This window comes from Sceloporus occidentalis, unplaced genomic scaffold (genome assembly GCF_023333645.1).
Source record: "Sceloporus occidentalis isolate IW3139 unplaced genomic scaffold, rSceOcc1.0.p SCAF_6, whole genome shotgun sequence".
Lineage (NCBI taxonomy): Eukaryota > Metazoa > Chordata > Lepidosauria > Squamata > Phrynosomatidae > Sceloporus > Sceloporus occidentalis.
The window spans coordinates 41,097,501-41,204,596 of NW_028316986.1; the positions used below are offsets into that span (position 1 = coordinate 41,097,501).

The 107,096-nt window shown below is 40.4% G+C and overlaps 1 protein-coding gene across 1 annotated transcript; it reads right to left on the reverse strand.

Moving 5' to 3' along the window:
- Nucleotides 1-44,738: 44,738 nt before the first annotated feature.
- Nucleotides 44,739-104,783, reverse strand: CAPN8 (calpain 8). The gene is made up of 21 exons (XM_089528339.1): nt 104,547-104,783; nt 96,027-96,096; nt 92,874-92,992; nt 91,669-91,802; nt 91,252-91,420; nt 86,940-87,023; nt 84,557-84,642; nt 80,883-80,957; nt 77,019-77,179; nt 73,078-73,253; nt 69,530-69,541; nt 66,836-67,047; nt 64,535-64,571; nt 63,149-63,214; nt 61,679-61,736; nt 60,466-60,530; nt 54,834-54,902; nt 52,291-52,369; nt 47,103-47,219; nt 45,991-46,049; nt 44,739-44,769 (listed from the first exon to the last, which is right to left on the reverse strand). The coding sequence occupies exons 1-21, from the start codon at nt 104,781-104,783 to the stop codon at nt 44,746-44,748; spliced, it is 2,109 nt and encodes a 702-aa protein (XP_089384465.1). The 3' UTR covers nt 44,739-44,745.
- Nucleotides 104,784-107,096: the final 2,313 nt, after the last annotated feature.

Here is a 107,096-nt window from a genome sequence, read left to right on the forward strand (position 1 = left end):
TTGTTGTAAGGATAAAGTGGATACTGCTTTGAGTATATTGGCTGAAATTGTTGTAGTAGTAGTTGTTGTTGTTGTTATTTTTTACCTGCCTCTCCCCAGTGGATTGAAAGGAAAGATATAAATGTTTCCAATAAGTAAATAAAATAAATGAATGAGTTGGAGAGTCATACCAGGGCATCCTTTCACTATCGAATCCAAGGCTTCCACATCCATTCAGGGGCAAATGCCCCTTGGCACAGGTCTTTTGAAAGCGGACTTTAAACTGTATCCTTTTTTTTTGGGGGGGGGGGGGGGAACGGGTCCAGCGAATATGAACTTGTCCCTGATCATGATTGGGTCAAGTTCAGGGAAGGGATTTAGGTCAGAGGAAGGGTAGAGGGCGGAACATGCCTCCCCTTCATTGGGGTGACGGAGGAGGAGGAGGAGGAGGAGGAAGGAAGGAGCCGGAGGAAGGGTGCCAAGAGTATCGGGGTGACAGGGGAGCAGGTAGAGGAGAAGGATGGAGCCAGGGGTGCCAAGGGCAGAATCGAGAGATGGAGCAGGAGTAGGAGGAGGATGGAGCCGGGGGTGCCAAGGGCAGAATCGGGGTAACGGGGGAGCAGGAGGAGGAGAAGGAAGGAGCCGGAGAAAGGGTCAAGTTCAGGGTAGGTCAGAGGGAGGACAGAGAACGGAACAAGCCTCCACTCTTACAGGCAGCTTTCTATCTCTCTTTTTATTTATTTATTTTTATTATTATTTTTGACAGACTATGCAAATATTTTTGGGTGATACATATAGATAGAATGTGTGTGTGCTTGTGCTACATTTCCCTTTCATTTCCTCTTGCTCCTGGAACGGCAAGAGGCTATTATTATTATTATTATTATTATTATTATTTGTAATATTCAAATGCTACAATTTGAATGTTTGTGCTACATTTCCCCCTTCATTTCCTCTTGCTTCTGGAATGGCACCTTAAGAGGCTTTTTTATTGTTATTATTTTTAATATGTGAATGCTACAATGTGAATGTTACAAATGTTTCCCTTTCAATTTGGCAAATTGATACAAGAGTGAATGCTTTTGCTACACACAACACACACACACACACACACACACACACACACACACACTCCTGGAGGTTTTTAAATTTGACAGAATATGCGCACTCTGTGGCCAATGTTTTTTTTAAAAAAGGAGGTGGGAACCACCCATCCGGTTGGCCAGTTGCTGTAGGAAACGTCACCTTTGACGAATGTGAAAGTGAATTTGATTGACAGCAAAGGAGCTTTCTTTTAAACCGTACCACAAATGTGAACTCTCTGCAAAGAGCTGCAAGGGCATTCAGGGGTAAATAACCCAGAGTAAGGTAAATGATAGTGAGCACTTGCTTCATGACAGATTTGGGAGGGGGGACCCGATTTTGCCCCGTTCCATCCAGCGCAAATAGGTGAGTGTGAATGGGGCCTTGGATTACCCTTCTGCCTCTGTGTTTCAGAGATTTGGCTCTGGCCATTTAAAAACTTCACTGGTTTCAAGAGAGCCAGAGGAGCTGCCACTTTGGGGGTGATGAATCCAATTTTATCATCCTTCCTCCCACAGCTGCCCTAAGTTCAATGGAAGCTCTGCTGAAGCCAAATGAGGGTTCAGCACTGGCATAACTCCTTTTCAACTTGAAGCAGCTGAAGGAGGAGCAGCAGTAAAACTGAGACTAGATTTACCATTCCTATGGCAGCAGAGCTACCAGCCACCCCTGTTTGAATGCTGTCCCAGTTGATGCCTGTCAGTGTTTTCTGCCAAAAACAGAAGACACATTCAAAGTCTATAAAACATACATTAAAAATATTATTTAAAAAATATTTTAAAAAACATCACATTTTACCAAATTATCACTTTAAACATATAAAAGTATGTATATGTAAATAAATTTAAACTGTGTGTATGATATTGTAGTTTAAATGTACAATTTTAATTGTGCCACTGAGTCACTGATATATGGAATGATGATTTATGAGTACCATGGGTACAAAAAACGTTACTAAGTATTCTGTATGGTGTGGTATGGGAGGAGATTAATGGGGAAGTGACACCATGTGTCATATGCCCTTAGTTCCCACTGATCCTCATTGGATCTAATCCTAATCCACTGCAAACGCAAAAAGCCCGGGTTAATTTGATAGCATCTTTTTAGAGGTTATTTTCCAAAAAATCGATTCTGATTCGTGTCCAAACAGTGGGAACACCAGATCGAAATAAATTCTTTTAGAGGGGAGGAACAAATGGCAGAGGGTTGTGTGTTTATCATCCCTCCCCAAAGATGTTACACACACTCCCAGTGTTGCCTTTTTGGGTCCTTTTTATTTTTTTAAAGAAAATTAATCAAAAAGTCAATAGACAGGCGAATCAGCTTTTATTATTATTATTATTTAAATGTGTTTCCTGGGCTTCCCTTCGTCCTCTCCCCATTTTGCCTGTGTCCTTCCTGGGATTCCCTTTGTCCTCCCCCCCCCCCCCCCCCCCACCTTTGCCTGTATTCTTCCCAGGCATTCCCAGACACACCCCCAGTGCTGCCTTTTTGGGTCCTTTTTTAAAAATAAAATTAATCGAAAAATTGATAGATTGACAAAGTGGCTGCTAAACCATTCTAGCTCTTTTGCCTGCTAGCCTATGACCTCCCCGGCTTTGGGCACAGCCTCCACCCCCACCCCCCAATTTCCAAACCAGGCAGCTGCTTACGTCACGGATGACTGATGAGGGATTCTGAAGCGCGATACCAGTGGGAACTACAATTGAGGCAAACTAAATTGCTTGGACTGGGGTAAGGAAAAGATCCCCTTTCAAGAGTGGGAACTGGGGGCTTTTTAGAATCACTTTTATAAAAAGCGAAGCAGGAACAATTCCTCCTCTCAGTGGAAATGAGGCCCCAAATTTTCCTGGAAGAGTCTTTTTAATGCAGTTTAAGTCAGGGATAGCCCAGATTCAATGCAGAACTGGCCTCACACCATGAAGACAGTGACGCCACTAGGGTTGCTGTCACCTTGTGCAGTGACACATGGTGTCATTTCCCCATTAATCTCCTCCCATACCACACCATACAGAATACTTAGTAACGTTTTTTGTACCCATGGTACTCATAAATCATCATTCCATATATCAGTGACTCAGTGGCACAATTAAAATTGTACATTTAAACTACAATATCATACACACAGTTTAAATTTATTTACATATACATACTTTTATATGTGTAAAGTGATAATTTGGTAAAATGTGATGTTTTTTTAAAGATTTTTTAAATAATATTTTTTAATTTAAAAATTATTTTTTGAAATGTGAAATTTTAATTAAAAAAAAAAAAAGCCTTGGTCTTGCCTTCTCCAGCTGAACGTCACCCTACTCACACCATCTCTTCAGCATTTTAATGGAACACAGGTGAATGCCACAGCCCATTTCTGCCCAAAGGCAGATGTTTGAAGAACAGTGGTATCACTCATCTTAAGGTGTCATCTGATGTGGTCCGCACCCCCTGCACCTCCCCTAATGACACCACTACATAAATTATGGCTTTGGCCCTGTGTTGTCATGACAGGTTGCCGCAGGGGTGGGGCCGGTTCATTTGAGCTGAAGGAACAGGTAATGAAATTTGCAAAAGACATGCAAAGTGAGATGCTTTACATGCCTGAATTTGAAACTTTGGAGACTTAAATTTTAATGCCACAGTGGACAAGATTACTCAAAATGATTTTGTGTGCTAAAACATTTTCTTTTATATTTGAGAAAGATAATCAAAGATTATTGTATTACTAATTTTTCCAATTTAAAATAAATTTAGTAGTTCTGTGGTTTTCATTTTTTTTCTAATACACAGTGCTTAGTTTTGGGTTTGGGGGAAAATTGAATTTAGTAGATTGGGATAGTTATCCTTGCCTACCATGCAAAATAGCCTGGCACTGGCATAGCTGACCCTCTTTAGATAGTCTGAGAGCATAAGGAGCCATTGTGGTTTTTGTTTTTTAAATGGGAGTGTCAAGGATGTAGTAGAAGGAGAGTGCTGGAGGGCCACCTACATGCTACAGTTTACACAGTGTTGTCCTAAGTAAACATTGCAGTCCAAAAATCACCTGTACAGTTAGGAATATTTGTTACAAAGCACTCCAAAAGGGATAGAATCAGAACTTTCTACTTAAGCACAAGATACCCTTGGGACTGAATGCTGGCTTCAGTTGATTGTACGAGGCTTCACTTTCTAGCACTCTGATGCTCTCCAAATGACAACCTTTGAAATGGTGCCTTAACAGATTGGTTTTGCATAATTCCATACATCATGGAGCTCACACTTTTTCTAGCTTTCCAAAATCATCTCATTATGTTCCTGGGTAGTTGCAGCCACCCTTTTTTTTTAGAGAGATACTGCCACTCACCACATGTTGTCTCCCAGGATACATTCTGTGCACGCTTGCCATGGAAAAGAATCGTACAATATTCATCTTCTCCTGCTTTTTTTCCTCTTCAGTTCCTGGTGATGTTTCCTCCTCTGTTTTGGAGAACCAATCTATTTCTGCCATGCAGTTAACATTTCTCAAGACTTGTCTGTCAGCAGGGAAGAATATACCGGGCTGAGGCTTTGCAGGATTCAAGTCTGACACATCTGGATGGCCAAAGTTTATCTACCCCTGTCCTAAATGGAACCAGTTATTAGTCTGGAGTAGAAACTCAGGAACAACGTAACATTTTAGTGTGAAACACACACCCCCAAAAAAAAGTTTGCATGGAGAGCCTTGGATCCTGGAATGAAGTTCAGCAGCCCTGGAATCAAATTTCTGCCCAGCCAGGATGCTGTGAGATGGACTTAAACAATTCTCCCACCTAGTACCTTGAGTTCTTTTTGTGTTAAGGCAATATTAATTATTTTCTTTGTGGGACCACTAAAGGTGCACTCAGTATTTTGCAAAGTAAAGATACTATAGAAAAGCAATTATGTACCACTTTCTAAAGATGAGAAATGTTAAAGAAAGCAAACAGGAAGTAAATTTAAATTATATATAATTGAATGGAAGTTTTAGTTACCTTACTGTTTTCATCAAGTGTTGTGTCTTTTGCAAGTGAAGAGGTATAATCAAAGCCCAGACATTTTATTCCTCATCTTCTCTCAGGTTTACAAGCTGCCTGGTTTCTATTATCTCCAGCCACATCATATCTTCAGTCAGAAGGGGTCATCACCCAGACTACCCAGTTTGTTTACTAAACCTGAGCTTTTCCTGTGAAAATGAATCATTCTCAAGGCACTTTTCTATCTACTGATGACTGACATTTCAGAATCTTTATCCTGAATCAATCACAATAGGATAAAAGCTTCTTAGGAAAGAGCTGCATTTACCCAGTGATAAAATATTGTCACAAACACCAGGGAAATGCTGTTTCACTGAAATAAGGTTTTGTTTTGTTTTGTTTTGTTTTGTTTTTTAAGGAAAGATGTCTAGAGTATGGTCAACATCAGTAACAGCAGTTCATTTCAGGCATTATAAATGACCAAGGAAGGATCCATAGCTCAGTAAGTCTAAATCAATGTGGTGGTCACACAGCTAGATTAAATCCATTAAATCAATAGGAACCTAGTAAGTCAACATTTATGTAAGTTCCACTGACTCAGTAGGTCTCTTCCATTTAGAAATAACAATTAGATTTAGGCCATGCTTTGCAACTAGAAGGTCTTAAATTCAATCCCTATTACCAATGTGTAAAAAAACAACAACTAGGGAACATGAAAGGACCCTTTATTTGAAACTCTCTGAAGAAGAAGTGTAGGGCAGCAATGAGACCACTAATATAGATCAGGACTGCAAATTGTGTGACCCACCAAATGTTATTGAATTGAAATTCCCAGAAGGCCTAACTAGACTAGCCAATACTGAAGGATGCCAGGAGTTACAGTGTAGCGGCATTTGGAGGGCTCACAATTCTTACCTGAGCTAGATGGAGAAATATGAATGCCACTTGTTTGTGAAATAAAGAGGAGGTTGATATTGCCCTCATGGCAGGCTTTCTATAAGCATCTGGGTGGCCATTGTCTGAACAGAATGGAGGGACCTTATCACACATGGGGGGGTGGGGGTTGCAGCTCAGATCCGCAGTCACTCCTGTTTTAGCAATGCAAAGCGTGATTTTTTTTACACCAGATCTAGAGTCACTCCTCTCTAGCAATGTGGACTGAGGTTAAAACGTCATGTTTTTCCACACCTGGTTGCCTTTCTGTTGTCCTTCTGAAGTGAGGGGCAAGTCAGTTCGATTCCAAGCAAGTCACGTGATGCGGACTCAAGCAAAGGGGAGTGAGTGCACATTGTATTACCACACCAGAGCATACTTTGAGGGTTCAACAATTCGAATTGGCCCCCTTGCACATGCTCAGTGGGGCTCTGGACGCTGTCCTCCTTCCCTGCCCTCTCCTTAGCTGTCATCCTTCATCAAGGTGAAGGAGGAGGCAGGATATGATGGGATAGGTGGCAAGTTGAAGGAGAGGAGGAGATCGTGGTCTAGGAGAAGGCAGGGGGTGATAGGATAGCTCACTGGGGGTCCCTGAGGCCAGGATCAGGATGCAGGAGAAGGCAGGGGGTGATGGGATAGGTCGCTGGAGATCCCTGAGGCCAGGATTGGGATGCAGAAGCAGTCAGGGGATGATGGGATAGGTCGCTGGGGGTCCCTGGGGCCATGATCGGGATGCAGGAGCAGTCAGGGGATGATGGCTTAGCTCGCTGGGGGTCCCTGGGGCCAGGATAGGGATGCAGGAGCAGTCAGGGGATGATGGGTTAGCTCTCTGGGGGTCCCTGGGGCCAGGATCGGGATGCAGGAGCAGTCAGGGGATGATGGGATAGCTCGCTGGGGGTCCCTGGGGCCAGGATCGGGATGCAGGAGCAGTCAGGGGATGATGGGATAGGTCGCTGGGGGTCCCTGGGGCCATGATCGGGATGCAGGAGCAGTCAGGGGATGATGGGTTAGCTCGCTGGGGGTCCCTGGGGCCAGGACCGGGATGCAGGGGCAGTCAGGGGATGATGGGATTGGTGGGAGGCTGAAGGAGGGGAGCAGATCAGGGTCTAGGAGAAGGCAGGGCATGATGGGATTGGTGGCAGGCTGAAGGAAGGGAGCAGATCAGGGTCTAGAAGAAGGCAGGGGATGATGGGATTGTTGGCAGGCTGAAGGAGGGGAGCAGATCAGGGTCTAGGAGAAGGCAGGGGATGATGGGGATGATGGGATCGGCTGGTTGGCAGAGAGGAGGAGATGGCATGAAGGAGGAGGAGGGGAATGACGGAGCAGGATGCAGGGGCCAAGGGGGGTGGCATCGGAGTGCTTTTCCACACCAGAACAAATTGCAGTGCAATTGAAGGCAGCCTGGAAGCGAATTCTCTGGAGTCACTTTTTTCCCGTTTTTACCAAAATGAGGGGTGACTTCAGAAACACTGCTGAAGCAATTCACAAGGGGCTCCCATAGAAATGAATGGGAAACAGTCACTTTATGATATGAAACCACATCATTGGAAGTGCAATCACTTTGGAAGTGAGCTGGAACTGAGCCACAACACCACCAAAAAGCTCCGTGTGATATACTCCAAGGACTAGATAGGCTTTGATGGCCTGATTCAATATGGCCTCTAGGCTCTTACATAGGTGATTTAAGACTCACGGTGTATAATACTGACTCTGATCAGTGGTGGTGGTGGAGGTGATGATGATGGAGATGTATACTGCCTTTCTCCTAAACTGGACCCAAGGTGTGTTTTTTTTTAAAACAAATTCATAAAATTTCCATTGAGGCCTTTGGTAACTGATCTCATTTGCTGCTGCTGCAAAAAAAAAAAAAAAAAGGCTTTTAACTGTACGTTAAAGTTAAACTTTAAAAAGTTGAAGTTGAAAGTTCCATCAGTCTCTTTTCTTGTAATATGAATGTATTGGTTCATATTCAAGTCTCTGGAACAGCAGAAAACATGCTTGCTCCATATTCTATATGACAAGCTATCATGTCATGCCTCAGTTTTTTCTTCTCCAAGCTAAACATACCCAGCTCACTCAATTGTTTCTCATAAGGCTTGGCTTCCAGACTTCTGGTCACCCTTCTGTGGACACGTTCCAGCTTGTTGATCTCCTTTATGAACAGTCATGCCCAGAAGTAGACACAGTATTGCAGGTGAGGTCTGACCAAAGCTGGATAGAATGGCACTATTACTTATCTTGATCTGGATACCAATACTATACTCCTGTTGATGTAGCTCAGAATTGCATGGGCTTTTTGGCTGGCTTTTGTGTGTGTTTATAAGTTTTTAATGCTGATATTCAGTTTATGTTTTAATAGAATCATTTATTGTAAGCTCCTTGAGGCTCATGTGTGAGAGAAAGATGAGATATAAATAGCATGAATAAATAAATGAAGGAATGGATCAATAAACTTACATATATAAACCACAATTAGAAAAATATTTCACATTTCATTCTCATTAATATGTTGGTGCTTCAGTATATTTGCAATCCACATTAACCCAAACAGAAAGTCATCAGAACCCACTCCTTTTTACTTTCAAAAATTTCCAAAAGTAAAAAGGAGCAGGTTTTGGAGACTTTCAGTTCGGGTTAATGTTGCATTATTTCTCCTTCACACAAACAGCATTTGAAAATCTACCTGCTTTTTCAGGTTTTGTCCACTTTTTGTTCAGGTTAACCCCCAATGTTGTTTAAAAATCTACCCACTTTTGCAGGTTTTTTCAAGTTTAAATTCAGTTTCTGTATGGGATCCGTCCTGTATGATAAACTCCTACGACTCGCATTGGCAGCAGTGGCTCCAGGTGGCTTGCAGGAACCATGTGGGAAGGCAGCCTCCCATCACTGCTTCAGAGAGAGCTGAAAACCCAGAGTAAAAGGCAAGGTTTTTAAATTCAGAAAGGCCAAATTGTGTGCAGATGTCATGAAGACAATCTGTGCCTCATTTTTTGGCCCTAATTCAAGTAAAAAGGATGCAGTGAGCCCAGGGGAAATCTGAAGTAAATAACTTGTGTAGACAAGAACTGTGATTTCCAAGTTTCCTCCACCAGGGCTCCTGCCATTCATCTATGTCTTCTCTGAAAAAACCCTTGGAGATAATGTAAGGGAAATAACTTGACTCTACAAAGGCACAAAGGTATGTGTGTTTTCAGGTCACTGGTGACATTTAGGTGGAACCTCATAAATTCTCAATAAAAATAGACTCAGACGGTGCCTAAACACAGAACAGTATAAGTTTCAGTTGCATAATTTGCTTTCCAGTGTTTCCATATAGGAGTTTCACCCTCAAACACAGTTTAAATTGTCTGGGGAGGCTGTTGGCTTTTCAGAGCACAAAAATACCACTGGTTTAGCACTAACACTTTAGAGATTTTTTTTTTAAATTACAAAGAGTTTAAAAGGTTCAAGACTGAGGAAGACAGGAGAAGCAGAGAACATCTCTGGAAGCTTTCCTCCTTCTGAGTTCTCTGTTTGACAAAGATTTAGAAGGATTCATCTTTCCAGCATAGGGACATACTGGTTTAGAGCTCTGACTCTAGAGAGAATTTTTTAAAATTAAAAACATTAAAAAGATGTATGGAGAAGAGGGTGAAGGAAACAAAGGAAATAGAGCAGAAGGCAAAAACATCTGAAAAATAGGCAGGGATATGGGCATGGACACACCCAGTTTGACCATCACAATCCACATAATAACAACAAAAAGCAAACAAGCCCCAATACTTGCCTTTCTGTAGAAACAAAGTATTTCAGAATGCTGTGTAAAAGGACAGGATATAACTTGTAACACTGCATCATTGGCAAATGTCATTTGGATCTTCAGAGAAAAAAGTAGGAAGAATAGCAACCAAAACTCCTCTTCTTGATGCATTTATTATTTATTATTATTATTAACCTTTATTTATGAAGCGCTGTAAATTTACACAGCGCTGTACATGCAATCTTTTTAGTTAGACGGTTCCCTGCCCTCGGGCTTACAATCTAAAAAGCCATGACACAGAAGGAGAAGAGAGTGGTGGAGGGAAAGGGTAAGAGGTCCAGCAGTTCCTCTCTACCTCCAAGGCCTGGATCAAGGCAGATGGACTGGAGGGGGGGCTTGGCTTCATAATGGATGGTTAATCATTTTCCAGGGAAAATACATACTCTCAAGTAGGATAATGCATACATAGCAATACAGGAAATGGTTTGATAAACAGGCACCAAAAGAACATCAAATAGTAAGCGACAATTATGCAATGCCTGGGAAGGCTTCTCTGAACAGGATAGTTTTCAACTCCGTTTTGAAGCTGGTTAAAGAAGTGATGGCTCTTGCTTGTGGGGGAAGAAGCTTCCAGGAGTGAGGGGCAGCAAGTGAAAAGGGGCGAATCCGGGATGGGGCAGAGGAAATCCTGGGCTGAGACAGTAGACCTTGACTACCAGAACGGAGGGCCCTGGTGGAAAGGTGAGGAGAAAGAAGATCTGATAAGTAAGGAGGGGCCAGTCCATGGAGGGCTTTAAATGTTGACAGCAGGAGCTTATACTGAATGCGGAAAGGGAGGGGGAGCCAGTGAAGGGGTGCCAACATAGGAGAGATGTGGTCAGAGCGGTGGGTGGAAGTGATAATGCATGCAGCTGAACACTGAACAAAGATTAAAGGATGGAGGTGAGAGCGAGGAAGCCCAGCCAGGAGGACGTTACAGTAATCCAGTCGTGAGACCACTAGGGCATGGACCAGGATCTTGGCAGTAGAGGCGGAGAGATATGGTCAGATTTTGGCAATATTGTACAAAAAGAATCTACAAGCCTTGGCTGTGGTCTGGATCTGAGGGATACACGACAGAGAAGAGTCAAAGATAAAACCAAGACTGCATTTCTCATCTGGAAGAGCCCATTGCCCTTGGTTAGAAGCCACTGATTTCTCTATACTCTTTCAGTAAAGTGCAGCACCAGCACTGCACTGCACAGTATTGTAGGTTGAACGATCCATTCCTTGCCAAAGGAGTTTATCACAAAAGCCCCATTCTCACCACAATCACGCTAGTAAGAGGAACAGGATACAAACTGATTTTGAAGCATTCCCTCTTCTCACATGTACTCACAATAACACAAATGCTCTCTTCCACACTTTTCCCTAGTCGCACCTTCCTGCCCTAAGCTCTACCCAGCATGCCTTTCAGAGGTTTTAAAGGGTTTTTTAAAAAATAATACAATTCCAGAGGTATGCTAATATGATTTTTAAAATAATAATTATTTAAACATAAAACAACATTTTAAAGAAGCGGGGAAGCCTGCCTGGGAATAACAAGAGGAAGGGGGATGGGGAGATAGGAAGGTACATTGACATCATATGACTGCCCAATCCCACAACTGCCACACAGAGCATTTATCACACCTGCAGACTAATGGGACAGCCACACATTTGGGGGCTTATTGATGGGTTTTCCCATCAATGACAGGGTGTGCTGTAACCATACATGAATGGCAAGGCAACAATGAGATGGAGATGGCATCATGTGGTAAGTAAGCCAAATGCAATATTTTTGAACTTTAAAAGCAATTCAAGCCATGTGTGATAATGTCATTAATGTACTTTCAAAGAGTTTGTGATTCCCCCACCCCTGTTTATCAAACAGCTGAACAGAGGACTGAGCAATGTTGTTTTAATTTGTTTCCATTACAGAAGGAAGGCAAAATTATCCATCACAGATTTTTACTTTACACTTATGTAATGAAGTAGCTTTCAGTCTCCATAAAGTGTCATTGAGCCAGTGGTATTGATTCATAATGATTCTAGCTTGAGCAGACAGTAATCTTATCATCCTAAGCCTTCACCGTACAAGTATCCCTAAGCAAAGGTTGGCAAATATGACAAAATAAATACAGAAGTCTTTTGTATTCAGGCAAGTCTCTGTAAGCATTTAAATGAGCCAAGCAAAGATGATAATGAACCAAACTGGATATTTCAGTAATTACGCAGCAAATACAGGCAAAGTTCATGTGTAGATATTGCATTAGGTTATGGAAGAAACTTTGAGGAATGGTTAACTTCAACCTGAATGTTCCAGCATTTTTACTCCTTCTTGTCAGTCTGTTGCTTTGATGTCTTTTCATCCCACAGCAGACATCAAAACTGATTGCTGTCATCCATTTTTACCCAATGCTGATATTTGTTCACCTTCACCAAAGAAAGTTAAGAATTAAAAGTCATACAGACATGCCACAAAACAGGTATGTGAACAGTTTTTCTACTTTTTGGGGGGGTGCCTGATGTTTTCAATCACTTTCCTTAGGAAGAAAGGATACAACGTTTACAGCTTTTTACTTGTGGGGGAGCCTGTAGAGCTCCTATGAAGACTGGATCTGTATGGAAATCTCACCTCTTCCTATTTTAACCGGAACCAAAAGAACAAAACTGAAGTTGGGATTGCCTAGGGAGAACCTCAACATTGCACTAAATGTAAAATTGTATTTGCTTTCCATGCCACTGATTGGGCAGACAGGTAGGAGAGCAGCATGGGCGCACATGACTTGGGGTAGATGTATTTAGTTAGCAAATACAGTGCTACCTCGGGTTACGAATTTAATTCGTTCCGCGGCGCCGTTCGTAACCCGATACATTTCGCAACCCGAAAAAGCCGCTGGAAAGCCGCTAGCCGCTAGCCGCGGTTTGAATTTCGTGCCGAAACGCACTGAAAAGATTTTCGTAACCCGAAAAATCATTCGTAACCCGGAACAGTTTTTTTAAATCTAACTTTTTCGTACCCCGGAAATTTCGTAACGTGGTGAATTCGTATCCCGGGGTACCACTGTATTGGTTAATTACAGATATACTGTGAATTTATGATAATGTGGTACTCATTCTACCATCTACTTCTAAAGGTGGCATCTAGATTATCACTTCTTACGTATGTAAATAAAGATGTCATTGTGTTGACATCCCAGGTAGTCTCTGGGCAAAGAAAAATGCCTACTAACAGTACAGGTGGCATACACTTGCAGAAAGATAATGTGGTATTAAATTCTTAGCTTCTTCCCAAACCAGTGGAAAATTGAAAATGGCCTTACATCACTCCCAAACACTGGTACATCTAACACAGTACCCTTGATACTGACAGGTAGTGGCCCGCTGGGTTTTCAGACATGAGCCTTACCCAACTTTACCTGAAGAATTGAAAACTATCTACTGGCAAAGTATGTGGTCAGTTATGGTTGGATGGAAGAAGAAAGAATAGAGCATGTGCATTTTCTTCATGGGAACTACCTCCATCAGGAAAGTATAGTTTATGGACAGTAGCCCTGAGCCCATGTTTGTGTGAGCATTGGAACTGACCTTCCTAAGGGGTAGTGAACCAAGTGTATTGTATTCAGCCAACACAAGGAACCACTCCATTTCCCATCCTCCCCTGGTAAATGTTTCTGAACAAAAGAGTGTTATTCCTTATCTCATTATGTGCTCTCTACTTCACATTGTCTCCAGAGTGACTGTATAGGCTTAAAGTGGGTTTTAATGGCCTGTTTGACTTTATTTATTTACTTAATTATAAACCAGCTTTCTGGCTCATAGAAAATAGCCTTAAAATATGTTGAATGTGTCAGGGATGATGGGAGTTGTGGCTCTTCACCTCTGGCCTGGAACTCACCACCTGGTTGTGCACCACGCTGACCAGTTTTGGCCAGTTGTTATATCTTTGCAAGAGTTGCAGAGAACAGGCTGAAGACCCTGACAAACTCTCCAAGCCTTCTCACTCTTGCTTCCACAGAAGTCTTCACCCTTCTTCACCAGGGTCCTGCTGGTTCTTGTATCTTCACCCAAGACACCAGACAACTCAGTAGTCTTATATAAAAGATCTACTTTATTCTACTATATACACAGCTCCACAACAATACTCAACTCCTCACTCTACTACTCAACTACTACCCACAAAATACATTGGGATCTATAGTCATTATTATAGTCAAATCAAGGTACCACCTACTGTTGTCTGTTTCCACCCAGTAGGCGTGTACATCATTCCCATTGGTTCTCTTGTTTCTATCCAGAATTGGTGATTTCATCATCTCAGCCTTGACCACTTAACAATTCTCAGGTGTTTCCAATTATCCACTTTACATTTCTTGTCCTTGGCACTCAGGACTTGTTAATTGTATTATCTTTTACACCTGTGTGGTTGCTACTTGCTTCTGCTGAGTCACCCTGACTCTCACATACATGTTTTATTTCAATCACTGTATGTCCCATGTTGCTTTTTCCTTAACAGAATGTCTATGGTTTTGACTTTTGAGACTGCATGCTCCTTCCCCAAACTTCTTATGGATTCCCATTTATTGCCCTGCATTTTATCAAGGGGAATTCCAACAATCTAATCCTGCCAATTGTTGTTGTGTGCCTTCAGGTATTCCAATTTATGGAATCCCAAAGGCGACCCAATCATGGGGATTTCTGGGGCTAAGAGTGTGTGACTCATCCAAAGTCACCCAGTGGGTTTCCATGGCCAAGCAGGGAATCAAACCCTGATCTCCAGAGTCCTAATCCAATGCTCAAACCACTGCAACACTCTGGTTCTCAGTTCTACCAATACTTACTGCAAAATAATTGCTTTCTGTTGAGTTTACTCCTTCATCTTCTTTGATATATCTGAAGCTACCAAAGGAGAAGAGTCAGCATTTAAATTCAGGGAATGGGGACTCATGTTGTTTTGCTCAGGGTGTCACCAGCATGTGATTTTGAGTAGCATTTATTTGGCAAGAAGCCTTAAGATGGAGATTTCACACTTCATCTCAACAGCATCAAGCACAGTATTTAAACACGCTCTGGAGGTGATCAACTGGGCTGGGAATTCTTCCAGAAGATGATAGTTAATTAGCTTAGAGCAAAACTAGCAGGGGTCTGATGGCACAGTCTGCAGATAGTCAGTTGCTTCTAGAGCAGTGGTTTTTCAACTTTATTTTGAGAGGATAATTTGAAAATTGCAGCAGATAGGTGTTTCAGTATTTGTGTATGAGAGTTCTGCAAATCAAAACACATATGTAACACATTCTAATAACATTTTTGTCTTCAGTGCCATTCTCATCGTCAAAACCAGACTCTCATTATGTTGGCCCATTCAGTAGTCTGGCTGTGGTCAAAATTATTTCAAGATGACTCAGATGGATTAAAAATCTCAGGAAGTATTGAGACTTTCCAATTCTTTTTGTTTTGATTGTACCTACATATTCGTGGGTTTGCGTTCCAGGAAACAATAGCTGTATTCCCCTGTGTTCCATCTTTACTGCTTCCAAGACAATAGAAACACACAAGGCAAGTACAGATATGTTTCATTTTGATAATGCTGGATGCTTCCAAGAAATACTCTGGAATGAAAAAAGCATCATACAAATCTCCAAAATAAGATTGATTTGTACAGGAACAAAACATGGCATTTCATGAGATGTCTTCTCCGACTCGTAGGCATCTTTAATTTTTTACCATAAAATAAAAAGCATTAATTTTCAAAATTTGGGAGAAATTTCTGAAAGGGGGAGTTAAAATTCTCAAACTCCCCCAGGCAACAAAACTACTGGAGTTTGCTTACAAAATATCATTAAGCCACAGATCCTAGTATGAGAACCCATTCTACAGCAAAACTGTTGGGTGGGTGGGTGAGGAAACAATGAGAAGGACACTATTTTCACCCATCAAACCAGTAGCAAAAAGTAATCTAGACAGAAAACAGAAAGTCATTGCTAACAGACAATAAACATAAACACAGTTTTCATAAGAGGGCCAGAAAAATGTCATCTGAAGACCCAACAATTTTGAAAGGATGAACACTTGAGATTTCAGTTAAAGGGCTCTCTTTGATAGCCTTGCCATTCAATTGCAAACTACTTGCTTACAGGGAACCAATCCCAAGAAGAGCAGGAACTATTGAAAGAGTGGCACTGCCACTTTCTTTGTATAGATGAGCAAATCATTCAAATGTTTCAAGGCTGTTGGGTAAAAAAAACAACAACTCCAACCACCAATGTTATTTATGCAGTTAACATCAGTTAGAGAAGAGCTAGAGAAGAAGAAAAGACAAATTATTATACAATCAGTCCTCACACAAATGCAACCACACAGAGAACTCTAACAAATGTATGAGGATATAAAGAAGGAAGTATTAATGAAGAGGGCACAATCTAGCCCATGTTAAGCTATTTTGTTCTTATTTATTTATTTATTCACTACACTTCCTAGGCAAATTCCAAGACCACTGTCTTCTCAGGAGTAGCTTACGACGGTATCAAACAATACAGTTCAATTTAAAATTATAAGAGCACAACTGTTTAAAACCTTCTCAATTTCAAGGGGGTAATTACATGTGCCGTCAGAATGCATAAATCAGCCCAGTGGTTATTTAAAACTGCTGAAATGTGAGTGGTTGGGGGGGGGGGAGGTAGGGTTTTTTCCCCTTCAAAAGAATGGGGAGGGAAGGGAATAGGTTTCAGGAATAGTGATATAAAATGAATAACCATGACATAATTTGTTTTTCTGCTGTGGAAATCCCAATTGGAAAACTTTACATATCTACTTAGTCCTGTGGGTGTCTAATGAGAAATAATTCTCATGTTGCTTAAATCATGGGTGGACAACATAAAATGGGTGGCCTACATTTACCCCCATCCAGTACCCAGACTCTCCCAGACCCATTCCACTGATGGTCAAAAAAGAATTACTGCTCTTGGAAGCTCCCAGGAATGGCTGCTCACCTTCAAAACTTAGACCCAGCTCCTCATGCCTTGTTGTCCAATCCCAATGAAATTTTTGTTTAAAAAAAATAATAAAATATAATTTGAAACGAGCTTCCAGTCACTTCATGTTTCCGTTTTGTATGATGGTGCAGCCTATAGCAGATAAGAGATCCCCAACAGATCTGGTTCAGTGCTGATTTCCCATGAGGAGAAGAAAATATGCTCAAAGGCAAGAAGAGGGCAGTATAAGGGCAGAAATCTCAGGGGAAATATTCCTTTTTTACCCAGGTCAATTAGACCCTGAAAGTGAAGCTATAGCCATCCACTCAACTGTTTTGACATGACCTACATTTTCTAACACTGTTATGTAACTCTCAGACTCTGAGGTTCTTCCTTCCTTCCAGGCACAAATGTCTTCCTTCTTCACAATTGAGAACTTCATTTTAAGTTCAAGCTCAAAGGATGCAAAGCAACCATCCAACTGGAACTTGCTGTCCAGCAGAAGTGCCAAAATTTGGCATTTCCCAGCTGCGCAGTCATTGCCCTCAGTAGAACAATCTTTAGTTTCTTATTTTAATGCCACAGAATTATGTAACAGACCACAAACATACTCCCTCGATATGCTTAGAAAGCAATGGTAGGCTTCACAGAGTAAACTACAATCTCTTTAATAGTTACAAGATTAGGACTGGCCTACTATTAGGCAGAGTGAGCAGATATTGGTGTCATGAAAAGGTAGAATCATAGCATCTTAGAGTTGGAAGAAACCACAAGGGCCATTTAGTCTAACCCCCTGCCATGCAGCATTATACAATTAAAGCACCCCTGAAATATGCCCAGCCAACCTTTGTGTATATAGCATTATGATTCCACTTTACCTGCCACAGCAATAACTATGGCATCCTGGGATTCACAGTTTAGAGACAGGTGTTTAGATTTCTCAACCAGAGAACTCAGTGGTGGTTTGCCATTGACTTCCACTGAAATACAGCCTATAACACCTGGTATTCATAGATGGTCGGGCCTAATGTACTGCTTAGCTTCCAAGATTAGACACAATCTGGTGTCTTCATAGGCATCACTAGGGGAGTGTGGGGAGTACAGACTGCACCAAGTGACACCTCGGAGGGGACCACAGTGGGAGCCACCCAGCAGCCCTTTCAGGTTGTGACTGGTCTCCTGGCTGAATGGCAGCAGTGGTAGTGGCAGTGATGCCATGACTCCTCCCCTTCCTGCCTCCATCATCTCCTTTCCTGCACACCCAGCTGCCCATGCTTCTTGGCCAAGAGACCCCAAAACCACAGAGAAGAACGAATAGTTAGGCAGTATCATTGCAACCTGGTTAAAGACATAGATGGGGTTACAAGCTGACCACCACTGCCTCCCTTCCGTTCTCCTCCACTGCCTTGGGCTCTATGAACCTCAGTCAAAGGAGCACAAGGCTGCAGCAAAGCACAAAGAGGAGGTGCATTGAGCCAGTTGCAGCTGAGGATGGGATGGGGGAACGGGCTGCCAGCCGGTACCAGCACCCCTCTAGTGAGCACAATGTGTGGATGGTAGAAGCAGCTACAGCAGACAGAAGGGGATGGCAGAAGGGTGTGCCAGGAAGTTTAGACAGGATGAGGAGGATGGTGAGATAGTCAGGAAAGGGAGAGCAGGTGGCAAGAACCTCTCCCTGCCTGAGGCCTCCTTTCCTTTCACTGCCCCCTCCCATTCTCTCCCATGAAGCTCTCTCCCCATATTGTCTCCCCTGGTATGACTGCCACCCTGGGGATGATAACATGAGCATACCACACTAGGGTGACAAGTCTAGAGATGCCACTGGATGTCTTCACATTATTTAGGCCCTAGTGGGAGAGGTAGGAGATGCCATTTGCTTCAGACAGCAAAATATTTTTGACTAAGCTTGTGATCTGATCAGATAACCCTTGGAATTTTCTGAACAAAACTGGTGAACCCCAGACTTCACAGTAACCTCAGTAAACAAAAATCCCCAGGATTTTTAGAAGCAAGACCTGTCAGTAAAATAGCATGAGAACTTAGGGAGTTGCATGATGCCTGATATAAGTGTTGGCCTGTCAATTCAGTGTTGTCTACGTTCACAGCTTACGGCTTTCAATTTCCCATTCCTACCTGAATTTTGAACGAAGCTGGGACCCTATGCTGGGACCATTGGGCTACACCCCTTTCTATTATAGCACATTTATAGAATAGGTTAATCCCCCATTTATAGAAGAGGGGTTTGTTAGCAATGGAATCTGGAGATCTCTTATCATAAAATATAATAGCCACTCCATTCATGCCACCTGATAAAAATGCATACAATCCAGGAAAGAAAGCAAAGAAAGAAAAGAGAGGGAAATGCACTAAGACATGATGGCTCATGAAAGCTGGAAGTGCTATCTGCATTGTTGTCTTACACAATATATCTAGACAGACAGGTTGAGAAGGAAGGATTTGTTTTCTGCTTCTTTCTCAAGGCTTAAAAAGACACAAACACCCAATTTTTTCAATACAAGAATTCTGTCTACATTGAAAGAAATAAGCTTTTAAGATTTAAATATATTATCACTTAAAGCCATAAATGGGCAGTTTCCCAAATCACCTACATCTTTTTCAAAGATAACTGAAAATGTTACCCTCGATTTCTTGAAAAACATGTGCTAGCTCATTTACAATAATGATAACATTCAACTGTTCCTCACAGAATCCTATAACCTTTGCTAGAGGGAGGCAAGCCAGAATGATTTCAAAGCCTTCCTTGAAATCTTCTTTTACCACTTATCAAGATAGTCAGGCAGCATACTATCCAGAGATAGAAGTGAACCCTATTGTATCCCTCCATGTACCATTGTTAGGAACTTTTTAACTTTTATGTTACCAGAATACCATCAAATATTAAATATAAAACCTAGAACATATGACCCAGAAATTGTCAAAAAATAGATCTGCAGACCTGAATCCAGCCTTCAAGGTTTTCCCCCCCTGTGATGAAGGTTTAGATGTGGATTTAGAATCATTTCATTATTAAATAATAAAGTTAGGGTTTTGAGGGATAGTAAAAAAAATGTATTTTTAAAAGTAGATTCCAATCCAATGTGAGAGACTTCTTTTTTCTTGTTAACATCACCTTCTCCTCCATGTAAATAATGTTTACATCCTCACCCATCCCATGGCTCCCTTTTTTTAAAGCTTAATATGTGTATTTTATGTAATGATTGTGTTTTAACTATGTTATAAGTTGTGAGAAGAGGCAGGTAAGAAATATTATTATTGTTGTTATTATTATTATTATTATTATTATTATTATTATTATTCCTGTTAAGGGTTATATTGTAGTAAGAAATGGGGAAATTTGAGAAAAATAAAATGGAACTTCCAGTTTTCTGGAAATGAAGCAGAGATGAATAATAGTTCCATGCCAAGGAGATTATTACACACCGCTTTTCAACTGAGATTAGACCTGGAAAAAAGTGGCTTTAGTGATGACACCTCTAACCCATAGCTGCAGTACCCCTAAAGTGTGGTTAAGGTGTCCTTTTTCATTGACAGGGGAAAGCCATCAATGAGTGCCCAATCATGCTAGCCTCCTGGTATGAAACATTGCTGCTGGCTCCATCAGACCTGTGAAAGTTGTATCCTCAGAGAAACATCTTCAGCCTGATGAATCTGTTTTGCAGTAGATGACCCTACCTAGTTAAGTGAAATGTAGGAGTGTCCCTTATCCAAGCAAGGTATCTGATCCAACTAGTTCAATATTATATGCAGCAGTAATGGGAAACACATGTCCCATGGGTCTCATGTTTGCTGTCACGTTGCTAAATGTTGGTGGCAGGGAGCAGCAATTTCACTTCAAAACAAAGCACACAAAACAAGTTGCAAATTGAATTATACTATCAGAAGCCTTCCAGAAACACAGGTTAGCTTAAAAACAAAGGATACAGTTCCTGCACACTTTGTGTTAAACTGAAAAAAGGAAGGGGTGGCACCATCACACTGCTGACAGTTAGTGACACAGCAGCAATGAGAGTAAAGGTCAGAGAGTAGAGTGCTGGAATGGGGCATCCCTAGTCTACAATGACTGGAGGTGTCTTTCAAGGGCTTGAGCCAGAAGTCTTTCCTGATTTATTTGTGAAACAGGGTTGAACCAGGGACTTTTGTATATGAAAAACTGGGATGGCATCTTATGGGCCTTAGGCTGTTGTTGGACTATAAATCTCAACAGCCCTGGCTAGCATAGCCAAATATGAAGACTGCTGAGAGTTGCAGTCTGACAATAGTTGGAAGGTCACATGGTTCCCAACCTTGATGTACAGCACATGCTCTTCTGCTGAGCTCCCTTGATTTTACTGCTGCCTAGCTGCTCAGGATTGCTCTCCATGTTTACTGCCTATTAAATCTTCAACTTCTCCTTTGGAACTTAATGGTTGACCAGAGTTGGGGAAAGGTAATTTTTAAAAATCTATATTTTTCAGAATCTCCCAGTCAGCCTGGCCATGGAACTCAGGAAAGTGTCTCAAAATATAGGTTTTCTGACTTCTGTGTCCTACTTCACATGGACTACATTACCCACTCCTGTTCCTCCTCCTGCTACCATGCCTAAAACTGAGTTTCTCCCTTCTGATCCTGTCAGGCTAAAGACTGGCTCTGCCTAACTAGAATCCTGACCTCATACAATTGGGACTTTGATTATGTTGCACAAGCAGCATTCTTTTCAATAAATGGATTTAATTTCTTGGGCAACACATTTCATTACCTTTCTACTTGGCCTTTTCCTTTGCAGAAATGAAAACAGCAAGAAGTAGGTTTCAGTTAGGCATAACAGCTTTCCAGTGAAAAGCCCTAAAAGGGGAGGGGAGGGTTCTTTTCTCTTAAAAAAAGGAGAGAGAGAGAGAGCAAGAGAAGAACGGAAGTCAAAGCCCTTAAGGTGTTTGCCTCTGCAATTTTAAAATGCTACAAGGTCTCCTGCAGAGGAAAGCTTTAAGCAGCTACTTCAGTGAAGCAGTGCCACTCTCCACTCCCACATACCATACAGCCAGGGGGTAGAAGAAGAAGAAAAAACAAATCCGTAATCACCTTTTAAAGCATTTCTGTATCCATCAACCTCATACAGTTCTCCAGCACAGCACTGGGGTTGTGAAAAGCAAGAGAGTCCTTCTGGTGCTAAAAGGGCTTGCAGAAAACAACTGCAATAGTGTATTTCACTACTGCATTTTCGCGATGCTACTGAGGAGGAAGAGGTGCAAGGAAAAGAAAGAAACAGATTTAACAACAACCAAAACACTGAGGAGCATTCCAGCATAACTGAACTAAACTAAGTAAGTGTGGAATGAAATGCTTATCTCTGTTCAGCCTGCTCTTCCCCCCCCCCCCAAAAAAAAAAATCTATGCATGGACTATCCAGTCACACACACAACATATCTACAGAATGCCAGTAGCTAATGGCTTCTCAGTGCTTTCCACCACATTTCAAGGTGGTGACCTTGACCTGAAAAGACTTAGAATTCAATAGCTCAGAGACCATCTTATCCCAATAACTTTAATGGTCAACTAAAAATGCTGTCTGGGTTGTCCTCAATGTGTGCCCAGGGCACAGGAAGAACCTTTTTCAGTATCTGCCTCATAAAAGTGTCCTTCTGTGGTGGCAACCTGCAGATGTATGTGTGTATGCTTTTCATCACATTGAAAGAATACACACCTCTTAGTTTTTTAATATTTTTCTACGTGAGTTTTGAAGGTCCAATAGCATTTAGCACTTACATTTCTATACCGCTTATCCGTGAACTCAGCACTCTCCAAGCAGTTTAATATCTGTAAGCCAATTGCACCCAACAATCTGGGTTGTGGTGTTTCCATCAATTCCATATTTAGTGAGTTTGCTAATAAAAATACAATGGGGGACTTTATCATACATTTTGCTAAAATCCAGATAAATGCCATCCACAGCATTCTCACCATCTACTAATGTTGGATGGCTTGGGGATCCAAAATGTTATGAGCATATGAAGCTGCTATACTGACAAAAAAGTCATTTGAGCTGAGCATTCTCCAAGCCGCCACCACTCTCATTAACCACAAATATCCATGGACCATATTGACTGGGTTAATAGGAATCCACACATGGAAGGCAGTGGGTTAGGGAAGGCTGTTCTACTCTAACTGCAAAGAGCTCTCCAAGGTTTTTCCAAGCCCTGTTGCTTCAGTTCTTTTAAAGTGAAGAGTGAACTTAGAAACTATACACTATACACTACACACACACACACAAACACACACACATCCCCTACATTCAATTATTTGTCTTGGCTAATGCAGGCTCTTTGAATAATTGGGACTTGGCACATGAGTCAAATGTTGCTAGAGTTTCTGGTATTTCTAGTAGTTCTCAGGGGGGTTTAATTTAAAATATATATATATACAAATTATGGTTTTGTTATCCCAGGCAATTTGCTGGCAATTCCTGATAACAGCTGCAGCTTCTCCATTTAAAAAAACACAGACAAATCAGATGAAAAAGGGGATATGTGTACATCCATAGCTGTAGTTCACACTGGGAGGTTTTTGACCATTCTCAAAATGATGTGTATGGTGAGGTAGGATGCAATATTTCCATAACGGATGGCCTCAAAATGTATGGTAGAAAATGCAAAGGCAAGTAGAATCTTAGAGTTAGGAGGGGCATCACGGGGCTTCTAGTTCAACCTCCAACCATGCAGGAATATACAATTATAGCACTCCTGAAAGATGTCCATCTTGAATAAAATCTCAAACAGACTGGGAGTTGCTCTCTCAATCTCAGTTCCCATGTAAGTATTTACATCTTTTAAAATCAAGAGGAAGCAATTGTTTGCTGTCTTTTTGATGTGCAATATATGTTTACAAAGGATTCAAGGCATGGCCTGGAAACCTCACACGCGGGACAATTTTGTTTCTTGAGATCTTGTTCACTAGGGGCAAGATAATATAGTACTAGTACACTTCATATTCCAAAGATGAATAAGATGACCTCAGAAGCAGCTTATTCATTCCACCTAATGCATCTACACATGTAGAACTTCAGGTAGGAAGAGAAACGTATGGGTCATTCAGATGTCTTTTTAGTGGAACGATGCAAATTACCTCAGGCATTCCAGATTTGTTATTCACACTATGGAACCACATCTATAAGCATATCTGGGAGTTTGGTTGCTTACATATGCCAGCACTCCAAATAAATATGGAGTTGATGATGTAAATGTATTTGAAACACATTCGAGGCATGCAGAGTTTAATCCCAAATTCACACTGCCGATGAAGCAAATCTTAAAAAAAAAACTCAGGGAAAAATCCTGTATAGATTATTCTGGGTTAAGTGGGGTTTTTTGGCAGACCCCTCCCCCCCCCGCCTCATAACTTAATCTGGTGTATCTGGGATGCATGTGACCAACAGAAATTCAACCTGGATTCAACCTGGATTATTTTCACTGTCTGAATAGGGCCTTAGTGACTCAGAGGGGAGACTAAGAGCTCATCCGGCTTGGCCAGCCACTCCAGGAAAAATCAGTTTATTCTGTGCTCAGAGTGTTCATCTCAGTGTGATTGTTCACCACTGCATCCAGTTGTGCCCCAAACATACTAGAGTTTGTTGTTTGATTTGTGGCAGGAGTGAGGTTTCATCCCCAGATGCCTATTGAGGGAAGGGAACATCTCCATCCAGATTGTTATCAGTGCAGACCACCCAGGAGTACGAGACAAAGAAGCCAGATGGGGAATTTACCCTTGTCTATCTCCCAAGCTCCCAGAGGTTTCAAAATAAGCTCTTCTTGCCCTGGGTGTTCAAAGTCACTGCTGGCCCCACAAAACACACTGAAAACAGCAGGAAAGGAAAAGCATCATCTGGATTGCAAGTCACTACAGTAACAAATCAGGTCAAATCCAAGGGCTTTTAGTCCAGTCTGGATGAGCCCTCAGATTAAGGGGACAGATACCCAAAAGGGATGCAGTACACAATTATTATTACTTATTATTAACTTTTATTTATAAAGCGCTGTAAATTTACACAGCGCTGTACATACAATCTTATTAGTTAGACAATTCCCTGCCCTCAGGCTTACAATCTAAGAAGACACGACACAAAAGGAGAGGGGAGTGGTAGTGGGGAATGTACAGTAGAGACAGAGCAGGAAGGACAGAGAGTGTTAGAACTTGACTGCAAGCTTGTTTATAAAGCTCTTTGTTTCTTATAATTCGTACTGGATTCTTACTGGTACACACCATGAAAACACGCTGTGCCTCAGACCATCTTTCAAAATGTTCAGAAGACATTGCAATGCTGTTCATATTCAGCCCTACTTTAACTATGCAGAAATCAGTGTGTTGTAGTAAGGATCACTGTCAGACCTTCTGGCCATTATCAATTGCCTTTAGGTGTCCAAGGTCCCATTTACACAGAGCCTACATGTATACAGGCAGGCAGGCACGGATAGGTCTCCACAGGCATGACCCATAGACTAGACCAACAGAGTGCACAGATAGCACATGTCAGAGTCTACATTCTTTTGTTCTCTGTGCAGCCATGGGATTCAAGAGCCAACCAGATCTTGAACACATTATTTTCTTGAGCCACAACTCCTAGGATCTTCAGCCAGTATTTATGTATTGCAGCAAAGAATTAAAAATATTTCCCAAGCTCTGGCGCTTGGATTAGTTTCCTTGTACACATATTAGTTCATTTCCACATGAACAATGTGTGTGTTGTTGGTGGTGTTGGTGTGTGCCTTCAAGTTGTTTCAGATTTATGAGGAACCTAAGGTGGGATTTTGTTGGCAAGATTTATATTGTTGCTGATGTTGTGTGCCTTCAAGTCATTTCGGACTTATGGTGACCTGATCATAAGATTTTGTTGGAAAGATTGGTGAAGAGGAGGTTTGCCATTGCCTTCCTCTGAGGCTGAGAGCATATGACTTGCCCAAGGTCACCCAGTGGGTTTCATGGCCGAGCTGGGAATTGAATCCTGGTCTCCAGAGTCATAGTCCAACATTCAAACTACTACACCAAATTGGCTTATACAGTGATCTCTTGGCTTGCATGGGGGATCCGTTCTGGATCGACCAGCATAAGGCAAAAAATGGGTAATCTTGAGTCCCATTCAATTGAATGGGGCTCATGCTCGTGTCGCAGGAGAGCGTGGGCACCGCAGGCACATGCACCATTCACTCTCCCATCACACGGCTTCCGCATAAGCACTGTATCTATATAAATATATAGGCAAGTAAGCATTTGATTATATTAGTTGAAGATTTGGGGCCTCATTTTAATCATTGATACATTTTAATAAGGAGAGTGATGTAGTGGTTTGAGTGTTGGACAACAACTCTGAAGACCAGGATATGATTCCCTGCTCAAGCAAAAAGAAAAACGTACTGGGTGACCTTGGACAAGTTACATTATCTCAACCTCAGAGGATGACAATGGCAAACCCCCTCTGAACCCTGTCTGAGGGTTGTCATAAATCAAAAATGACTTGGAGACACACAACAACAACAAATAATAAGAGATTTTATTGTGTCCTCCCTGAAACAAGTATAAAATACATAAGATAAAAATCAGAAAGATAAACATATCAATAAATAAAATGTATCCCAATGACCTCTATCCCACCATGACATGATAATCCAAGTTGTTGTTTTTTAAGAAAGGGGGGAAAAAGAATCAGCCAGAACTAATCTTACCAGGAGGCTGTATGATTCATTTCAAAATAGCTTATTTAATGGAACTGTAAATGAACAGTGTTGTGTTATCTCACTAGATGACAAGTCCATTAATTTTACACTGCCTAGGGGTGTCATACAGAGAAAGGCTGTAGTTAAATTGCAGTCTCTATACACTCTTTACCCAGCAATTTGACTTGCTGAATTTCAAGCACATACTGAAAAAAGCTCCCATGTTGGTCAAGGGTCAGGGTACAGTCATTCAGTCCTAGCTGTGTACAGTATTAATCCCAACTTAATCTCAGCAGCTACCTTTTAATACATTGCACAATACAGGCATCTTAATCGCGTAATATTATATTTGATGAAACTTGAAGTAACCAAAAAGAGAGCTCTTTGAGCAATGATGTGATTCTGACCATGGTCCATCTAGCTCAGTACTATCAACACTGATGGACATGGGAGTCATCATGGATATGAACTGCAAACAGGAAGGGGAACAGAAGAAAATTAACAATATAAGAGCCAAGCATACTGCAGACTAGAAAAGGATACAAATGTGAAGAAATTAAGTGCAGTAAGTGGAAAGTCTACATTTTTGTTAAGGACAGATCTTGTCATTATGGCATTTTCTTCGGTAAGGCCTGTGTGAGAAAAACCTAACAATCAGTTCCTCAAACCAGCAAATTTTAGCAAATTTCTGCTTACCAAAAGTCATTTTCTCTAGGTTCAAAACTCTTGAGAAGATTCCTTTTGTTATAAGTGCTGTAGTGGGGACTCTTGTATTAATATAAATAGTGTGCCATAAAGTCGTTGTCTTTGTTCATACCTAATGGGTTGGGATTTGTGAATGTAATTCAGTTCAGCAATTTCTCTTTTTAGTGTTCTTTTGTAATTTTCTTGTACAATCCTAGAAATTGTAGTATTACATTTTATCCCACTCCCACAACTGTATAAATGTGCTTTATATCCGAAGCCCAAATACCACTTGTTGCAGCATCCAGAGAAGTGGATTTATATCCACAAAAACTCGTGCAAAAATAAAAACCAGTTAATCTTAAAGATGCCGGCACAATTATTCTTTTTTTCCCTCCCTCTTCCTTCCTCCTTTTGTAACTCTGGTTTTCTGGCAGTAAAAGACTAAAACAGCCACTTTTTGAAAACCATGTTTTCAAGTGTTGTAAACCATGGTGTGCGTTAACTTTGGTGTGGTATCTAATTTGAATAAACATAATTAAAAACATTGCTCACCTCCAAAAAAAATACACTGAAACCAGAGAGTTGCAGAGATTGAAATAAAAGCAGAATAGAATAGTTGAGTGGTTTTTTGGGGATGGAGGTCCCAACCAATTTAATATATTGGGGGAAAAGTCTCATGCCATTTTTCATTGCCACAGTTCAGGAGAAATTGACATTTCTTCCATGGATGGGGAAGGTACCAAAATTCACTGGAGTCAGGATGTATTCACAACAGTTCAAAAAGTATATATTTTATTTTGTTTCATATCATTTTATTTTACTTTAAATCTATCTTGTATTATCTGCCTAGGTTTTGCACATGGAAACATTCCTTGGACATGGGGCATTTACATACCTTTATATGCCTTTGTACATGCCACAATACATTGGAATCCTAATTGTGGTAAGAAAATATTCCACAACTCACTTAGTACAGTTTATTTTATTTTATTGTTTAGCATGAATGCTAAAAGCAACTGTGAGGAATTAAAATAGAGCAAGCCCTATCTGCCAATAAAAGTGTTATGGTGATACATATTTCAGATAAAGGCCTTTTAATACACAAGAGAGGTTTTCTGTGTAATTAGCAAGGGCACTGCTAATTAAGGAAATCAATTAATGGGCCATTTTGGGGTGTAAATGCTGAAACTGTACAACAGCAGTATCTTAGCTGTCATTGCCTTTTTCCTCTTGTACAGCTAATTTCTAGATGATTTCTGTGTAGGTTTCTGTAACCTTTTCCCATGAAGTAGTTCTTCTCATTTTCCCCCTTGGGTACACAAGATAGCCATAAATACAATAAACGCACCTTGCCTGAATTGGGAATCACTTTCCAGCCATGTATTCTAGGCCAATGCTTCTCAGGTTACAATAGCATATTTCTTTCCTGGGACTTTACCACACTAGCCCCATCCTTGAAGCAGTCATGGTTGTGATAAAAAAGAAAAGGAACTTACTGCTTTCTAGGAAGACATTTAGGCACCTCTCACAATCGCACAACTGGGGCAGTTGCCCCATCATGTTCTCTACCTGAACTCTCCCTTAATCCTGCTAACCGGCCTTATGCTCTGCCCATCATGCCTTTATGGCATTAAATTAAAACAAAATGTACCTAAAATAATATAAAGTATAAAATATTAAGCACCCATTAAACAAACAATCCAATTAAAACCATTAAAAGCACACATAAAACACAGGTGGAAAACTACAGCACACATCATTAAAAGATCCTTCCAAATAACAAATGGAGAGCCTGCGTAAATAAAAAGGTCTTTGCCTGATGGCATAAAGGCAGCAGAGGGGGTCCAACCAAGCGACCTGTGGGAGGGAGCTCTAAAGTCTGAAAGCAGGCACTCTCTCCTGTGTCAGTACCAGGTGAGCCTGTGAGAGCAGTGGGATCAAGAGAAAGCCCTACCCTGCATATTGTAGGACTCAGTTTTATATAGGAAGATATGGATTTTCAGATAGTCTACACTCAACCTATATAGGACTTTACAGGTTGTAACCATCATTTTTCTGTTTGGAAACAACCAGTAGTCTGTGAAGCTGTTGCAACAAGGGGACCAGGTCCTGTTAGCAGTACAGCTGTAGCATTTTGTATCTGCTGATGTTTCCATACTTCCAAAGTCAATCCCACACAAACTGTGTTACAGTAATCCAAAAAGCAGGTAATCAAGACATGTGTTACTGTGGCCAGATCTGACATTTCCAGGAATTCTTGCAGCTGGTGTACTAACTTTAACTGTGAAAATACAGTTATGGCCATCACTGATACGTGGGCCTTTAGTCTCAGGGTTGAAGCCAAAGGATCACCAGAGTAGACCCATCGATATTTAGTTCCCTACCTAAAATGTTTCCATTGCAAGATTCAGTACATCCTGTACTCCCCTGTCTTGGGGTAGTGTCTCATCTGTTCAAACAGTAGAATCAGACCTCTAAGTACTAAATCTAACCAGCTAGAGTAAAATCCATTTAACCAGTGAGCCTTAAATCAATGGCACTACCTTTCCACAGTGATAGGGTTGCTTGCTTCTGTGAGGGAAGAGTGCATTGGCTATGTCATTGTTTCTGAGAGTTTCTCTCCTAGTGTCACCCTCCCCTCCCATTGCTGCTGTCCAGTAGCTGTTTGGCACATATAGCCTGGCTCTTCAGCAAAAGCCTTTCTGAGACTGGAGATCTTACTAGCAACATTGCTGCCATCATCACAGCCTCTTCCCTCACAGAAGCAAGCAACCCAATCACTGTGGAAAGGTAGATCGAGTTCTAGGAGGATGCAGAGGATGATGGGATAGGCGTCAGGGTGAAGGAGGGGAGCAGATTGGGGTCTAGGAGGACGCAGGGAATGATGGGATAGGCGGCAGGGTGAAGGAGGGGAGCAGATCGGGGTCTAGGAGGACGCAGGGGATGATGGGATCGATGGCAGGCTGAAGGAGGGGAGCAGATCAGGGTCTAGGAGGACGCAGGGGATGATGGGATAGGCATCAGGGTGAAGGAGGGGAGCAGATCGGAGTCTAGGAGGATGCAGGGGATGATGGGATCAGTGGCAGGTTGGCAGAAGGAGATGGCATGAAGGAGGAAGAGGGGAATGATGGAGCAGGATGCAGGGGGCCAAGGGAGGTGACATCGGAGTGGTTTTCCACACCACATCAATTCAAAGTGCAAACAAAGTGAGCTTGGAAGCGAATTCTGTGAAGTCACTTTTTTTTTGGTTTTACCAAAATGAGGGGTCACTTTGGAATCACTGTGGAAGCACCTCGCAAGGAGCTCCCATAGAAAGGAATGGTGTCTGATAACACATTCACTTTATGATGTGAATGCGCATCGTTGTACCCGCAGTCACGTCGGAACTGAGCCGGAAAATCTCCAAAAAGCTCCATGTGATATACTCCATAGTGTATTACTCAGGAAATGAAACTCTTAAGAAGACATTGAGTGGCATTAATAATGAAGAGTGTTGTAGCAAAAGCAGTCAAATAATATAATGCAAAGTTTGTCTGAATAATATCACTATGATATTGATATTATTATCAATAAGAGAAAACCCATCAATATATCCATAATCCAAGTTTATGCTCTAACTACAGAGGCAGATGAAGAAAAAAATTGAAAGATTCTATGCTGAAATCCAGCAGGAAATTGATCACACACCAAAATACAAAAAATTATATAAAAGAGATAAAAGGATGACAGATTTATTCAAGGAATTGCCATTTGAAGATCAATCTACCATTTTAGAAAGTGAAATGGAAACTGCACAAAGAGCACTTGGGAGAAATAAATCACCAGGAACAGATGGCATACTAATAGATCTGCTTCAAGCTACAGAGACAGAATCTATTCTAGTTCTAACTAAAATCTGTCAACAAATATGTAAAACAAAACAATGACCCACACACTGGAAATGCTCAATATACATTCCAATCCCCAAGAAAGGGAAAACCAGAGTTACTATCATTGGAAATATAAAGCAATCAAACTGTACAACAACTTTAAAAAATTATTATGCAAAGAGATATTGGACACCTATGAGACTAACTGAAAGCATAAGCTTTCATTGACTGAGTTTACTTCATGGAATGAAGACAGATGCATGGACTGACAGGTATCCCCATGAATGAGCAGATGTGCCTGTGAATAGTAAAGGAAATGCAAAACTTGTGGCTATGGTGATAAGGTGACCCTGTGACAGTAGCCACAGAACGGGTGCATTAATTTTCTATATAAGCAAAACAATGCTCACAATTCTACAACAAAGACCTTTACCGTATATGGAGTGAGAAATGCCAGATGCCCCAGTTGGGTTCAGAAGAGGAAGAGGCATGAGAAATCATATTGCAAACATAAATTGGATAACTGAGTGTACCAAATAATTTCAAAAGAAAATCAACTTATGCTTTATAAATAATAGCAAAGCCTTTCATTGTGTAGTGCATGAAAGAGTAAGGACTGCACCTAAAGACATGTGATTGTCTGGATACATAGGTCTGAAATACTCTGTGGAAATAATCCAGTTCAAGACTGCTTTAACTGCCCTGACTCCGTGCTAGGGAATCCTGGGAATTGCAGTTTATTGTGACAGTACAGGTCTCTGACAGAGAAGGCTAAATGTGTCACATAACTACAGTTCCCAGAAAGCCCTAGTACTGAGCCAGGGTAGTTAAAGGGGTCTTAGACGGGATGATTTCTGCAGTGTGCTTTGGACCATTACCTGTTTTCAGGATGAGAGCCAAGGTGGTCAGGTAAGCTGCACTTTGTCCCTCTTTCTGTTTAACATTTATGCTGAACATATCATACACAAAGTAGGATTATACCCTGAGGATGCAAGTGTGAAAATTATAGGGATGAACAACAACAATTTAAGATATGCAGATGACATCATACTACAAGCAGATATAGCAAAGACTTAGAACGATTATTGAAGGAAGTCAAGGAAGAAAGCAAAAAAGGCAGGTTTATAACTGAACATTAAAAAACAAAAAACAAAAATAATGACCACAGATGATTTACATTACTTTAAAGTAGGCAATGAAATAGTTGAAACAGTTCAAGATGTTTATACCTTGGCTCAGTCATTATTCAGAATCCAGATTGCAGTCAAGAAATCAGAAGAAGCCTAAGATTTGAAAGGGCAGCTACGAAGGAACTAGACAAGATCTTGAAGTGTAGATAAATAATTGAATATATCGCTGAAAGTTAAGAAGATCCATGTCATTGTATTTCCAATTTCTTGCTGTGAAAGCTGGACAGTGAAGAAAGTTGATAGGAACAAAAATCAACTCATTTGAAATGTGGTGCTGGAGAAGAATTCTGGTAATACCATGGATGGCCAAAAACACAAATAAATAGATCCTAGAGCAAATCAAGCTTGAACTCCCCCTAGTCGCCAAGATGACTAAATTGAGACTGCTGTACTCCCACCATCCCATAAGAAGACACAACTTACTAGAAAAGACAGAGAGAAAGACCATATTCCAAATCGATAGACTCAATCAAAGAAACCACAGCCCCTAAGTCTGCAAGACCTGGTCAGGGCTGTTGATGACAAGACTTGGAAGTCCCTCATTCATAAGGTCACCATAAGTCAAAGTCACTTTGACAGCAGTTAACAACAGCAAACATACATAAATAGTGGTTTAACAATCCCACTTCTTCAGTGCTGTAATTGGAATTTAATGAGTGGATTTAGCCTTAAGACTGCAGTCTCAAGTTTACTTTTAAGAGAGTGCCTCACATTGAATTTTGGAGGGCAAGTGTTACTTCTGAATCAGTATTCATAGAATTGCTAAAATGGGCTTGAGCTGATACATTCACTCCATTTAATATCCATCATGGAGTTGAAAGGCAGTATGATGTTAAGTAAAATCTTTCAGAATATATGTAAAAAGATCTCAGAGTTGAAGATAGTGAGGGTGGTCCATACCTTAATGAGGTGAAAACTATAAAGATTAAAGTTGTCACTGGACATCTGAGGCACTCTGCGGTGAGCTGCAAATATGAATTAAGACTAATTCTGGTGCTGAAAAAAATGGAGATAAAGCAACATAACATGCCTTTTAAAGGGCCATTTCACCAGATTTTTCAACTATCTTATCCCAAAGGCAAGTTCTCCCTACCCAATTTAATGTCCTTAATAACTCAGCAAGAAAGACTCAGAGAGAGCAATTTGCCAAAGGCATTATGCGAAACTAGAAATATTTATAAAGGACACCTACACTCAAAACGCAACATGTGGTCGACTCTGTTCAACATTTCTGCTTAGAAAGAAAGCAGCTACTCAATTAAGATGAACTTTTCAGCCTTCCTATATCTTGGCTATTAATTTTAATATGTTCATGGACTCTTCCAGGTTTCCTGGGATACCTCCTCAAAGAATCCATGAGTGATAGTGTTTAGTGTGAACCCAAAGGCTAGCATTTTATCATTTCCTCAGGATCTCTTCTTTTAATCTTCGTTTCTCGCTTTAATCTACTCTAGCCCTGTTCCTTCTCAAAGAGATGTTTTCCCACCAATTTCTTCTCATCAGTCTCCTCCATTTGCAGTGACACTTTCCTTCTCCCTGAGCAGCCAAAACGTGTCACCTAATGAACAGTGTAATATCTGATGTTTCCCTCGTTACATATACTAGAGACTGACAAGTCTGTTCCTCTTTCTTAATTTAAATCTCAGTTTCTTTTCACTTTGTTCATGAAGACTGTGTGGATTCTGGAAAGTTCTTGTCAAAAAAAACAAAACAAAATTCCCATCCATCTGCACTGATCAAATTCAGTGGGCCATTTTTTGGGCTGCATCGGCACTGCAGAAATAGTCCAGTTTGACATCACTTTAACTGTCATGGCTCAATGCTATGGAATTCTGGGAATTGTAGTTTATTGTGGCACAAGAGCTCTTCTCTGGGAATTCTACCATTCTCAGAATCCCATAGCATAGAGACATGGCAGTGAAAGTGGTGTTAATCCAGATTATTTCTGCAGTGTGGATGCAGCCATAGATGGCAGCCCAAATTCAGCACCTCAAGCATGATTTAATACAGAAGATTCATACTTAGATTATTATCTCAGTACATCTTGAGAACAACATTACTTTTGTAACTCCCAGAATCCCTCGACCAATATAGCCAGTAGCTAGGCAGATCTGGGAGTTGTAGTTTGAAAAGTTCAAAAAACCTTTCCAAAGTCTTGGCAAGTATTCTACATCAGCTACTTAGTTAAATATACTAAGTAATCTCTCCTGACTTGATCACCCAAACCTGACAGAAATGCTCAGATTTCAATTAGAATGGACTACTACTACTACTACTACTACTACTATTACTAAAGCATTTATTTATATCCCATCTCTTCCTTTTTGGGGATCGAAGCGAGTAACAACAGACGTTAATACAATTCAAAATAATCTAACAAAACAAACCCCTGAATAAAACCATATATAAATATAGATCACAATAACAAGTTAAATCAATTAACACATGGCAACAGTGGTGAGATTTAATCAGAGAATTGGACTTGTTCTAGTTTGGACAAAGGTCAGTCTGGGAAGGCCCGCCAGAAAAGAATTGTTTTTATCACCTTTTTGAAAGCCTCAAGGGAGGTTATTTGGCGAGTCTCTTCCAACAGGTCATTCCAGATTTTTGGAGTGGCAACGGAGAAAGTCCTCTGGGAAGTCATCACCAGTCTGGTTTTCCTCGACTACAATAAGTTCTTTCCAGAGGACCTGAGAGTGCAGGATGGATTATATGGGAGGAGGAGAAAAACTTAGCCATATACCCTTCTTCTTACTTACTAATAAGCTCCTGAAGCTGTTTTGCATAACCATTTCATGTTTTGCAGCACACTCAGATAAGACTTTGACTACCTCTGCATAGAGCTGAGATCTGCTGTGGACCCCAGCAGATTTCAGCACTAATGCCATCATTTTGCGTCTGGCTATGGGGGGGTGTAGCAAGATGCTTTTCTGGACCATGGAATGTCCATACAGGGTGGCTTCAGGGGCATATCAGTAAATTGGAGGAGGCTTTGGGCACTAAAGAAAGAGGGAATATCAACCTCCACAAGACATCTGCATGCATAAGGGAAATGTCTATCTGTGGTGGCCCTTAACAGAATTCTAGCCAATGTGTGTTTGAGTACATTGCACAATTATGTAAATCTAAAATAAAAGCACAGCATATTTTTTTTGCCTGAATAATCCCCATGCTTTAATGCTAATCACTCTTGGTAGGCTCTCCTGAAAATTAAGAACTGTACAGAAGCAGAATGCATGCATTATGTGTAATTAATTATAAAAAGAGTGAGACTATGCTGCAAGCTATATCATGCAGAGTTTCTCACCAAATCTTTAATCCCTAATGAACAGCCCAGTAGCTGATGTACCACCCTATTCCTGCCAAATGCCACCAATAAGGAATTCATTCCTAGAGCTGATTAAATAAAGTATTCATGGTGAAGAGAAAGAGCTCCATCGTATATCTGAAGAGTCATAACTGCCATTTCAAACAAAATTAAATTGACTGTGTGCCTTAGATATGCCACTTTTCACAGATGTGCACTGGACAATTATAAGATGCCTACATCTTGGGGAAGGCAGGCATGTTTTAGTCTCTACTGCAAAAACACACTCTGGGAAGCCATGATAACTGGCTGAAGCAGTTGGAGTGGTGCAAGAGAAGATAAATTGGGGACCAAAAATAAAATGGGTATCTGGATTACTGGCAGTATATTTGCAATAGGTTATGACAAGTGGAAGAGTAGTACAGTAAATAAGTTTTGGACACATTCTCAGGTATGGCTGATCTTTTCCTAAGTGCCTAACTTTGAGACTTGGTGTTCATTGCTATAAAGAAGGAATAAAGAAGTTGCTTTTGATCTATTCTTTGGGCAGTTTCATTGACTGAGTTTTATATTACAATTCCTGATCTGTAATAATCCCAGGCATTCAAGTTACTTTAGTGAATAGTTGGACAAAGTGTGCTTCCCTAGGGAGTTTCCCGCAGCCCTTCCAGACATCTTGAATTATCTTTACTCTTGCCAGATAAAAGTGTTTATCCTGGAAGCCTCCGGGAGCTTCAATTCACCTTTTAAATAGGTTGCGCTCCACCACCATTTCCACCACTTCGCTGTTCTGCCTTTGAGTCAACTCCGGTTCATGGGGTCCTGCAGGCTGAAGCTATAGCCTCCTTGATTTTTATATATCTGGTATTCAGTCTTCCTCTCTTTCTGCTGCCTTCAACCTTTCCTAGTATTATTGTCTTTTCTAGTGAGTCATGCCGTCTCATGATGTGGCCAAAGTATGACAGCTTCAGTTTAGTCATACTGACTTTTAGGTTGTAAGCCCACCTTGATCTGAAGGGAGAGGCGGGGCAATATAAATAAAAAATGTATATTATTATTGTTGTTGTTGTTGTTGTTGTTGTTGTTGTTGTTGTTATAGGGAGTGTTCAGGCTTGATCTGTTCTAGACAACCCATTTGTTTTTTCTCTTGGCCATCCACAGTATCAGCACTCTTCTCAAGCATCACATCTCAAATTAATTGGGGTTTTTAATCAGCTTTCTTCACTGTCCAGCTCTCCTATCCACACATGATGAATGGAAATACAAGTATTGGAGAATGCTAATATTAGTGTTCAATTTTATCTCTTTGCACTTTAGGATCTTGTCTAGTTCTTTCATTGCTGCCCTCTACAGTCCTAGGCCCCATTCTCAATAAGTACCACACTACTTCACACCAAAAAAGACCCATTTTTCAAAACATGGACACCTTTGTGTCCCCACTCCAACTTTTGTAATCTGCAAGGTCCCATAGCATCTTAAAGGTAGAAACCTGACTTGCTACAGTTATCCATCTCTACCTAATTGGATTGCAGGATGCAGTAAGCTGTGCCCCAAAACCAATATTAACATCTAACTTGAATTCCTTAGTCACTATTTTATATAAATAGTCACTATTTTATACAAGCCTCTGGTAGGTGGATCTTAGTGCTGCAGTAAAATGCAAAATATATCCTGAAAACCTTTTGCTAAAGTCTTTTGCTTTGTAATACTAAGGACTTTATCACACTGAGAAAATTGGGGGTTTAAACCGTGTTTATCCCATGCAAATCATGCAACTGCGATTAACATTTTCACATGACATCGCGATTAAGGTGCCATAAACAGGCAATAAACAGCAACAAATCATTCATGGGGAAATCCTGTGAAGTATTTGTTGCTGTTTATTGCCTGTTTATTCCCAGGATAATGGCTGTTTAATCACAATGTATGTGAAAATGTTAATCATGATTGTGTGATTTTCACAGGATAATTGCTTTTTAAACACCCGATTTTTCCTGTGCTTTAAAGTCCTAAGAGACAGTCCATGTCTAAAAGCAACACGTCTCATCTCTACCCCAAAACTAGGTTTAAAAATGATATTGATGGAAATTCAAATAATCTGTACCATTCAGAAATACATAAAGTGGAGTCATCATTAGGCACTTAAGCATTTTGTCCAAAAAGGGACTGATGGGACCCTGTTTGATAATCAACCAAACAAGTGGAATCTAAAGGAAATTAAAAAGAAAAAAAGGGTTGAGGTCAATTGGCAAGTGAACCATGCACCTCATTAGATAAACAGTCTTCCTAAACACAGACACTTCCTTCAGTGACAGTGCTGAATTTACACAATGCTAGAACTGGGCTGTAAACTTTAACAATTTACATGTTTTGGTAAAGCATACAACAGCCTCACTCAAGCACATAATTTTGTATGTTATGTTTGACAACCAATAAGATGCTAATGAGATACTGCAGGAAAAAAATCAGTCAGAAATTGAAATAAATTCTTATGTGATTAAAAATGAAGTTTATTTTTTTAAAAAAGAAATTCCTGTCTGTTTTATAATCTCTAACAATTAGCCCAAGAACTTATCAGCAACTATTTTTTCTTTCTCTGTCTGAAGTACTTTTACCCCTGTGACCCCTTTATATCTACTTGAAGTTCAGTGATAGATGGTACTATCGTGTTTTAGTTCCATGTTTTACCCTCATGCGATAATCTCCAATGTCACTCACACATCAAGGGAGGTACCAAGGGTATGTGAAAGTATTATGGCATGTGTGACTAAGAGAGAAAAAGTGTCACAGCGTGAGAGAGAGAGAGAATTAGCATGTGAGAGAGTTTGAGAACATGTCTGAATCAGTGTCTGTGAGGGAGAGGGAGAGACTTTGACTTGAGAGCGTGTGTGTTTATGCATTTGAGCAAGAGAGAGGCTTGCTCAAGAGATTTTAAAAATCGTATGTTGTACTTTTTGACACTGAAAGAAATTCCTCAGAGAAATGGACCAGCATATCAGAAAATTAGTGTGAATGAACTCCAGTGAGAGTGAGCAGTGAAAGGAAAAGAGGAAGAGAAGCAGTATGACTGAGTGTGAGAGAGAATGAGCGTGCATGTGAGAGTGCTTGTCAGGGTAGAGAAATGGGGCTGTTGGAAGCTGGTTCCACTGGGCCCCAAAATCTTCCACCACTCTCAATACCTCTTTGTTTCTTTCTCCTCCCCTTGGGCCTTGTCTAGCCACCACCCTGTTTGGCTGCTCAGATGCCCACCTTGACAGACCAGAGATTGTCCTGCACCACCACCTGCAGGAGGTGGCAGTGTAGGGCAGTGGTGAGCCAAGGCATACACATTGCTCCAGTGGATTGCAAGGCATGGCACACTTGCACCACTTCTCCTTGACCAACTGGCTGGCCCAACATGCCATTCAGGAGGACAGCAGCCAAGACTGTTTCTCCTCTGTATCTGAGGTGGCTCAGTCAGAGACAGGTGACGATGGTGGCTGCAACTAAGAGGTGCCACCAGCCTCCTCTGCCATCAGGGGCTGTTGCAGATGCTGGCTCTCCTTCAGCCACTGTGTGCTTAGGAAGCACCAGGCTGAGTAAGCATGTTGGTTGAGGCTGCAGCAACATCTTGTCCCAAGAATCAGGACAGTGACAGGATGGACAAGGGAAAAAGCTTGGGGCAGCTGGTGTCACCCATTGCAGTAACTCATGGTGTCACCCTCCCTGGACTCCTCCCATACTACATCATATAGAATCCTTAGTAATGGGTTTTTTTTTTACTAATGTTACTCATACATCATAATTCTCATATATATCTGAATGTAATGGCAATAGCTGTGACATAAACAACTAGCAAAATTAAAATTATATAGTGAGTCCTCTGTATCCATGTATTCTTTAGTCATGGATTCAAACATCCATAGCCTGAAAAAAAAAAATCAATTCCAAAAAGCAGACCTTGAGTTTGCCATTTAATATAAGGCACATAATTTTACTACATCACTGTATGCAATGGGACTTGAGGATCCACAGATTTTAGTATCTGTGGGGGTCCAGGAACCAACCCCCAGCAGATACCAAGGGTCCATTGTACATTTAAATTTCAGTATCATATACACAGCCTAAATGTATTTGCGTCTAAATACTTTCATGTGGTTTAAGTGAAAATTTGGTAAAATGTGATATTTTTGAAGAAAATTTTAAAAGAATATTACAAATAAAACTTTTTTGAAATAAAAAAATTAAAAATTTAAATTAAAAATTAAAAATTAATTTAAATACCTGGGGCCTTTCCTTTCTACTACCACTAAGATTTGACTCATTCATACTGTCTTTTCAGCATTTTAAATGGACACATGCGAAAGCCATGGTCCACTTCTGCCAAAAGGTAGCTGTCTGAGAAGCAGTGGTGTCATTCCCCACTTAAGGTGTCACCTGGTGCAGCTTGCACCTCCTGCACACACTATTGATGTCCTCAATGCAGGAAGGGCCCAGCTGGAAGCAACAATCCAGCAATTTCCCTACCCTCCTCTTTTTTTTCCTCCTTTAGGCAGAGGCAGCTGCTCCATGTGTCCTCCTTGCCTTTTTTTTTTCTCCTACAGGACACAAAAAAATTGGGAAGAGGAGGAAGGGAGGATCAGGTCTCTGGGTCTCATGGCCCTTTTGAGAAACTATTGCCTCCCCTAAGAGGGTGGGTTGCACATCATAGTGTTAAAGAGGTATGTAGCCTGTGCATTAGAATCATGGAATTAGAAAAGATATCAAAGCTGTGGTTTGCAGCCCAGGAAACTGTTCTACTAGAACTTTCTTCTAAGCAGACATGCATACAATCCAGCTGTGCTTTGCATGCCTGAAAGTGGTTGTACAGTATCTAACCCCTAAACAGATAGAATTGAACTCTGCTTTGTGCACTTGCAGGGGGAAATATTCACATTGGTAAGAATTACAATTATCTCACCCACTTCACTTTAGCACTGCCCCAGGGTAAAAGAGAAGGTGGGAAGCCTGAACAAATTACTGGTAGTCTGGAATAAGACTTAGAGCATGACTATGCTGAAGTTTCTTTATTTCTTTCTTGGTACTATAATTATTTATGTATTCTTTTAACAATCTTTGTAAAATCAGTGAATATCAAAGAAAATAATGGTATACAAAATCCTGCCAGTGATTGGCCAACAACCAAAGAACAACAAATTACATGTTAGGAACAGAATATAATTATATTTTAAAGTAATTATAAACAATATATTGCTGCAATCCAACATCGTATAAGCATAGCATAAATACATGCATGCAGATATACCTAACACCTGCACTATGCAACCCCCATGAAGAATGGCAATATTGCACAAGAAGTGTCAATGACTGGGTGATGTTCTGCAATGTGAAACTAGAATGCCCAGTTGCAATGCCCAGTGTGAAACTGTGATGCATAATGTCCTATTGATATGCAAAATGTGCAATCACAATGTACCAACACTGCCACTGTCTGCAGAATTCACCTGTTGCATTAAATTTGCTCCACATACATACTGCGATTTATCCATATGTACATATACTAGTTGAACCGAAACAGCACTCGGCAATGGCTCCTTTTCATCTTGGAGAGAGGTGACCAGTGGGGTGCCACAGGGTTCTGTCCTGGGCCCAATGCTATTCAACATCTTTTTCAATGAGTTGGATGAAAGAATAAGAGAGCACACTTGCAGATGACACAAAATCAGGAGAAGTAGCTAATACCTCAGAGGATAGGATCAAAATTCAAAATGACCTTAATAGGTTAGAAAGCTAAGCCAAAACTAAGAAAATGAATTTCAACAGAGAGAAATGTAAGGTACTGCACTTAGGCAACAACAACAACAAAATGAAATGCATAGATATAGAATCGTGGACACTTGGCTTAAAATGAGTACATGTGAAAGGGATCTATGAATCAACGATTTGATATGGCAGCTAAAAAGGCCAATGCGACTCTAGGCTTCATCAATAGATCAAGAGAGGTATTGGTCAGGCCTCACCTGAAATACTGTGTCCATTTCTGGGCACCACAATTCAGAAAAGATATTGACAAGCTGGAGCAAGTCCAGAGAGGGTGACCAAAATGCTGAAGGGTCTGGAAGCCATGCCCTATGAAGGGAAAATTAAGGAGCCAAGTTTGTTTAGCCTGGAGAAGAGATGGTTAACAGGTGATATGATAGCCCTGTATAAGTATTTGAAGGGATGTCACATTGAGGATGGAGCAAGCTTGTTTTCTGCTACTCCAGAGAATAGGACAGAGAACAATGGATGGACAGGGAACAATGAACTACAGGAAAAGAGATTCCATCTCAACATTAGGAGGAACTTTCTGACATTAGGAACTTTATCACACAGGCCCTGGAATGGGCCTGTCACATTCTAAAAGGGGACGTGATGAGAATGGGAGGTGGCATAGAACGCTGTTTACCACACAGGGAGAATGCTGCTGCCGCTACCAGACATTCCTGTCGCGTTCCGGATATGTTCCCCAGGGGGCAATTTTCAGCATTCCTGAAAATCACCCCCTCTGGGACACATCCAGAACATGATGGGAATGTCCGGAGTGGTGGCAGTGTTCTCCCTGTGCAGTAAACAGCGTTCTATGCCGCCTCCCATTCTCATCACGTCCCCTTTTAGAACACGACATGCCCATTCCAGGGCCTGTGCAATAAAGTTATATTAGATGTTTGACAGTGGAACGCACTCCCTTGGAGAGTGGTGGAGTCTCCTTCATTGGAAGTCTTTAAACAAAGGCTGGATAGCCATCTGTCAGGGGTGCTTTGATTGTGAGTTCCTGCATGGCAGGGAGTTGGACTGGGTGGCCCTTGTGGTTTCTTCCAACTGTACAGTTCTGTGATCCTATGTCACCAATAGGATGTTAGCCATTATATTTCCTGTTCAGTGCACAGATACTGCTGAAGAACAGCTTGCAAATTTTACTCAATCCACATTTGGTGGGGGCCTAAAGAAATGCACCAGGACCTGAACCTACTCTTGACAGCACTTACCTGCCCCAGGCTGATAGCCCCCTGATAGTCCAAGAAGCTTCCAAAATTGAGGGCTAGGAACTGTTAAATTAACTGTTTGCAAGCTGCTCTGGGAGCGCTTTCGGCTGAATACTCTAAATAAGTTGTAATTTTGTGTGTTGATTTTTTCATAGCGCAAAATTCTATTCTAGAGCAAAATAAAGAGAAAGAACAGAAACCATCTTGTACTGGCTTATTTGTCACAGTTAGTGTTGGAAGACAGTAATAAGTAATGAGGATCTTTGGGAACGTGCTTGAACTCTTAGACCGTCGCTCACAGCATTAAGTTGCCCATCCCAGTCTTTATGGAAGGGATCAGGATCTTATCTCCAAAAATCCTTGGAATTTCTTGGCTCCTTCTACCTAGCTCACTCCAAACTACTGTGCCCCTACCTAAAGCAGTATGCAGGCTTTTTAGAGACAAGTTAAAGCTCGGAGGAAGAGAGATTCATGAGCACAGGCTTGTTCAGGTTGTAGTGTGATGAAAAGACACAAAAGCAACCTCAATCAGCTTCTCACAGATGCAGCCTCAAGAGGAAAGGAACAGCATACATAGGAGGGAGGGGGGTTGTCCTTGTTTTTCAGCTGTTGTCTGACACTAGCTACCCATGCTCAAAGCAGAAACAAAAGGAGCAGCACTTGCTCCAGGAGGGCCTGTCTTCCAAAGATAAAGGAGGATGGAGTGCAGCACTCTGCCCTGCCAGCATAGGTGAGCGAGAGGGAGCCACTGAGACGGGCGTAAGGAATAATGTAATTAGGCATATCTTGCCCAAAAAACAAACAAGAGCATCAATTTTATGTGTGTGTTTGATTCTCCTCAAACCTCTCAGGGTAGGATTCTCTAAGTGGAAAAACATTTTTATGAACAGCCTGTGTGAGCAGAAAGGTAATTTGGAGCTGCTGCCTGTTGCTCACTTACGGTGCAGCAGAGGAGGATATGAAAACATGGGGAATGGAAGGCAGAGAACACCATGCTAGTGGGAGTACAAATGCAGCCATATTGACCATGAAACATATTCCATAGTCCACACTTTATTAGGCTCACCAAAAATGCACAAAAATTTCACTAATGTGGCACAGTTTTGATGAGAAGAATGCAAATGTTTGTGCACTACAAATGCACAAATATTTTTGTAGACTTTTAGTGAACCTGTTTTTAAAATCCAAATTTTTGGCAGTTTTTAAATCCAAATTGAAAACATTTTTGTTTTGTAACACTTTTGGAATTTTGGATTAATGTTTTATATCTTTACTATATTTGATTATTTGTACTGCCTATTTTTTTTATTTTGCATTGTATCTGTGTGGGGGAGCTCATTGTATTATTTTAATATTTTATATTACTGAATAGTTATAAATGTTTTATTTTGTAACTGTAAAGCACCATGTACATGGATGGTGTATATGAATACCTCCTCCTCTTCCTCATCCTCATCGTCATCCTCATCATCATCATCTGAATAAAAGTATTACCAAAGTTGAGACTTATGATACCCGAGGGATGCATAAACATCCAAGGCAGGCAATGCTTGTGGAGGTGGAAGTGGGGAATTAAGGATATTGTGTTATTTCCTTGGATTTGTGCATGTAGCCCATATTTGCTTGGAGAATGCATGTGACATTTTATCCCATTACATCATCATCATCACCACCACCCAAATACTCCAGAAATTCACAAACGAAACAAGCTAATTACAGAATGTTTCTGGGTTAGCCCACCTTATCCTGATTGTGTTTACTCTTCTCATTTATGTTTAAGATGGAAGGGAGAGGAAGAGAAGTGATGACTGATAATTTAAGCATGTAAATAAAATAGAACAAACTGGATGACTTAATATGCTGGATATAATGTTCAACAAAAGTCCAGGAACTAAATCCCAGTATAGGAATACCTGAATATCTGTCTTTACTCTGGAAACCCTGTTAATCTGAAGACTGTATCACTCATGTACTCTGTGCTTTTCCTAGCACATTGTCAGCTGTTGAATTGTGATAATATGAAAAGGACTAATAGATATATCTTTGCTTATCATTGTTTTGAAGCTTGGGCTTTGATATCAATACTGTGTAGTACCAAACAGTTGTTATGTAGGGCAACCTGATGTTTCCATATATACATGTTTATTATTCTGAATAGTCATTTTACATTATAGTGTATTACCAGATACAGAAAATGATTTCTTGTCTCATATCTCTGTGGAATAAACATTCTTCCAGAAAATTCTTTATGGAAAAATAAATTGTAAAGGAGCCTGGAAATGAATTCAAAACTGGTGCTTCAAACCAATGCACAGCACAGCCACTAGGAAAAAAAACATGAAAGTTAGGATTAATACTTAGGGCATTAATTGAAGGCTTGACAAAACTGACTACAAGTGCCATTATTGCAATGTTTTTTCGCTGCTGTGGCTGTAACCATCACAATCTGTTCTATAGACCAGTGTCCATAGTCTGGATTCTGGTGGACCACTTTGGACATTCAACTAATCTCCTGTCATCTGTCTTGCTAAGTCTACAGTGGAAGGGGCACAGAGGATTCAGAGGCCCTGAAGCCTCCTTTTGAGAATTATTGTCACCTAGTGACTATATTAATCCATCTAATGTGCCATTTTTCTTCCTGCATAAGTTTTTCACAGGGCCAGGAACTCCAAATTCAATGCAAGTCAGGAAACTGACAAACTCCCGTTTCATCCCCTCCATCAACAGGCAAAGCTTTTGACAGCTGACTGATGGTTAAGAGAGGTGCTTTTAAAATAATTGATATTATACTTTCTCTTTCAACATGTACTAATGTTTTTTATACTCAGTTGTGTTTTAATAGTATAATCTAATTATATTTTAATATTATAATTTTTAAAATGAATCTATATCTGCTCTTATATGTATACCAGTTTTATATGTATACCTGAATTCAGTCCTGGCAGAAAAGTGTGCTAGGTAAAACAATAAGAGAAACAGACATGCAGACAGGGACCTTTCACAGCACACAAATATAGCACCATGATTCCAATTTAACTGCCATGGCAACATCCTATGGAATTCTGGGGTTTATAGTTTGGTGAAGCACTAGCTGGAAAACTCTTCTTCATTCACGGGATAATGATGGGATTATTGTGATGTCGCAGAATGTCATCTGAAAATCTTTGTGCAATCGGACAACACTGACAAGAGCATACCACTATGCTCCTGTCCCTTTTGCCTATCTGAAAAAGTCCACTCTCTGGGCATCAGGGTTTGGAAAAGCTACATTTTGGATCACAAGTTTTAGGATGCCTTGTGGACTAGGAACGTCTGAGAACTGTGATCCTCAAAAGTAATTTTTAAAGTAGGGGTAGATCCAGCTTCAAATCTGTGTACCAGGTCTATTGCTACTCATTGGGTAGACCTGAAATTTAAAAATGTATTTTCAGTTGTGGTTGAAAAATTGAATTCTTTCCCAGATCCTTGTATGATTTTAAAGTAGAAGATCATAACCACTCTGTCATAATTTAACCAAAATGTAGTTTCATTTAATTATCTTTACCTCAGCCAGAGACAGCTGGACAACTCCACGCTTATCCTTGTCTAGCATCTGAAACATTTCTGAATGGAAAAAGATGAACAGATGTTATATTTAAACAGTAGCATTTGTTACATGAGAAGCACAAATAGGGGAAAGGAGTAATTCCTACAATCTGGGTTCTTTAAATGTGAAGTTAGGTTATGTCTTACACACAAGCATCTGTTTAGAAAGAAACTTTCACGGGTGGCTATAAGTTCAACAGTTTCTTCTGCTATGCAATCTAACTGTCCCACTCCAAGGCTGTATTATCTACACAGGTGCAACCTCTTATACAATCCAGCATGTCACACATAGCCAGAAATCAAGCTCACTGCAGATATCTGCCACCAGAGAAAATACATTTGTGTGCGCAAAGCTGGTCATACCATTAGGCAGAATGAGGCTAGAGGGCACATGGTAGTGTATATGCTTCATAAAAACAACCATGAGCAATCATACCAACATTCTTTTCAGAGAGTTGGCAGCCAGGGCCCTTTCAGACTACATAGTTATAGCACTGTGAATCTGCTTTAATTGCCATGGCAATATCCTATGGAAAAGGGGGTTTTTAGTCAGGCAAAGCACTGAAGCTCTGTGGCAGAGAATTCCAAATACCCCCTTTTAAATGGTAAATCCCTTGATTCTGTAGGAAGGAACTGTGGTAGTTACAGTGAAATCATAGTGTTGTGATTGTGTAGCATGAAAGAGCCCCTAGTCCATATGGAAGCCCATGAGCAGCTGCAATCACACCCATTATTTCAGATTCTCCCACTGCTATTACTGATGTTTGGCCTGTGAAAATAGAATGTTTTTTCTGTGAGGGCTTCTCTCTTCTTTGCCATATATAGGTGCAGACAGGTTTGGGATCTTGTCTTCTCCTGGGAGCAGAGATAGTTTGGCCACATAACCAATTTTACAAATTAGAGGCATTTTGCAGCAGCTCTCTTTCATTGAGATATAGTTCTTTGTAGTTAGGCAAAAAAAGCAGGGGAGAGGAGGCTTTTACTTGTTAGTCAAAAGCCTGGAGTGAAGTGTGGGTAGTTCTTCAGAATATTCCCCCCCCCCCCTCCTTCTAGCTTCTGGAAAAAACTTACTAAAGAGGGTTTCTAAGCGAATCATGCAGGCCAGGAACCCATCAAAGTCGATGGTCAGCTTGCTGCAGGCATAGCGGAGGGCTATAGTATGCTGGACTTTGTTGTTGAGAGTAAAGCCTGTGAGAAAGGAAATCTGAGAATTAGTAAAGGAACAAATGGCTATGTGGACCAGTACATCACTGTTTTATTCCTCCTGGACAAATATGGTTTGCAGCTACAGACACCGATAAAAGATTTCTTAATCCTGAGAGATGTAGTAATTTCTTCTGTTTCTACAGTAAATACTCCTTCTCAGTATCTGTTGTTCTCAAGTAGTCACACAGACCTAACAATCCCTCACAAAGCCTTCAAAAGCAACATATTTTATGCCATTTCACAAGAGTTTCCTTGTATTCAAAAGCTAAGCACCTAATTAGAGAAACTTTAATGTTCTTCAGCCAGCCAGAATCCATTGCAGGGAGCCAATATCATACAAAATATATTTTTGTCAGGTTTAAAGATTTGTTTCAGCACTAGCTACAGACACAGTTTGCTGGCTGTAATGAAGAAACACATTCTCTGAAAGTCATCATATTCTCACATTACAGCGATAATCTCTCTGTTGTCCAGAAAGACCAGATAACCCCCCTCCCATGCAGCAACAACAAAGAGCCTTGCAGAACTCAAAAGATTAATAGAGTTATTGTTGTATAAGCTTTTATGGACTAGTTACATCCATACAATCAAATGCATTAAAAGTTATCCCTTCTCTGTACAAGGGTATAGAAAAAAATATTGTGACCAATTCTGTTAGGGCTCACAGCATTTAAGATCTAACAGCTCTGGTGGTTCTGTGTAGAGTTGAAATGAATATAGAATAAGTGTTATAGCAATTCTCAACAGCAGGTATAAGCAATAATAAAAGCTTCTTAATTTTGCCATATTAATTTAACACACGTAGTGAGAGAGGAAACAATTGTGTCAAACCAAGCCTAAAAGAATACAACCAAACTTTCTGATTTTTCTAAATCAGCAATTTCACACTGCTGAATCCCCTTAAAACTCTTGTATTGAACTAGAAGGCTATATTCACATGTACTGTTGACATAATAAACTAGGAAACATTCTATGCAACTACTCTTTACTACGATTAAGAACAAGTAGGAGAAAAAGCAGGAAGATATTTATTCATATATGTTTTCCCTTGATGCAAAAATTCGGATTGAAAAGAGTTGTTCCCATAGACATGGAGGTTTCTTGTTAGAATCCTACAGAGAAGAGGACTCACGCAGGGAAAATAAGCAGACAGACTATATGTTGAACAAGCCAGGCGTTGTTGCTTATAGTGGATACTGCATATAACAGTCAAGGCATTTCTCTGAAATCAGTGGGACTCATTTCAAAGTAATATGTAGAGAGACAAAAAGTAAGAAGCTTTAAAAAAAGCTTTCATATCTTTTGACACAGCAGTAGTTATCAGACTGTTTTCTATAGAGCCTTGCAGTTTTGGTTAAATTATTTTTATATTTTTTAATCAATAAAAACTTTTTTATGATAATTGTCATAGTAAAAGAAGGGTGCAACTGTAGTATAGTAGTTTGAGCATTGGACTATGGCTCTGGAGACCAGGGTTTGAATCCTAGCTTGGCCATGTAAATCCATTGGATGAGTCCACCTCACAGCATGGCAATGGTAAACTCCATCTGAAGAAAACTGCCAAGGAAACCCCATGATAGTGTCGCCATAAGTCAAAACAACGTGAAGGCACACAACAACAACAATAGAAAGGGAAGACTGATCTTAAAAAATAAATAAATAAATACCAGAGATTCTTCACTCAGAATATCATTAATGGACCACATGTTTCACTGTAAGAGATTTTATATTAGAACTGAGAATACCCTTTACATTTTTCATAGTAGTAAAACCAACATTTGAGAGGTCCAAAAACCATTAACCCAACATGGGTTCAAAGAATGGGTGAATAGAGCTGGATGATCATAAGAACAGTTTTACTAGATCAGTCCAAAGGCCTATCTAGACCACCATTCTAGTTCCACAGTGGCGAATGAACTGCCTTCAGGAAAGCCTATGATCAGGACAGGAGTGTTACTATATCCTCCTGCTCACATAACTGTACCCCTTGTTTGTAGTTGTGTGCCTGCAAGTCATTTCCAACCCTAAGGCGAACCTATCATGGAGTTTTCTTGGCAAGTTTTGTTCAGAGGGGTTTTTGACATTGCTATATTCTGAGCCTGAGAGAGTGTGACTTGCCCAGGGTCACCCAGTAGGTTTACATGGCTGAGCCAGGATTTGACTCCTGATCTGCAGTGTCATAGTCTACATTGGCTCTCACTGATCACATTCTCTTTCCTTTTTTCAGTGTCATTTTGTAGAATTCTCTTTTCTCCCCCGACCCAATAATAATAATCACCAGATTGTTAACAATTTCGATGTGTGTGTGTGTGTGTGTGTACAAAACATCTCAATCATGATTTCAAGATCTTTGGAGAGGTGGGGTGGAGAAAGAAAGACAAGAAGGGAAGGCAAAGTAGGATGAAGAGTGAATCATAGAATCATAGAGTTGGAAGAGACCGCAAGAGCCATCCAGTCCAACCCCCTGCCATGCAGGAAATCCAGATCAAAGCATCCCTGACAGATGGCCATCCAGCCTCCGTTTGAAGACCTCTAAGGAGAGAGACTCTACTACAGTGTGTTCCACTGTCAAACAGCCCTTACTGTCAGGAAATTCTTCCTAATGTTGAGGTGGAATCTCTTTTCCTGCAGCTTGCATCCATTGCTCCGGGTCCTAGTCTCTGGAGCAGCAGAAAACAAGCTTGCTCCCTCCTCAATATGATATCCCTTCAAATATTTAAACAGGGCTATCATATCACCTCTTAACCTTCTCTTCTCCAGGCTAAACATCACCAGCTCCCTAAGTTGTTCCTCATAGGGCATGGTTTCCAGACCTTTCACCATTTTAGTTGCCCTTCTTTGGACACGCTCCAGTTTCTCAATGTCCTTTTTGAATTGTGGCACCCAGAACTGGACACAGTATTCCAGGTGGGGCCTGACCAGAGCAGAATATAGTGGCACTATTACTTCCCTTGATCTAGACACTATACTTCTATTGATGCAGCCTAAAATCACATTGGCCTTGTTAGCTGCTGCATCGCACTGTTGACTCATGTTCAACTTGTGGTCTACTTGGACTCCTAGATCCCTTTCACATGTTGTCTCCTTAAGCCAGGTGTCCCCCATCCTATATCTGTGCATTTCATTTTTTCGCCCTAAGTGCAGTACCTTACATTTCTCCCTGTTGAAGTTCATTCTGTTAGCTGTGGCCCAGCTTTCTAGTCTATTCAGGTCATTTTGAATTTTGATCTAATTGAATTGTGGCTAAAAGAATTTGGGACAGAAAGAGAAAGTGGATGAGAGAGAGAGAGAAAAGAATAAGAAAGGAGAGAATGACAAATGTAGCTAGAATTAATGACAGGGAAGGAGAATGAGAGAGGAGGACGAAGAAGGCCTGGAAAAGGAGGAGAAGGTGATGGCAACTAAGAAAGGTCAGAAAGGGGAAAGAGAGAGAGAGAGAGAAACAAGATGACATTTAAACAGGAGCTATGCACAGTAGAGAGGGGAAGGAGAAACAGGACTATGGGGGAGAAGGAAAGTACATTTGTTTGTTTGTTAAATTGTTTGTATAGAATCCAAGGCTATAGAATAAAACATGTGGAAGAGAGGAAGGAGAAAGACGACAAGAAAAAGAGCAACTAGGGAATGGGGAGGAGTAGATGAGTTGGAGTTACAGGAGCAAGGAGAAAAATGAAACTGGGAGAGAGCCTGAAAAAGAAAAGAGAAGACTTGTAACCAGGAATTGCATGAGGGAGAAAAAAAGATGAGAAGAGCAGGAAAAGACAGAGATGTGAAATAAATAATTAAAAGAGAAAGGAATCATGTGCCTAAGCAGAGCTGTAAAAGAAAGATATCTGTACAAGGCTTTTTGCTAACAATGGTACAACCCATGCATACCTCAGACCATGAAATGAAACTAAACTGCAGATTTAGCCATTTAAAGTGAAGTGAGGAAAGTAGGAACAGAATCAGGAAAACTAACAATAAAATAGGAAAATCCACAAAGCTGCAAACCTGTAGTACTACATATATTCAGTATCTAAGGTAGCACAGTATTTTCCCCTGCTACCCATTTCGTGCCACTACACCTTGGTGCAGGTCACAATTGAAGGACTTTTGTAGTTTGGAGGACATGGTTTTGCCACGAGAGACTGCCCCAACAATGACTCCAAAGCAGCCTGCAGCAGCAGACAGTAAAACCAAACGAAGCAAAAATTTTCAAGGTAATGTGCTCACCCTGATATTCCTCCCTTTGCCCTCACCTGGAAGAAAGAGGCCAGACCTTGCAATCGGGGAAATCTAACAGTGCAGGAGGATGTTCAAGGGAATATATAACACCTGTGTTAAAATCTCTACACTGACTACCGATTAGCTTCTGGGCGCAGTACAAGGTGTTGGTTATCACCTTTAAAGCCCTACATGGTGTGGGCCCGAGTTACTTGCGGGAACGCCTCTCCCTATATAATCTGCCCAGCACACTCAGAACATCTTGGAAACATTTACTAGAGTTACAAACAACTAGATTAGTAGCAACTTCCCAAAAAACTTTCATAGCTGTTGCTCCAAAATTGTGAAATAGCCTTCGGGAAGAGATCTGTCTTATTACCTCCTTAGATGCCTTCAAGGGGGCAATTAAGACAGATCTCTTCCGGCAGGTGTACCCGCCCGAACTTACATAAGAGATACTGCTCCACTCCACTGACTATGATTGTTTTGTAATTTTACTCCTGTTGTATGGATGATAGAGTTGGTTTTTAACTAAAAAATTTATTATTGTCATGTTTTATTGACCGTTTATGGATGTATTTTAGGTTGTAATCCCACCTTGATCCAACTGGGAGAAGTGGGAAATATAAATAAACTTATTATTATTATTATTATTATTATTATTATTATTATTATTATTATATTTCCGTGCAGGTGAAGAAACAACAAGACCTTGGGCAGTGCCCCACCTGAATGGGTGCCCTAAAGCAACTGAAATACTTTGCATCTAGAATGTACGGCAGATCCACAAGTTTCCTTGGCAGAGAAATCATCGTATGGGGGAGGCACTAAGCCATGGTGTACATACCTGCTTCCTTGAGGGCATTTCTCATTTCATGTGCATCTATGGTTCCGGAATAGTCAGTATCCACTTTCTTATAGATATCCTAGACCAAAGAAAAATGAGACCCTGTAGTCAGCTATTTTAGGCTAATTTTAGAAGACTTGATAGGCTAATCAGGATATGTAACTGTTCCTCCTGTCAGGCAAAAGAGCTTGTTTTATTTGAAAGTTTTAATGTCTGAAGGTGGGGAGGAATTTCAATTAACAAATAGCAAGCTGTGTGCCCTGGGAAACAGTTCCCAAAGGGCTGGCAGCTTGCCCACCTACATAACAGGCCCTTGAGAAATAACCCCTTCCTCTGGCAAACACAGTAATATAAAACACTATTAAGATGAAATGTTAAAGGAACAACAGACACGTCTCAATGCCAAATGGTTTCTTATCCAGCTCTAGCTGTGTAATTAGAAGCTATTCTGTACTGAAGCTCAGCAGGAAGTTCTGCCATGTCTATTCTTTCATACTCCCCTTCAACTGTAAAAGGAATCAAGCAAAGATACGAGCAGTGTCAGGGATGATGGGAGTTGTAGCTCTTCACCTCTGGCTCGAACTCACCACCTTGTTACGCACCGGCGCTGACCAGTTTTGGCCAGTGGTTAAAGCTTTGCTCTAAAGCAGCAGAGTTACAGAGAATAGGCTGAAGACCCTGACAAACTCTCCAAGCCTTCTCACTCTTGCTTCCACAGAAGTCTTCCCACTTCTTCAGGATCCAGCTGGCTCTTGTATCTTGACTCAAGACACCAGACAAATCAGTAGTCTTATATAAAAGATCTACTTTATTCTACTATATACAGCTCCAAAACTATCCAACACAACTCCAATACAACAATACTCCTCACTACTACTATCCACTGCTACTACCCACTACTACCCACAAAATACATTAGGGTTCATAGCCATTATTATAGTCCTTGGATAATACCACCCACTCTTGTCAGTATCCACCCAGTGGGCGTGTACATCCACTCTCATTGGTTCTCTTGTTTCTACCCAGAATTAATGATTTCATCATCTCAGCCTTGACCACTTAACAATTCTCAGGTGTGTTCAATTATCCACTTTGCATTTCTGTCCTTGGCATTTAGGACTTTTTAATTCCATTACCTTCTACACCTGTGTGGCTCTTAATTGCTTCTGCTGAGTCACCCTGACTCTCACATACATGTTTTATTTCATTCACTGTATATCCCATGTTGCATTTTCCTTAACAAGCAGAGCTTTCAGGGCCCAACAAGAGATTGGTAATCTGGAGGGCTAATCTATTTAATTAACCGCATTTTCATACATATGGCAGAAGCCAAAGCTATGGCATTTCCCTCTCTCCCAATATTCTGAATCTGAAATTGTTGTCCTCAAATACACCTTGCAAAGTTATTTTTAAGTTGAATTACTGCAATGGCATGCTGACGCCATGCATAACTCATCAGTGGTAGAGTGATACTCTAGGATTTATCCACCTAACACTGCTAAGTTTGGGATAGCTTTGGTATACTATTATAGTCGTTCATTTTAAAATTATAGTCATTCATTTCCACACTCTGCCCCCAATTATGAAAATGTGAGTCATGCACTGACAAATATAAATGGCAGGCCAAACTAGTCAAAGCAAAGAAAAATTGTGATCTTCCTCTTCACCTGATGTATAGTCTGTAGTTACATTTACCCTGTGTCTTTGAATAACCTGCTCTGGATGACTTTTGAATTTATTTGCTGTGGCTTCACTTGATTTTACAATCTGTGGTTGTGTTTACTCTCCTGTTTTATCTAGTATCCATAGATTCTGAGTTTTCTTTTTTGAATTCATAGATAATCAGACTTGAGACTCTTACCCTTAGTATTTCTCATTTGTAAAATGAATGAAGATAGACCAAATGCTTCACAGATTAATATGCAATGTGTGTGTTCTAAATGGTGAAGATGTATAAAATGATATGTAGTGTGTCTTCACTTGATTGATTGATTGATTGATTGATTTCTTTGTTTTGTAATTGTGAGAACATTGCAGTTTGGAGTATGTGGGAACCTGAGAATTATCTGTGTTAGTCTAGTGATGTGTGAGGGCAATCTTACCAGATCTTGGACATGTTACTTCTGGACTACAACTTCCAGAATCCTTCAAATGCTGAATAGGGAATTTTGGGGATTGTGGTCCAAAAAGTAATTTTTCCAAGCACTAACTAAGTAGAGGATTCCAGTAGTTTGAATTCCACCTCTTAATCTTGTTCCATTCAACTACCAGAACTTTGTGCAGCATAATTTAGAATCCTGATTTAGTAAACAGATTTAGAATCATGAAAACAAGCATTAATAGGGGAGTGGCAAAGAAGTTCTCTCTAGGATGAAGGTCATAATAAACAGAACTCTTACACTATGTACACACCCCCACAGCTACACAGAAATTGCTTCGTGGCCTGTAAGCCCCAATGTCATCAGTTTAAGAATTTATTTATTTATTTAAAAAAAAGAAAGTTGCATTTTGAAAATCTCATGCTATTGGTTTCTCTTTTTTACCAGATATTTCTGAATCTTCATCCACAGTATCTTGAATTCTACAAGTCCTAAGGTACCAGTCCCATGGTTCTGGAAAGTGTTAAGGTGTAATAATCCAAGTTTGGGAGAAAAATCCTTTAACCAGTGTCTAGACTAAACAGAAATTAACTCATTAAAATGTACACTGTGCTACGTTGCATGAATCAACATACCCAAGGGAGACATACCTGCTGTTTTCAGTTTGCTTAGATAAGGGTGTGCTGAGGTTGCCTGGACTCTCCTTTGCAGAGTGATATATTAGAGTTTTCTAGAGCCACATATATCATGCTTACCCTCTGGACTGTAAGAAGGCACAGTCTGCGTTAAATCTTTATGTAAATGACAAATATTTAGAGCCTTACTGCACACACATTTTAGGCTGCTCGAACCCCATTATTTATTTATTATATTTTTATCCCTTCCTTCCTTTAGAAAGTTCACAATAATTTGCAACTAACTCCCACTGATTTCCCAGGCAGGCACTTATCATCGGGCCTATACCTTCCTTATTTCAATAATGCCACATCATCAAGAGCTCCTGGAACAACTGCTAGTATGCCATTCCTTGCTGAACTGTATATATAATTCAGCTGTGATTGTATGCATACAGTACTCACCTGTGAGTAAAGGCCCTTTTGTACTCTGCTATTATACTGCTATATTCCATTTTAGCTACCTTGGCAACATCCTAGAGGATTCTGGGTTTTGCCATTCATTATTGGGTGCCTTCACATCATTTATTACTTATGTCAACCCTAAGGCAACCCTAAAACCTATCATTGGTTTTCCGTGGCAGAATTTGTTCAAAGGAGGTTTGCCATTATCTTCCTCTGTGGCTTAGAGAGAGGCTGAGACAGCGTGACTCACCCAAGGTCACTAGTAGGTTTCCATCGCTAAGTGGGGATTTAGGAAGAGGTATTTAGAATTCTCAACTAGAGCACTCTTGTGCCCCTCAGTCTACAAATCTCAGGATTCCACAAGATGTTGCCATGGCAGTTAAGGTGAAATCACATCATTGTAACTGTGCAGTGTTAAAGGGCCTGGAGACTCACTGAAGACATGGAACATACTCCTGAACCTGGATAAACATGCACAGGATTGGGCTGAAAAGAAGGGTATGAACTTCTGAAATCAATTAACAATAGAAACAAATAACGGCTCTCTTCAGGAGACAATAGAGCAAAGATGAACAAAGTGGATAGTTTCATACAAAATTTTCTGATATAAGACCATAATAATTAAAAGAGTCCAAAACACATTGGAACAATCTGTCAGCAGGATTCTATTTTGTTTGAGTTTGCCTATGTATTAGGGTTGCCATAATTGTCCACTATTACCAGGGACAAAATGTGGAACAAATTCAAGACCAAACTGCAGGACAACTGCAGGACAAAACTCAGCCCAAAATGTAGGACATTTAAGAAAAATGGAGAACCTTAAATGTCCTACATTTTGGGCTGAGTTTTGTCCTGCAGTTGTCCTGCAGTTTGGTCTTGAATTTGTCCTACATTTTCCCTGGTAATAGTGGACAATTATGGCACCCCTACCTATGTTCAAAGTAGGTACTTAATTTTTTGGATAGCATAAATTCTGCTGAATACAAAGCAGAATAGAGTGTTAAGCACAACCAGTTTTGACAGCACAGAAAGCCCGAAAATAGACTGTTAGAATCAGTACAGAATAGGAACAATGAGGTGACTCTACAACCATGTTACTGAGTGTGCACTACTGCTTCACTTGACAGTGAGCAAAGGAAAGCTCCATTCTTTGGGGAAATATTTTCTTGGTTCAATGTCTCTTTAATTGTGCAAACCACTTTACAGCCCTTGTAATCACCCCCACAACCCTGACATGAAGCTGATTGCCATTCTTCTCCATTCAGAAAGGAGGCATTACTGTGACTGCTCCTCTTCTCTATCCAAATAACTGCAAACAACATACCAGAGGCATTTAGAGTGATCTAATTTCTATCCAGAGGGCTATAATGGACAGAAAATAGAGACAGCATGAAGTGTGGATAGAGAGCAAGAGTCAGAAACAGTGGAATAGCATGGAAAGTAAGGTCAGGGTGATTCAGAAAAGCCCTTGCTTTGACAAGAGACAGAAAATTGTGAGGATTTATTTCTTCTCCAGCTGTGGAAGGAGGTATGAACAAAGTCATTTTGCCCTCACAGTATGCAACTGTCCCATTATTGAATCTGGTAACTGGTTTTTGTAGCATTTCAGGGATAATAGTGGGAAACAAGAGATGTACATGTGAGCCCAAAGCAATAATGCTTCCCATTTTCCTACTTTATACTCAATCGTTTTTAAGAGAGTATAAAGTAGGAAAATAGGTAGTTTTTGTCTGTCTCTAGTTCTACAAAGCTAAAGAGGGATTTGTAAGTGGAGAGGGTCATGCCTTGATGTACAGAAAGCATAGAGAGAGAGAGATTGACATGAGCTGATACAAATATGAGAGTGAGAGAAATGGAAGGATACAATAGTTAGACGTGGGGCATAAGGAGTGAGAACAAAAGGATGGCAAGAGAGGAGAGGGAAGCCTGGTTTCCACTTGTATCAGAAAGAGTTGGCTGGATCATTTGAGATTGTTGCTGCATGAGGTGCATGGAAGATTACCATTTTAAAATGCTCCCTCACAAAGAACTTCATCACATTTCAAAAGGAAGACAAAAGTGGATTACTTTCCCACATGCCTACAAAGCACTCCCATTCTACTGCCAAGGGAGATTATCGTAAATGCGTGGCTTTTGTCCTCCTGAAAAAAAATCCATTTGGCAAAAGCCACACATTTACTACCGACTCCCTCAGGAGGGAGAACGAACGTACATCTACAACTCTGCATGGGAAGATAAGCCAGAAGCCACTTCTGTCCCACGGCCTTGCGTTTGGAAGTGCAATAAGGCCCAAAGAAAACTTGTTACAAATAAACTAAAACACACAGAGACACATCAAAAAGAGAGGTTCTAATATAATTCATTCTTGCTCTGCTTAGGTTGTTGTAGTGGTTGTTAAATTTAGAGGAGTTGTGAAAAAGTACTTGCAGTCTGAAAAAGTACAGTCCATTTTACTGCTCCCTGATCTGCAGGTTTCTTCCACCTCAGTCTTCTGCATGCATAGACCTTTCACACTGCAGAATTATGACAGCATAATTCCAGTTTAATAGCCATGGCTGCATCCAATTGAATCTTGGGGTTTGTAGTTTGGTAGGCACTGGGGCAGTCTAGCCAAGTATTCTGAATACCCCTCCATAAATGGCAAATCCCAGGATTCCACAGGATGGAACTATGGCAGTTAAAGTGGAATTACAGAACTATAACTGGGGCGGGATACAGACCGCCCAAAAGAGCGGTCTCCTGCTGCCCTAGTTTGCTGCGCGAGGGAGCCACAGCAGAAAAACAGCGCAGCGTCACAAAGGTGCTGAGACATGCAGACGCTAGGCGTCCATCATGTCAAAATGGTGGCGCCCTGTACATTTTGACGCCATTGTCACGTGTGAGGGGCGTCTGAAAGCGCCACCCCTCACATGTGATGACGGCGCCCCATAGGGCCCATCTAGAGAGCACCTGTGTAATGTGAAAGCACCCCAAGTTAGAAACAGAAACAGAAATTTAAGAGCTTTAAAGAGGAGGTTTTAAATGTTTAGCCTTGCATGGAATCAAACACGTGCAAAGTTTCTTTGGAAGCACATACAATCCACTCAAGTCCAGTTACAATATTCCTGCTATGCACACACTATGAAACTGCAGCTGAAACAGCAAGAATTGTCCTTCTAAATTACTGTTTCCCTCTCTACTAGTGCTGTCTGTGGCTTTCTGCCAGCCACCTGGCTACACATCTATAATAAACTCATTCCACCACGTTAAACCATTTGCATTGTTAATTACTCTCCTGTGAGAGAGGAACATGCTGTGAAGATTGGCAGGTCCTCCATCTCTTATTTCTTTCATATCTCCTGAGCCATATGGGTAGGAGGGACTGGTTCTGGCATTATGACTTATCCCCTCGCTACAGTTCTCCAGATCCCTGTCTGTACCTTCTCAGACATAAAGGGTGGAAAACACATGGTCTAATCTGACTAGGACTATGTTCAGTTTATATATAACTACTTGGGTTGCTGCTGCTACATCCAGGTAGGACTCAGGTGGTGACACACAGTGATGTAGGAGATTATTGATGAAGCTTTTAAACCACAATTAGACCCAGAAAAAAGCAGCTTTGGTGACACTTATAGCACAATGCTTCTTCTAACTCATAGCTGCTCGGTCTCCTAAGGCAGTTATAGCACCCCCTTTCATTGATGGGGGAAATGAACACAATTGTCAATGAACACACAATTTTGCATGTCCCCAGGAGCAAAATATCACTGCTAGGGCAGTTGTGATATTGGCAGTCACATGGTAATCCTTACCCCCTCAACATTAGGAGGAACTTCCTGACAGTAAAGGCTGTTCGACAGGGGAACACACTTCCTCAGAGGGTGGTGGAGTCTCCCTCCTTGGAGATGTTTAAACAGAGGCTGGATGGCCACCTGTCAGGGATGCTTTGACTGAGAATTCCTGCATGGCAGTGGGTTGGACTGGATGGCCCTTGTGGTCTCTTCCAATTCTATGATTCTATGGTTCATTTTTACAACTTAAATCGCATTAGCAGAACTCCAGAATTATGTGAAAAAGTAAAAATAAATTAAAAAGGCATCCTGGGTAAGGCACAGAGCAGGGAGGCAGGGTTAAGGGGGAGTCCAGAAAAGAGTACAATGGCAGCGGCAGCCCCAGTCACATAATAGCAAAGGCATGCAATAATGGCTGCTTTCGAACCAATATGTTTTTTTTTTCACCGCCGCAATTGCTGCAAGAATGGGACATATGTAGTAATGCTTGTAGTGTGGCATATTCAGAGTTTAAATATTCATTGTTATAGTCCTGACACTTGCAATTCCTATTTATTTATTTATTTATTTATTTTATATAAGAGGTTTAGAGCCCACCTTTCTCCTAAAATGGGATTCAGAGTAAAATATTAGAGGCAGCTGTGCTGAGCAGTATCAAGAAACCAGCCACCTTGAATTCTATGCTGGGAGAAAGGTGAGATATAAATTAAATTAAATTAATCCTAACAATCTTCATATCCTCTGGTAGCAAGTCCTCCATAATGCTAATGGGTCTTAATTGTCCCAAGCCTCTCCAAAACACTATTATCATAAGGATAGCTCCTAGCAATACATTGCTGATGTGGAAATCTAGCCCACTCCACTTGCAGGGATTAAACTCCAAGAGAATAGGTTAGCTTGAGAGAGAGTGGATGCTTTTATCATACCTGTTTATCATGAGGATGTTTCAACTCTGTAAGCCCTGGCTCTACTATACCACTAATAAGGAGCCTTCATACATGCAGGCAGAACAGAAATGCAAGACAGGAAGAAATCAGCCATGCAACTAGCAATAAAGGGTTACTTGCCTTGCCATATTAAACTGTTTAGATCTACATTCCATGCTTTTTGCCTACAGCAAGTGAAGGCAGATGTGCTAGAAAAATGAGATACATAAATCTTGCTGCATCTTGTCAACAGTTCACAAGGGAAATCCAGGGGGAAAGAGTGACACTTAAAGGATACATCTAAGAGGCTGATCATCTCCCTGCAGGTGTTTATACTGAATCCATCACTTTTAATGTCTGTTCCTATACAATAAAAAAAAAGGCAAAAATTGTTAGACAAATATTTATCTGTATCCTATGGAAGCACTAGGGAGATATCTTCATGTACGGTTAGCCTCTGCAGTTAAGGCAAAATATACTCCTTGTTCTGCCTCATTTTGATGACTGCTGGACACTTTAGAAAAGGAAGATTATAGGAACATCAACAGCAAGATGTGGCTGTTGGACAGGTACTGATTTCATGACAAGACAACTGTGTTCATGCTTTAAAAGAACAAAAACTTTGATTCCAAAAGGTTTTATTGTAAATTTTTATTGCAAATTTTATTGTAAATTTTATGTAAATTTTTATTGTAAATGCATGTTGTTTTTCTATGCCTAATAAAGGTTGACTGACTGACTGACTGACTGACTGACTCCAAATAATTTTTAAAATAAAGAAAATATTTTTAGTTTCTATATTTTAATTTTAAACATTATGTTAATAATTTATCATTAAAAGAAAATTGAAGGAAAATAAAATTTTGGAAACAAACACAAAGGAAGTATTACAGATGTCATACTATTTATGGTGAATTAACAGTGGTTAACTAACTGAATTGCAATCACTTCAAGGTTGTGAGTTCAATACCAGCCAGGGACTCAGGGTCAACTCAGCCTTGCCTCCTTCTGAGGTCGCTAAAATGATACCCAGCTTCATGGGAGCGATTAGCTTATACATTGTAAACTGCTTAGGGAGTGCTTAAGTGCACTGATACGTGGTATAGAAATGTACTTGCTATTGCTATATATTGCTACTCAACCCAAATTAATCTGACCTTTTTATTAGAGATGAAATGCTCTTTATGTTGAAAATGAAAAAAGTAATGCCAATTCACAATTAAAATTAATTCCACTGATCTTAAATAACATTGACTGTAATCTGTATGATCTGTACCCCACAGAAATTGGATATTGTTAGAGCTGTCAGTTTTTAGTAGTTCTGTTTTTATTGGCTAAAAATTCATCTACCACTGGTTACAGATGTATCAGTTGCAATAGCCAATTTACACAAGTTCTAGCAACGGAAAAGGAAATATTCTGACATTTTCTGGTTCTCAATACACGTATTTGTAACATTTATGATTGTCCTGACCTTCTTCCACAGTGATGAAGCACTGATTGCAACTTACGCTTTGTTATGACTCTGTTCAAAATAGTCTGAAGTTCATTTGCAGTCATTTCACAATCCTGCACAGAACAGGAAAACAGATATTAAACAACCACCCAAAGTAAAAAAGGGGGAGCATGGACACGGCCACCAAAGCTAAACATGGGCTTAGCAATTTGATACCTTCCAGATGTTCCCTAAATACCTGACCACTGGCCATGCTGGAAGAGAGCTGCAGTTCAAAACCATTCAGAGTGCACTAGGTTGCCTGTTCCTACTCCAAACCAAGCTCCTACTCTAAATCCATTTGAAACAAATCCCCAGGAGTCACTCTGTTTCAAACAGACCCAAACTTGCTTTGTTATTTATTTCCCAAATTAAGCTTTCCTAATTAGTCACATTTTTATTTTTAATCCTCATGGTCTTCAGTTTTCTGGGAAGGGACCTGAGAGGGCAGCCAAGGATAAAGCCTATGGATTGCTGGGTCCTACAAGAGCCAGTGTGGTATAGTGTTTGAGTGTTGCACTACAACTCTGAAAACCAGGTTTTGATTTCCTGGTTGGTCATTGAAACCCACTGGGTGACCTCGGGCAAGTCACTAATGTTCAAACACAGAAAACGCCATGATAGGTTCACCTTAGGTTCGTTCTAGAGTAACTACAGTATTACAGCATATCGTCTGTTTCTCCAAAGCTCTTGGCACATATTATGTAGTGAACCCCAGGCTCTGGACTACTGGATATTAGAGTTGTTGCAACTTATCACATAATGCCAGCAGTAAAAACCACCCCTGCCACTAAAAGTGATTCTTAGGCTTCATGTGTTCCCAATTTCAAGAGAGGCTTCAGGAGCCATTAAAAAACAACAACACCTGGAGGGCTACACTGTGACCACCCCTATATTATAGGAATGGAGCTGAGAGGAAATAGATGTCTATTGGCAATGAGAAAGGAGAATGAGTGGGAATGGATATGAGGGTATCCTGCTATAAAGCTAAGGGTCTGTGTGAGTGAAAGTTTTGTATTAATCATTTCAAGACTTTAGGATGATCAGTTTAGAAATCTAAATTGGGTCTATATGCATGCATACTCCCTTGAACACAGAACTCACTACAGCTCCTGTCTAAACAGACCTTATAAATGGATACATAAGCATACAGTAAATGGAAAAAAATAACATGAAAAAAATGAAAATGAAAAATAAAAAAGAGCTATCCAAAAGGAAATAAAATTAAATGTAAAAAGCTAAAAACATAAATAAAGAAATATAAAATACAAATACAAATAAGTCAACAATTTAGTGACTTTATAGAAATGGAAAACATCTATTACCATTCAGTTTCTCAAACTGAACTAGTGGTATGTTGGTATTAGTAAAAGGAAAGGCAGCAATAGAGATTAGTGTTATCTAAACAATATTTCTCTTTTTGAATCTTTATCCATACTGAATCTTTCTTTATACATTTTGTTCATACCCAGAATTATCCTCTTACCTCCCCAGAAAGCTTTTCAAACAGATTCTTGAACTCATCGTCTATGTCCTTGCCTTCAACATGAGGCTAAAAAGAAAAAGAGGTGATCATGAATATTATAAAAAATTTACCTGTAAGCATAGGAATGCAAGAGAGGGATGTGGTGGCTTAATGGTTAAGACACCAATTCTGATGACTGGAAGATGAGAAGGTTGGCAATTCGAGGCTCAAGTGCTGCATGACGGAGTTAGCTGCCATCACTAGTCCCAGCTTCTGCCAACTTAGCAGTTCAAAAGCATGCAAATGCAAGTAGATAAATAGGTACCACTTTGGTGGGAAAGTAACAGCGTTCTGTGCAGTTATGCTGGCCACATGACCACAAGGGTCATCTTTGGCCAATGCTGGCTCTCTTGTTGATGAGTACTTCCCCTACAGTTGGTTACAACTAGACATTCATTCAAGGTAAAAATGTTACCTTTACCATTTACAGGAATAGAAGGTGCCCAAACAGCTGTGAAGGATCCCAAATAAGGCTTTTCTGAATAGTCCGTTAAAGATACTGAACCCTATGACATCTACTGAAGGCTGCTGGCTATAAATCACATAAATATGCTATGATGAAAAAGTAGTACCATGGTCAGATACTACACAGATTGCCTTTTCTAAACAAGGTACTTTTCATTTGCAACAGCATATTTTCTGTTGGAATCCAAGGCTGCAAGAAGCAGAGTTTCATTTCCCCCAAAACAGGTAAAGAAAAGAAGTCAGTGGAGAAACTTTTATCAATGCAAACACATCACTATTTCCCTTAGTATGCATGCAACAGACCTAATCTAGAACCAGTTGTCCTCAGTTCTCCTAGGAACAGGAACATGGATGCTTTTTTCAGGCAAGTTAGGAGTCAGAGGAGTATATAGCCAAGACTTTGGCCTGTTACAGACTGCCAAAATAATGCTGCTTCGGGTCTCGTTGGAGGTGTGCTATTTAAATGATGCATGCATCCTAAGAATCCGGAAGCTGCACCAAAGCTGCACTCCAGTGCTTAGGAATGGAGTGTGGCTTTGGCGCGACCTCCAGACTCTTGGGACCCATGCATCATTTAAATAGCATACCTCCAAAGAGACCCAAAGCAGCTTTATTTTGGCAGTCTGTAACAGGCCTTTGTTCTTGGAGAAGTTACAATGTTTCTAGTCCTTCCTTAACAGAAAGACAAAAAGTTGGGTGGAGGGAGAAGAAGAAAATGGGAAATTTTCAAGACAACATCACCTGGATGCCTCGCTTCTCTGTCCCAAGAAAATTCCCAAAATGAATAGAACAGTTGCATGATCAAAGCCTTACATGAAAGAAACCCTTGGCTCAACAGCCCCAATGAAACCTGTTAATATTACTCTTTTAAAATATATTTACCTCATATGGATTTGCAGCTACAATGTCTCCAATTTCCCTGCAAATGGGAAAAAAGAGAAAAGAATGACTATGCACCCTGGCTGTTATGCTCTCTGAGGATTCAAGGCAGCTTAGAACACCATAAAAGACATTGCACTTATACAAAAATATAAATTTTATATTTAAATATAATATAAAGCAAGAACAATCTAATAGAATAATGAAGAAAATCAATTTAGAATAAGAAAAGAACTCCACAAGAAATAATCTCTGTCTAAAGTAACAAGAGATCCTAATGAATCCCCACTTTGAACATGTTCCGGAAATGTGATAACCTGCCTCCTGACCAGAGAACCTTTGGGAGAGTACAATTCCCAGAATACCCTGGCGAGCACAGCTATGGCTATGCTACCTTGAGGATTCTGGGACCTGAAATTCAAAAAATTACTTGGCCAAGTAACATTTCCAAGTTCTGTTGTTGAGCAAAGATGGAAGAACTGAGGTTTTTTTAGGTGGATACTTATGTCTGTCAGTATTGCAGTGTATGGGAGCAAACAAGGAATACATAAGGGGGGGGGGGGGACTAAGCAACATGTGGGAGAAAACCACACCCAAGAACATTTATCCACATTGTCTTAATCTCTTAAACTCTTAATGGCTAGGGATTAGACTAACTGAAAGATCACTTTCTCACATACATACTTACCCAAACCTTAACATCTTCTTCAGATGTTCTGCTCCATGTGTCCCTGCCCAGTCATTGAGGCAGCCACCTATTATGCAGAGGGCCTTCTCAGTGGTTTTGGAATAGTCTCCCCTAAAACAATCCCTTTTTATTTCCTTAAGAGATTGTTTGGATGCTGGATGAATATGATTTTATTTCCTCAAGTATTCCAACACTCTGTTTCAAAATCTGAATTGTGGTATCAGTCCTTGTATACTGTGCATTTTATTTCTACTGTGTCTGTATAACTCTGTGTGTGTGTTAACCAGTCTTTTCCTTTTATAAACTTTTATGCAGCAACTGGTTTATGATATCTTTAGTATTGTGTTTTATTTATATTATCTTTATGAGCCAGCCATGACAACCATATTATTATTTATTGGATATACAATATATTTTTTAAATATTGCAAATTAAATACTGTGGTTGAAATATAAATTATCTTTTCTTGTTTCTTATCAATTCCACACTGAATTAGGTTCTGTTGTTGTTGTTGTGTGCCTTCAAGTCATTTCCAACTTATGATAACCCTAAGACAAGCTTATCATAGGATTTTCTCAGCAAAATTTGTTCAGAGGGAGTTTGCCTTTGGCTTCCTCTGAGGCTGTGAGAATGTGATTTGCCTAAGGTCACCCAGTGGGTTTTCATGGCTAACTAGGGATTTGAACCCAATGCCCAATGCTGATCATAGCCCAATGCTAACATCATTAAACCATCTTGGCTTTTGAATTAACCTTTAACCTGCACCTAAAATAGAACTCTTTCCAAGTAATTATATCTTTGGCTGGAAGAGGAGAATAAGATAAACAAATGGTGGAAGTAAAAGAATGAGAAACAGACTGGAGGAGGAAAATTGTTTGGGGGGGGGTGTATTAAAGGTAATTTTCAGTCCTATTTTCCTGTGTATATGCATACATTTCATGTATAAAATAGGGGATTAACTTTTCAAAGTCCCAGGTAAGACCCAGTTATTTTCTTATACACCTTTCAGCATATAACCTCTGTCACTATGAAAACTGGTATACTGAAACACATAGCCATGATTTTTTTAATTTAATAGTAGAGCCAGTGTGATGTAGTGGTTTGAACACTGGATTACAGTTCTGGAGACTAGGGTTCAAATCACTGCTTGGCCATGGAAACACTCTGGTGGGCAAGTCACACTGACTCAGTTTCAGAGGAAGGCAAAGGCAAATCCCCTCTGAACAAATCTTGCTAAGAAAACTGCATGATAGGTTCCCCTTAGGGTTGCCGTAAGTTGGAAATAACTTAAAGACACCACAGCAACAAATGCAACTTTGGTCCTTCACCTATTGTGGGATTACAGACCCCATCATTCTTGTCCATGGTAGCTGGATCTGATGGGAGTTGTGTTTGGGTATAATGTGAGATGGAAGGAGGCAAAAGTGGGAAATCATGGTCCAACCACATCTGGGGTTGGGGGTACATATAGCTTGCCCACCCCTGCTTTAATCAATTACCAAAAGCAGAAATATCATGAGAAGAAATCCAACTAGACAACTGAATAAGATATCACTTCTGTATGTTGGAGCATGTTGGAAAGCACCTTTTGACAATTCCTGGTAGAAGATACATACTGAGCTTTAGCTTGTTTTTCAGAGAAGACTCTGAGGCAGAACTCTCCATTTTTGAATGGTTCAAAGGTGGATGGCACAATCAGGTATTCCCCCTGAGGCAGCTGGAATCGATTTGAGACTCCCCGCAAGTTGACATAAGTATCAGAGCGAGCTACAGGTCTGTTTGTTGAGAAGAAATCTCTGCTGAGATGAACATCAGTATGATTTTCCAACTAGTGAAAACAGCAAGCATGACAAAAGTTAATTTCAAACAACCACCATGTTACAAGGCATAACAAACCTAGTCTGGTGACTCCAATAGGTTGTCCTTTCATGTCCAACCAACAATGGAGAATAGAACAATCCCTGTATTCACAGTGATACATTCCTAGACTTATCATGAAAACACAAAACTGTAGATAATAGTGAGCCCTATTGAAATCAGAGACTTCCAGCAGAACTTAACCATAGAGTCATGCTGGAGGACCCAGAGATTCCTAGAGAGAACACTTCTATAGGCATTGTTAGGTCCTTCAGTGTGGCTCTATGGTCAACTTTTACCAGAAGCATACCACAGAATCATGCTGGAGGATATACATACGAGTAGAGAGTACATATTGTTTTGCACTGGTACTGCAGATACGGGGGTCATACTGTACGAGATATCCCCTTAAATTTGCCCTGTTTAGTTTCTGTGCTAGACACCAAGGACTGATCACTAAACAGAGATCCAAGGTGTTAGACCTAAATTAGAAAAAAGGGCTGAGCCCTTTAGACATCTCATTTAAAGTCTGAAATATGTTGGAGATAGTATTCAGTACCCTGGACAGCTCTTTGACATTCTGAAATAATACACAGGATGAGTTACCCACACCACTGACACAGAAGCCACTGGTGGCCTTTGCATTTGTCATCTAACCATAGGAATAAGCTCATATCTCTAACATGTTTTACACATGCTATGGCCATCACCCTGCTTGTCTATGCAATGAACCAGTGAGGTTATACTTCTCTATATGAAGTAATTCATATATATATATATATATATATATATATATATATATATATATACACATTCTTCACTTAAGTTTCTTTAATGTTTAAGCAACATTCTTCAACCACTTTGATCCTATGTATTTGTGGACAACATGGGAACAAAGATAGCCAACATCACCTCATTCTCCTGAAATCAAATAAGTCATTGGTACAGCAAGAGTGGCTATCCAATCACGTTCAGCTGTAACTCCCATCAGCCTTCACCATTGGTAATGCTGGTGCAGGCTGATGGGAGTTGCACTAATATTTGGGAGGGCCACACACTCCAAAGCCTAAAGTGTTTCAAACCACATGCTCTGCTGTTTTTGTCTGGCCAGTTTCTGTTTATTTTGCAGTATCTATTTCATCAGTATTTTCTTTTCCTATCATTTCATTCATTTTAATCCTAAACGTTTATTGAAAATGTGGCCTACTTTACATAGGACATAGGAATATCTTCTATCTGTGTAAGTGTCAAAAGAGCAATTTTTCTATTTAAAAAATTGATTCATTTATATTCCTCCTACTAAACATAATTCATAATCTAGTAACAGATTTTGCTATACTTTAATATCTTTTCCATACTTTCTAAAACTGCATATATTGTAAGACAAATGTAGCAGTTGCAAGTTGAACAAAGGAATAAAACAACACAATCACAGTTTAAATATCATCTTTACTGCATTCACCGTTCGAAATATGACTCAGTAAAGGGATTTTACAAGCCAGGTGGAGTTTGTTTGAAATTGGGTGTGCTGCGTTACCTACTGATAGTATAATCATATGGGCATATGGCAAACACACTGAATACATTAGGAACTAGAATTAGATGTATCTGCATGCTAGTTTGGCACACCATACTTTTTGGGCCATAATCCTAGTTCAGAATATTTTCAATGACACTCTGGCATGATGCTAAAGCTAATGTTGTAGACTGTAAGAGGTTAATTTATTCAGAGAAAGAAGCTGATTTTTTATTCAAGAAGCAAATCAATCACTTTTCCTTCCTCTTCTACTCAGTCTGCCACTCCGTGTTCCCTGAACCCATTCTCAATAACATTCCTCCTATTAGTAGGTCAATATGAACAAAAGGAAGAGCCGGGGCTAGCCCTATTAATTAAAGTAAGGTGGCCCCCAAGGGATGCAGTGGCAGGTTGGCAGTGCTGCATGATGGGGTGAGCGCCCATCACTAGTCCCAGCTTCTTCCAGCCTAGCAGTTCGAAAGCATGCAAATGCAAGTAGATAGATAAGTACCACTTCTCAGTGGGAAAGTAATAACATTCAGTGCAGTCATGCTGGCCACATGTCCACCAGAGTAGTCCTCGGACAACGCTGGCTCTTTGGCTTAGATGAATCAGAGATGAGCACCACCCCTACAGACTAGACATTCATATCAAGGGACTACCTTTACCTTTAAGGTAGCCCCCACATACATTGGATGCCCAAGTGCTGAAGGACAGAGCAGTGGGTATCATTACGTTTTCTCTGCACGTCCGGTGTATAATGTGTTCCCACCTTTAAAAATCATATTTCAAATTTCCCCAGAGATATCAGATGTCCCTGCACACATCATCAGTTTGAGAGCATTAGTCATCAAGCAGCAACAGATGTTGTACTCCATATTTAGCCCTGGCAATGGATGTCCACTTTGGAGAATGCATATTTTCAGCATTTATATACCTCTTTTGGAACCTGCAAGAGACAGAAAGGGCCCCGATGAGAAAGGGCAACCATATATTTTTCACATACAGTTGTATGAGTCAGCTAACCATCATGATATTTGAGCAGTGGGTCTTTTATGACTAACAACTACTACATTGGGGGTTTGGGGCCCTTTACAAAGTTTTCTCTACAATATCTCTACTCCAGTTAAACAATGCAGTCATTTGAGGCTGATTTTTAAATCCTGTGTCAAAGAGTATCTTGAATTCTTTCCACTGCTTTACAATCTACTATTCTCAAGCACTAGTAAAAACTAATAAATGTGCATATTTGTTAATTTGCTAGGGAAGACGGTTGTAAAGCCAGAGGAAATGAATAGTTCTGAGAGCAGTTCCTTACTAAGCTTTTGTTTAATCTCCTTTTACCTCTGATCAGATTTTTCTTAATATTGTGAATCATCTGAACAGAGAGCATGCCATTTCCAAACTTTGTACGGAATCTGGCATTGTGTTGTTAGAGAAAATAATGCAATAAACTTTTGAAAAATTACTCCAGCCCTCTTCCCACACCTGGCCCTGGATCTTCACAGTCTGCCCAGTTTCATATTTTTCTCTCCTTTTTCTCACAATATCATATGAAAGTAAGAATTAGAGGTTTAGCAAGTTGGCAAGTGCCCAACAGCTTTTCAGGTGGCAAGATGCATATAGATTACCCACCTTCAAAATTAAATAGTCATTAACACTTTGTGTAAATCCAACTATATTTATATGCTAAGTCAATAACACAATCATAATTAGAGATATCTATGGCATATATATGTGTGTGTGTGTGTGTATGTCTGTGTCTGTTCCTGGCTTCCACTCCACCAAAAGCATCTGAGGAAGTAGACTGAAGTCTACAAAAGGTCATGCTATCAACTTCTTTATAGTTGGGGCCCAAACACACTGCAGAAATAATCCAATTTGAGACTGCTTTAACTGCCCTGGCTCAACGCTAGGGGATTCTGGGAGCTGTATTTTTGTGAGACATTTAGCCTTCTCTGTCTGGGAGAGCTCTGGTGCCACAATAAGCTCCAGTTCCCAGGATTCACTAGCACTGAACCAGGGCAATGAAAGAGGTCTCAAACTGGATTATTTCTCCAGTGTGTTTTGAACCTTGGTCTCAAAGGTGCTACAAGATCTCTCTACATATGATTCTACAGACTAACATGGCCATATCTTTGAATAATTAGAGAAGTATGCAATCAGGTTTTGGTTTCTTTAAATAATTTTTCTTATTAAAATTCATCTGTTAAAGATCACTTCTTTGTCTCTGACATTAATCCTGATCACTCATAACACTTGACTCATTTTTATTTCTAAACTATGTACAATTTAAAAGAGAATGGTGAAATAAGACATATTATTATATGGAAGACCAGAGATCAGAAAGGTTATTCCCACAATCCACCATAACATGCTAACTACGAGATTCCATGAGTTGTTGCCAAAAAAGTAACCGTTTTATGTCTCTGACTGTAGGATACAACCATGTCACCCTTTTGGTAACAGTCGGGAATATACCTATTTGTGTCAGCCTGCCTTTGGCTTAGTATTCTTCAGCTATTTTACAGCTGACCTTTGAGGAAAAAACTCTAGAGAGATTTAGCATGTGGAATCAGGTTTACCCTTCTTTATGGATTTATTCATCTGTCTTCTACAGATTAAGATCACTGGTCCATTTATTTTAATGCTTCCTATCTGGACAGGCAACTGCTCTCTAACCAAGAATCTTAAGTGGCTGCAGCATCTATTCCACCACTCAGCTCTAATCCAATAGAGAAATGGGGAAAGAGAAATAAAATTCCTATTGGTAGTATGGCATATAGAAAATAGTTCTTTACCATTGCCCTGCTCCCAGATGTTTCTGACTTCAACTCCCAGAAGACCTAGCCACCATGATCAGTGGCCTGTGAGTTCTGGGAGTTTGTACAAAATAAACAGAGGCCAAAGTTCTAGGGTGCATGTGGCTGGTAACTCATTGCCTTCAGCGCACATAGATTCCCCCAGAAGCCTTCAGTGTGGTTCACACAGATGCCCAAGTTACTGGCTCAAAACTTCCCCCCAATAGCACTACCTGATGGTGGGGCTGCATTCTCCTGTGAGACAAGAGGCTACACCGAGTCTGCAGGACCTGAGCAGAGCTGTTGATGATAGGATGCCTCGGAGGTTGCTTTGGTGGCAGTCAACAACAACAAACTTCCAACTTCCCCCTTCCCAATGTTGCCAGTGCTTCCATCAAATCCTTCTGCAAAGTGGCTCCCCCAAAGCCAATGCTCAGCTGCTTATTTGTCCAAGAATACAGTTTTCTTAGAAAAGATAGCACCAAAAAATTACTCTTCTTGCATTTCCTCTCCCCTGTGCAAACTGTGCTCTTCACATCCAGCTGAAGAGCTGAGCAGAAGGTTTAGGGGAGTGTGCCCATGATGTGAAAAATCACACCAAGAATGAGACATCCCTTTACAACAACTTCTCCATGAAAATCACATTCTTCAAAGGATGCCAGATGGTTGAGTGGAGACTGGCATGGAACACAACTTCAAGGGCAAGGCATGTTCCCATGCACCAGTCCTCCCCGTTAAAGTATGTGAGTGTGTGTATAAATGGGGGTGAGTGAAGCTGTGCACATGAGAGAGATTGTGTGCTGAAGTGTGCATGTGAGTGCTTACGTGAAAGAGGGAAGTCTAACCAGTGGATCTGTTGCTGGAGGTTTTTGCAACCATCCCTCCTGCAGCTGTTTATATGGAAGCCACCCAGATCTCAAACTGTATTCCTCAGAGAGGTTTGACATCCAAAGAACTGCTATCCCACCTGGAACAGCTGTACCAAGAGGTATAATCATGGGATACAGTATTCTGAATTAAAAACCAGGAATAATCACAGCCAGAAGTGTTGCGTGCCACAATACAGAACAGCTAATGGTGTATTAGCCTAAGTGTAGAGATGAAGTCTACCTGCCTCAGACAACCATCAGAAATGAAAAAATAGAAGTGAATACACAAGCAGAAGGGCTTGCAGAACAAACAGGAGGAGGTTCAGAGGTGGAAATCATAGAGGCAGACAGTGCTCCAGGACCAGAACTAAGACACTCATCCTGTATGTTCAGGGGACATCCTGACCACACACCCCAGCTGCCAAACCCCACCTACTACTGGTACAGCTACACGTACTGGTATTTATTGTCGTTGTGTGCCTTCAAGTCATTTCCAACTTAGGAAGACCCTAAGGCGAACCTATCATGGGGTTTTCCTGGCATGTTTCTTCAGAGGGTGCTTGCCATTGCCATCCTCTGAGGCCGAGAAAGTGTGGCTTGCCCACAGTCACCACGGGTTTCCATGGCTGAGCCAGGATACAAACTCTGGTCTCCAGAGTCATAGTTCAACGCTCAAACCACACATCATGCTGGCTCTCCACACCTACTGGTGTACCTGCCTAATTCCCTGCCTGCTATTATATCTGACATTCAGGGTAAAACATGACCATCCTGGTGTTCAGGTGCAGGAAAGTAAGGAGCAAGAAGTCATATACCTGATAAAGGGAGTAGCCGATACTCAGCAGGTCCTCCCCCATCCTCTTCTGCCTCCTGCAATTCTTCTGCATCAAGCCCAGAAGCACTGTACAACATGGTTCACTCACACTTCCCTCATGGTCATCATCTGGCTCATCCAGCCTGATTTTAAACTGTGGATTGGTCCAGTATGTTGCTGCAAAGGCCAAAATATATCTCATAGTCAGAGGGTGAGGAGCAGTGAAAGAATAATTTCTTTGCTGCGGATGCATCCACATTCACCATTGCTAGAGCGGCAGGGAACAACTCTTTCCATTCAATTCCATTTAATTCCCATTGAGTCAGTACAATTTCTCCATTACTGTGATATATTCTATACTTCATCTTTTTTCCCTCCAAGCTGTGCTATATATTTATTGTAGTAATGTCAAATAGAACTACTAAGAGACACTGCAGGTGGGAGTAACAATCAGCTGAGAAAGGCCATGGTCATTAGCACAAACTTGTCATTTATAACCCCCACCGCAAGGTGGTTACTGGGAACAAATCCAACTCTCAAATCTGGTTTGGAAATAAAACTTAAACCAAAACCAGAAATAAAGTTGCATCTGCACTGCAGAAATAATCCAGTTTGACACCAACTGCCATGGCTCAGTGTTATGGTATCCTGGGATTTGTAGATTGTGGTGGAACCAGAGTTCTCTGACAGAGAAGGCCAAATCTCTCACAAAACTACAAATCCCAGAATTCCATGGCATTGAGCCATGGCAGTTAAAGCAGTGTCAACCTGGATTATTTATGCAGTGCAGATACAACCAAAATAAACCAATAATAGATCACTTACTGTACTGTGAACAGTTAAAAAGCAAATAGGTTGCTACTTATTCCCGTTTGTGCATTACATACAAATGTGATTTAATAGGTTCTGAGAGATAGAGTGGAATATACAGTAGCTGTGCAGCCTACCTGAACCATTTTTGATACTGAGGTATGAGCAAAATGGCTATCAATAAGACAGGTGAAAGATATGGACAGAGAAGGTTGTAGATTTCAAGGAGTCTCGAAGGTGCCTCGGTGATCTCTGTGCATTGTGAACAGAGGAAGTCCCATGGAATCCTTATCTAATCATGCCAAGCTACCCAAAGTTTGGAAACATTACCTTTTTCAACTACAGTTCCAGGAATACACCAGCCAGCATACCTATTGTTCATGCTGCCTTGGGAATCCTGAGAACTGCAATCCAAAAAAGTTTCTAAACTCTTGAAGCTATTTGGCCAGAGTTAAAGCTATGGCAGCACTAGTACTCTCAATACAATCATGTCTTCAATGGTAGCATTCTTCCTTTCCATGGAGGGATGGCTGATAATCTTTAACCTATATAAGTGAAGGAAAAGGCCAGGGCTGGTCCTTCTGCCTATCCATGAAGCTCCTGGTTCTGTTTTCTTCTTCATTCTAGAACATTACAGTTAAGAGAGTCGGGTGATAAATTACAAAATGGATTTTAGAGCAATATATTCTGGAATCTCAGGGTAGTTGGTAGATTTTTAATTCTCCAAAAAAGACTGGTTTTATGTGCATTCTGTTTCTGGCATGGAAAATGTATGTTCAAACTCTAAGATGTTTGGGAGAGGCCCTTCTCTCTGTCCACTACCATCTCAGACTCATTTGGTGGGAACAAGGAAAGGAAGCCTTCTTGGTGGCTTCTCCTAGACTTTGAAACTCACTCCCTAGCAAGGCTAGAACAGCTCCTTCATTATCTTCCTTCACCCAGGAAGTAAAAACCTTATTCCAGTAGGCTTTAAGGAAGCGGCTGTGACATGCTTTTAATGGTTTGCAGCACTGTTTTGTTGATTTTTGTAAAAATGTTGTCAAGTCTACAAAACTTCAATGCTACCAACTTCTGTCTTTCAATTCACCTCAAAGGTGGACTTCATTTCCCAGAAGCCCCAGCCCCCAGCCAGCTTGGTCAACAGTCAGAAATTCTGGTAGCTGAAGTCCAAAACATCTGGATGACAACAGTTTGGAAACCACTGCTCTACATCTTCTGGGAAGATCTGGAACTCTCTAAAATGACACTGAAAGGCTGCTTCCAACATGTCCCACTGTGATGCCACATCCACTGCTGGCACAAGTCACTTCCTCTGAGAACAGAAAGAGGTGCTCAGCTATATGATAGATACTGGGCACCTTGTTTTCGGCTTCAGAAGGGTCAACACACAATGCCACTGGCAGGCAGTACAACAGGATGCATGTGTGAACAGCTGCCTGACATTGCTCTGGAGTGCCCACCTAATGGGGGGAAGTCACGGCGGCTTCGAGGCCAGAATACTCTGGATTACTCCCAGAGTATTTTGGCCCATGCAGACACAGCCGGAGCTTGCAAGCTTTCATTATTATAGTAAGATTAAATGCTATAGAACTTATAATTTTCAAGAATGGTTCTTACAATGGTTTTATTACCCTGCAGCAAATCTATTTTCCTACTCAAAGTCATTTTTTAAAAGTGTTTAATTAACCCAAACTGCACTTGCTATTCATTTTAATTACAGGTTACAACTGAAGCCCCAAACAGCAATAGATTTAAAAGTCATTTAGCACTAGACAAACGAAAATAAAACTGATTCAATAGTCTGTTGATGTATACAATTGCACAGTATACATTTATTGCAGTTATGCCATAGTGCAGATGGAATGAGATTTATAAATACAAGTTAAAAAGAAATAACAGTGATAAATGAAAACAAATATAAAAAGCAACTGGAATAGCAATATGAACATGATAAAGTGGAATTTTACACTGGAAATTTGGACTTTAAGAAGTCATTATAGTCCCCAGTAATAAGGAATATGTAAAGATGCAAGTGTGTACACCCAGTTATGAATCATAGTTCAGTTTTATCTTTGATCATGAATCTTCTATTACTACCACCTTGTTATTGATCACATTTTTTGGTCTGCAAGCTTATACAGTAACACTTCAATGTGCATTTCCATGAAAGCTAGTTGCTATAGAATGACTTATGAATCTTTCAAAAAATATTATTAAATATGAAGAAATAAGTTTCGTGGAACACAATAGGTCTTACATCCAAACAAATATGAATAGCACAGGACCCAGAGAATGAATGCATATCTTTTCAAATCCAGAAGATGTAATTAAAACAGCACAATAGTATGTTCCTTGAATGGAACATTCAGCATTTCTTACCCCTTAATGCTTCTCGGTTCAACTCAGTGAAGCTTTGTAAGAGGACCTTCTGACTTCAGATTTTTGGCCTGCTTCCAAATGTAGTGAACTAATTGTCAAACCGTTAGGCTTTTGCTTTTTTAATCACCATATTACTTTTATCAGTCAGCAGGGGAGGTGCATGGGATTTTCTGCTTTGCATGCCAAAAAACTTGGCTGGCTTTGAGAATTTTGCACTTTGCTATAGGTAATAGTGGGAACTTTTTTGTATTCAAACTCCGGCAGAAAAACACATGCAAACTACCCCACCTGTACCATACCTTGTAGCCTTTTGGCAATTTGTTTGCATTCTGAAGAAGAGGTTTTGATGTGCTTTTAAATTGTACTTTAATGCTATAATTAGTTTTATTGTATTTTACAACATGTGCAGAGTTGTTGTTTTATTTAGTTTTTTACTTTACCTTTTTAATTAATCTTGCCATGAACTAACTTGAGTTTAGGGAGAAGGCTGCTACAGAAATCAACTAAATAAATAATTAAAATGAGGCCAGCCTTGAGATACAATAGAAAACATCCACAAGTAACCCTCCAATGCAAAAACTGTCTTTGGAATCACTAATACTGAACAGAGCTTGAAAAAGTTACTTTTTTTGGACCACAATGTCTAGGATCACCCAGGTGGCATGCTTCATAGGAGATACTAAGAGCTGGAGTACAAAAAAGTAACTTTTCCAAGCTCTGGCAGTGGTTTCTTTCTCCCTGGAAATATTATACCTGGATAATTCTGGCATCCCCCAGCTGTAGAGCCCCGTCGCCAGTTTCCGTTGAACAATGTCATGCCCCACTTATGAAGGTGGCTGCTTATTAGTGTGTCAGGAGTCAAGTTGCAGATTTCAAGCCTTGTAAACTGCCTTTGAAAATCCGAGAAGGACATCCTGCCACCACAGAAAGAGAATAAAAGAATGGTTATTGAATCTGGAACACAGCCATACCCACTTGCCATTGATTTATTTTCTGCCAAGGCAGCAGACAGTCATGGGGCCAACAGAATTACCTGGCATTACAAACCATGAAGGTTTCTAGGAATCTACTTCTTTCCTTTGCAGACAAGAAATTATCAGCAATCAGTCTTCTTAAAATCAGTGGGTTCAAGCACTAGTTGGATATACCTTGCGGTGCAGTGCTCTATGTCTCTACCTGACCCATGGATTGAAAACATAAGCTAGGCTCCTATTGAGTCATTACATTAGTATCATAGGCCCGTTACAGACGGGCCATATAGTATGTGTGGAGCGCGTACTAGGGTTAGGAAGGGGCAGTGTTCCACACGGCCGCGGCTGTTCCACGCGGCCGCTGCCATGACGACGTCACGACCGCGCCGCCTCTATACAGGGCGGCGCAGACATGATGTCGTCGCTCCGCGCCAGGGCGCTTAGGGTGCCCTTAGCGCGGAGCAGGAAGGAGCTCCGTTTCGGAGCTCCTTCCTGGTTTGCGCCGCTGGGCGCAGCCTTCACACGGCTGCGCCCAGCGGCGCAAAGGAGAAAGGGGCCAAGCGGCCCCTTTCTTCTCGTCCCCGCCACCGCAGGGTGTCCTTGGGGCTTGAAGCCCCAAGGACACTCCTTTCCAGGCTGCGGGGAAGCAGCCTTTTGCTGCTTCCCCGCAACCCGGAAAGCTGCGGATCGGGGCCTCAGTGGCTGCCGGTCTAGCCACTGAGGCCCCGATACATCGGGGAAAGGGGCGGGTGCAGACCGCCCCAAACGGGCGTTCTGTAACCCGCCATAGAATTCTAGAGTTGGAAGAGACCACAAGGTCAACCAGTCTAACGCCCTGCCATGCAGGAACTCTCAATCAGAGCACCCCTGGCAAAAGGCCATCCAGCCTCTATTTAAAGACCTGCAAAGAAGGAGACTCCCCCATTCTCTGAGGGAGTGTATTCCACTGTTCAACAGCTCTCACTGTCAGGAAGATCTTCCTAATGTTGAGTTGGAATCTCTTTTCCTGTAGTTAGAATCCATTGCTTGCTTGTTGATGCCATTGTTATTGTCTGATGTTGGATATTTTATTGTTTTTAGCTGCTTTTAATTGAATTTTGAGGTAAACAGCTTTTGCTTTTACTTAGTCAGTAACCCCGCTTCGATCCAATGGGAGAGGCGGGGAAACATAAATAAAACATTTTATTATTACTATTGCTCCAGGTCCTTTTCTCTGGAGCAGCAGAAAACAAGCTTGCTCCATCCTCAATATGACACCTCTTCAAACATTTAAACAGGGCTATCATATCACCTCTTCCATCTAATAATCATAGTTCTCAATGGGTTAGATTAGATTCTTTTTCAGGAGCGGGGAGCCTTAGATCTTGAGACTGAACCTGGATCCCTGAAGTTTCAATCTGGCCCTAAGCCAGACAACCTGGCCAGGATGGGGAGGGCAATGAGGTGGTCGGCAGGGGGAGGGTGAAAAACCAGCGGCCCTCCCTAGTTGCTACCACTTTTCATTCAACCATTCCATCTCCTCCTGCTCTCTCCCCACCTGACACTGTCTGCCAGGGGTCAATTCAGGTATCAGGCCAAATGGAACTGCTGTAACAGCGGTGGCAGCATCCTCCTCCTCTTCCACTCCCCTCTCTCCTTCCTTTCTGTAAAGCTTGGGGGAATCCCCAAGAGGATTCATGGAGAGCCCTGGTCCATGCCTCCTTCTGCTGCTGTTTTTGCTCTATGGGCAACCAAAGTGGGACCCCTCCATCCACCAGCAGCTCCTACTCATTGGAGTTGTGGGATGGCTGCCTGCCTTGCGGTGACATCATGAGTTACCATACTGGGGTGACATCAACTCTAGTGAAGCTACTGGGTCACACTATTTTAGATTGTTTTCACTTGTTTTAAATTGTCTGGTATAATTGATAGATGATTTAACATAATTTTACTCTTTTTAAAATTGTCATCATTATTTATTATTTTAAATTGATTCAATTGTAAACTGTCCAGAGATCTTTGGATATAAATATTTCAAATAACTAAATAAATAAATGGGACACAGGAAGCTGCCCTGTGCAAGGTCAGATTATGGTCAGTCTAACTCCGTGTTTCCCAAACTTTGGTCCTCCAGATGTTTTGTATTTCAGCTCTCGGAATACCTGACTACTGGCCAAGCTGGCTAGAGCTTCTGGAAGTTAAAGTCAAAAACACCTGGAGGCCTAAAGTTTGGGAATCACTGGTTTAACTCATCGGTGGGTAAACGAACTCTGATAAACATGCACATTTAATCTGCACAAGTTGTGATCTACCATGCTGAACACTGCCTGCCAGATAGGAACAGCAACTCATCTATATAAGCTTCCTTGTCTATTCTTTATCAAAATTAGATGTTCTGGACCCCATTATGTGTTCCTTGCTGTTGTCTCTTTCATTTCTAATTGCTAATGTAGCAGGTGTTGGAAGCAGAGCTATGTTTTTTCTGAGAACAAAGGTGTACCAGGATTGGGGAGACAGTTAATTCTTTCCTCCTCCAGTACAGTCCTAAATAAATTCCCACTCAACAGAGTTTCTATCAGCTCCCACAGGCACCCAACATTGCCAGTGAACATTTTCCTCCTGGGGCTTACACCACCCATTGATAGGAGTTTTTTTCTGATTTTTTTCAGAATTATGGTGATGAAGAAAAACATTAAACCCCCTCTCTCCATGCCCCACACAGTTGGGACAAGTTCCAGACTTCCCCACTCCTCTTATGAGCAATTTTAAAATGAGTAACTGCTTCCCTCAGGTGATTAATAACATAAAATCCATTTGCCAACTAGCTAATTATAATACATAGGATGGAGGAGGTGCCATATTGCCTTTTTCTCAGGCAGCCACATGCCTTGGGCTAGCTCCAGCAAAATGCAAAGCCAACTGACATGTCAGCATCACATCTAAGCTGAATCTATACAAGGGCTGAATTCCAGCTCCACTGGAATCCCTGCCCTGGTTTGACCCCTTTACTTCCTGCCACACACACCTTTTAATCCAAAATGAAATCATCTTGGAAAGCCACACGGGATCCCCATTACACAGCCACATCAGCACAAGAGGGTATTTCTACTCTGTGCATGTGTTCACCATATTGGTTTATGTCTGATGACAATAGCAGCAGATGCGGGGGGGGGGGGCATATTCCTTTAATCAAATATCACACACACCCCACCCCTTCATTCCAAATGCTCACTTGTTCTATAAAGAGAAGCCAGTAGAGCAGACGGAGGTGAAATGTGTACAATAGTATGTATGCAAATGTTTGCATATAAAAACCAAATCCAAAAAAAAAGGTGACACTACCTTTTCCAGACAACAATGCAAATAAGGGAGCTATCATTAAGTGGTGGGAATGATTAGATGACCACCCAACAAACTGCCCCTACTCTAATTCCACCATAAAAACAGTTCTTCCCAAAAACCGGGGGGGGGGGGGGGGCGGGACCAAGAGTCTGTGTCTTTTTAAAAATGTCTTAAAGCCTTCAGGCATCAAAAAGAAGTATTTTTAAACTGGAACAAGGATGTCATGTGTTCCAACAGGACACTCCTACTCAATGGTATCTATGTGTACAACTACAGTTCTAAAAGCACCTTTGTCCAAGTATACTAAGGATGAAAATTTTCTCACCAAAATTCCCCATCATCAGCTTGCTTATCCAGAGCAGCCTTTTGTTTGGGGTCAATATAATTCCATTCAGGAGCACTGAAGAGATACAAGAAAATAATTCATATATTAGGCAGCAAAGTGTTATTCTTGAGGAAAATAGCTGTTCATCTCAACATTTATGTGAAATGTAAACCAGCAAAATCTCAAAGGAGAAGAAATTATTTGACTCCTCACAAAAAAAAACCCAAATAGATAACAAATCAGCCCATGAAATGTACAAATAGCATCATTAAGATCCATCTAAATCCTATAGTTTTTTCTTTCTTTTTGTAGCTCCTGTATTGGAAAAGGAAACACTAGAATTTAGTTTTCAAAACCTGTATGAGGCCAAATGATTAAATTATGCAGTAGATCCAGTCCAGACTGATGCTTTTTGCCAGCTTGTTCATGCTTACTGTACTTTTGAACAAAAAATAAAATAATGTTCAGCTGCATATGATGTATTTCATGTAAGGTGTACAGAAAAGTTACCCTGGAGAGCTGCACTCATGAAAGGTTTGGCAGTGTATGGGATCAGCCCATTGAGATTTTGACAAAGCACAGGTGAATTAGACTTCCACTGTTTTAAAGACTTCCTTTGAACCACATCCCCAATAATCAGCCCACTATTATGCAGGAAATCAACTTTAATTCAGGTTGAAGTGATGCCTTCCTTTCTAGCTGTGAATTTCAATCGCTGTTTTATGACAGTTTCACAGAAAGCTTCACATATGTTTTCTGTATAACTTGGAAGAAATAACTGAATGGTATGAGGCAAGTTTGGCTAGGACATTTCTCTGTTTAGCATGCTAGTACATAGAAGCAGAAAATATGGAACATCCTTTTTACTAGGAGGTACTAGGAATTTTTCTTGTTTATTAAAATATTTCTAGTAGCTGTAGCGCAGGTATGTGTCTTCAAGCTGCCTGTCAACTTATGTCAATTTCACAGTTTTCTCTTAGGCAATGAGTACGCAGAAGAGCTTTGCCATTGACTTTCTCTGAAGACAGCCAACAACACTTGGTATACCCTGGTGGTCTCCCTTCTAGCTATTAACCAGGTCTGACCCTCCTCAGCTTCCAAAATCAGACATGATCTGGTTCCTTCAGCTGAGGAGGAGGAGGAGGAAATTTAGCTATCCTCTGTCTTTCCCCCAAAACTGGGATTCAAAGATGGCAGAGTCAGTTAATTAAACAATGTACAAACAATTCTAAAATGTTAAAACAAGTTAATATAGTCAAAATAAAAATACACAATGCAATAGACTCCTGTCACCTTCTGAGAAGCATCAAATGCAAATGCAGGATCTGGAGCTTTCCATCAAAGGAGGCCAGGACAGCTCCAGGTGTATAGCTATGAAAGTGGCTTACATGAGGTTATTGCCCCCCTCAAGTAACAATTTATCTCCCCTCTGCAGTGAAATTTTCTGTTGGTCTCCAAACGTCTACCACTGTTCACATCTAGAACTCTTATATTGCCTGTGTTTGCATTCCTTTCGCCTATCCCTTTTATTTGGATGCCTGGACTGTATTTCGAAATGTCCAAATGAAATTTTAAACTGCTGCTATGTGAGAAATGCGGTGACTGAAGGAAAATTTCACAGGGGGAGGCAGAATTCCTATTTGGAAGGGGAAAGCCCTCATTCCCCTCCTTGGCTGGCTCCCTTCCTCTTGCCTTTCTGCAGCAGCGAAGGATCTTTTTATTAAGGTGAGCCTTTGACAACTGATATTGCAAGACATGAAAGGACCTTTTCAATAATAAGTTCTGTGGGGCCTGTACAGACCGGCCAAAATAAAGCTGCTTTGGGTCACTTTGGAGGTATGCTGTTTAAATGAAACATGCATCTTAAGAAGCCAGGAGCGTGGCTTTGATGCGGCTTCCCGCCTCTTAGGATGCATGCAGCATTTAAACAGCATACCTCCAAAGTGACCCAAAGCAGCTTTATTTTGGCCTGTCTGTTCAGGCCAGTATTTTTCTTTACTGATATTTTTAAATTGTGTTTTAAATTTTATACTTTTATTTATTTTATGTATTTCTTGTTGCTGCTGCTGCTACTACTGTTGTGTACCTTGAAGTCATTTCCAACTTACGGTGACACTCAGGCAATTCTATCATGGGCTTTTCTTAGCAAGATTTCTTCAGAGGAGGTTTGGCATTGCCTTCTCCTGAAGCTAAGAGCATGTGACTTGCCCAAGGTCACCCAGTGGATTTCATGGCTGAGAGGGAAATCGAACCCTGGTCTCCAGAGTTGTAGTGCAATACTCAAACTACTACGCCATGCTGGCTCTCTTTTTTATTGTAAGCCAGCTTGAATCCCACCCGTGGGAGAAAGATGGGACCACTGACTGTTGGTACCTTCCATATCAATGAGGTAATTACTCTGCTCAGGCTTTTACTCTGAACTGTTCAACTGTTAGTGGCTAATAATGCTTGAGAAAAATGTCTTTGATTGTGAGCCAATTAATCTTTCTATGTAATTTATTAACAGTGAATTTCTTTGTACTATCCAGGTACAGAAACATAAAGGAAACCCAGGTGCACAGTAATAAATAGCCCTACTGTTTTATTAATATTACTTTCTTCCCATTAGTTGCTATTTGATTTATTAATCTTTTGTGATCTAATTTTAGAGGAACTTCATATATTATTTAAAAATGACCAAAGCAGATGCAAGAGAGATTAATGTTCCCTAACCCACCCCCTCATTTCCAGTATAATGTTCAACAAAGTAGTATGAACATCATATCCACCTTGAGATGCTTAAAATACATAAGACTATGGAAGTTGTGCATCTCACAGGTGGAACACTGCATGTAGCCGTGGAATCAATTCCCTTTGATATTTAAACTAGCGAGACACTAGTCCAAAGTCTGCTGAGACATAAAAAATCTCCAGCTGGCCATGAATTAGTCACCATATCTTGACCTAACCAACTTCTCAGCGTTTCTAGAAAGCTAACATGGAATATTTTATTTGTTTATTGATTTATTGGATATATATCCCACATTTCTCCCACAATGGAACTCAAGGTGGCTTACAATATTTTAAAAAGGACACAACTAAAACATTAATTACAAAAGTTAAAACAGGATTAAATAATACCAGTATTGTAACAGTTAAAACCACAACATAGTTCAATAAAAAATAAAAGCATTAAAAACAGCACACCAACTACACACACACCACACTACATAAGTAAAATCCCAATAAGAATAATTCCACATATTCCATGCCACACATAAAACTAACCCCACATATACTAACCTTAAATCCTTTGAAGGGGGATAAATATTAATTGTAATGAATTAATAGACAAATTACAGTGGACTCTTGGTATCCACTGGGGTTTGGTACCAGGATCCTCAGTGGACACCAAAATCTGAGAAGGCATGCTCAAATACCATTATATACAGTGGCATAGTAAAATGGTGTCCCTAATATAAAACAACAAAATCCAGGTTTGCTTGGTGGATTTTTTAAAATCTATATATATTTTCAAGCAGTGGATAGTTGATCCATAAATACAGAATCCATGGATACAGAGGCCCAACTGTAATGCCATTTCAGATGTTACAATTCAAAACATGAATAAAATATACAACATTGGGATGATGACCCAGTATCAAAGGAAGAAAACATGGAACACAATAACATACTTATCACTCCAGGCTCCAGTCCATTCCACTTGACCCCATGGATTTCTTATCCTGACTAGTTTCTCTGGCTGGCCACGGTAATTAACCTGCGGTAAACACCACAAGCAAAATTGCAGACTTTAATTATTCCACTCATTGATTTCATGCTATTATATCACACTGACTATCCTTCATTGAGAACAAAAACAATGTACAGTGGACCCTCCACATTCACTGAGATTAAGGGCACAGGACTCCCATGAAAGTGGGAAAACCACAAATAAACTTTTTTTTTACCTGAGTGAAAACTTTTGTAGGAATCTCTACATTCTCCAATGCAGCTCTGTACAATGCACCATCCACCAGACATTGACCATAGAATCACACTGCATTCACAGTTATAAATGCCTAGATAACTATTTTCTCTAGGATTCTCTAGGCAGTGATTCCCAAACTCTGGCCCTCTAGGTGGTATAGACTTCAGCTTCCAGAATTCCAGATGATTGGCCAAGATGTCTGAGGCTTCTGGGAAGTGAAGTCCAAAACACCTGGAGGACCAGAGTGTGGAAATCACTGCCCCAGCACTATTCTATGGTAAATGTCTGTCAGTCATGCCGGAGGATTTAGAAATTCCTAGAGAGAACATATTAATCAAATCTGTGAATAATCAAATCCACAAAAGTCAAAGCTGCAAATGTTGGGGGCCAACTGTATATCACTTGTCACAATAAGGTGTTTTGTTTTTTGTTTTTTTTTTTTGGGGGGGGGGTTCGGACTATGTGGCCATGTTCTAGAATAGTTTGTTTCTGACATTTCGCCAGCATTTTTGGCTGGCATCTTCCAATGCTGGTAAAATGTCAGAAATAAACTCTTTTAGAACATGGCCATATAGCCTGAAAAACCCACAAAAAACTATGGGTGCTGGCCATGAAAGCCTTCAACTTCACTTGTCAGGATCTTTTTTCGAAATGGTGGTCAGAACAGAATCTGTGAAATCACCAATAGAAACTGAAAAAGACATCATGAAACCCTTAGTTTAGTAGTTGATGAAAGGCCAGTAGACTAGCCATCATCACACATGGGGTCAGTGAATGCACTCAGGAGTTTTACTAACCTTTTCCCACAGTGACTCTGAGTTGAATGGGAGCTCTGCTAGGGCTGCACACTTTCAGCAGATCAGAGCAGCTATAAGAGGAGCAGTGGCAAAATCTACAGTGATTCACCATCCCTGCAACAGCAGATGCACCTATTGTCCCAGTACAGGCCTCACAGTAGCATGTTTTTTAAGGCAAAATTCTTCAGAAATAAACAGCAAACCATCATACGTATATCTTCAACATATATCTTGGGAAATGTATTCTCTTGTCCATCATCCTTACACTGGTGGGTGGAACTTTGGCCTGTTACAGACTGCCAAAATAAAGCTGCTTTGGGTCTCTTTGGAGGTATGCTATTTAAATGATGCATGGGTCCTAAGTCTGGAGGTCGCGCCAAAGCCACACTCCATTCCTAAGCACTGGAGGACAGCTTTGGTGCAGCTTCCGGATTCTTAGGATGCATGCATCATTTAAATAGCATACCTCCAAAGAGACCCAAAGCAGCTTTATTTTGGCAGTCTGTAACAGGCCATTTATTCATCATCTTAAAATGCTGTTCACTTTCCTTTTTTGGATTTATGATGATGTTTTATTGTGATTTTGTGGGCAGATCTACACTGGCCAGAATACTCCAAGTTACTCCCAGAGTATTATGGCCCCAGTGCCTCTTGACTTCCCCATTACCTGAGCATTCCAGAGCAATGCCAGGCAGTTGTCCACACATCCATCCTGCAGTGCTAAATGCTGGCAGTGCCAGCAGCCGAAGCCACTCCCTCTGAGACAAAAAAAAACCCAGGTGCCTAGCATCAATCGCATGCCTGGGCATTGTATTATGACCCGAGAGAGAATAATTCATGCCAATAGTGGTGGTGCTGGGCAGCTGTTTCTACCATGTGTGCTGCTTGCTGTCCGGTGCTAGCATCACTGCTACAAGTTGTTCCCTCTGAGTTGAGTGCTCCAGATTTTCTGAGAAGATCTGGAGCAAATGGTGAGGGATTTTTAAATTCACTTTAAGGGAAGGAAAGCCTGGATTCTCCGTGGAACTGCCCTTCCCACATGAAGCAGTCCACTGTCAAATTGCGCCTTTGGCCTTGCCCTATGTGGACAGGGCAACATAAAGGGGTGGACGATGCAAATGGCCTGTGTAGATATGCCCTATGTTTTGGCAATTACTTTGAAAAACCTTACTTTAAATGTTCAGAATATGTTTTGCAAGGAAAGGATAGAATGGAAACCATATCAATAAAATTGAAGTTTTGTTGAATATTAATTTCATTGCAGATCTATAAAAGAAAGATGATGTTTACCTCTTCAGCTCCAGTAACAGAGTAAGCATGACCTTTGACCAGTTTCAGTCTTGTGATTGCTTCTGTTTCAGCTGCACTGGTAATCTAGGGAAATAAAATTATTGTTGAAAGCAATATTCAACAGAATTATAACCAAAGAATCATTGTATTAGTAGAAACCTTGTTATCCAGTCACCAGCCCAATGCAACCACCTTAGCATGCCTACTAGATGACTGTCCAGCTTCTGTTTGAAGAAGTCCCATTTTAATCATATCAAATCAATTGAATTAACTGCTGAATGGCCATCCAATGCTTATCTAAATCTCATTTGTTCTACTATAGCTGGATCTATTAATTGCATTTATGCCAAGATGTTTATTAGTCTGTAACCCCGTTTCAATCCACCGGGAGAGGCAGAGAAACATAAATAACTTTTATTATTATTATTATTACCAACCAAGATTTATCATCCTATAATTTAAACTCATTAGACCTTGTCCTACCCTTTGAGGCAGCAAAGAATAAACAATTGTCCTCTTCTATATGATGGCTTCCCACTACTGAAGGCTGCTTTGGTGTAGTGGTTTGAGCATTAGATTACGACTCTGGGTTCAAATCCCCTCTTGGCCATGAAAACTCATTGGGTCACCTTTGGCAAGTCACATTCCCTCGGCCACAGAGGAAGGCAAAGGCAAATCCCCTCTGCACAAATACTGTCAAGAAACCTCATGATAGGTTTGCCTTGGGGTTGCCATAAATAGGAAACAACATGAAGGCACACAACAACAATCCCTTTTAGTCTTCTCTTCTACAATCTAAAATGTTCAGTCTTTCTTCACAGGATTTTGTTTTCCCCATGTTCGACCCTATGTGTGCCCTCTTCTGAATCAAACCTATCTATATTTATCTACTGTACACATTTATTAAACTGAAATGCCCAGAACAGGACACAGTACTCCAGTTGTCCTCAGTCTGGTGTAGAATAAAATGGAACTCCAACTTCCTGTGACTTGGACTTGGGTCTTGTGAACTGGAGTATTTCCATATATGAATCTTTTAATAAAACCTAAAACTGCTTTACTTGTTTCTGCAACTCAATAACACTACTTACATTCAGCCTGGAGATTATCTAGACTCTTTAGATTAGCCATCCCCAACATGATGCCCATACTTGCTAAGGACAGGGATCTGAAAATCTCCCCATCTCATTTTTATTGTGTTTCCCTGAATCCCATCAGCATTTTCTTTTCATTGATTTTTCTGGTTGATTTTTAAAAGGCAATGTTTGCTTGAATGTAGACTCTATGTTTGTCTGTTATATTTCATTTTATAAATCTCATTTGCTTTTTTAAAAATTCTGTCAGCGTCTGTCTGAATTTTATTTCTGTCTTTTGAAGTATTAGCTGTTCCTCTCAATTTTGTGCCATCTGCAAATTCAGGAAGGATTTCCTTTCAAGGAAAGAGATGTATTTTATTCTACCCATTTGATATATATAACTAAAATGCATTTCCCTGCCTTTGTGTGAATGCATTTTACAATTTATATGCCACAGATCTTTATTTTTTTAGTGCGCCATATTCATGTGCATCCTAAATACAACTATTTTCATACTCACTGTATGCTGTCATAAATTATCAAAAATAACAAAAGTGGTACAAAAGCAATGAAACAGACATGTCTAAAAGAAGACACACACACCAGCATTCAATATATACCCTGTTTGAACTACAAGTATATATAAAAATAGGACAACAAGTATTGTATATATTATATATATTTTTGAAGGGATAAAGAGCTGAATTAAAATCTAAGCTGCTTCATCCTTTCCTCCCAGATGGCACCCAAGGATCTGGAACCACTGATGTACTGAAAATCAACTTTCAGAGGGAAAAATGTGTAACAGAGAAGCAGAAGGGGAACAGGATGTTTCTACCTTATCCTACCAACTCCTTTTTCTCTGAAACTCCCCCCCACACACACACACACACACACCAATTTTCCTCAGTAAGATTCTGTTTGGGGGTCTAAGATATATGCATCTCCTATGCAGAGAGTACAGGCCATTAACTGCTGTGACGTCAACCTTGACTTATGGCAACCCTAGGAATGAGAGACCTCCAAGTCACCCTGCAGTCAACACCCCTGGTCAGCTCTTGCAGAGTCAAGGCGTGACTTCCTTGATTGATTCTATCTATCTGGAATGTGGTCTTCCTCTTTTCCTACTGCCGCCTTCTACCTTACCAAACATTGTCTTTTCCAGTGAGTCATGTCTTCTCTTGATATGGCTAAAGTACAACAGTCTCAGTATAGTCATCTTGGTTTCTAGGGAGAGTTCAGGCATGATTTGCTCTAGGACTCATTTATTTGTCTTTTTAGCCATCTACAGTATCCACAGGAGTCTTCTCCAGTATCACATTTCAAATGAATTGGATTTTTTTCCCCTATCAGCTTTCTTAGCTTCCTTCATTGTCCAGTTTTCACAACCATACATAGAACTTGAAAATACAATGGCACAGTCAATGCTAACAATTACATATCTTTAAATATATCTTGTCTAGCTGCCCTTCCAAGTCCTAGTCTTCTCATCTCTTGACAACAGTTTCAATTCTGATTAATAACTGAGCCAAGGTACAGAATATCTTGAACTATTCCAATGGCTTTATCATATATTTTAAAGTTACATAAATCATATGTGGTCATTACTTTTGTTTTCTGAATGTTCTGTGGCAAATCTGCCTTTGCACTTTCTTCTTTGATTTTCTTCAGTAATTTTCCCAAGCCTTGGCTAATTTCTGCTAGTAGTATGGCACAACCCCACATCTGCACAGGCCTTAGTCTTAGAATCATAGAATCACGGAGCTGTAAAGGTAACTGTCTAGTCTCTTTTTAAAGATGTCCAGAGTAAGAGATGCTCCACATCACTAGGTAATTGGTTCTATTGTTGAATGCATTTTCTGTCAAGAAGTTCCTTCTAATGCTCCATCAAAACCTATATTTCTGCAATTTAAAACCATTTGACGTGGTTCTGCCCTCTGCCAGCAGAAAACAAACCTGCACACACACACACACACACACACAGACACGTGACTTCAGAGATAGGCAGCAATATCTTCTGGATACTGTGAGTGATTTCAAATTAGACTTTTATCATGCAGTTGCACTGCCAATTCACATACATTTTACAGAGAACAAGGGCTATCCAGAAGGCATTGCTTTCCATTGTTACCTCTCTTTTTCTTTATGAGACAAACATCTGCTACAGAAGACAAGACATAATAGGTGTCCAATGACTTTTCACTGGTAGCAGTAAGAACCTTCTGTCTGTAGAAGCACAAAATATCTGTAAAAAGTGACCAAGGGGCAAAACAGACAGTCAAAATAAGCAGGTTTCTGGTCAGCTTCAAGGCAGGACATTTAGATGACGCACACCTTGAAGCTGGCCAGAAAGCACACCCTGGCCGAGCTACAAGAGAAAAGCTGGACTAAAATGGAGCTGGATTTTTCTGCTTCTTCCTAGAAAGTGCACACCTTTGCATGTACGTATAAATGCACCTACACTAGGGCAGCTCTAAAGAACCATTCTTTCCAAACCCTAACTCCAATTGTGCATGTAAACACCCCATTGCCAGAGCACATTTAAAAGGGATGAAGCTGCCATACCCAAGCTGTGAGGGTGGAAATGCCCAAACGTGAAACTGGGCACCTCTCATGGAGATGTGTACAACATACACAAAACAGACAGTCAAAGAAGAGGCATGGGGTGAAGGGGGACATGATAGTATACCTTGCCAGCATCTGCGTGGGTACACTTCTGCTCTGATGCCTTGTCTCAGTGAAGCACTGCACATGTGAATGTGTGCTGGTTCACAGGGATGGCCTTCCAATGGGATGGCAGTCACTAGTGGTTTGCTCCTGCGAAGGTGCGTAGGGATGGTGGGGCGAACAGTAAAAAAATAAGTACCCAAGCCACACTATATGATCATGCCATGCACACTCCAGCTACCTCGGGAGTGGGTGGTGCATTTGGTGGGGTTTCAATGCAGCTTTGAAAAAAGCAGCTTCAAGTCACTTTTTTCTACCCGTCTGTTTCTCCCCTAACTGAAGGATAGCAATTGCCTTTGTTGGCAATTTCCTCAAAACACCAAACCTTTATCAAAACATTTAAACAATTTCTCTAGCTGTGGACCACTATCCTGCTTCATCTGACCTCAAGTTCAATCATATTCTCAGAAGAAAGTCTCCCATTTATTTCACTGGCAGAAACACCCGGTGCTAATCTGAAATTTATCTATAGCACAAGTCAGAGCTCAGAAAGAACACCAGCATCTTACATCAATGGAGCAGCCCAACAAGGAACCGGCTCGCAAGGCCTTCTGTATGATTTGATACAAGTTGGGTGGAGCTTTCCTCAGGTCATAAGATTCAGAGATGCCACCAGTAAAATCTTCAAAACCTTCTACAGTAGATCCTCCTGTAAGAGCCTCATAGGAACCATTCAACCTACAGTGAAGGAATAGTAAGAAAAGCAGAAAAGCAAGAAAAGGGCATGAGGCCACTCTCCACATAATTACACTAATAGTAGTGAAATAAAGGCAAATTGTATTGGGTGTATTTAGTAGAATTACCTACATAATAGTTCCCCACCCCTAGAGGGTTAGCGAGGCATATTTATATGCAGGCTATACAACTGGTTGGTTGAATGCTGGCAGCTTTTAATAGGCCGTATGTCACAATGAACTATAGCTTACTTAGCATAAGCCTTTTCCAACAGGGCACTCCAGAACTCATTCCCTTCTTCAGAGTGGAGAAACAGGAGCTGTCCATTTTTGGTGGGGAGCCGGTCATCAACAACAACATCCACCCATTCACCATACTGCCAGATCTGATAAAAAAGATGGTGGAGGAAAATCAGGGTGAGCAAAAACACTCCAAGAACAAACAGTTCAAGACAGTATCAAATGATAAAACCGCAAAGAATAACCAGCCAATGCAAAAACTATAGGACAATATTATCCAGCTTCCATATTTTTTTAGGAAGTACAAATTAGGTTGATTCATATTAAAATCCAAACCAAGCAATTTTCACTCCATCTCCAGCAAATATGAGAGGAAGAAAGTTCTTGCACCTTTTATGTAATGTGACACTGGATTTACAATTTTTACTAGACTGCTTATAGTAGATGTGATAATTGTTACCATCATGATAACCTACACATTTCACAGAACTTTATCACACAACCTAGAACAGGTAAGAAAATATTACTTTGCACTTTGAAGAGCCAATACTACAGCAGTCATCAGTGGAATATTCATCTTGACACAGCATGATACAAGACAATGAGATCACAGCATTTCCTATAGGGAAACTAGGAGGATTCTTCCTTTGCTTCCTTTTGGCCTAACTGTGAGAGAAGAATGAGCAATCTTGATGTAGCTGCTTCTGCACAGAAGATTTTCCTTTGTCTAAGCTTTATGGGCATCTTATAAAAACTACAACCTTACCTTTGGCATTGTTTTATTAGAGTGGGCAATGCACACATACCTGAGAAGAATTATGGCTTCTAGAAGGTATGGGGCCCACCATGGTAGTCAAGACAATAGGCTTTCATTATTATAAAACATGTGCTGCATCCACTGATGACCAATGAATCCATTTTTGTATCAGTATCTTTATCTTGCATTGATCATCCTCAAATTTGTTTCACACAATGGCTCTGATTAAACCTTCAATATCAATAGACTAGACTTCTACAGTCTGGTGTTCTCCAGACAGTTGGGGAGATTATTCCAATCAGCTTGAGCTAATAGGGCCAATTGTTAGGGATAATGGGAGCTGCAAAACACCTGAAAGGCATCACATTGGGTAAAGGGGGCTACATTTTGTTTTGGAGTATCTTTCTCCTTTTATTTGATACTATTGCTAAATACATACAAAATGGAGAAGAAAGGGTACCTGGAAATGAAATATCCCAGCATAGTCCTTCTGGAAGCTTTGGTCTTTGGGAACAACTCGGTCTAAAATTTCTTGATCCAAAGTGAGAGATGCAATGGCTGCCAAAAGCCAACAGTCTCCTACAAAGATCAGATTTCAAAAAAGAGCTGAACTTGATGGCATATGTGAACTTACTAACCTCTTGATCTTAAGTAAAACGTTATTCTATTCCAGCACTAAGTACTCCAGGAATGGCTGATTGGCAAGCAATGGGCCAGATTCTGAATTATCTGGCTCCCAGCAAACGTTGATCAAGATGTGTGGTTTTTTTCAAAAGATCAGTTTACTTTATAAAGTGAAGAAACAATGGGTCTGTGTGTGTGCGCGCACACATACACACACACATTTTTCTGTTATTGCTAACTAATGACTTTCCTGGAGAGGCAAAAGACCAATGCCAGTCTGCCTCTAGAGAAGATTTTGCACATGTGTCTTTGTATCCCCAACTGAACACTTTGTGTACCATCAGAATACATATGCTTCATACCAGGAGAGCCATTACCACTAGGTGATGCCTGTTGTCTTATAGAGTCTGGCAATCTCTGAGCAGTTTAGATTGTTTCCCCCTCCCTCCAAACAATATTATGGCTTGAGTCTACTGTCACTGCAAGACAGTCATATCTACCCAGGGCATGTGCAGAGTGCAGAAGCACAACATACCACCTTTAAAATACAAAGGTTGCTGATCTGCTTATAAGGCTTGAGGAAAGCCATGGACAGCACTTTCAGTCAGCAAGGCTTTACTGGCAGCAAGGCAAAGCATATTGGTTACACATTCCAATTTAATAAAAGCACACAAGGTGGCCTTGACTCCTACCCTCGAGTGCAGCTGAGTCAGACAGATAACAGCTGTGCCTAACTCTTTCTTCTGTTTTCTTTCTGCACCTGAAGAAACTTATTACAAGGTCTATATACCATGACATCTACAGTGGCACCTGAGAATATTTGGTCTATTCTGTTAGCAACCACACAAACCCTGATTTTGAAAAAGGATCATCTGAAATCCTCCACACCACTATTTTCTCCTTCAATCTGTGTCCTTATCCTATCACTTTATAGCTCTTCAGTGGTGACTGATATTCCCAGATGACACCTGCTCCAACACATATCTAGTGAGTTTCTTAAAAACTTGGCCATGCTCTTCTCACTTTTGTTATGCCTTAGAGTCAAACCAGACCTGATGTGGGAGATCTACTATCTGACCTAGTACTGGCCATGCTGCCTGTGGATTATGGACACTGCAGTCCAGCATGTGTAGAAAGGACCAGCTTGAAGATTGATCCACTTTATATTTCCAAAGAAACTGAGCCTGGAAAAGTTGCTTTTTAAAGTAACTTCATAGTAATCCTGTTGTCTGGGGATACTAGGAGTTTTAGCCCCCAAAACTAACCTTTTCAAGCTCTGAAAATGAAGCTGCCACTGCAGATGTGTTCACTGCTTTGTTACACTTCAAGGTATTCAATAAGTGTTAATGGCAGAAAAGCACAAAAATGATTTCAAATTTAATTTAAATGGCAAGAGCTGTAAAATAAAATTTAAAAATAAGACCCTATCATTGGCCATTTGAAGACTAATGTGCATGCTCAAATGCAAAGAGTCCCCAAAGATCCTCCTTAAATACATGTTCCTCTGCATGTTTTGCACATGGTAATGTATTTTAGTTGGAAGTGAACTCTGGCTTTTTGGTGTGTGCTTCTTTCTTTTTAAGGTCATTCACACGGTGTATGTAAAGTATTTTAGGTCTCTTAAATTCTCTTAAGACTGGTTGAGCTGATATTTCATCTGACTTTTGCTATTGACAAAGAAATAAAATTTAATGAAGAGAGACCTTAGAAATGGACTGTCTCATATTCCTCTAAATTAGATGTAGTATATAAGTTCTGAAAAGAAAACATTTAACAGATGATAAGTATGAGGGCTAGGAATGCTTTTGTTGCAAAGTCTAGTCAGTAGGGCACGTGCAAAACAAGCAATAAAGTTGGAGTTTCACATACTAGATTTATATTGGCCCTTCAATATTTATTTGTTCAAAACCTCTGGTATGACTTGTTTTCATGCTCCTTTGTACACTTGTTCTCTAAACATGGGGAAATTACTGCTTGTACAAACTTGTGAATCCTCCAGCCAACACGGTCGTTGGAGTGGAGTTGGGGGGTTGTACTCCAAACAGTAATTTTTCTATGTTCTGGTTTGGAGGATGTTGAAGTTCCTCCCCTCCCTGCTCTATAACCTGTTAGCACACCTCCATCCCCATGTTGTATATGGAGCCCTTCATATTTTCATATCAGGCATATTTTAAGAGGTCACCATGATTTTGAAACACAGAGAAATTTTCTATAGGAAAAGAATGTGGACCCAAAGACATGTGGAGGACCTAGGAAAAAGGTTAAAGAAAAAGATTAAATGCGTGTACTGATCACTCCGTCTTCCCCCAGGCTTTCTGCACATCCTCTTGCATCAAGAGACAAAAGAAGTCTCAAACCCCCCCCCCCCACCCATGTTTCCAGTTAATTTCCCTGTCCTTGGTGTTGTTCTAAATGCAATCAGTTAAAGCCATCAGTCATTCTGGAATCCCATAGGTGGTTCCAGGTGAAGACCATCAGGTGTTTGTCACACTGCAAGATCGCCAAGAATCCCTAGAGTCTAGAAATCAGGTATAAATATCGGTCCCAGCTCTAGCCCCACATATGTATAGAGGGTATCCTTCACTCACTATGGCATCCTCAGACTTCATCTAAACCACACCCTGCGTTCTATGGTCTCCTCTTCAGGACAGATAAATATCACTCTGTCTACATTCCTCAACTTCCACTATCCAATTTCTATACCTCTATTTCAGTCAGCTCTAGATTGTCTGTTTGAACTGTTGTCATGTGTTTCATTGCATTCTTGGTTATTTCAAAACAAAAACCTTCTTTATATGTTAAATCTGGAGTATTCTCACAATTAGGATCAGTATAAACAGGTTACCCAGCCTCTCGCAAGTGTCCTGTGAGCTAAACAAATTCCCCAGACATTTAAAAGATGCTGACACAGTTGGTGAGGATCCCAACTCCCCTCACCTTCTCTGAATAACAATACACATATCCCAAAATGTGGTGTTCCCCTACTCACCCAGTGCCCCTTGACGAATATCTGTACGAGTGGCTCCTCCCACAATGAACTGAGGATTCGGGACTAGCTCCTGTAAATTACAGTTGCATGAAACATTATTATATCGTGTATTTCCTTAATCGTACATCTAACATGTACTAACACAGTCATTATCACTGCTGTGAAATCAGGACCAAATATGAACACTTTCGGCAGATTCATAAATTTACTGTTACATTTCAGTTACCTACAGTGTGGAAAGAGAGACTTATGACTAGAAGTAAGACTAGCTCAATTTATTTATTTAATAATAATAATAATAATAATAATAATAATAATGGTAGTATTTATTTATATTCTGCTTTTTCGCAAAGGAATCAAAGTGGGTTACAACAATATAAAATTACATCATCATACAATTTAAAAAATACAGTTAAAAAGCCCAACCCTCCCCCACTCTTCAGCCCTAAAGGCTCTCAGAGCGGCTTATAGATAGTTATTGTGATGGTTCCCTGCCCTCAGGCTTACAATCGAAAAAGACATGACACAAAAGAGAAGGGAATGGTGATTGGGAAGGGGGATCGAGTCTAGTGGTTCTTCTCTCCCTCTGAGGCCTGGACCAGGGCAGATGGACTGGAGGGAGGGCCCTTCTTCTTGCTCTGACTAGCTCTGATAAAGAACACCTCAGGTGACAGATTTTGTGTGTATGTGACTTCTAAGCCATCATAGGGTTATGGTGACCCCATGAATTTCACGTAAGGTTTTCTAAGGAAAGGAATAGTCAATGCACCTGAATCTGGAGACACATTAGAAAACAAATCTCACACTTCACTGCAAGAGGTTCCCTAGTAAAGACAAACAGTACAAACAACAGGGGGAGGTTTCTGGGCAAACTTGTTCTAAGGAAGTCACGATGCATTCATCTTGTGATAGTAGTTTGTTTTGTCCTGGTTTGAGTCACTGTGATTTGAAAATGTTTAAGTTGTGCTCCAAAGTAAGATGAAACAATTTGTCCCACCCTTTCTGAAAACAATAAAAATGACACACACCCCTGTAGACTTAGCTGTAGTCTACTCTCATACCGATAACAGTCTATACTTGTGTATGTGCCTTCAAGTCACTTGTTGACTTATGGGGACTCAATGAATTTCACAGGATTTTCTTAGGCAAAGAATTCTCAGAGGCAGTTTTGCCAGTTTCTTCCTCTGAAATATAGCATATAGCACTGTTATTCATTGGTGGTTTCCCATCCAAGTACTAACTAGGGCTGACCCTGCTTAGCTTCCCAGATCAAACAGGTTCTGATACCTTTAGGGTATTTACAGATTTTACATCTCACAAAAGCAGAACTCAGAAATAACTTATTCTAATGGGTCACATTGGCAATCACAAACTAAAATGGTGGGGGTTTTTTGTTAATGACCATGGTTGTAATTCACTACTTTTCAAATGAACCTAATGGAGTAGGAGAGGGTGTCTTAATTATTTATATTAAAATAATTTTATCCCACCCTATATCCAAAGATCTCAGAGCAGTGTGACGAACTGACTTACAAACCAGCCAATCAGAAGCCAGAGATCCACTAGCCAATCAGGTGCTGGCTGAGGAGTTTGAACATTCCGCTTGGCAATTGGGTTGAGTCATTTAGGGTTTGGAATCCTGAGGGATGAAGCTGGAGTTCAGTAAGGAAGATAGTTAGGATCAGAGACGGAGGGAACAGTATTTTGATAGTAGACCAAGGAGGGGTCTGTTAGGTCCAGAGAGGGACAGTATTAGTTCTGGAGAGTCTAGAGAGGGGAGACTCAGTGTAACCAGACTCAGAAAGAGGGGTTTGGGTTACATAATTTCTTGGGTGATAGTTTAGCCTTTGTGGCTGAGTTATTATTAGAAAGTTAAAACCAAACTTGTATATATGCAACAAAAGAAGACATAGTAACAATTTCATGTGAAAGTTACCTTTGCCTATTCTTTGTTAAAATATACTTTTATTCTTGTTTAACTATCCTCTTGGCCTGTGTTTTAACATCCATCCACGCTACTGACTTTTAAAAACCCACAAGGATGTTGGGTCACAAAGAAGGAAGGAATTGTGAGGTGGTGGGAAAACGTTACACGTATATCCAAAGATCTCAGAGCAGTGTACAAAAGAAATCAATATAAAACAATAAATATTAATTTTTTAAAGATTAAAAACATGTTAAATGGATTATCAATTAAAAAACAGGAAATACAAAACCTGTTTAAAACCATTTTCAATAATGTAATCAGCCTGGATAAAATCTCTGATGCATGAAGGTTTTAATGAAGAGCCAGATTTTGACTTGACACTGAAATTATCCCAGCGTTGACATCAGTTGGGCCTCCAAGGGAAGGGAATTCCACAACAGCTGTGCCACTGCAGAGAAGACCTTCTCCCATGTTCTCTCACAATGCATTTCCCCTACAGAGGAGGGCCACTCCAATATCTCAGTTCTCAGACTAATAAAGTTGACCCTCCACATTTGTGGATTTGACTTTTGTAGATTTGGTTATTCACAGATTTCATTAATATGTTCTCTTTAAGAATCTCTAGGTCCTCCAGCATGACTCTGCTGATGTTGACCATACAGTCACACTGGAGGACCTAGAGATTCCTCAGGTTTCAATATCTAAAGCCATTTAGTGCTTTAATGTTATCACCAGGACCTTGAATTCAGACTGGAAGTATATTGGTAGCCACTGCAATTCCTTCAGAAATGGTGTTATATGGTGTCTTCATGGAGGTCCAGTGAGTAGTCTAGTTTGTTGTACTGTGCACTAGCTGCAGTTTCTGAGTTACTCTAGGGCAGCCCTATATATTTTAGAGTAATCAGGAAGTTACCATACACAGAATACTGTGGCTAAGTTATCCCTGTCCAGGAAAAGGCATAGCTGGCAGACTAGCCAAAGCTGGCCCTAAGCACTTTGAGTCACTGAATCTATCTGGACCTCCATTGATAAGGCTGGATCTAGGAGTAAGTACTTCCAAATTATGCATCGGCTTCTTTGGGGAAGGTGCACTCCCATCAAACCCTACCCAATTCTCAAACTCAAAAACCACCAATCCACAGAGCCTCTATCTTATCAAGATTTAGCTTCAGTTTACTGGTTACCATCCAGACCATTACAGCAACCAGGCACTGCTCCAACACCTTCACAGTACCAATCAACTCAGATGACAAGGAGGAATAGAGGTAAGTGTCCTCCTCATACCAATGGCACCCTGTCTCAAACCCTTAATAACTTCTCCTAGCAGCTTCATGTAGATGTTTAACAGCATGGGAGACAAGAGGGAACCTGGGAACACCCTACAACACAATGACCGGTGGGCTGAACAGGAGACCTCCAATGCCAGTCTCTGAAACTGACCTTATAGATAGGAGCGGAACCACTGTAGCACAGTTCCAGAGCCAGTCCATTAATCCAATATGATTAATAGTATTGAAATGTGCTGACAGACCAGGAAGATCAACTTGGTAGCACTTCCCCTGTCTTTACCCCAGAGTAGGTCAACAGTCAAAACAACTAAGGCTGTCTCAGTACCATATGCTAATCAGAAGCTAGACTGAAATGGGTCCAGTTAATCTGTTTCCTCCAAGAATGTCTTAAGATACCCAGCCACCACACATTCAAACATCTTGCCCAAATAAGAGATATTAGTGATGAGGCAGTAGTTCTCACATACCTCTGGGTCCATGGAGATTCTCTTCCGGAGACATAGAGACATAGTGAGGGGTTTGCCACCCTTCCTGCCCACCCAATCTTAAGATGGGCAAGTGTCAAGACTACAAGTGGTAGAACATGATGATTCAAACATGTTGTCTGCATCATTAGACTGTAACTGAAACTGATCTGAAGAAAATTGACCAGATGGTACACTAGACACTGGTTGAATACAAACTACTTTCTGTTCAAAGTGCCTGGCAAATTAATCACAGTGGCAACCAAGGGTGGTTTTGATCCTGACCTCTCTGAGTCTGAGTCCCATTGGCTCTACACAACTTTAAAAAAGCTCTTCTGGACAATGTTCTGAAGAAAAAATAGAGGAGGCTTAATAAATTCTTTTCCTGCTCATCATTGCGGCATAGTAAGCAAGCTGAAGAATCCTTCCCAATTTTCGGTCATATTCAACCCATGACCTGCACCACCTGCACTCTAGCCTTGGTGCAGTCTGTTTAATTGCCGATAGATCTTCGGTAAATCAAGATGAATTACAAGCTCTGCAACACTAGACTAGTGCTTAGGAGTGATTGCATGAATGGCCCTCTCCATCTCGCCAAAGATTTGGCAGAATTGCGACCTCATCAAACTACAAATCCCAGGATCCCACAGGATAGAGATATGGCAGTTAAAATGGCATCAAACTGCTTTATTTCTGCAGTGTGGATACACCCCAACATAAACTACATGCATATGTTATTCATTACTGCATGTTTTCTCTCTTAGTCCCACAGTTGTCAGAAGCAACATTCTGTGGGAATATGAGAAACGATTTTCTCATGGGCAGCTCCACCTTGACTGTGGAAATCCTTTCTGGGAGACTTTAAGCTGGTGCCTTCCCTGTTGTCTTTCCTCCAGTAAGCAAAGGCTTTTAATTTTTAATTTTTATATATAATATTTAGTACTGCTTTTTTAATTTGTGATTTGATAGTATTATTTAATTTCTATTTTAATACATCTAATTAATTGTGTTTTCACTGGTACTTGGTTTTTTAGTTACCTTGCATCACAGCTTTAAGAGAAAGGATCAGTTCAATCAATCCATGCATTAATAGTTTTGAAAAAACAGTTTTCATACTCCATTTGTTGGGAGCATATTCCATTCTTCCTTCCAGCTGCTGAGAGTGGTATACCTGAAACATTTCCAACTTTATCCCTATGGCTGTTTCTATTGATAATTTAGTTAAAAGATTATTTGCCCTGTCATTCCTCCAGAGAGAATTATGGCTAATAAATTTAATTTCAGTAAAAACATCATGGACAAAAATGCCAAAGCTGCAAAATAAAATCAGCAACAAACAACCTATCTTTCGAAACAGGAAATTATTAAAACCAGTAAAAACATTAAGATCATTGAAAATATCCATTCCAGCTAATTTTTTCTGTGTTTAAAAAAGTGATCAGCACACATATTTAGTTAATAACTTACATTGTAGCTAATGAAATTGTAGAAGAGTGTGGAAGTCCTCAGAATCATCTTTCTAAAGAGCGAGAGTGGTTTAATAACAATATTCATCAGAATATTGTTTTCTACTTGCTGTTCATTACAATATTCCTTTCTTTACACTGTTGTGCCACATTATCATTTTTTTTCCAAACACCACAAAATAGTAGTGCTGTTATTTTATATTTTGGATTTAACAGTGTTATGGGGTGGAAACTTTAAAAATGGTAAAGTACATCACTTTCTCAAGGTTAAAGAGATACTTATGAGTGTCAAAGTCAGAATCAGCCATATCATGATATTTCAAATTTGTATGTACAGCTGAAATGTGAAAACTGAAATATGAAGAAAGCTGACAGGAAGAAAAAATACAACCCATTCAAAATATGGTGCTGGGGGAAAGTTTCATAGATATTGTACATCATCAAAAAGACAAAATAAATGGGCCCTACAGTAAATCTACTCTAAACTCCTAATAGAAAGTAAAATGACGAAAATGAAGCTATCATAGTTTTGGCATACTATTGGGGGGGGGGGGGGGATGACACCAGAAAAGTCAACAATGATCAGGGGCCCTGGTGGCGCAGTGGGTAAATGCCAGTACTACAGCCACAACATGAGTTCAATCCTGAGGAGCTCCAAGGTTAACTCAGCCTTCCATCCTTTCGTAGGTCACTAAAATGAATACTGGGGGGTGGTAGGTCTAGGGTTTGTTTTTATTTATTTTTTAACTCCATTGTAATCTGATGTATTTTATTGTTGTAACCCGCCTGGATTCTTTGTGACTGGCTGGGCTAGAAATAAATCATTATTATTATTATTATTACCCAGCTTGCTGGGGAAATTGATTTACATGTTGTAAACCACTTAGAGACTGCTTAGTACAATATGAAGCAGTATAGCAATGTAAATGCTATTGCTATAATAATGACAGACAAAGTTAATGGCAATAGGAAAATATTAAAATTGCCTTACAGATAGATTAATTAAATAAAGGAACCAATGGTCCAAAGTTTGATACATCTGAGCAGTGCAGCTAATAACAGGGTCTCTCATTCATAGGGTTACCATCAGTCAAAGCTGATATCATGGCACCTAATGACAACATCTGCTTAAAAATGTAATAGGCCTGATGCATCTGAGGGCATTCCTGTTCATTCTGCTAAGAAAGAGCCCTGGATTCCTGCTAAGAAGAAAGCCTGGATGTCTGCCCCATCTCTGCTGGCAGAATTGCATAATACTATTTCTCTCCATTACAGAAATGAGAACTTTCCTTCAATCACTACTACAGTATTCATTATCCTGTTTTCTGAAAGAAATTAATTCAAAGCAGTATACAGTACAACATTAAAAACAAAATTGCAATTCTGTTCTTTGTGAAAACATCTCATTAAATTTTTAAGTACTCACCATTTCAGAGTGTTAGATCTCAAACACTGAAAACCAGCAAACCAAAAACCAAGTACTAAAGGCCTGCTGAAATACGCATCCAATCTACACACATTCTCCATGGACCAAAATATAAAATCTTTATATATATATATATATATATATATAGAGAGAGAGAGAGAGAGAGAGAGAGAGAGAGAGAGAGAGAGAGTAGCTCCTGCTACTGGTCTGAGCATATTGCTTACTGCTCTAAATGGCGAAAGTGAAGGCTCTGCGTACTGTGGGAAACATAATGAAACCTTGGTGGCATTATTTGCAGGCATGAAGTCAAAATTACTTGCCTAGGAGTTACCCAAAAATCAGATCTCCTCTCCCCAAATAAATCACACTGTCAGATCCTGAGATGAGTCAGCAACGCAGGGGATTAGCAGTTGGTTGCCTCTAACATGTAGGCAATGGATAGAACAAATCATCAGCCAGCCAGGAGCCTGGGGCCTTGCAAATGTGCACTGAACAATGAATAGACCAAGATGCTAGCATCCGGCAAACCCTTGTCAAAATATCACCATCACTTCATATTATTCATGTGTTTGAGCCTAACACACCCTGTCCCAGGAGGATCGTGTTGTTGTAGAAAGGAGTAATACATTTTTAAAAATATATTTGTATTGAATTTATCTTTAAAAAAAACTAATGAAACAACAAAGTTCCAACAGATACATCAATTAACATCTGTCTACAGATCGCCTAATTCCATTATTAGTGACATGATGTGTAATATCATATCATAATGTCTATTATTGGTGTATAAAATCATATCATGTTCCCAAATAAGCATTCCTTCCTTCATACCACAACATTTAATTGGCATCTAATTCCATCTGTCTGAGTTGTTCATAATACTTTTTGTACTGTCTGTATTCCCAGACTCTGTATAATACATGTTTAATGTAAAATAAAGTGAATCTACGTAATCATGTATATGCCCACTTACTATAAAGAGGTTTTCTTAAAGTAAAAAAGATGGTACAGCAAGCAGCATCTACTTTGAGACATCCAAACCAGCTGAGGTATTAATGCCAGCTCACTATGTTTGCGACAGTATTCATCTCTAAGTCATCTGTTACTCTCTGGGCGGTCATCTGGAGGCCCGTGGGCTAGCCCTAGCTGTTTAAATGTATCAAAATATATATGCAGATATACATACAGATAGGAAATATGCATCTGATTCATATTTTGAGAGAAAAGCACCCATTAATATACATATATCAAGAGCAAATATTCATTGTTTTAATGGACAACATACAGTGATTTATGTATTTAAATGCATTTTCCCAGAATTTTTTAAAATTGCAAATGAATGCCAAAAGAGAACAGAATGGAATTATGCATAAAAACAAACAAAAATTATATGGACCCAGAATAGACAGATTCGCCTATCACTACTTTGAAAGTGTCAATATGCCTTTGAAAAGATTACAGCTTCTAAAGTAAGCTCTTCAAAGTGCAAGCCCATTAAAACCTCAGAAATTGGAAAGGCACAGAAGGAAATCCTACAAGAATATATTTCCAGACATTCTTAACCCAAAATGTCACCAGATGTCCCTTATTCTACTGTCACAATCCATGGAACATAAATACATGCACTTTATTTTCACATTTCCATGTAATATAATATATGTCCCTTAATTCAGAGACTGACCCTCCAAAAAATGTCCCTAATTTTAGATACATTGATTGGTAACCTGAACAATTCCTGAGGAACAAAATCTCTAGAAAGAAGCATCTGCATTTTTGTTTTTCATTAACCCTTCAAGATCAAGGCGAAGGCCATTGTAGGGACATTATACCTTTTCCTAAGTTTAAAAAAAAGCTCTATTGCAATCATTGTGAGTTTGGAGACAACCCTTTGGATGAACAGAATGCTCTCCAAACCCAGAAGATTATTAAAAGAATACAACGTTCTTACCGGAGGTCGTTTCCAGATAATGCCATGCGTTTTGGGAGAATAAGGACCCAAATCTCTATAGCCAAGAGCAGATGGGCAAGCAGGGAATTCTTCATCTTTGAATAGGGTACCAGACTGTAGGCACTGCCTTCTTAGCTCCTCAAAATCCTGTTTTAAGTATTTTATTGCCTTTTCATTGGAGCCCAAGCCTTCTAATACTTCCTTCTCCTTGGCCAATTTAATTGCTGCGCTGGTCATTATGCTGAGCTACCTATAACACACTCAAACAGAACAAATCTTAAAATTTAATTGCAAGTGGAATCAGTGTCGTGACCAGAGGAGGGTGGAGCAAGCAAACATTTTATGCAGCTTGGCACAGTGGCACCTGTACAGTGGGAGGAAACACTCAAAGGTAAATATGTACACAACTCAGATGGAAAAGGTAAGGGTGAGAGAAGGAAATAGGAGTGAAAGAACTGTCCAGTGACCGTATCATTCTTTCTGTTCTCTGTTATTTGTCTGAAAAGGAAATGCTAATTTTCCAAGGAGCCACTAAATGTCTGCCTGCCTGCCTATGACAAATGAAGTGCTGAAAAAGGGCTAACAAGGCAAGAACTTAAGAAGAACTTAGGAAGAGCCTTGTTAAAACAGATGAAAGGCCTATCTAATCAAGTTTCTATTCCAAGAGTAGCCAATCAGTTGCTTATGGAAGGCTTACCAGCTGACATGAATGAAACTACACCCTTCCTTTCCAGGTTTCAAATAACTGATAACACAGAAATGGTTCCTCTAATACTTAAAGTGATATATAGCCATCTTGACTAGTAGTCACTGAGGGCTCTGACCCCCATTGATTTATCTAGTCTCATTAAATCTGACCAAGTTGGCAGCCATGGCTACATCTTATGCCAGTGAATGCCACTATTTAACTATGTGCACTGTGTAGGGTTGCCAAATGTCCATCATTGTATGGGATGTCCCTTATTTAAGGGCCTGAAAGTTTGTCCTGTAATAGGAAGCCACATTAGCATAGCTAACATACCCCACATTATATTTGGGGTCTCTGTATTTTCATATCTGGGGCCAGACATGTTCTTAAGCGATCACAATGACCTTTGGAACACCAGGTGAATTTCCCACGGGAAGAACACAAGACCCAAAGGCATGTGAAGGACTCAGGTAATATCAAGATAAAGGCTAAATGGGTTTACTGATCACTTTGTCCTCTCCCTTCAGCTTTTCTCATATTTTCTTACGCTACAAACAAAAGGTGAAGACAGAAAGCCAACACTTCCTACCTATCCCTGCCATGTTCCCAGCCAACTTCCCTATCCATCTACTCTGCAATTGTCCTAAATCCAACTGTTGTTTTTGTTGCCCCGAAGTTAAAACCATCAGCCGTTCTAGAATCTCATTGTCAGTTCCTGGGAAGTGCATCAGATCTTGCTACATTGCAAGATAGCATCTAACACCCCTTGGGACTAGGATCTCAGATATAAATATTAGTCCCAAACCTAGATTCCTGGCACACAGCCAGCATCCATCTCTTGCATACCACTGGCCCCAATCTATGCTCCATGCACACAAAATATTTGCTGTGTTACCCTCAGACCCCATCTGAGAAATATCCTGCTTTCCATAATCTCCCTTCCAGGGCAGGTAAATATTACCCGTTCTACACCCCTAAAAATCTGCTGTCCAATTTGCATACCTCTAATTTGGTCAGCTCTGAATGGTGTATCTGTTTGAATTACTATCATCTATTTGAATGCACTCTTGCATATTTCTAAATAAAAATCTTATTATTCACCCAAACTTGCTGTCCTCTTCAGTTAGTACTGATATACATATGTGGAAATGATCCACAAGTTACCCATCCTCTCTCAAGCTTCTTTGAGCTAAGCAAATCCCTGCAACCTTTAAAACAGAAGCTGATACAGTTGGTGTGGATTCCCCAGTGCCCTCCCTTTTTTAATAACAGACAAAAATTCTATATTTTCAGGTATTGATTGAAAATGTGGGCCCTCAAGTTACAAACCAAATCAAGGGGTTGGGTGTTCCTGTGAGATCTGACATCTTGCAAGAATCTCATTGTCAGTTCCTGGGAAGTGCATCAGATCTTGCTACATTGCAAGATAGCATCTAACACCCCTTGGGACTAGGATCTCAGATATAAATATTAGTCCCAAACCTAGATTCCTACCACACAGCCAGCATCCATCTCTTGCATACCACTGGCCCCAATCTATGCTCCATGCACACAAAAGTGTTCTCTGGCAACACTTAAAATACAAAGCAGGAATTAGAGAGACATGGCCTCTTGTGACAAGTATGACCAAAGATGCTGTTATCCAGCTTTAATTCCGATTTAAAAGTCCCGTGTGATCATCTCCTCAATGCATGACTCTGGGATGGCAGGGGGAGAGTTTCTCTCTGTCTAGTTTCTCCACATCACACGATGCATAATCTTATCGACCTTTATCGCGTCACACCTTATTTGCCTTGTTTCTGAGCTAAACAGCCCCAGGTGTTGTAATACTGTATTTCCAGACAGGGAGCTGCTTTAGTCTC

Bases quoted from the DNA above. Each gene is read 5' to 3' on its own strand.
- CAPN8 (XM_089528339.1), bottom strand. From the start codon at position 104,783: ATGACCAGCGCAGCAATTAAATTGGCCAAGGAGAAGGAAGTATTAGAA. The intron at 80,958-84,556 runs GTATGTTATTGT...GTATCTCTTCAG, and splicing joins ACTGGAGCCTGGAGTGATAA to TGCTCCTGAATGGAATTATA. The intron at 46,050-47,102 runs GTAAGTTTTTTC...TTTTCCATTCAG, and splicing joins TCGCTTAGAAACCCTCTTTA to AAATGTTTCAGATGCTAGAC.